Source organism: Capricornis sumatraensis, chromosome 18 (genome assembly GCF_032405125.1).
Source record: "Capricornis sumatraensis isolate serow.1 chromosome 18, serow.2, whole genome shotgun sequence".
Classification (NCBI taxonomy): Eukaryota; Metazoa; Chordata; class Mammalia; order Artiodactyla; family Bovidae; genus Capricornis; species Capricornis sumatraensis.
Window position 1 is genome coordinate 41,914,919 of NC_091086.1, and position 144,179 is coordinate 42,059,097.

At 37.6% G+C, this 144,179-nt stretch overlaps 1 protein-coding gene across 2 annotated transcripts; it reads left to right on the forward strand.

Annotated features, from left to right (window-relative positions):
* Window positions 1–344: 344 nt before the first annotated feature.
* On the forward strand, window positions 345–100,873 carry FYB1 (FYN binding protein 1). Of its 2 annotated transcripts, XM_068990471.1 has the most exons (18): window positions 345–1,500; window positions 53,477–53,633; window positions 64,610–64,656; window positions 67,008–67,027; window positions 67,465–67,499; window positions 68,473–68,593; window positions 71,399–71,558; window positions 72,057–72,201; window positions 77,346–77,368; window positions 78,435–78,501; window positions 79,512–79,649; window positions 81,279–81,304; window positions 83,232–83,298; window positions 86,188–86,278; window positions 87,264–87,426; window positions 95,733–95,766; window positions 98,123–98,154; window positions 98,934–100,873. In XM_068990471.1, exons 1-18 carry the CDS (start codon window positions 366–368, stop codon window positions 98,954–98,956), a joined length of 2,484 nt encoding a protein of 827 aa, XP_068846572.1. In that variant the 5' UTR covers window positions 345–365; the 3' UTR covers window positions 98,957–100,873. The 2 variants fall into 2 exon arrangements, with proteins under 2 accessions (XP_068846572.1, XP_068846573.1); XM_068990472.1 differs by lacking the exon at window positions 79,512–79,649.
* Window positions 100,874–144,179: the final 43,306 nt, after the last annotated feature.

The window sequence follows — 144,179 nt, forward strand, 5'->3', positions numbered from 1 at the left end:
CAACAAAACAGATAAATACCAAGTTCAGAGTAAATCCCACAAGAGAGCTAGAGAAACAGTGAGAGGAAAGAAGGAAAGAGAAGTTGTGACTTAACAACAAAAAAAAATACCAAGTCAGTCTAAGACAACCAAAAAAGAAGTCTGTGTATCACAGCCCTCCCCTCTGAAGAAAGTCTCACAACTTATTTTGCCATAGAGGAAGATAAATGTTACAATATCTCGTGAACCAATCAGCAACGCTGAAGGCCTCAAACCAGGAAACCTTTAAAGTGTAGTATTTTAAATTGTGCAAGTGAGACTTCAGGCTCTCAGCGAGTGTTTCTTCCCTGTGCTTGCAGGATGGAAAAGCAGATGTGAAGTCCCTCATGGCGAAGTTTAACACAGGGGGCAACCCCACGGAGGAGGTCTCCATCAACAGCCGCCCCTTCAAGGTCCCGGGACAAAACTCCCCTTCAGGAATCCAAGCCAAAAAGAACTTGTTCAACAACCAAGGAAATGCGAGCCCTCCTGCAGGACTGAGCAACTCGCCCAAGTTTGGATCCCCCAAGCCACCTCTGGGGGTGAAACCTTCTCCTGAGGAAAAGCCTGACAAGGAGCCCAAGCCCCCATTTCTAAAGCCAACAGGAGTGAGTCCCAGGTTTGGACCACAGGCTAACTCGGCCACCAGAGACTCCGAGGTGAAAGCAGGATTTCTGAAACCTGTAGGCCCCAAGCCCATCAACTTACCAAAAGAAGACGCCAAACCTGCATTTCCCTGGCCTCCTGGAACTAAACCTTCTCTTCCCAGTGTAAACCAAGACCATGACTTAAAACCAGGCCCCAAGCCAGGGTCAATGCCTCCAGCCCTGGAAAATGAACCAAAACAAGTCTTGTCAAAGTTGGCTGGGGCAAAAGGCAAGTTTCTGTCAGCCTCACAAGATCTGGACCCCAAGCCCCTCTTCCCCAAACCTGTCTTTGGCCAGAAGCCACCCATGAATACAGAGGATCCCCAGGAAGATGAGAGCCCCACCAAGACTGCGGCCCCACAGAGAGGGCTCCTGGCCCCCCTGGCAGCCAAGGCCAAGTCTGGCCCTTTGAAACCAGCCAGGGAAGAGCCAGAGAATAAAGAGTATGGAGGTGAGACGTCAGTATCTCCTTTCCCTGGAGTTGTTCTGAAACCTGCTGCAAACAGAGGGGCCCCCGGAGGCCTCCCAAGAAATACTGAAGAGAAAAGAGAAGATAGGAAGATGGACGCTGCTAAGAACATCTTCCTGAGTAAAATTACTCAGGAAGAGTCGGCCTCTGGGGCTCCTCCTGGCAGGTTCTTGAAGACTCCTTCGAAGCTGACATCGACAGGGCCCTGGAGCCAAAGTCAAGACAAGGAAAAGGGGGACAAGAATTCAGCGACCCCCAGGCAGAAACCCCTGCCTTCCTTGCTTACCCTGGGACCCCCTCCACCAAAACCCAGCAGACCACCCCACGTTGACCTGTCGAAATTCCGAAAAGCCACTTCTGGAAACAGTGAGTTCTCTTCTCCTTTGTTATTTCATATGTTTCCTTCCCATCAGAGGGTGTTCTAGCTTCTGGGTAAAAATTTGTAGCAAGGAATGATTCCATCACCAGTACTCCTGTGTGTATGACGACTTTTCCTTGGTGGTTTCTTTTTTCTGGTGTGGGACATCTGAGAGAGTTGAAATCCTTAGTTGTATTCTGTGAGGAAGTGCCTGGAGGGAGCTGGATGGGGGGCTTGGGGAGGAATACATCCATTTGATTACTAGGCAGTCTTGCTTAATGATGACCAATTCCTTTACTTCCTCTGTTGGGTTTCATTTCTGTTGAATTAAGAGTGAGGTGTGCTCCCTCTCGTACCACAAAGGCATTAGAAGGTGAGCAAACCTCCGAGTCAAGTGGCTGAGCCCGGGGGATATTTGACTGTCACGGCTGCAGGGCGCTACTGGCATCCAGTGAGCAGAGGCCAGAGACGCTGCTAAACACCCTACTGAACACAGGACAGCTCCTCCCAACAGAGAATTATCCAGGCCCGAATGTCAACAGTGCAGAGGTTGAGAAACCTTGTTACGAATGATTTTAAACGTCCACAAATTTATCATGTGTCTCCTAAGTCCTCAGTATTCAAAGAAGAGATGCACAGGACTCGTGAAATGGCACTTACTGTTTTATATTTTAGCTGCTTTTTTTCAGTCAGCATAAAGTTTTCTGAACATTCCTGATTGATAAAGTAGTACTTCAGGATAATAAGCCAGACAGAGGGACACATTATTTTCCTTCTGGGTAAATAGTTTAATTTTCTATCAGAGATGTTACCACCCAGCTATGGTATACAATAACAGTTGATGCTGAATGACTTGGTAAAGATTGGTAACCCTCCGAGGGATGAAAGAAGCTCACTTATGCTTGAAATGATAAAGACTTTAGGCAAAGAATGTGCAATTGTTGTTTATCATGAGAAAAGGAAAAGGATGGTTACAAGTGACCACACCACTACTAGATATAACTCTTTACTTACAAGAATGTGATCTATTTAAAGCAATTCTGAATATAAAGGTAGTTTGTTTTATTTTGGTCCTGTAGAAGCATTTTGCAGTATGTCATTTTCCTGAGATCAGTATTCTCTATGTCAAACCACAGATCAGTAATCAAATGCCCCATTAATCACTCACATAGAAACAAGTTTGGAGTGACCCCCCCATCATCTGTTTTCTAGAACGAGTCCTTATGTGTCATCCATCATGTGTTGGTTCTAATTAAGACAGGGAATTAGAAAGGGTCCTTTAGAAGATTTTTTCTTTAAAAAACCCAAACATTCCTGAGTTACGGATCACTAGTTCTAATACTGATCCATAACTCAGCACTGTTTGGGTTTTTTTTTTTTTTAATCTTCTAAAGGACCATTTCTAATTCCCTGTCTTAATTTTTCTGTGTCTCAGGTGAAAATGAGCTATCATAACCACCATTTTATGGCTCTGATTTCATGTCAAAGAAAACTGTCCTGATGCAAAATAGAAATCCTTGAGAGGTTTCTTCCACGTCCACCATCTCTATTTCCACTGCACTGTCTGGTTTGAATGGTGGTACTCAGACGTCTGCTGTTGTGCTATTGAAATGCCAGTGAAGCCCTCTTTTGGCTCTGTAATCCCAGCAAGGTCAGCCTGGAGCTGATTTTCAGTGAAATACAGCTCCCAGAGACTCAAGCAAAATTGCTCAGGAAGCCAAGTTGATTCTTGCCCTCTTTCTCCTTCTCTTTGCAACCCTGTCCCCATCCGGATGTGCCTCCCCACTGCTCAAGTGTCCCATGATACAGTTAAGATTCTAAATCTTCTCATCAATGTAACCCAGCTCTACTCTCTGATTCCTTGATACGTATTAAGCTTCAAACTGTTCCCTCTTCATCCACCTCTTCCAGAAATCAAAACTCAATCTTTTTTTTTTTTTTTTGGTGGGAGGTGGGATTCTGAATTATTTAAAAAAATATTTTATGTTGGAGTGTAGTCGATTAGCAATGTTGTGATAGTTTCAGGCGAATGGCAAAGGGACTCAGCCATACATATATGTGTCTCCATTCTCCCCTAAACTCCCCTCCCAACCAGGCTGCCCCATAACATTGAACAGAGTTCCCTATCTTAATACAGTAGGTCCTTATTGGTTATCTATTTTAAATATCGCAGTGTATACATGTCAGTCCCAAGCTCCCTAGCTGGTTTTTCCCCCGTCTTTCCCCCAAGGTAACCATAAATTCAAGACTCAATCTTATTTGAACTGACATCAAGTTGTTGTCAGTATAAAGCAATCCAATTCATAACTAATTCTGAGTAACACCCCTTTACAGCAATCACAATTTTAAAAAATCGTTTAATTTTTAACTGATTTTTTAAGTAGAAATTATATCTGGCTCAAAAACAACTATAAAATGATATACAGTGAAAAGCACTTTTAGTCAGTCTCCACCATTTGCTGGGTCTCCACAGAAACCACTCTTCTAATTGCTTTATTTGTCCAAAGTTTTTTTATGCTTACCCAAGCAAATATAAATATAGATATTAATCCTCTTGCGTTTTACTGAAGAAATAAAATTCAGTATGCCTTGCTTTGATCCTTTGATTGTATTTTTAAAATGAAAATACAATTCCTGCCTATCTTTACACATTTTAATAAGAGGTTACTGTTGAGCTGCCTAATATTCCGGTAAATGGATGACTTGCCTAATTGATATAACAATTTGTATTGTTTTCAAACTTTTGCTCCTCAAAACAGTGCTGCAGAAATTAACTCTGTATATGTGTCATCACAAAAATGAACACTTGTTTCCTGAACAAAGAGAATTTCTTAATAGTCAGGTCTGCTGACTCCTAATCCCGCCACTGCTATTGTTCCATACTAAGTAGTTTAGCATTCCGTTTAGGAAGGATAAAAAAAATACCAGAGTTTGAAAGTATATCATAGTATTCAAATTAATTGAAGTTTCGTCTAACTCTGTAGGTTTTCAAAACTCTAGAACTTTTTTCTTAGCCTTCTACCTGATTCCTTCCTTTCCAGGTTCACATTTAATTCCTTAAACCTCTTTCCCAAATCTACCTTCCATCTTTTATCATCTTTGTCCAATATATCAGCCAGTAAGGGGACTTCCCTGATGGTCCAGGGGTTAAGACTATGCTTTCCAACGCAGGTGGACATGGATTCAATCCCTGTTTGGGAAGCTAAAATCCCATATGTCTCATGGCCAAAAAGCCAAATCATAAAACAGAAGCAATACTCTAACAAATTTAATAAAAACTTTAAAAATGGTCCACATCCAAAAAAAAACTTTAGAAATAAAAAGAATGCTTATCATTGATTGAGTACTTCTTACGTATTAGATACATGTTACCCCTGTTTATTCCTCCGAAGAAACCAACGGAAATGGGAATTCTACCTGGAAACTAAAGCTCAGAGAGGTTACGGGACTTGCCCAAATCAACAATGTGACTAGGTGGAGAGACTGGTCCTGGACCTTGGGCACAGTCCTCCCATCTCTCTGATTTCAGAGACTGTGACCCCTTCATCACCCTCCCTACTACTTTCCCCTCTTGAAGTATAAGATATTGTGAAATAATAAATCAAGCATGAATGAAGCCCACAGACTCTTCTTCCTTCTCCTTTTCTCTGTCCTTTGGTTGAAAATTGTCATTTTTTTATTTGCTATAAATACCACCATAAATACTACAAATACCATAAATAAGATCTATGTAGAGGACAGAAATAATATATTCTTGTTAGTTGTTTAAATTTGTCTTCCCACCAAAGTCTAATTGGAATTTAGTATTCATACTCTCTATCAGTTCAGTTCAGTTCAGTCGCTCAGTCGTGTCCGACTCTTTGCGACCCCATGAATTTGCAGCACACCAGGCCTCCCTGTCCATCACCAACTCCCGGAGTTCACTCAAACTCAGGTCTATCGAGTCGGTGATGCCCTTCAGCCATCTCATCCTCTGTCGTCCCCTTCTCTTCCTGCCCCCAATCCCTCCCAGCATCAGAGTCTTTTCCAACAAGTCAACTCTTTGCATGAGGTGGCCAAAGTATTGGAGTTTCAGCTTTAGCATCATTCCTTCCAAAGAACACCCAGGGCTGATCTCCTTTAGGATGGACTGGTTGGATCTCCTTGCAGTCCAAGGGACTCTCAAGAGTCTTCTCCAACACCACAATTCAAAAGCATCAATTCTTCGGTACTCAGCCTTCTTCACAGTCCAACTCTCACATCCATACATGACCACAGGAAAAACCATAGCCTTGACTAGATGTACCTTTGTTGGCAAAGTAATGTCTCTGCTTTCAAATATGCTATCTAGGTTGGTCATAACTTTCCTTCCAAGGAGTAAGCATCTTTTAATTTCATGGCTGCAATCACCATCTGCAGTGATTTTGGAGCCCCCAAAATAAAGTCTGACACTGTTTCCACTGTTTCCCCATCTATTTCCCATGAAGTGATGGGATCAGATGCCATGATCTTCGTTTTCTGAATGTTGAGCTTTAAGCCAACTTTTTCACTCTCCTCTTTCAATTTCATCAAGAGGCATTTTAGTTCCTCCTCACTTTCTGCCATAAGGGTGGTGTCATCTACATATCTGAGGTTATTGATATTTCCTCCGGCAATCTTGATTCCAGCTTGTGCTTCTTCCAGCCCAGCGTTTCTCATGATGTACTCTGCATAGAGGTTAAATAAGCAGGATGACAATATACAGCCTTGGTGTACTCCTTTTCCTATTTGGAACCAGTCTGTTGTTCCATGTCCATTCTAACTGTTGCTTCCTGACCTGCATACAGATTTCTCAAGAGGCAGGTCAGGTGGTCTGGTATTCCCATCTCTTTCAGAATTTTCTACAGTTTATTGTGATCCACACAGTCAAAGGCTTTGCCATAGTCAATAAAGCAGAAGTAGATGTTATTCTGGAACTCTCTTGCTCTTTCCATGATCCAGTAGATGTTGGCAATTTGATCTCTGGTTCCTCTGCCTTTTCTAAAACCAGCTTGAACTTCTGGAAGTTCATGGTTCATGTATTGCTGAAGCCTGGCTTGGAGAATTTTGAGCATTACTTTACTAACATGTGAGATGAGAGCAGTTGTGCTATAGTTTGAGCATTCTTTGGCATTGCCTTTCTTTGGGATTCGAATGAAAACTGATCTTTTCCAGTCCTGGGACCACTGCTGAGTTTTCCAAATTTGCTGGCATAGTGAGTGCAGCACTTTCACAGCATCATCTTTCAGGATTTGAAATAGCTCAACTGGAATTCCATCACCTCCACTAGCTTTGTTTGTAGTGATGCTTTCTAAGGCCCACTTGACTTCACATTCCAGGATGTCTGGCTCTCGGTGAGTGATCGCACCATCGTGATTAACTGGGTCATGAAGATCTTTTTTGTACAGTTCTTCTGTGTATTCTTGCCACCTCTTCTTAATATCTTCTGCTTCTGTTAGGTCCATACCATTTCTGTCCTTTATTGTGCCCATCTTTGCATGAAATGTCCTCTTGGTATCTCTAATTTTCTTGAAGAGGTCTCTAGTCTTTCCTATTCTATTGTTTGCCTCTATTTCTTTTCATTGATGGCTGAGGAAGGCTTTCTTATCTCTTCTTGATATTCTTTGGAACTCTGCATTCAGATGCTTATATCTTTCCTTTTCTCCTTTGCTTTTCACTTCTCTTCTTTTCACAGCTATTTGTAAGGCCTCCCCAGACAGCCATTTTGCTTTTTTGCATTTCTTTTCCATGGGGATGGTCCGATCCCTGTCTCCTATACAATGTCATGAACCTCCGTCCATAGTTCATCAAGCACTCTATCAGATCTAGGCCCTTAAATCTATTTCTCACTTCCACTGTATAATCATAAGGGATTTGATTTAGGTCATACCTGAATGGTCTAGCAGTTTTCCCTACTTTCTTCAATTTAAGTCTGAATTTGGTAATAAGGAGTTCATGATCTGAGCCACAGTCAGCTCCCGGTCTTGTTTTAGCTGACTGTATAGAGCTTCTCCATCTTTGGCTGCAAAGAGTATAATCAATCTGATTTCGGTGTTGACCATCTGGTGATGTCCATGTGTAGAGTCTTCTCTTGTGTTGCTGGAAGAGGGTGTTTACAATATGACCAGTGCATTCTCTTGGCAAAACTCTATTTGCCTTTGCCCTGCTTCATTCCATATTCCAAGGCCAATTTTGCCTGTTACCCCAGGTGTTTCTTGACTTCCTACTTTTGCATTCCAGTCCCCTATAATGAAAAAGACATCTTTTTTGGGTGTTAGTTCTAAAAGCTCTCGTAGGTCTTCATAGAACCACTCAACTTCAACTTCTTCAGCGTTACTGGTTGGGGCATAGACTTGGATTACTGTGATACTGAATACTCTCTATAGCTTAACAATTACTTTTAACAAACTATATAACCCATTCCAATAGAATTATTCTCAATTGAATGAAGCTTTGATACAAAATAAATATTATATCTACATGAAATGACCCATATTGTAGATCTATCCCATTACTTACTTGTAACCATAGCTTGAATATAACCTGTTACTTTTCTGAGCATGGGATGACTAGCTTTTCTTCTCTCCAGAATCATTGAAGGTACAAAAGCCTAAACTTAAAAAAAAAAAAATCCAAATATCAAAATGTTCTCTGAACTAACCTTTTCTGTGGTTCCTTTTGGTTCCTGAGCTAGCAGTGAAAGGCCTTCCTCCCAGACACCAATGTGTGTGCCTCACAGCAAAGTGTGAGTTGTTAAGGACCCCTAGCTTGCCTGCAGGTGTACATATAGGGGTTAATTAAACCTACCGGGAAACATTCAATACAACCATATTTCTGGTCTTGTTTTTAAAGCTAGAGAGAAACTAAAACTCATCTTTCCATATGTTAGTTTTAAGAATGATCAGCTCAGGGACTTTCCTAGTGGTCCAGTGGCTAAGACTCCATTCTCCCAATGATAGGGGGCCAAATTCAATCCCTGGTTGGGGACCTAGATCCCACATCCCACAACTGAGAGTTTAAATGCTACAACTAAAAGATTCTGCAACAATCAAAGATCCCTCATGCTGCAACTAAGATCCAGTGCAGTCAAATAAATAAATATTTTTTTAAAAAAAAGAGAGAGAGAGAGAGAGGGAGAGAGAATGATTACCTCGTCATCTTGGCAACTGAAGGGGTAAGACCAGGGTTCCAGTGGGCAATAACAAAGGGCTAATGATGTGGCTGACCCACTCCCTCTTTGTTTGTATCACTTTAACTAATCCATTCTGCACTAACTTGGAACCAAAAGGTGCTTGGGTTATTTTCATCAACAAGCCACGTGTTTCTAGGAGGGGCAAGATTTTCCATCACAGACGCTGAAACTCTCATGTCTCTTCTCTTTCTCTCTCCTTTTACGTGTATTTTCTTAAAATCACCTTATTAGATTGTATATTTGAAAATGTTTGATATCAGTGTGTGTTGATCCTAACCACTGCGTGAAAAAGGGATTCAATGCTCAAGCACACTTAAGAAGTGTGAGGCTGAGTGGACCCTTTACCGCAGGAGTTCCTCAAGCATTACTACACTGCTTTGTGCTTGGAATCTAAGAACAAGGTACCTAAAAACATCCCAGGAAAATTCCTCTGAAACATCTTGCTGTTTCAGAACACTGAAAAAGCTGAATCAAATACTATGATCTTCTCATTCTTGGTCTTTCCTCTCCAAGGTCTATCTATACGAAATGACCCATATTGTAGATCTGTTCCGTTACTTACTTGTAACCATAGCTTGAATATAACCTGTTACTTTTCTGAGCATGGGATGACTAGCTTTTCTTTCCTCCAGAATCACTGAAGGTACAAAAGCCTAAACTTAAAAAAAAAAAAAAATCCAAATATCAAAATGTTCTCTGAACTAACCTTTTCTGTGGTTCCTTTTGGTTCCTGAGCTAGTAGTGAAAGGCCTTCCTCCCAGACACCAATGTGTGTGCCTCACAGCAAAGTGTGAGTTGTTAAGGACCCCTAGCTTGCCTGCAGGTGTACATATAGGGGTTAATTAAACCTACCGGGAAACATTCAATACAACCATTTTTCTATAAACCAGCTCCTCAGTCTAATCCCTGTTCTCTTGAATAACCTATCCCCTGCTGTATTATAACAGCATGCTTTGGGGGTTTTTATCCAATATTTTTATCAGTAGTATAAACAATCTTCATGGTCTTTGTTTTTATATCCTGGCATATAATTTTGCAGTAGAGAAATATGAAACCACCCTGAACTTCCCTCTTTGAAAATGACTTGCTTTTCTGTCTGGATTCCCAAAGGAATTTCTGTCTTTACTAAGGTTTAAAATTTAGCCAAGATGTATCTGTGTCAGTCATTCTATCACCAGTATTTTCTGAGATGATATTCCTCTTAGTTCTCAGAGATTTTCTGGTCCATGTACATGGAGGCGTCACCACTTCTTTTGATCTGACTGATGGATGACAAACGCATCTACTCACTTTAATCCAGTGTGATAAATGTTTCTTCCCCTCAGAGCTGTGATTTGAGTTCTGAGTATTGCTTTTAATCAGCTCACCTGCAAAATGAAGGTGAGCTGTGCTGGTCTTGAGGGCAGTCTTTGCAGGGGAAGTGAATACTGTTCCATTTTCTGACATCTTGTTTAGAGCGTGTGCACAGGCAAGGCCAACCATAGCAGCTCATTTCCCGCTCTGTCTATAGGAAAATCCTGTTGTGGTATTTAGGGCTTCATACTACAGACTTTGCCTTGACCTTCCCCAGGCTATTCATTCCACTTCTCCAACCTGGTGTGTATTAGGGAGCATCCATAGGTTTCCCTAGAATACCTGTCTCCCCTACCACCACCACCATCCCATCTTGCCTCTGAGCCCACATAACAAGTGGAAAGCCTCACTTGCCTCCTGTGGCACCAGACTCTTCTGTTTCTTCCCTTAGTTACTAATTTTAAAAGTTTATTCAATGAAGTTATTTTCCTTTTCTTATGCAGTGGCTGCAACTGAGTTTGGGAGAATATTTATCTTGCCTTATTTCGTTTTTCCTATTTTATTTGGTAATTAGAAGAGAGACATCCTGTAAGTCCCTCCCTCATTGTTCAATACCAACTAAGTATTTCAGCTATAATCCAGGAGTCAGCAGTATTTCCAAAGGGACCTTGTGAAGTTCACCCCTCAGCAGGACAGGCAGCAAGATGGCAGAAAGGAAACTCATGTGACATTGAGTGCCTGTGGGAAGCTTTGTTGTGGACCCTCTGGACTGGGCTTACCAGGCATGGACACTTGTATGACCACTCCCTCCTACCCGCCACCCCAAGTCTCCTATTCTGAGGAGTCTTCAGGACACAATCAAGAAGGGGTGAGGGGGCTACCCGATGGAGGCTTCCCTCAGACAGTTGATAACGTCTGACTTCTACCGACTACAATACCCTGAGAGCAATCATATTTTAAGCCTTAGCTCCAATCAGCTTATATTTAGACTAAGAGAGGAATTGAATACCGGCTAGGAAGGTGAACCAGGAAAAGGAAAAGACCACCGGCCTGACTCCTGGGGAAGGCAGAGTCCCCCTCTCCAGGATCACTGTCACCACTAAAAGTCCCCTCAGAATATTGAAGTTCCTGTTTTCTTGCTGGGGCATCAAAATTCATTCTTAATGGCTCAGACACCAGCTAGTCTTTTAATATTAATTTTGACACAATTATCCATTCTTATCATTTAACTCACAGGAAAAAGTTTCCTTTCAGTGATAGTCACCATGCCTGTAAGACGGACTGTTGCTTTTCCTCATTATGAGAAGAGAAATTTCGGTAAATCCCAGTTTGGAGCAACACACCATGACTTACCCTGATATAATAATTCTTCCTGTGACCAAGGGGCAGAAATTGGCAAATTTTAAAGCCACTTACAAAGCAAAATATGGAAATATTGCCCAATCAACTGGCATTATATTAGCATTCACGTAATATATGTGCTAGATCAGAAAAGCTATGGCCACTTATAACATAAATGAATATATTGTTTTATAATGACTGACTGGCTCACTTACTCTTAAAGTATGAAATGCATACAAAATGATTTAATATATAACAAATTTGGTCAACAGTGTTTAATTCTTTAAATAAGCATGCAAAGCTGTTCAGAGAGTAAATCCTAAGAGTTCTCATCACAAGGAAAAACTATTTTTCTGTTTCTTTAATTTTTATTTATTCCATAATGGATGTTCATTAAATCTACTTTGGTAATCTTCTCATGCTGTATATGTCAAATTATTTTGTTGGACTCCTTAAACCTACACAGTACTGTATGTAAATTATATTTCAATAAAACTGGCAAAAGTTAAACATGCAACCCATAGAGATAAAAGCAATAAAATGAAATAGCAATTTACTTGAGGACAGAAGGGGGTAAAAAATAAAGTCACAGCTAAGAGTCAAATACAAATATATATGAGTCTCATAATCAAATACCTACAAACTTTTCCTTAATTTCAATTGTGCTTGCACTTTAAAAAGTTTTTTAAAACCTTAGATAGGAAGATTGGGACAAACATACATTCAGTCTGGTTACTGGACAAGAGATCTCTTGCTTCATATAATCTGCTAAAATAATTTCCAAACCAAGCCAAGTTCAGTTCAGTTCAGTCACTCAGTCATGTCCGACTCTTTGCAACCCCATGAATCGCAGCATGCCAGGCCTCCCTGTTCATCACCATCTCCCGGAGTTCACTCAGACTCACGTCCATCGAGTCCGTGATGCCATCCAGCCATCTCATCCTCTGTCGTCCCCTTCTCCTCCTGCCCCCAATCCCTCCCAGCATCAGAGCCTTTTCCAATGAGTCATCTCTTCGCATGAGGTGGCCAAAGTACTGGAGTTTCAGCTTTAGCATCATTCCTCCCAAAGAAATCCCAGGGTTGATCTTCAGAATGGACTGGTTGGATCTCCTTGCAGTCCAAGGGACTCTCAAGAGTCTTCTCCAACACCACAGTTCAAAAGCATCAATTCTTCGGCGCTCAGCCAAAAAAAACCCTTTTTATTTTTTTCAGAGAATTGGAATTTCATGATATTCATTTGCCATTGAAAGCTCCTTTTTTAACTCCCGATAATAGCTATTTTTGAATATGATGAGTTTGAATGCAAAAAATACCTCTTTGTGCAAGTATGTTTTAGTCTCAAAACAAAATGAATTAACTTTGATAACACAAGAATAGCTCCAGAAGAGCAAAATATGCCTCAGGAGCAGAAATTCAGCTACTTGATTTTGTAAAAAAATACCTGAAAATATTTTATCCTTTTATTAATAGAGTAAGCAAAATCGACTGAGCAACTAAAGTGAACTGAAGCACAATCATGGTGGTCTGGCATGGTTCTAAAGCCCAGAGAACCATCTAGAACAATAGATTGTTTTTCCGACATGTGAGAAAAAAAAGAAAAAAAGTCCATACGCTGGAGAATCCAACTGACATATTAACTAGTAAATACGTAGGTAAGAAACCTATTTCTCTTCCATTTAAATTGCCGCTAAAGAAAACAGATTATACTTCATGTTGTCTGGCAAAGCACAGGTAGAAAAAAACACCCAAAGATGCTATCAAGAAAAAGTAACCGAAGATGAGACATCTGTTGTCGAAAAAAAAAATCTGTACAAAAACCCATGTGAGGTTTTTCTTTCCCCAAAGCAAGAACTTGCATTGTAGAATCAGCTGTTCGCATTTGTTAACAGAAGTCTGCATCTCTCTGCAGCTGTGTTCCTGAACACCACAACAGCTCTTTTGGCGAGCGTGCTCCAGGCAACTGGGCAGGTGTTTCTCCAGGGGCCACAGTGGGTCTGTTGAGGTAGAGAGGGGCACAGGGAAGTTCTTGCCACGTAACACCCGCCACTCTCTTTTCTTGGTTTTCTTTACTTAGAACAATAAGATAGATCATCTGATTTTCCGAAGCAACCCCTGTGGTGATTGGATTGCTGCAACCAGGCAGCTAAAAATCTGTCCCTGTAAAACGGCAAGGCAGATAAATATCACAGAGATCCGAGGAGTGTTTGAGTATTTGTTCGCCTCATCTAGAATGAAAGTTGTTCAACTGTTGTTAGGTGGGGAAAGAAGCTTCTAGGCATTATTCTAGCAATGCCGAAAAGAGCCCCTCTCAGTGGTTTGTTTTTAAATCCTGCAATAGTCCCTTTTTCTCTTCCAAATGGTCACCTTAAACAAGTTGAGATACATCACGTGTTCTCAGTTATTAAGGGTCTAGCCTCCAACTTCTCCCAATCTTTAGCTTCTTGTTCATCTAGATGGGGTAAGAAGGCCACACACACATATACACACACACACCCCACACACAATACAGCCTTGACAGGCTCCTCAGCTATTTTCTTTCAAAAGCTGTTTTATATGGAAGGAATTTTAGGCAAGTCTATAAAATACAGTTCAGTCGTTCATGTTACTCTCAGTTAAAGAGGATTTTGTAGACCAGATAAAAACAGTTTGACAAGCAGGAAATCTCACGCTTTAAGAAGCTATCTTTGATTCCTCTGAAGACTTGAGTTCTCAGCCCTCAAGAGGAGGAGTTAGTCGTGCTCTGGCTGAGTGGCATGCAAGGTTTCTAGATCACTATCTTCTGCTCGATCTCTATCTACCACTTAGGAATGCCTGCTTTCTCTGCTGACTCTGAGTGATTGTCTAATAGTCTCTCTGTTTGAGTGAACATGGTTTCTTAGGCAGTGCAGCCTGCTTTTACAAAAATATCATCAATTGGTGACTTTGCAACAACAGACATTTATTGCTCACAATTCTGGAGGATGGAAAGTCCAAGATCAAAGAACCAAAATATTCAGAGTCTGGTGAGAGCCCACTTCCTGGTTCATAGGTGGCTGTTTTCTCTCTGTGTCCTTACATGGCAGAAGGAGCTAGAAAGCTCTCTGGGGTCTGTTTTTTAAAGGCATTCATCCCATTCACTAGGGCTTCGCTCTCTTAACCTAATTACCTCCCAAAGTTTCCAAATATCATCACAATAAGGATTAGGTTTCATGTAAATTTTGGAGGAACACAAACATTCCTCTGCCACTCAAATTTGCAAATGAGAGCCCACCACTCCCCCAACCATCAGCTTCCCTCCTATTTTCTTGCTTTGTTCTTCATTCTCATCTTCTAAGCTATGTTTCCTTTTTAAAAATCTTATTCTTTTCTATCCCTGTCCACCATCACCACTAATCTCTTTATTTGGGGGACAGTGAAGGCTGGGGAATAAAACCTGCAGAAAAGCTGAGATTTATGGAGGCATGAGGCTCAAAGAGGTGACTGAACTCTGAACTACTAAGAAAGCATGGCTAAATACATGCGTCAATGTGATTTTGAAATGAAAAAGCTAAAGTAGGAAATAAAAGTTGCTAACATGCTCCTGAAAAATCTGGATAAATTTCATTCCAAATGCCAGCCTAGGTTTCATGGACAAATTTAATGGTCCCCTCAGAAGATAAAGGAATAACCCATGTGACCTGAATTCTCAAGGTCATTTCTTGCTTTAAGCTCCTGAGTTAACTGGGATCATTTAGCAACTGCTGCCCTGACCCTGTTCCATACCGCAACACCCAAACAAGACCTGGCTCTTTCCTTTAATTTTCACTGTGAACCACTCACTGAAGGCAAGAGTGTGCGTGAGTGACAGACTTCAGTGAAGGTGTGTGTGGAGACAGCAGTTCACATGGCTAGAGGTGTAAGATGGAACTTTGGCAACCATCATTCTTCAAAAGCAGTTGGGCACTTTGCAACTCAATCTTCTGTCCCCACCACAGTGACTCACCTTCTTCTTTCTTTTCCTCACTTCTTTGACTCCTCTTTCTCAATGGTAAAGAAAAATGAGAACACTCTTTCCATTTCCGTATTCAGAAAAGTTCACTTGTCTCTAATCCGAATCCTGGAACTCAGCTGGGGTCTTCCCTTGCACATAAGCAGGAGTTTCGTATTCAAAGGCCATCTCACCGTCTCTTGAGAGTGGAAGGAGTTTGCAGGAAGGGATGGCCAGGGGTGGGGACAGCGGAAATAGTTTTATTTTATATTGCAGTTGATATGCATTTTATTACTAGAAAAAATATGGATGATGAATAGAATACATCCAGGAGAGTTTGGTTGGTCCTGATAGAAGTACAGGAACTGAATTGTTCCAAATAGTACTATAGTCAGTCAGGTAGTTTTATTCTTTTGTTTACTTTCAGTGTCTAATAACCAGGGATTTTTTAAAAAGTAAGAGTGCTGGAGAGTGGTTTTCTTCAGATCTGGGATTTGCAAGTTTTCAGACTTTTGCCTGAATTAAAATGTAACAAGGACAGCCATGGAAACCTATGTCCCTTACATGTCTTCCAGATCATTGTGACATTAAATGGGTCCTAAAGAAAAAGATGACCCAAATGGATAGGTGTTCCAATCAACAGTGAATATGTCATATACTCAGAAGAAGCGAAGAGAACATCAAAGTTGGGTCTTAGTCCTTCAAAGTTTCTCAAACTTTAAATTGCTTAGGAATGCCCTTGAAGCTTCTAGCTCAAGAAGCCTGAGATGGAACCCAAGAATCGGAATAGTTATCAACATTACCGAGTGGTTCTGTTGCAAATTGTTTCTGGACCACAGTTAAGATATACTGCTGTTTATGAGAACTGTTCCAGTCGGGGAGGGGTAAAGGGACTAATGGAAGAGGAAGGATTTCTAAGCCAGAGGTATTTTCCCATAAACAAAAGGAATACTGAAACAATGAGACAGGATACTAGAAGTTAGTGATTACATCAAAACATGGAAATGACTGAGTGATCTGTTTGAGTAAACAAATAGTATCCAAGTGTTGATCTTAAAAATTTGCTTGGTTAGGGAAAGTGAGAAGGTGCTATTCAAATATCTACCATCTAGGTGGCTGGTACTGGAGTTTTGAAAGTCTTTTCCTGTACCAGGCATTAACCTATGTGTTGCTGGATGACAGAGATATCCAGGGGTGACTGGGGGTATTTGGAACCCTCAGGAGCTTCAACTAGTTAGGCTGTTTTAAAGGCTGGTGGTTAAATCATACACACCAGCTGGCTGGTACAGCCCGGCTGCCGGCCAGCCTGGAGGAGTGCAGTGTACCCCCACGGAACACCTGTCACCAAGGGCTCTTGCCACTTGCTCCCTCTATCTCCTTTCTTCCTTTTTTCTGTTCTCAATTCTCTTCTGTTTCCATTTCTTTGCTTCCCTCTGCCCTGCAGTGGCCATCGGGTTAGCTCAGCATTGTGTTTCACATGCCACTTATAGTTACTATTCATCAAATTAAAAAACCTTATTTAGCACTACTGGTGGTGTGTGTGTGTTCTAGTCACACTGACTCTTTGTGACCCCATGGACTATAGCCCGGTCTCCTCTGTCCATGGGAGTCTCCAGGCAAGAATACTGGGGTGGGTTACCATTTCCTGCTCTGGGGATCTTCCTGATCCAAGGATCAAACCCGCATCTCTTGCATCTCCTGCATTGCCAGGCCTGTTTTGTGTTGTTGTTGTTGTTTTTAACCACTGCACCACCTGGGAAGCCCCATTGGTGGTACTCAAGGCAAAGGGAAAAATGCAAGTGCTCAGACAGAAAGACTTTGGAAACCTGAATCATTGTGTATCACTGTAAGAACTACCACTATATTGATGGCGGCCAGAATAACAGGAGAGCCTACAGTCCTGCCTAGGGTGGCCACACTTATTTCCTTGGGAGATCTCCATGCTTGGAAATTGTGAGTCCCCTCCACTGAAACTGACCAGGAGGGCCAAGGGATGAGCAAAGTTAAAAGCACTGGGTGTTTCTATGCTCTGAATCTGATTAGTGCCCAAGTGCAACTGTACTGGCCTAGTTACCCCTCCTTGTGCGTGCTGTGCATGCTAAGTCACTTCACTCATCCCTCACGACTTTGTGGGGCCCTATGGACTGTAGCCTGCCAGACTTCTCTGTCCATGGGATTCTCCAGGTAAGAATACTGGAGTGGGTTGCCATTTCCTTCTCCAGTGCATGAAAGTGAAAAGTGAAAGTGAAGTCTCTCAGTTGTATCCGACTCTAAGCAACCCCATGGACTACAGCCCACCAGGCTCCTCCGCCCATGGGATTTTCCAGGCAAGAGTACTGGAGTGGGGTGCCATCACCTTCTCTGGGTATGTTAATTTGCTAACCTTCAAAATAAGCCTATGTTCACATAGAACTTAGAAATTTAGCCAAGGCAAAAGAAAACTAAATGTTTGTCCTAAAGTAAAGGAATCATCCCCTGGTGGCTCAGAGGTTAAAGCGTCTGCCTGCAATTCGGGAGACCTGGTTTCGATCCCTGGGTCGGGAAGATCCCCTGGAGAAGGAAATGACAACCCACTCCAGTATTCTTGCCTGGAGAATCCCATGGATGGAGGAGCCTGGAGGGCTACAGTCCACAGGGTCGCAAAGAGTCAGACACGACTGAGCGACTTCACTTCACTTTCCTCTGTAGTGCTGTTTTTGTTGATGTTCAAAGCCATGCAAGTTTGGAGAAAAGTTGTCTCAAGTTTTCATGCTGCAGACAGATTCCTGCTCTTATAAGCCTCATGAGAGAAGGAAAGGGTAGATGTAGCATGGAAAAAAAAAAAAACAGATTTTTTTCAATCTTATCACCATATTTTTGTAAGCTGAAAACTTTCTTTTTAATCTCGCTGTTGAAATTAGTATGCGAACTTGCAGAAAACGCTCTGAACACCCTGTGATCTATGAGAAAGTGAAATGTATTCTAAAGACAGTAGTGCTTTTTTGGTTTTGAAAAATGCAAGCGTTTACACAATTGTTTTTCATCAGGGAGAATTCAGAGCAGATGATCTGTTGCTGGAGACTCAGGGTCTAGTACAAGCTCAACTACTTACTATGACCCTAAGGAGGGTTCTTAGCTTCTCAAGCCTCCAGTTTTCTCATCTGTTAATGGAGATAAGAAATCAATTTTGTGTCACGGAATTGTTGTGAGGATTCGATGAAAAGGTATAAAATATACTATTATTCCTGATGTATTCTGAAGACTCAGATCATTAGCAGAAATTTAGTTACATTTATTAAAGGAGAAATGAAGATAATGTTCAAATAAAGACCTCATTGGAAAATAGATGAATAATAAAGGGCAGCCATCAGCAGTGACCTCTGGTATCAACCAGTACTAATAAGAACATCATCCAATTGTTGCAGACTTTAAATCGCTTTTTATTTGGTTTCCATGCAGCATGCGAGATTTTCATTTTCACAGTTTTAACTTGGTTCTCTCTGAGAAGCAGTTATCATCCTGCATCCAAGTATTGCTGTCTTCTTAGGTGTGATTTCTACCATTTGTTCACTACAGAGTCCTCCTTTCTTGGTGCTGGCCTTTCCTGAATTTGGGGAGATTCTTTGTGCGCAGGTTGGTAGTGGAGATTTAGTTAGACTGCTGTTTCTGTTTGTGCAGCGGGCTCTGGGGGAAAGACAGGGTTCAGTGGAGTGAGGGAGTAGCTGAGTGCTGGGGGACAGGGCCTTGATGGCTTGTCTTCACCAGGACACCCCTTTCCTCCTGGGTATTGCACCTCTGGAGCTCTGCTCAGCTTCTCCCCCCCAAGAACTCCGTCATTGTTCCCATGATCTCTGGTCATACTTATACCGCTTCATTCCCTCCAGGTACTCCCCAAAGACCTTTCCTGCCCCAGCCATCTCTGACTTTTGAGCGTAGAGCTCTCTGACTCTTTTATAGCCCTCTCTCTTGTGGTCCATTTGACCTTCTGTTTCTTCTTTAAGTAGATCTCTTCTTCAAATCTGTTTTTAGGGATTCTTCATGGCTTTTAGGGATTCCGCATGGCTGGTCCATTGTGGATTTACTTTCTTGCTTTACAGTATGTTTACAGTTTTTCTTTGCTTTCATCAATAATCTTTTCCACAATTTCTAGAGATTTGAGGTGAGCAGAGTTGCTAGGGTGGGTAATCCACCAGCCATTTGACTAGGAACGTTTAATCATATATCTAAGGGAAAAACATTAGTAAGCCATTTAACTGTCGTAAAGCATCAAGATTAGAAAAAGCGTTTAACGGGCTGTCTTAAAAGAATCATCTAAAGTTTGAATTTACACAGTGTAGAAAACAGTGAAAAATTCAACCATCCTCATGTGTTGATGGTATATATGTGTCAGTGCAGAGCTTGCACCTGGTAATAATAAAAGACAACCATCTTGAAGATAATTGTTTACATGGGCTTTTCGCTTCTTGAATTATGTTACAAGAAAAACAACGTTTACATATAATGAGTACTCTTCCCTATTTATAAGGACTTATAAGATCTAAAGAAAGAGCTTTGAAAAATGTATCTGAGCACCTTAAAGGGACACATAATTCATTATCTGGCATTGTAAAATTTACGTAGTCTCAAAAATGGATTTTTACTTGGATTCCAGACTTGAGGTATAAATGCTATAAGTATATGATCCAGAATCCACGTTCATTAAAGCTGGGTCAAAATTGTTTTTACTTGAAGTGCTTTCCATTTACTTGAGGGGAAATCAATAAATTAAAGTCAAAAGATGACTATGGGATAAAAATTAATTAATCTTTGATAAGTAAAATCAACACAATTTCCCTAAGATTTTATAGGTATATAGATCAGAATAGGTTGTGCATCATCTCTCACTTTTATTTTGGTGGGGAATTTTTAAAAATTTTTATTGAAGTATATAGTTGATTTACAATGTTTTGTTAGTTTCAGGTATACAGCAAAATGAATCAGCTATATATACATGTACATATATCCACTGTTTTTTAGATTCTTTTCCCGTATAGAGCATTACAGAGTATTGAGTAGAATTCCCTGTGCTACACATTAGGTCTTTTCTAGTTATCTATTTTATATATAGTAGTTTGCATAAGTTAATTCCAATCTCCCAGTTTATCCCTGCTTGCCTTTCCCCTCAATCTCTCACTTTTAAATGAACACTGATTCAAAACATATATTCACTCACTATTAAACAAATTTAGGGGCACAGGATGAACTGTCTAAAGATGTATGCATTTACTAAAGAGTTTTTTTTTCCTAAGTCACAGCAGTGAACTGATGCAAGTTACTTCAGCATCTTGATTCAACAAAGAATATTTAAGTAAAAGCCCAGTTTGCAATAGCAGTAGCATATTTGTTAATATTCTCTGCAAAAATGAAAAGAGTCTTTTCATAGTCTTCAAATGGCCTAATCACCCAATGGAAAAACTTTTTGGAAATTTCCTTGGGATTTTTTGTGTTCTGTGAATGAACAGAAAAAAGAGAGAGCTGAATTAACTATACTACCTAATAGTTTATTTTCATATTGAAATTCACCAAAATAACCCATTTAACTTTTGTTTTCAAGTTTTTACCTTTTGGTAATTTAAAATAATTTTAAAAGGTAACCACATTACTGATTTAATTAGGATAAGTATACCTCCCTGTAGAAGAAAGCTCAACAAATTTTCTTTTGGTTAAAATCCTTGAATTGCTTATTATTTTAATTTATTGTTATTCTATTTCACATACAACATTCCAAAATGTTTTAGACTTCATCAATCAATTTGTTAAATTACAATTCACCTAAAACTTTGGCAGCTATCTGCTTTAGATAGTTTTAATCACATTTTCTCATATGGTCACAAAATTAGCCTAGCAAATCGATTTATAACACATTAATATGTTTTCTCTAATAATTGAAAATTAGGTTTTATTCTAAGTTGCTAAGTGGCAGACTGGGTCTTCCATTAGAAGTAAATTTTCATCTTCTCAGAATAGCTCACCTGACAACTGTCACAAAATTTTCTTTTTACCTGTCACTTCTTAAGGTGTGGCCTGTTGACCATTTACATCAGAATGGGTTTAGGGACTTTACAAAACTCAAAATCACTGCTGCCTCACAATTCTACCACCACCATAGCCACCTTTTTGAATCAGAACTTCTGGCTTTGAGGCCAAGTTATCTCCATTTTTAATGACTGCGCAGGAAATATTTATGCATGTTGACAATAGAGAAAACTTAAATCTTTTTTGTTTTGTTTTGTTTCTTCTTTTTTTTTAAATCAGCCCTTTTTTACCGGGCAAAGGCCTTTTTTGGTGTCTTAAAGTAAACAATGGCTTGTTTTGAGCAATGTTAGAAACTCATTTTCCTTAGATAAGTCCCAGATAGAGTAGGAATGGAAAGGTAGAGACATCAAAGAAAAGGACAACTGGTAAACCAGGCAGTTGGCCTGAGCCATCATTCCATACAACTTTGTCATAGACGCTGGGCTGGCCTGAAGTGCCGCTAGAGCTGGCGTTTGTCAGTCAGCTTGTGTAGAATCAGAGAAAACTTCTGGACAACATTTATTCTCCCATCATGCTAGGGATTTCAGCCAATCTTCCTCAAAGAGTCAAGTGCTCTTAGGATAGGCCCAAACAGGTAAATGCATAGACTATGCTTGATTTTGGTTGTGGCAAAAAGACATCTTCAATATAACAACTTTTCTTCATGGACCAGAGTTTGAGAGTACCTAAAAGGAGCAACAGTTGCAAACAGGAGACACAGGGACCTTTGAAGACGAACTTTGTCAACTCAGTTTTGCTTAGAACTAGGCCTGCCCACACTTGTTTCCTTTTGCCTAAGAAGACAATTCTGTCCTGAATAACTTTTGAGGACAATGACATTTTCCTGAAGCACCTAAAAAATTAATAACAACTACAAACAGAAAAGAAACAATAACACGAAATACATCAAACCAAGGTGCCAACTACTCTAGAGAAATGCTGTGAAGAAAGTCTTCTCTTACTCATTCTTCTGCCTCTAGCTGGGTACTTTATTTTACTAAATATTTCACATCACCCACATGCTACATACTCTGACCTTCAAAGATCTTAAATTATGGCTCCTTGTTTTTACCCTGATTTAGGTCTGCGATGAACAAGTTAGTGAGGGATATGATGGTGCTCAAATAAGCTTACTTTTCCCACATTGTTCCTGCATAGGTCACACTAACCTAGTTAAAATGATGTATATAACCTGAGTCCCTTTGAAAGCCTTCTGTTTAATTAAAACTTGTTTTAAATAGATATAGACCCCAGGCCTAAATAAAAGCATCTATTTCTATTGCTTAGACACACCTGCACAGTGCTTCTGGGAGCTTCCACAAATTTTAGTGAAACCAAATGGCAATAGTAGATAATATTTAACCACACACATACACACTCACACATCAATAGCATCTGTACAGGCCACTTGCTCTCCCTTCACACTAGCATTGTTTAATGGACAATAAGAAGGTAAATGAGAAGGACCTATTATATTGCACAGGAACTATACTCAGTATTTTATAACTTCCTATAAGGAAAAGAGGGCTTCCCAGGTGGCACTAGTGGTAAAGAACACTCCTGCCAATGCAAGAGAAGTAAGAGATGCAAGTTCAATCCCTGGTCCTGGAAGATCCCCTGCAGGAGGGCACAGTAACTGACTCCAGTATTCCTGCCTGGAGAATCCCATGGATAGAGGAGCCTGGTGGGCTACAGTCCATAGAGTCACAGAGTCTGACACAACTAAAGCAAATTAACATGCATGCATTCATAAGGGAAAAGAATCTGAAAAAAAAAAATATATATATATATATATATATGACTGAATTGCTATGCTGAACTCCTAAAACTAAAGCATTGTAAATCTTCAACCTTTTAAAAAAGGAGAAAAAAATGGTTTAAATGGTAAAGTTTATGTTATGTGCATTTTACCACAATAAATAAAAGTTCAAGTTTTAAAAAAATAAAATAAAGAAGAAAAAGATTTCTGACACATGCCCCTAAGTGTGTAAAACAGCTAGTAGCTAAATATTAAGTTTTTTGGCTACTCCTTTTAAAAGGTGAAAATTCAAAGAAACATTTTTAATGAGTGAATGATGCTGTAAAATATTTTGACCAAAGAAAAGAAAAGAAGGTAAGTGAGGTTGCAATGGAGAGAAAGGAATAAGAGCAGTAAAAGAGGGGATCAGGGAGGTAGGCAGGGGTCCAACTTTGTATTTATAGACCATGTAAAGGACTTAAGACTTTTGCCTAAATATGAGTATGACCTGGCTAGATTCGATGTTTGGGAAGGATGGTTCTAGAAACAATATAAAGAAGTAAGAGATCACTGCAGTAATCCAGGCAGGAGCTTGGACAAAAGAGGTGGCAGTAGAGGTGGAAAAAGAGAGTGGATAGGAGAGAAATATAGACTAGAAAATGATGGGTTAGCTATGTGAGAAGACCATGATCTTTCTATTGAACACGTTCAATCAGGAGAGTCCTTGAGCCGTCACAAAGGCAGATAGTTACAAGGGTCTGGTGCTCAGAGCAGCTTCAGTTCTCTCTCTACATTGTTGATAGCTCAGTATGACTCTTGGGGCCCAGCGCTTTTCTGAGTGTTTACATTTCTGCTTGTCTGACACGCTGTTATCTAGATCTGTGCTGTCCAAGACAGCAGCCATTAGCCCCAGGGAGCAATTTAACTTTAAATTAAACAAATAAATCTAAAATTTAGTTATTTAATTGCAATCATCACATTTTAAATGTTCAGTAGCCATCTATGGCTAGTGACTATAGTATAAGACAGCACAGATTTTAAAATTCTCATCATCCCAGAACATTATACCACACATGCTGATCTAATGGTGCCTCAGTTACATCTCCAAAACTGAATTAATATCACCAACAATATCACGCCAATTACATGTTACACGGTGCTAGTTATTTCTGTTCCTGAACTCTTGTGTACTGTGACTTCTGTGAAAGCAAGTACCATACCCTACTCATCCTCAAGTCCCCTCACACTCAGCCAAAGGCCTTTGTACTATGTGCTTGGTAAGCACTGCTTGAATGAATGAGTAACTGAGCAAGATAATATCTAAAATTCTGTTCCCAAAATATGTAGAAAAAAAACACTTATGTAATCTCTTACACTGGTGAGATAACTACTGAAATTTGGAAGCAGAGAGTAATATAACCTGGTTTATAAGACAGCTTCAGTAAGAGGCCTTATTACCCATAATTAAAACATAATCAGAGGAAAGGCAGGAGTGGTGGAAAGGAGATGGTGTCCTCCTGAGCTGCCTTCTGTCTCTACTACACTCAGCTTTAATGAGACCAGCGTTCAGTGGGTAGCACCTACCACCAGGTACCACTTCATGGAGACAGTAACAGGAATAACATCTGTTGCTATAGCATCTGTGTTTCTATCCCTCAAGGGCCAGAATACCTGGCCAGATAACCATGATGTTGTTGAGCCTTCTGGCCACATAGTCTTTCCGGGACTGGTCACTATAGGAACTTTCCTAAGTCTTAATCAACACCCAACCTGTATTTGTTCATCAGTATTTTTACAAGGGATTGCCTTGTCACACAGAAGGATGGGAGGGTCAGAATAGAAATTAAGCATCAGTGGAGGGCCCAGGAGGGGTGATGAGGCACATGAAACAGGACAGAAGAGGCAAAACTTGAGTAGAAACATACTCCTCCTTTATCCCAGTGGCATGTAAGGTCAAACATGATTTTTCTGTTTAAGCACAAAGAAGAAGGAAATCGTAGGTGAGGGATAATTATTTTGGACATGGTGAATCACTGGGGAATGGGGCATCCCTGATGGCTCAGCAGTAAAGAATCCACTTGCCAATGTAGGAGATGCGGGTTCAATCCCTGGGTCTGGAAGATTCCCTGGAGTAGGAAATGGCAACCCACTCCAGTATTCTTGCCTGGAGAATCCCATGGACAGAGGAGACTGGAGGGCTACAGTCCATGGGGTCTTAAAAGAGTCAGAGAGGACTTAGCAACTAGACAACAGCAACAATAGCTGTGGACAGCCGCAAATAGTTCTTTAGTACCAGGCATGTGCTAGGTGCTGTGTGGGACCCTAGGGACCTGCCAGAGAGGTAACAAATGCTGCACCGTTCTGACACTAGTCTCATGCTAGGAGCCGTGGACAAGTCAGTGGGCACATATACTATCCCTGATAAGTTCTAAGGAGAGGAGAGCACAGGCTACTGGGTACTGTGAGTTGTAACATTCTTGGGAATTAGAGGAGGAACTGACACCTAAGCAGACACCCCCAGCCCTCTCAGAAAAGAGTGTCAATCAGGTCAGTGAAGAAAGAGGCTGCTGCTGCTAAGTCGCTTCAGTCGTGTACGACTCTGTGCAACCCCAGAGACGGCAGCCCACCAGGCTCCCCCGTCCCTGGGATTCTCCAGGCAAGAACACTGGAGTGGGTTGCCATTTCCTTCTCCAATGCAGGAAAGTGAAGAGTGAAAGTGAAGTCGCTCAGTTGAGTCCGACTCTTCGCGACCCTGTGGACTGTAGCCCACCAGGCTCCTCCATCCATGGGATTTGCCAGGCAAGAGTACTGGAGAGGGAAGAGGCAAGAGGCTGAAAAGAAGGGCTGGTGGAGAGGGAGATAAGCATGTATGATATCTGGAGAGAAATGAGAGCTGACAGGGGCCCCACGGTGGACTTTTCCGTAACTCAAAGAGTATCTGTGGGAGAAATGACAAGGTGTGGAAAATACAAAAAAGTACTGAAAAGATTAAATCCTACACACTGTTCTTGGTTCCCTAGAAATGGAAACGATCTCATCTCTTTATTTTCTCTTTTTCTACTCTACCCTATGTCTCTTGCTCCCCTACAGGAATCTGCCATTCAGCCAGTGCGTAGCAGTTAGACACACGCTTTCTGGAGCCAGGCTATGTGGGTGTCAGTCCCAGCTCTGCCCACCAGTAGCTGTCAGACGTTGGACAAGTTATAATAATCTGCATGTTTCCTCATCTACGTATGAGAACAATAAGGCTACCTACCTCTAAGTTTTTTCGGAATTATAGGAATATTTCCAAAAGCAGAAATTTGAGAATATAGATGCCTGGCCCATAGGAAGTACCCTACAAATGTTATTTGCTATCAGCCTGGGCTAAAAGGACTCTTGTTAGATAGCATGGAAATAAGTGTTTAACCTACACTTTCAAGGGAAACAACTTACAGCCTTCTCTGCAAACCAATTCACTAGGAGTCAGAACTAGGAAGACTTTTTCTAAGATTTAGGCAAATTTTCTGTGTGTTCTACAAGATAATATTTTTCTTAGAGATTTCTTAAGATTTTGAGAAAATTATCAGCTACCTGTTAGAAAACTATTACAATATGGTAAAAGATTTTAAGGGAAAAAAAATCTGTCCTATCACATCCAATAATAAATTCCCAAGCAATATTTCTTTAAAGATTAAAGATAATTATCAGAAACATAATGACAGGACTTCTGTATTTTTTTTTTATCTTGGTGTAGTTTAAAAAAAAAGGGGCTTCCCAGGTGGCACTAGTGGTAAAGAACCCACCTGCCTTTGCAGGAGATACAAGAGACATGGGTTCAATCCTTAGGTCTGGAAGATCCCCTGGAGGAAGGCATGGCAACCCACTCTAGTATTCTTGCCTGGGGAATCCTATGGACAGAGGAGCCTGGTGGGGTGCAGTCCACAGAGTGGCAAAGAGTCGGACACAACTGATGCAGCTTAGCATGCACACATGTAGTTAAAAAAAACCCAAGTATTGCTCATGTTCCTTTATTTTATTTGGATATTCTACCAGGTTTTTTTTCCCTTTTCTCCTCATATTATATTATAATCCATTCCAATTTTTCCCATTTTGCAATGAAGACACTGAGGCTCAGAAACTAAGTTCAGTTCAGTTGCTCAGTTGTGTCCGACTCTTCGCGATCCCATGGACTGCAGCATTCAAGGCCTCCCTGTCCATCACCAACTCCCAGAGTTTACTCAAACTCATGTCCATTGAGTCGGTGATGCCATCCAACCGTCTCATCCTCTGTCATCCCCTTCTTCTCCTGCCCTCAATCTTTCCCAGTATCAGAGTCTTTTCAATCGAATCAGTTCTTCACATCAGGTGGCCAAAGTATTGGAGTTTCAGCTTCAACATCAGTCCTTCCAATGAACACCCAGAACTGATCTCCTTTAGGATGGACTGGTTGGACCTCCGTGCAGTCCAAGGGACTCTCAGAGTCTTCTCCAATACCACAGTTCAAAAACATCGGTTCTTTGGCACTCAGCTTTCTTTATAGTCCAACTCTCATATCCATACATGACTACTGGAAAAACCATAGCCCTGACTAGACAGACCTTTGTTGACAAAGTAATGTCTCTGCTTTTGAATATTCTGTCTAGGTTGGTCATAACTTTCCTTCCGAGGAGCACGCGTCTTTTAATTTCATGGTTTCAGCCACCATCTGCAGTGATTTTGGAGCCCCAAAAAAATTAAGTCTGACACTGTTTCCCCATCTATTTGCCATGAAGAGATGGGTCAGAATGCCATAATCTTAGTTTTCTGAATATTGAGTTTTAAGCCAACTTTTTCACTCTCCTCTTTCACTTTCATCAAGAGGCTCTTTAGTTTTTCTTCACTTTCTGCCATAAGGGTGGTGTCATCTGCATATCTGAGGTTATTGATATTTCTCCCAGCAATCTTAATTTCAGCTTGTTCTTCATCCAGCCCAGCATTTCTCATGATGTAGTCTGCATATAAGTTAAATAAGCAGGGTGACAATATACAGCCTTGACGTACTCCTTTCCCGATTTGGAATCAGTCTGTTCCATGTCCAGTTCTGTTGCTTCCTGACCTGCATATAGGTTTCTCAAGAGGCAGGTCAGGTGGTCTGGTATTCCCAACTCTTTCAGAATTTTCCACAGTTTGTTGTGATCCATACAGTCAAAGGCTTTGGCATAGTCAATAAAGCAGAAACAAGTAATTTACCCAAAATTATATAACTAGTATGAAGAGATGTGGCCAAAATTGAACCCTGAGCCTTTTGACTACAGAATCTTATTTTGAATTCTGATATTTGAGCCTTAAAACAAAAATGTATTCCCATTCAGTGCTTGGAACACTGAGATATACCAAAAGGTTAATGTTTTCTCAGAATTACCCATCTACTGAGAGTTCTGCAGGATTTAATAAATATTATGGGGAAAAGCAATTCAAGTGTGCTTGGGAAATATTGCAAGGAAAGGCAGTTTTTTAATGTCAGATCTTTAATATACTACTGAGTACTATGAATATCAAGCAGAGAATATAGTTTGCAGCAATTTCCAAATCATATTTGACCACAGACCTCTTTTTTTTTTCCCTCCCTCTCTCAAAATAGCTTAGTAGGACCAATGTTCCCAGGAACTAGCTTTGAAGGAAATGCTGCATGAGATAAATGCAATTCAAATTCACTGGTGAAAAATATTTTGTTTGCTAAGTTGTTTTACTATACAGAGCAGAAACTTCATAAAGAGAAATTTGAAGTCACTGTTCTAACTCTTAATTTGCTTGAGATGGGGAAGCTGAGTGAGAACGGCTTTGCAAAAATATGTCACCAGTAAAGTAGGAAGTGGGTATTCTTGCAGCTTCTAACAGCTTCAGCAACTTTATTGTTCAGAGCCAGCTGTGTAAGACACCTTCTCTCAGAGAGCACACACATGTGCACACACAACTTCAGGGACAGGAGAGAGGTGAGGAAGGACATTGGTGATTTTGGTGGCACCCTTTTCAATATAAAATTTGAGGTTCAAAGGCTGGAAGTAAAGTAATGCTAAAGCTTAAAAACTTACTGGAAAAAAAGTAGTTTTGCATGCTAAATCGTTCCCTGATTCTATGATGCCCACCAGTTTCAGCACCATAAATAGTAGTGACTGATCAACCTGCAGTTAATAAAAATTGGGTTTAATGTCAAGAGTTCCCTTCAACTCTGTCAACTGCAGTTGATCTTGGACAAGTAATTTCTTTGACCATCTTCTCATTTGCAAAAGGAGAGGGTAGAACTGGATCACCCCTGAGGTGCCTTGCAGCTCTGAAAACCTGTGAAATTAAAGGAATAGGTGGGTCTCAGATCTCAAGACTGGTTGTTAATTCCTCAAGGAAAATAGAGACCTGTCTGGATAGCAGGGGCATGGCAGTAAGAAGGCAGCAACAGAAACAATAAACTTCAGAGGTTAGCCACAGCCCTCAGGAAACCAGATAGGTGTCTAGGCTCCAGCCTGCAGGCCGCTGTGTCATGTTACTAAATTCAGGATGGGCCTGAAATAGTAAGTGTAGGCCATGAATGGCTGGAAATAATGACAGCTGTCACAAAGCGATCTTCTAGGGTTGCCAGGGCCAGAGCTCCTGAGCCAGAGTCCACATTTTTTAAAGTCACAAATACTACATAAGAGAAGGATTACAACCTTCCTCCCATGGGTGCATAGTGCCTCATTAAAATTGTAACTTCTCAGTCTCTGGAAATTAGGCTGACTTCTTACCTTCCTGTTTTCGTCCTGTCTCTCAAGGTGAAACCTCGTCGTGGTTTAACGGGTACACTTTTCGCTGCCTACACCATCTCAATTAAAGTAGACTTGGGAAGGCAAACCAAATGACTAGCACGTGAAATGACTTGAATCTGAAAATCAGGAAGTTGTGTCGCTATTTCTATTTTATTTTTAACTCGAGCAAAAAGCCTCACTTCTGAAAAACTCTCAAGTTTCCAACTTTCTTTTCCTACCATTTATGACTATTTGGAGAGATAAGAGGGGTTTATCTTTTCAAAAATTGGCACTTTCATAGTAAAGCCACTCCTAATCATTGATGCCAAATGAAGGCTAATCATGATCATCCAGAGTGGGGAGTTATTATATGTTTAGTTGTTTGAAAATATAGAATTGCTTTTGCTGATTACGGGAGTGGAGCAGTGTCAGTGTGCCTTTATAATTATATTGTCCTTGGGTGGATAGAAGTAACTTGGGATTTTGTGAATGAAAGAGGACAAGCATGAGGGGGCCACTATGGGGCAGAGATGCTACATTTCTGTATGTAGATGGGGCTGCTCTGTGCTTTGGAGACCCCTGGATCTCATGTATAAAATGAAGTCTTCATAATTTTGGAATGCCACCAGCAGCCTGAGACACACAATTCTTCCTCAAGTAGAACAGTCTTGCCTAGGGCAAGAATTTTAGCCTCCTTGATCTCTAGCCACTGAAAAGCAAGTAGCACTCACTAGCCACTGGAACAGCCAAAATCAACCCCTCCTCTCCCACCCCCAGCCTCAATTCCAAATGCTTCCTTTGAAGCTGGTATTGCCAACCACCTCCATTTGGACCCTTGAGCAGATGCACATGGGTATTCTCTTCTGCCTAGCATCCTATCAGGATGGTCAAGCAGAGCACTTTGCAGTCTGAGTCTTCAGTTTAAAATCTTCTGGGAACATCCTATGTAGTAAGAAACCTGCCGATAAAAGACACACTAATAGTTGAACTCATTATGAACTTATAGAGTGGCAATTCCACATATTATACTATCGCAGCAACTTTCGTCCTACTTCTCTTTTTGTCTCCAGAAAGCAGGGGTTTTGCTCAATGAGGTCAAAACAAGTCCCTCTCTATTTCCCACCATCACATATCCATGCTCCAGCCCATGTGAGACATTCTCACCTCAGAACCATTTCAACACAATCAAACCCAGCTCTGTGCTGATATCAGCGACATTGATCAACTGAGGTCTTCTCCAAACCCCATCAAATAGATTGCTGTTGACACATGACCTTCCACCCACCAACCAAGTCCCTTCCTTGACATTTTCTTGGATTATCCAGAAAGAAGACTCAACATTCAACACAGAGTTTGCCTGGGTCAATTTCCACTCTGCTCTATCTTCCAATCCTAAGCTCCTCCTTCCTTCCTCCAACTCAGAGATCTAACTATGAATAATTCCCTTCTTTCCCGAAAGTTATTTATCAGCCTTGCTCACGCCCTGAATCATCTCTGCACACACATGCACACGCATACATGTGAGTGAGCAACCATATACTCACGACTTTGGGGAATTATAACAGTCCTCCCTTTCACAAAAAACAACTGGGAGACTGTTTCTTTATTGGAGAATAGTTCTGCCTGATGTGTTTACGTATAAGTCTGTTAGTTATTGACTTTCTATTTTGTCTAGTCTCTCCCTAGCTGCTTCTTTCATTTGGACAGTAACATGTATATTTTTGGTTGTTTCAATGTTGAGATACTGAAAAAACTTTCAAAAAGAAGATGCTAAAATTTTATCACTTTAGGGTTTAGAAACAAATTACATATATATATATAGAGAGAGAGAGAGAGATTTTATTTCCAGGGATGGTAGAAAGAACATGAGACTTGACTAAGGAAAACAAGAATCTTTTATCAGGACCTCATGATTTTAAGATTTGCATTCCTTCATGAATCACTAAACTTATCTGGACCTCAGATAATTTCTTATCTTTGATCAGAATTGAGGACTTTTTAAAGAGATATTCCGTGCTTTGTCACACACAAGGCTGACAAGAATAAGTGATTCTCTTATTCTCTGTTTCAAAGTTCTATGCAGAAGCAGGAAGATAGCTTCATAATCAATCAACAAATTTTCTATGCCAAATTATGTGAAAGGCACAAAAATAGTAAACTCACAAGAACTTTCAGTCCTACAATTTTATGGCTGTCTTGAGAAATAGACGTAATAGCCTAATTCTTAGGCTCTTTGCTCCAGAAAGGTATAGGATCAGTTCAGTTCAGTCACTCAGTTGTGTCCAACTCTTTGCAACCCCATGAATCGCAGCACACCAGGCCTCCCTGTCCATCACCAACTCCCAGAGTTCACTCAGACACGTCCATCAAGTCAGTGATGCCATCCAGCCATCTCATCCTCTGTCGTCCCCTTCTCCTCCTGCCCCCAATCCCTCCCAGCATCGGAGTCTTTTCCAATGAGTCAGCTCTTCACATGAAGTGGCTAAAGTACTGGAGTTTCAGCTTTAGCATCATTCCTTCCAAAGAACACCCAGGGCTGATCTCCTTCAGAATGGACTGGTTGGATCTCCTTGCAGTCCAAGGGACTCTCAAGAGTCTTCTCCAACACCACAATTCAAAAGCATCAATTTTTCGGCACTCAGCCTTCTTCACAGTCCAACTCTCACATTCATACATGACCACAGGAAAAACCATAGCCTTGACTAGACGGACCTTAGTCAGCAAAGTAATGTCTCTGCTTTTGAATATACTATCTAGGTTGGTCATAACTTTTCTTCCAAGGAGTAAGCGTCTTTTAATTTCATGGCTGCAAATAGGTAGTCAAAATAAATTTTATCTCCTTCGTGAATCTACCTTTGCCTGGTTCTGTTTCTTTTATGGAGAGATGACTGGTATTCAGTATTCTATAAACTTTCATTAAAGATTGCTCCTAATCACTTTGCCTTCCTTTCTCCAATCTTTTCAGTCTGCCATCTCCTAAAGTTATCTGCTGATCTTCGCCTTTGTGATTATCACCCTTCACCCCTACTTCTCATTTCCCCATCCATCCAATTATAAAAGGGGTCATGTGGTATCATCATTTTTTTATGTTTTTTTTTCTTTAATTGAAGTATGGTTGATTTACAATGTCGTGTTAGTTTCAGGTATACAGCACAGCGATTCATATATGTATATATATACTTTTTCAGATTCTTTTCTCTTATAGGCTACTTCGAAATTTTGAGTATTGTTCCCTGTGCTATACAGTAGGTCGTGGTTAGTTGCTGTTGTTCAGTCGCTAAGTTGTGTTTAACTCTTTGAACGCCCATGGACTACAGCACACCAGGCTTCCCTGTCCTTTAATATCTGTTGAAATTTACTCAAACTCATCTCCATTGAGTCAGTGATACCATCCAACCATCTCATCCTCTGTCATCCCCTTCTCCTCCTGCCCTCAATCTTTTCCAGCATCAGGGTCTTTTCAAATGAGTCTGCTCTTCACATCAGGTGGCCAAAGTATTGGAGCTTCAGCTTCAGTATCAGTCCTTGCCATGAAGGACTGGATATCAGGACTGATTTCCTTTAGGATAGACTGGTTGGATCTCCTTGATGTCCAAGGGACTCTCAAGAGTCTTCTCCATCACCACAGTTTGAAAGCATGAATTCTTTGTGGTTTAGCCTTCTTTATGAACCAACTCTCACATCCATACATGACTACTGGAAAAACCAAAGCTTTGACTATATGAACCTTTGTCAGCAAAGTGATGTCTCTGCTTTTTATTTGCTATCTAGGTTTGTCATAGCTTTCTTTCCAAGGAGCAAGCATCTTTTAATTCCATGCCTGTAGTCACCATCCACAGTGATTTTGTGGTTACCTATTTTGCATTTAGGGGCTTCCCTCATGGCTCAGACGGTAAAGCGTCTGCCTGCAATGTGGGAGACCGGGGTTTGATTCCTGGGTCAGGAAGATCTGGTGTGTATATGTTAAGCCCAACCTCCTAATTCAGTGTGGTATCATCTTAATGAGATTTTCCCTGTTTTATAATCACCAGGTTCTCTTATTACAACTATGGTTGGATCCTGTAAGGTTTGGTTCCTACAGAAAGGACAAGAAATAACCAGAAGGAACTGAAAATAAAGTACAAACTGAAAGCATCAGCTAGTAACCAATATGAGGGTCAAAAACAAAATAAGCAAGTTGTGCTTTAAGAAAGAGAATTTGTGATAATAGCACACTCCAGGTACTGGGGTCTAGCCCCGGTTGGATCCAGCATCCAGGCAACAGGTTGCACACCTTGGTAGCACAATGACTACTTAAGTTACCAGTCTCTTCACAGCCTTCTATATTACCCTGTTGCCCTTCGAATCATACCAGATCCCCACCATTTAGCCTGCACCAGTGATTCTCACACTTGATGTGCATCAGAACAACCTGGAAAACTTGTTAAGATGCAGATTTCTGGAACCCACCCCCAGAATCTCTAAATTCATTAGATCTGGGATGGGGCCTGAGAATTTGTATTTCTAACTAGTTCTCAAATGATGCTGATACTACTAGTGTTGGGTCTACACTTTAAGAAATATTGTTCAATGTTAAGTAGAAGAAAATGGATAAATGCTATCTCTAAGTTATTCTTTAAGATTCTTTAAGCAATCTATGTAAAACATTTCTTCCTATCTTAATCTAAACCTTTTACCACATCAGTAGTACCAGCATTCGCTGGCTTGAGTTTCACTGTTTCTTTAAAGGAGACGATAGCAAAACTAGTGTTTCTTAAAGCATGGTCCATAGTCTACATGCATCAGAATTCCCTGAGATTCTAGGCAAGAATGCAGATCCCTGAGCCCCATCTGAGAGCATCTGAATCAGAATCTCTAAAGACGGGTTCCTAGAACCTGTTTATTAAATACGCACCAAGTTATTCTTAAATTCTGAAAACTACTGCTACAGTTCCAAGTTCAATAGTCAGCCTTATACTCAATTTTTGAACAAGAAAAGTCTGACAAGTTAATAACAGCCTAAAAGGTGATTTCTTTTTAGAACTAGGGATGATATTTAAGTTGAAACATCTAAAAATATTAACTATTTTAAGTTTCAAAATAGCTATAATAGGGACTTCTCTGGTGGTCCAGTGGCTAAGACTCCATGCTACCAGTGCAGGGGGCCTAGGTTTGATCCCTGGTAGATCCCTAGACCCCAACATGCTGCAACTAAAAAAAGAGATTCTGCATGCCACAACTGAGACCCAGCATAGCCGGATCTTATTAAACTATAGCCATGTGATATAAATATATAGCTATGCAATATAAATATATAGCCATGTGATATAAATATGTAGCTATGCTATATAATTTATTAATGTATCACCTATAATGAAATAAGGGTACTCTGAAAGTTTTTCTGTGATTGCTGTACATACCTTAATTCTTCCCCATCATGTACTAACTTTTTGGTCACTAAGTAATTGACTTGCTTGTACTTGTTTAATGATTTCTAGTTAGATATCTCTAACTTATGGGGTTTCTTTAAATATAATTCTTAGCTTCTAAAGTAGCAGAAAGTGAAGAGGAACTAAAAAGCCTCTTGATGAAAATGAAAGAGGAGAGTGAAAAAGTTGGCTTAAAGCTCAACATTCAGAAAACGAAGATCATGGCATCTGGTCCCATCACTTCATGGCAAATAGATGGGGAAACAGTGGAAATAGTGTCAGACTTTATTTTGGGGGCTCCAAAATCACTACAGATGGTGATTGCAGCCACGAAATTAAAAGACACTTACTCCTTGGAAGGAAAGTTATGACCAACCTAGATAGCATATTCAAAAGCAGAGACATTACTTTGCCAACAAAGGTCCATCTAGTCAAGGCTATGATTTTTCCAGTAGTCATGTATGGATGTGAGAGTTGAACTGTGAAGAAAGCTGAGTGCCGAAGAATTGATGCTTTTGAATTGTGGTGTTGGAGAAGACTCTTGAGTCCCTTGGACTGCAAGGAGATTCAATCGGTCCATTCTAAAGGAGATTAGCCCTAGGCGTTCTTTGAAAGGAATGCTGCTAAAGCTTCAACTCCAGTACTTTGGCCACCTCATGTGAAGAGTTGACTCATTGGAAAAGACTCTGATGCTGGGAGGGATTGGGGGCAGGAGGAGAAGGGGACGACAGAGGATGAGATGGCTGGATGGCATCACCGACTCGATGGATGTGAGTTTGAATGAACTCTGGGAGTTCGTGATGGACAGGGAGGCCTGGCATGCTGCAGTTCATGGGGTCGCAAAGAGTTGGACGCAACTGAGCGACTGAACTGAATTGACTGAAAGTAGCAGTTGGCCCTTCAACAAGGGTGTTATCCACAATCTAAGTTAAGTATGCCCCTTTGAGCAGTCCTACAAAAGACTGCATTAGAAGTTTAGTCAAAATGAACACTATAACACAAGTTGTAGATGTTAAAGTTTACCAAGATAAGTATAAGTAATACAGTGTTAGCAAAACATATCAGAAGAAATCAGACTGGGAGAGTTTAGATGAGCATAGCTTCTTATATCTCCTAGTTCCTCAAGATAACTGGGTTGGTGTCCATTATATGTTGGACATAAAATATTTCATTTGTGAATTCTTGACACATGTGGAAAGAGCAAAATGGGGTTTTACTAAGCCCCTTATCCTTCCCTCCCCAGTTTCATCATGCTAAAATTCCAGTATCACTAACTTTCATGGTTGCAAAATCTGCATTTACCAAGTCATATTATCTGCATCTGGTATCGCTGTTTCACATATGACTTCTTACTAGGCTACCAGCACTATCTTGCTTCATTGTCCACAAGTTATATAACAATGATTAACTATTACATATATATATATATAGGCACACTGCAGCCGAGTAACAACGATTACTCAGTGAATGGACTAAAGGAGCAGTTATGGGCAAGCTCAATAACTTGCCCATAACTCCAAGTCTGATTAACTCCAAAGGACATGGTTTTGACTGGAACTCTACATTGGCTGCCTATCTTGGACTCTTTTCTCCTTCCCAGCTGATCTTTCTGTATGAATTTTGACCAGACAAATTCATATATATATATATATATATATATATATATATATATATATAATGCTTTTGTTGAGGTCTTAATGAATATGAATGTTGGCAATATTTTTTCCTGAAAACAAAATAAAAGAAATTGGCTGAAATAATAGTCATAAATTTGTCCTTTCTCTTCAAAGATTAGCTCAATATCAATTGAATAGTTCAATATAAATATCAGGGGAACTGAGAAGCCTTGGAGAGTCTGAATGGCCTCTACAAGCTATCAAGTCATCAGTATCCTGGGCTGTTTTCTCATAGTTGCAAAGTTTCCATAATGACCATTATTTATTTGCTGAGCACCTACTTGCTTGCAGAATCTGTACCTGGTACACTATGCACATTATCTCATTCAATTTATGTAGCAGGTATAGCTGTTCCCATTTTAAATAAGAGGAAGGTAGAGGACTTAAGGTCTCACCTTTGGTAATTAGCCTGGCTAGACGGCTGTTTTGACTGAGCCATGATAAAGGAATGGACTCTAAATGTCTGGAAGCATAATCTCTTTTTTTTTTATTTATTTACTTATTTGGCTGCGTCAGGCCTTAGTTGCGGCACACATGCAGTATGGCACAGGCTTCTCTCTAGCTGAGGCATGGGCTCAGTACTTGCAGCATGGGTTTCGTTGCCTCATGGCATGTGGGGTCTTAGTTTCCTGAGCAAGGATCAAACCTGCATCCTTCGCATTAGAAGGCAGATTCTTAACCACTGGACCACCAGGGAAGTCCCTGGAAGCACCATCTTACGCTTGAAATTTCTGTGATGAGAGAATCCGCTTCTTAGCATGTTCTGTCTCCTAGAAATTTTAATCTTATTTTCCACTGAAATCTTTCTATACCTTCCTTTGGTGTTCATACTGCCTCTGTAGTACGTTCAAATACATGACTCATGCTCAGGTTAGTCTTGCATGTATTTGAGGCCAGCTATAATCCCACCTGTTTCCTCACCTCAATCCCATTTTATTGCTAGCATGTGCTTGCACGTGCATGCGACCCTATGGACCATAGCCTGCACGCTCCTCTGTCCACCGGATTCTCTAGGCAAGAATACCAGAGTGGGTTGCCATTTCCTCCTCCAAAGGATCTTCCTGACCCAGGAATTTACATCTCTTATGTCTCCTTCACTGGCAGGCAGGTTCCTTACCACTCGCACCAACTGGGATAAATACCCCTAATCTAGATGGTTTTTGACCAGTCCATTTCTTACCTATTTAGATTCCTTTCTTTTGGTCCTGCACTCCTGACTGGACGGACTCTCTTATTTCCAAAGACTTACTGTCTTTCAGTCAATCACTGATTTAAAATTTAATTGTACTTTGACCTAGTGAATTTTTCTATGGATGACTTCTTATTCCAGTTCCAAGTCTGATGTTAAATGTTATTCTTTATACTAATTATGTCACTTTATGCCTATATTTGCCTGTCATTCTTTCTGTTCAGTGCCCTGTAGCATTCAATTTCACTGCTTCATGCTGAAAATGATGATGATCCTTAGTATGAATATTAGTGATAAACATGAATTACAAAATAAATTCTTTATGTTTAATCCTTGCTTTTGTTCTAAGAGCAAGATGCAAGAGAATTTGACATTTCCTATTTTTTTCCAGCAAAAGATCTCTTGTTTATTCATTTATCTATTCAACAAATATTTAGTGAGTGACTGCCATAGTTTTATGCCTGGGAATACACCAATAAGAATGATGTATATAGTTTTGGCTTTCATATAGCCTACATCCTAGTTAGAAGAGCAGATAAAACACAAATAAATGGGTAAACAAATTCAGAGAATGCTTAGTGTTGTGAATAAAATAAAACCAATGATGCAACCAAGTGATTGAGAAGGTAGCAGACAAGGTGAAGTGACTTTAGATGAGATAGTCAGTGAAGACGTCTCTGAGCAGATAATATTCAGGCAGAGTCATGAATGATGAAAGGATCCAATTACACAGTGATATGGGAAAGGATTATCTGCGCAGAAAGGAGTTAGTGACAATTACTTAGGCAAGAATCAGCTTGATGTGGTTAAAGAAATAGCAAGCCCTTATGTCAGCTAGAATACCTATGTGAAGGGAGAGTGGTTCAAGATAAGGCTGTAACAGTAGGCACTGACCAAACTCCTTGGGTTCTAGAAGGTCATAGTTCAGAATTTGTAATAGGAAGCCACTGAAATTGGAGGCATTATGAAGAAGAATATTATGATCTAGTTTACATTTTGGGACTTCTCTTTGACTGCTGCATGGAGCATAAAATGTAGGCACATAAGAATAAATCTGAAGACTGATTAGAAGACTTTCAGGTGAGAAATGACTAGGGTGGGAGAGACAAGAAGACGAATTCAGAACATGTTTCATGGGTAGCACTGACAGAAATTGTTCACATGCTAGGTATAGGGAGTAAGAAAACACAAAATAGAAATCAATATGAGTGGTTGTTAAATATTATATTGATTACATTAATGTCACCAATTTACTATTTGGACTTCATACAAAATTAGATGCACAATGTAAATGTGATATATTATTTACTTTGCATAAAATAGTGAAGAAATTTATTAATTAGATTTAGGAACAGTAAAACTTGGTATTGTTTGATCAGTTAGAATCATTAAACAAAGCACACAGATGAGGTAAATGAGGTGGAGAAATCTTTATTTGTGATTCCCAAATCTGACTGAGTTGTGAACTGTCATGGTAGTATATTTCAATGTGAGGCCTTTGGAAACTCTCAGAGTCCCTTAGATCCTCTCTATATATTTTTAATTATATTATCATTTTAGTGAAAATCTAAAAAAAAAAATTAATGTAAGCATGAAAGTGTTAGTCAATCAGTCATATCTGACTATTTGCGAACCCATGGACTGCAGCCCACCAGGCTCCTCTGTCCGTGGGACTTTCCAAGCAAGAATGCTGGAGTGGATTTCCATGCACTCATCCAGGGGAGGGGATACTGAGCATGCAACTGAATTGAACCTTCTGTTTAAACCAGTCTGTCTACACAGCTGTGCTTCCAGCTATACTGGATCTTGGTCACTTCATACTCTGTCCATGCACTACAAGGAAGTTCTGCCTTCTTTCTTGGCAGTTCTCGTTCTCTTTCCTCAATTCATGTCTGCTTGGTTTGATGGTCTAATTTACCCCTTTCAAAACCTTACAGTTTTAGCAGGAAAAATCTGGCCTCCTGGATGAACTTACGATCAGGCAATTTCCCTTAATAGTCCTTTTCTTTATAGCACTTCCTCTTACTTTAAAAAAAATAAAAAGCATCTATCACAAAGTAATTTTCACAAAATATTCCACATCTATCACAAAGTAATCCAAAACTGAGATTTGTTTGGTGTGTAGAGTTTGGGGTGGGGTGGGAGTATATGTTTGATGTGTTTGTTTTGTTTTGTTTACTTAGTTGCCAATATTTAAAAATTGGAAGATTTCACAGAAAAATCTAGAACTGTTCTCCACATATTTACAGTAGGCTGGAATCCTGTAGCAGTGACCCCATCAAGACGACACAAATTTCCTGCTCACCAGTCAATTTCCAGCAATACATACAAATGCATGTTGCTGCCTGGCTTCCACTGAAAGTTGACTTTGGAGCATCTGCTTTAGATGTCCCTCTATTTGCTCACATTCTGAAGCTATAATATTATCTCTGCATCACCAATGTTTACTCCTTCTCTGCTCATAGATGTTATATTTCTGGGTTATATTGATTTTTATTTTAAAAATGATGATTGACTCAAAACATTCACTATCCTTTCAACATATAATCAGTTCATATGAGACTTTTCTAAACCTTGAGTTCTAGTAGGACTTCCTTTACTCCTATATAAGTTTAAGTATATTTTTAAAAAAATTTTAGCCTTTGAAGAAAAGAAATTCAATTATTGTCTTCTGCGCCAATGCACTCTATCTTAGAAACAAGAAAGGTACTCTGTAAGTATCAGCTTCCGACAAAAAACTTTTCCTATACACTGACTTTTTTCCTTTTAATATAATATTTTGTAGAAGGAAATAGCAACCCACTCTAGTATTCTTGCCTGGGAATTTCCATGGACAGAGGAGCCTGGTGGACTACAGTCCATGGGGTCATAAAAGAGTTGGACACGACTGAATGGCTAACACACGCACACAGCACTCCTTGCAGTATCTCAGCTGCCTGAGCAGGGATCAGACCCAGGGCTTGGCAGTAAAAGCCACAAGTCTTAACCTCTGAACCCCCAGGGAAATCCCTTAACCTTTTTAAAAAAAGAAAGATTCAGAAGTCAGCAATCTTCAGTCAAATTACTGCCCGATTTGAATTTCATGTCATTTTATGAACTGAAAATAAATAAAAACATTTAACGCTTCAAGATTACATCTAATTATAAAAATAACTACATAAATTGTGAATATCCAACAAAGTTATTGGGGAAGTAAATTTTTAAGAATTAAAAAAGGTTCAGAGACATTGAATGTTAAAGTTAGATCTGAGATGGGGGAAGTTTAAGATAGTGATCAAAGCCTTTCTTTACTTATTTTCCTCTAATTGATTGTATTTGTTTTGATCTCTACTTTTCACCTTCATTTTAATTTCTGCTAAATTATCTATTCAAACAGGAACGTTTCAGTATTACTTTTCTTTCCATGTTGATGGAATATTCTAAGCTGACCAACATTTTCTTGGTAGTTTGCTTTCAAAGCAAAGAGTTTTTCACTAATATAGTTACAGTACTTTGTTTTCAACTAAATTGATTTCCAAAATTTCCCATCCTCTGTGGGTTTACATCCACTATGGGCTTATAAATTCTTTGAAGATAAGAATAGATGACTTTGAATTAGGCAAGAAAAAGAATTCTGCAAAGCTAGTTTTTCTAAGTCTATGACCCAGATAGGCTCATAAATACTTTCAAATCCTTACCTTTGAAAGCTACTGAAGATCTTCTGAAAACTTGTAAGATGCTTTGACATAAATGGCAATATCTACATGAATGCCTATACTGTAAATGATATTCTGCTTTAGATCAAACAGCAATGTATTCGATCAACTGTCAATCATAGAAGAGTAAGTTCTTTTTTTCAGCAATTTAATTAAATAGGGTGCTGTATCACTAACATACTATATTAAGGAAACACACATACACACAAAATGTCTTATAACCATATGAAAAGATCCTTAACATCACTTGCAAACACTGAAATGCAAGTTAAAATGTCATAGCATTTTTTTTACATATCAGAATTAAGACCAAAACAATGTGATAATACCTCACTGTCAGTGAGGTTATGGTAAAACAGGTGTAATCCTCCTGTGTTAGAAGACACATGAATTGAAAACTCTTAACAAATGGCACTGTTTACCAAAGTGTTTTAATGTTCTATTTTTCGATCCACGAAGTCCACTTTCTAAGAATTTACCCTACACATATATTCAAACTTGTGATCAAACATATAAGTACAAGAATAATTTTGTAATTGTACTTGTCTAGTAACCCAAAGATATCAAAAAATACAAAACAAACTAAAGTTCCCAATAGTAAACATACAGTTACTAAGCAATTCTATGCTGGGCATATATTAATAGTAAAAAGAAATGAAAACATATGTCCACACAAAAACTTGTACACAAATGTTCATACCAACATTATTTGTAACAGCTAAAAAATGAAAACAATTCAAAAGTCCATCAACTGAAAAATAGATAAGGAGATGTGGTATCCATACAGTGGGATATAAACGAGCCATAGAAAGAATGAAATCTTGATATCTGCTGCAACATGATTGAACCTCAAAAACAATCAAGTGAAAAAGCAGTCACAGAAGGCCGTATATTGTATGATTCTATCAAAATGAAGAACACAGGATAAACAAATCCACTGAGACCAAAAGTAAATCAGTGGTTGCCTAAGGTAGGAGTAAGGCGGAGAGGATTGGGTGAGGAAAATAATAGGTCAGCTTTATTTCTGTGGTGATTCATGTGTCCTAAAATTAGATTAGGATGATGATTGCACTAATACAAACATATTGATTCCATAGAATTGTACTCCTTTTTTCTTTTTTTGGTCTGCACCACACAGATCTTAGCTCCCCAACCAGGGTTTGAACCTGTGCCCCCTGCCTTGGGAGGGGGTAGTCTTAACCACAGGGCAGCCAGGAAAGTCCCTAAAGTATACTCTTTAAACCCATATAGTTCTTACTTGATAAAATAATTTTCAAAAAAATAATCAAAATTTCCATCAATCATGAAATGGGTCAAATAAATGATACTAAATCTATGCAATGGAGAATGCCACAGTTATGAAAATCTCATTGCCCTATTTGTGCCAGTAAATAGAAATCTTCTAAAAAAATTTGCTATAAGAGCAAAGTACAGACTACTGTATGTAGTAAGGTCCAATTTATGTGACAACATGCATGGGATATTTCTTGAAAGACGCATATGAGGCTGATAACAGTTGTCTTTGGAAAATGGGAGATGGGATTAGAATGTGAGATGTTTCTTTTCAGTATTCCCTCTTATCTTTTCTTAAGCATTTTACTGTGCATATATTTATTCCACAATAAACTATTTTTTTTCCTAAAGGGAAAAGAGAGGGAAAAAAAGTCTGAATCAGTAAGACATGAAATACCCTGCTATGTATGATAGATGTAAAGTGTTGTGGGGCAGACACACATGGTGACAGTGCAGACCCACCCTCAGTTTACTATTTAACTAGGAAGAGATTAAATTTAAAAGTGACAATGTAATTTATGGGAACTTTACAAAACATAAAATTAGCATAAGAAACCATGTGTGAGTGCTCTGTGTACAGATGAGAGAGTTCGCCCAGCAGCACTCGGCTGCATGGTGTCAAGCCAGAGTATAAGGAGAGCAACCACACGACGCTGAAAAAAAACAGGTGGCTTGTCAGAAGCTTGCTTGTAGCAAAATGGTCACAAGTGCAGGATAGCATGTTGTTTCAAGCACAAGTGGAAGTTTAGAAAACTTTTTTTGTGTGTGGCCTTGCCATGTAGATCTTTGGGCTTCCCCGGTGGCTCGGCAGTAAAGAATCTGCAGCAGACACTACAGACACGGGTTTGATCCCTGGGTCAGGAAGATCCCCTGGGGGAGGGCATGGCAACCCACTCCAGCATTCTCACCTGGAGAATCCTGTGGACAGAGGAGCTTGGCAAGCGATGGTTCATAGGGTCACAGAGAGCTGGACACAGGTGAAACAACTGATCTCACATGCATGTAGATCCGAGTTTCCCTACCAAGGATTGAATCCATGCCCCCTGCATTGGGAGCCCAGAGTCCTAACCACTGCACTGCCAAGAAAGTCCCTAGAAAACTTTTAAAAGAAATCGTACTAGGCTATACCTGAAGCTAACACGATATTATATATCCACTATGTCTCAACAAAAATTAAAAGAAAAAAAAGCATAGTAAGGTTTGATTATCCTAGTCTCTCTACACATAGAGACATAAAAGTGCCCTTGAAAGTTTAATAAGAGCCTGTCCCATGTAGAAAAAAAAATGGTTCTAGATGCTAGGATACTTCTTAAGCAGAACACCCCTGTTGCGTATAAATAGTAGGTACATACTCTTTCTAATTCTCATAGCCATCCTGCATGTTAGGAAGCAGTAGTCTCATTTTAACATCCAGGGAATATAAAACCCAGAAAAGCAAAATACATTATCCAGTGCCCTACAGCTACTACAAGTTGGGATTGGTAGTCAAACCTAGATCTGAATGATTCCAGCACAAGTATTCTATCAAACCATTCCACTTCCCATGCTGAAAACTTCCTTCTGGTGTTGTTCAGGAATCAAGAATTGAGAAGGAAATGGCAACACACTCCAGTATTCTTGCCTGGAAAATTCCATGGACAGAGGAGCCTGAAAGGCTATAGTCTATGGGGTCACAATGAGTCAGACACGGCTGAGCATACGCACACAGGAATCAAGAAAGTAAAAGCAATGTTTGTTTGTTCATTACCTGAAGGGCTGGATAAGGAGTTAAACTTCCTGATTCTTAGTCCATTCCAAGATATCCTAACTGATATCCTAATTATGCATATCCTAATTATTCATAATTGGTTTGAGGAAAAGCTTTTGGTTTTTACAGTTGAGATGGGGAGACTGCCATGTATCAATGATGTAGCCAGATTAAGTGATAGCTAAGAATAGGAATGTTTATTAAGAACTATAATGTTCAGATGCTTCTGCAAGGTGGGTGTATATGACCATTTCACAGATGAGAAAAGAAAGACTTGGGGATGTCAAGCAACTTACTCATGGCCCAAAACTGAGTAATAAACAATTAAATGAATATGAGTGGTGAAATCTGAATTCAAACTCAAAACTCTCTATGCCAGAACTTTTCATTCTTCCCTCGGCCATGAAGCCACTGAAGCACAGTAAAGATATATATAGAAGTGGCAAATATAAGACATTTGTTTCAAGAAATGTGGCTGTGAAGGGAAGGAGAAACAGCAGCTGGTAACTAGAGTGAGGGACAAGGAAGTAAGGATATTGCTGTGTTTCTTTAACGTACAGGAGATCAAACCACGTTTAAGATGGGAAGTGCATCGTAAAGACTGAAATACAGTCCAGAGCACAGAGTAAGTGCTTAATAATTGTTTCTTACTTGATGAAAGTGAAGGAGTTATTGATTAATGGAGCAAAGTCTATAAAAAAGCAGGCATGTTATGAACCAAGAATGGCAGTTAGTATTGGTAAGAATGACATTTTTTCCAGAGAATCAGAGGCAAAGGAAAAAAGGGAAGCAAGATGAAAGGAGGTTTTAAGTTAGAACAAAAGGTAAATGGGGGTGGTCCAGTAGAGTGCTCTCCATGATCTTGGTAAAATAAAAGGTAAAGTATCCGTGGTGAACGAGGAGGGAGTGAGAGGGTCCAGGAATGTGGGGAGCTTTTAAACAACTATTATGGTAAACGTGATAAGGTCTCGGTGAGACCAGATTCTGAAGAGGCTATGTTTAGGTAGGTGTAAATGACTCGCTTGGGCAGACATTTACTAGGGACCCCATCAAATATACACTTAGATTGTTCTTAGTGCAGAGTTTATCAGCCTAGATTCAGGAAATACCAGACAATTGCTAGAGCTTTTTGTCCCATTTGGATGAACAACAGCCATATGTCGACCTACGCAAGTGTATAGAAGATAAAAGTTTATATTCCACATTGGCAGTTCAATGGCTAAATCTTGGGGCAGTGTAGTTCAGTTCAGTCACTCAGTTATGTCCGACTCTTTGCGACCCCATGAACCACAGCACTCCAGGCCTCCCTGTCCATCCGCAACTGCCGGAGTCTACCCACACCCATGTCCTTTGAGTCGGTGATACCATCCAACCATCTCATCCTCTGTCATCCCCTTCTCCTCCTGCCCTCAATCTTTCCCAGCATCAGAGTCTTTTCAAATAAGTCAGCTCTTCACATCAGGTGGCCAAAGTATTGGAGTTTCAGCTTCAACATCAGTTCTTCCAATGAACACCCAGGACTGATCTCCTTTAGGATGGACTGGTTGGATCTCCTTGTAGTCCAAGGGACTCTCAAGACTCTTCTCCAACACCACAGTTCAAAAGCATCAATTCTTGGGGCAGGCACATAATAATTCCCCAATAAATAACTGAAGACCTTATAAAAATTCAAACTATTGATTTCAAAATAACTTGTCAGGATAGCTCAGTAATGATTTTTATTTGCCACATTCCTCATCCTTATGTGATCATCTTTTATGTTTATACTATGCTTCAGACTTTTCAAGATGCTTTCAATACATATCAGCTCATCTAATCTTTAAACCTTTATGAAAGGTGGTATGAAAGTGGTTATACCACTCCCATTTGACAGATAGAAAAGTTAAATCACATGGAAATTAAATGATTTGCTGAAGATAAAGGACTGTTTGGTGTAAAGCTGGTGGTAAAATCAGTTTTCTAATGTCTGACTCAATTCTAAGACATCCCAACAAAATCATGATTGGAAATAAACTCTACAGTCAAGGTTTTATGGCGATTGGGGATGATATGATATTGTTTTTGGGGATGTTTTAATATTTATTTTATTTATTTGGCTGTACTGGGGCTTAGTTGCAGCACATGTGATCTTTGATCTTTCGGTTGTGGCATGCAAACCCTTAGTTGTGGCATACAGGATCTAGTTCCCTAATCAGGGATCAAGCCCGGGCCCCCTGCATTGGGAGTGTGATGTCTTAGCCACTGGACCACCAGAGAAGTCCTCATAGTATCTTTGGTTTTCTTAAAGAATCCATGGATTGAAAAGGAAATCCAGAACCTCAACTCAAGATGCTCCCTCGACCTCGTGGACCGTGAAGGTTACAAGCACCTTCTTCATCAAAAGTCATCAGTGTCAGAATCTAAGGGGTAGATTTCCTGAGTCCTCATAGATCTTTACATTACAAGAGTATTGTCACAATACCAGGAACCAGTATTTATTAAAAACAAAAAAAAGATCTCAAGTACAAAGTTTGTGAAATAGCACAATTTCCATTTTCTATATATAAGTATACTACCACTGTCAAAGTTTCTTCGTTAATTATCCCCTCTCCTTCTCCCCACTCATTCTTCCCTTCCCCTTCAATTCTGCTTTTCCATTTATAGTTTTAGATCCTGACATAACATCACCACTTTGGGTAGCTGGTGTTTCAGTGAACCTGGAACCACCCTTCAGGGCGGGGCAGATAATGCCTGGGGACTGATGGCAGACTCATGGAGGCCCCTGCCAGGCATTTCCTCCTGGTAAAATGGCCCGAGTGTTCCACCCATGTGTCAGAGCACATGACTTGTGTAAGGCCTCTACTAAGCTCCCAAAATTAAAGAGAATGAAAAATTCAAATCAGAAGTTGTTAACTTCCCAGATTCTTGAGAGCTGTTTTCATGTCCTAGACAGTTCTGCAATTTTGCTCCCTTTCGTTCACAACTCTTCCCATTTTTCTGTAACCAGTATGAACTGCTCCCTACTGTAAGTACGGTCAGTTCTCTTTTGTTTTTGCTATTAGGCATACTTTAAAATTATGGTTAAGAATTTTATTATCAAACTTATTACATCTCTTGTGGAAGTTCAAGTGTTACAACTAGGTGTAGGTCAAACTCCCATTCAGCTTTTTAGCAAAATGGCCAGCATCTACTTGAAGCCTTAGTTCAGTTCAGGGCAGTTGCTCAGTCATGTCCAGCTCTTTGTGACCCCATGGACTGCAGCACGCCAGGCCTCCCTGTCCATCACCAGCTCCCGCAGCTTACTCAAACTCATGTCCATTGAGCCAGTGATGCCATACAATCATCTCATCCTCTGTTGTCCCCTTCTCCTCTCACCTTCAATCTTTCACAGCATCAGGGTCTTTTCCAATGAGTCAGTTCTTCACATCAGGTGGCCAAAGTATTGGAGTTTCAGCTTTAGCATCAGTCCTTCCAATGAATATTCAGGACAGGACTTCCTTTAGTATGGTCTGGTTGGATCTTCTTGCTGTCAAGGGACTCTCAAGAGTCTTCTCCAAAACCACAGTTTAAAAGCATCAATTCTTCAGTGCTCAGCTTTCTTTATAGTCCAAGTCTCACATCCATACATGACTACTGTAGAAAACCATAGCTTTGAGTAGACAGACCTTGCTGCCAAAGTAATGTCTTTGCTTTTTAATATGCTGTCTAGGTTGGTCATAACTTTTCTTCCAGTGAGCAAGGATCTTTAATTTCATGGCTACAGTCAACATCTGCAATGATTTTGGAGCCCAAGAAAATAAAATCTGTCACTGTTTCCAGAAGTGATGGGACCAGATACCATGATCTTCGTTTTCTGAATGTTGAGCTTTAAGCCAACTTTTTCACTCTCCTCTTTCACTTTCATCAAGAGGCTCTTTAGTTCTTCTTCACTTTCTGCCATAAATGGTGTCATCTGCATATCTGAGGTTATTGGTATTTCTCCTGGCAATATTGATTTCAGCTTGTGCTTCATCCAGCCCAGCATTTCTCATGATATACTCTGCATGTAAGTTAAATAAGCAGGGTGAAAATATACTTAAGGCCTTAAGCCTTAAGCTCCTATTAAATGGTCCAGGAACATAATTCCTGAATCTGACTTGGGATGAGAGTGGGCAGTAGGATATAAATTTACCTGCTTAGCTCACTGCACCTGAGCGGTCCTGGACTGTCCAGTAGTCTTGCTCTGTCTGCTACTATGTGGCCCATATCCCTGCACATTTCTCGGAGGAAGAAATTCCAAATGGTCTTTCAATTCTTGTAAAGCCACAGACTACCTAGGCAATATTGATATCTCTGAGACTTGAGGGATAAGACCCAAATATATAGATAGATTGATTGATCAGAGTTTTGGTTGTTAACTCTCAAATTTTACGTTTCTAATTCTTGATACTAACTAAATTCTAAACTTGTTGTTCTTTCCCTTTGTTTTATTTCATATATTTTAGATCTTTTCATGATTTTATTTCAAGCTCCTCAATTCCAAATCATGAGATATTTTTTGCCCTGTTAACCTGTATCAGTCAACCATCTTTGGGGGCCTATTTTCCACTAACTCCTGGATGTCTACTTTCCTGCTATCTGATTGTCAAATTCTGAAACATGTATCCAAAACACCACTTTATTTGAATTCCTTTCTAGATTATTTTATAGTCTCCAGAGTTAATATTGCCCTAATAATACTGAAAACAGTTGTTCAATATTTCACTAAGAGGCAAAGCACCAATTAGAAAAGTTGGACTTATGAAAATCTGTGAGTACGTCCATTTGAACTTAGCAATAATTTCCATCTCATGACTTTAAGAGCATGGACAGAACATAGCAGAAAGGGCACAAACATCATAAGATATCAACTAAGTGTTATATTCTGGCTAAGTTTGAATTCCACCTCTGTTGCTTACTGACTTTCTGAAGTTGGGTAGTTTTCTTACTTATCAAATGGAAACTAGATAACACCTAAAGAAGTGTTATGTAAGTTAAATAAAATTCCATGTGCAAAATGCCTAAAATGGTTCCTAGCAAAAAAATGATTTATTAATGTTAAAATTAATCTCAGAAATTTCCTATAGATTTATTGTTTCTGTTTCTTCTTTATTTGCTTTATTATAATTCAATATCCATTCTTTGCTTCCATGACATCAGACTAGATTTTTGCTTTTGAGAATTCTGATATTATTAATTATATTTTGGCACAATTTTTGAAGTTTACATTAAGATTTTAAAGCCAATCATATTAGAGTAAAGCAAGTCTACCTGTTTTTTGCCTCCCTGAAAAACTAAGATGCTTTTCCTTAGTATTATTTTGTATGCATGCAAATATATTCCTTGTAGTATTTGAAAGTGACCATAGATTTTGCAAAGCAAAATATCCCATTGCTAAATACTGGTGTAACATAAGAATACTTTAGTGTGTGTTCCCTCAAGTTTAATGAACAAGACACTTATAGTTTAGTGTCTCATTTAGCCTGTCAGACTATCTCTAAGAGTTTTCCAAAAGTAATTTGAAAAAACAAACCATCCAGTTCTCCATCACCCAGCTCTCCCTTCCTCTGGTTTGACTGCGCCCTCAGGCACGCCCTCTGGTGGTGGTGGTGGTGAGATGGCTGTCGTAGTTCCCTGAGGACCCCTTGGAGTTATAAGTCCAGGCACTCACCCCACTTTCTGGACAGCTCAAGTTATTATAACCAGGGAAGAGGGAGTTGATGCCTGGCAAGAAGAAGGGCAGGGGGTCGCCCCAGCGGCCCCATCAGAAAGCCTCCTAATCCTGTGTAAAGATAAATCCGTAGCACAGAGTTCAGGGTAGGTTGGGTTTTAGTCTACCCAGTTCAGCATTCCCCAAACCATGTCTATAATTTCTCACCTTCAGGCCTTAGATCACTCTCATGTGGTGGGGTCTCCCACTTGTCAAAACATTTTCCGTGAAAAGATGTCAAAATGGCTAATAAATAATTTTTCTTCTCTTTGGATAATGGTTTGTTAGGGCTTCCCTGGTAGCTCAGTCGGTAAAGAATCTGCTTGCCGTGCAGAGACCCACGTCCAATCCCTGAGTCAGGAAGATCCCCTGGAGAAGGAAATGGCTACGCCCTACAGTACTCTTTCCTGGGAAATCCCATGGGCAGAGGAGCCTGGCGGGCTACAGTCCATGGGGTGGCAAGAATCGGACTTGACTTGGTAACTAAACCACCAATGGTTTATTAATATCCATTCACAGTGGCTTATTCTCTTTGTGTAAAGCTTTCAAGTCACTTATGATTCTATCAAACCATATTATTTATAAATTAAAATAACAATCTGCATTTTTATCTCTCATTCACTAGGATTTTTAATATTTGTTTTATGAAAGAAGAGGTAAGTAATAATACCTTATTAGACAAATGGTCCTGGGATATTCGTAAATGACTTATGAACAATAATAAACCCATAAAAATAGATCCTGATCTCACGTCTAATTCCAAAATAAATTACTAATAATTTTTAAAAGTTAAATGTAAAAACATGTATCCAATTAGAAACAGGAGAAAATATAAGGTTAATAATTATGTGTTCTCAATTGACTATGCCAAAGCCTTTGACTGTGTGGATCACAATAAACTGTGGAAAATTCTGAAGGAGATGGGAATACCAGACCACCTGACCTGCCTCTTGAGAAACCTATATGCAGGTCAGGAAACAACAGTTAGAACTGGACATGGAACAACAGACTGGTTCCAAATAGGAAAAGGAGTACGTCAAGGCTGTATATTGTCACCCTGCTTATTTAACTTCTATGAAGAGTACATCATGAAAAATGCTGGGCTGGAAGAAGCACAAGCTGGAATCAAGACTGCCGGGAGAAATATCAATAACCTCAGATATGCAGATGACACCACCCTTATGGCAGAAAGTGAAGAGGAACTAAAAAGCCTCTCGATGAAAGTGAAAGAGGAGAGTGAAAAAGTTGGCTTAAAGCTCAACATTCAGAAAACGAAGATCATGGCATCTGGTCCCATCACTTCATGGCAAATAGATGGGGAAACAGTGGAAACAGTGTCAGACTCTATTTTGGGGGGCTCCAAAATCACTGCAGATGGTGATTGCAGCCATGAAATTAAAAGATGTTTACTCCTTGGAAGGAAAGTTATGACCAACCTAGATAGCATATTCAAAAGCAGAGACATTACTTTGCCAAAAAAGGTCCGTCTAGTCAAGGCTATGGTTTTTCCTGTGGTCATGTATGGATGTGAGAGTTGGACTGTGAAGAAAGCTGAGTGCCGAAGAATTGATGCTTTTGAGCTGTGGTGTTGGAGAAGACTCTTGAGAGTCCCTTGGACTGCAAGGAGATCTAACCAGTCCATCCTAAAGGAGATCAGCCCTGGGATTTCTTTGGAAGGAATGCTGCTAAAGCTGCAACTCCAGTACTTTGGCCACCTCATGCAAAGAGTTGACTCATTGGAAAAGACTGATGCTGGGAGGGATTGGGGGCATGAGGAAAAGGGGACGACAGAGGATGAGATGGCTGGATGGCATCACGGACTCGATGGACGTGAGTTTGAGTGAACTCCGGAAGTCAGTGATGGACAGGGAGGCCTGGCTTGCTGCAATTCATGGGGTCACAAAGAGTCAGACACGACTGAGTGACTGAACTGAACTGAACTGAGGGTAGGGAAGGCCTTCTTAAATGTAACTCTAGTGACAAATTATCCATGAAAAAATTTACTAATCAAATTCAAGAAAAAGTAGTTAGCCTTAAATATCAAAAAACTTTAACTTTATGACAAAAAGACAAAAATATCTCTAACATATAAATGTAATCAGAAATTTTCATTTATCAGATTTATAAGGGAACTAATTATCCCTACCTCAACCCCCAAAAAAAATGGCTGGCGAAAGAAAACATGAGCTAAGCCTGTGAGATTTTCTCCTGTCAAGCAATGTCACAAGTCATGGGTGTAGGGACTGGACAATTTTTAGAACTCCAAGAGGACTAGGATAGTGAGCAGAGAGTGGAGTGAAGTGAAGTCGCTCAGTCGTGTCCGACTCTTTCCGACCCCATGGACTGTAGCCAGGCTCCTGAAAGGATAGTATTTTTAATAATTACCATAAGAGAGGCAGAAATATCTAAAAAGAATTAGGAAACTTTTTATATAATATATAAGCAGTAGAAAAGTGGTTGCCAGGGGCTGAATTTGGGGGGAAAAGGAGAGGTGGTTGGTCAAAGGGTAAGATGTATAAAGTCTGAGGATCTAAAACAGAACATGGTGACTACAGTTGATAACACTATCAGCTGACAACACTATACAGTTGTATAACTGAAATTTGTTAAAAGAGTACAACTTAAGTATTCTTGCCACCCTTCCCAAAAAGACAAATACGTGAAGTGATAGATATATTAATTAACTTGGTGGGGAGAAACCTTTCACAATATATATGTGTATCAAATCATCACATTATACAGTTTAAAATTCTATTTGTCAATTATACATTAGTAAACTGGGTGGTGGGGGGTGGGGAGAAATGGAACATTTGAAAATCTATGTCCCGTGATACTGAGAGTATTAAATTCTTTAAAGCATTAATTCAACCCACAATGCATTTCCTTCATTATTATGTTTAAAATCCTCATTTCTGCATACTTGGAAGGGTCAGTTCTTGCATGGTGAAGATTTGTCTTAATTCACAGTATTTTTTGTTTTGCTTCGTAGGTACCATCAAAGGACCAATGACTTTCTCAACAACTGCCCTGCCACCACCTCCACCATCCCATCCATCCAGCCAACCACCATTGCCAGCATCTCACCCAACACAATTGCCAGCCCCAAGTCTACCTCCCAGAAACATTAAACCTCCCTTAGACCTCAAGTAAGCAAAAGATTATTTCGCCATTTCTTTGTCAGTCTCTTGTCAGGAATTTTCAAACTATGCTTGGCTGAGTGCTGAGGGTTCCATGTGACTCTGGTGGAGCCACAGAAGTGGTCAGTTAGCAGGGAGAAGAGATGGCTTAGCAAGCTGCTCTCATACCTCCATATCCTTTAGCAATTCTTATTTATCTGCTTTGGCAATGGTTTTCCCGTTAAGAGTTCATTTGAGGAAAATTTATAGAGCCTTTTTAGAAGTTCTGAAGCATTCTTCAGGTCAACACAACCACCATCTCCTTAATTTTCATCATTTCCACCACCACTACCATTATCATCACTGCCACCATCATTTTCATGCCACCATTATACCACCAGTACCACCACATTTTATTGGAGGCCTGTAATGTGCTAGGCACTTTACATATATAATCCTTATGACTTTACTGAGTGGGTAGTGTTTTCATCATTTCACAGATGAGTAAATGGAACTTTATAGAGGTTAAGTGACTCTCAATAGCAGACTGTCCTGTATGCTTTTAACCACTCTGCTAAATAACCTCCTATAAGTAAAAAAACGGAGGTTTTCTCTAAGTAACCAGATTTCTGACTGTGTATTTAAAAAATAGGAAACTTATTCAAGCCCACTCTCACTTTTCTCAGATGGTACTTTTTAGACATGTCAAAACTGTATATGTTGTTATGCGCAGGCTCTTTATCTATGATTTACCAGAAGAGCTGGCTGAGAAAAACGCAAGCAGAAGACTGGGATAGAATGAAATATTGTTTTAAAGAGAAATAGACAATGACAAGCATAGATTCTATTGGCAAGTCAGAGTAGATCTTCGATCTCTTCTTCTAAAAAATTGTTTTGCATGGTTATCCTTCACCACAAATATGCCAAAAATACTTAGCTACAGTGGTTTCTCCTTCACTTCAGTCCCCTACAAGATTGATGTTCATTACGTCTAAAGTACTTAATATCCATAATCCTTATGATAGACTCAGTTAATATCATGTCTGATTGACAGCTTTCCTTCAATGCTGATAATTACAATTTAGAACAAGAGTTGAAAACACACTTGTCATGGGTGGCTAGTGCTACGTTTCACTTTATTAGGCTTTGATGGGGAGTGAGGGGGTGCTGTTGGTTAAAAGCAAAACTCCAGCTGACTAGAAGATGTTAGAGCAGTTTACTATCTTACTGACAACCTGCATTTTACATTTATGTTAACCACATGCCCTTCCAGGCATTCGAGTTTATGAATCCTAGTTTATATGACAACCAGCTACCAAAGCAGAATATGAGCCATTTGCCTACTAACACATGAGTGTCAAATAAATATTAACTTAATTAAAATAACTAATATGTGCTCTTATATAAACTTGATTTCTGTATAAATTGCTTTCTTTTCACATGTATTAAATCCTATGTCTTTATCCTACTCTGAAGAATTTAACCCATTACATTTTGATCTCAGTACTTTTGAGGCTTATTATAATGACTCTATCCCAACAGATGGCTTTAATTAGGCTTCTGGATCCTGTGTAATTCTAGTGAGAAATTTCAGTAAATACCTTGAGTATGAATTCTTGATAATTGATAAGGCAAAAAGACTGGTAATTCTTTGACTGAAGAAATCATTGAGGTGGGTTTATCACTATTCCTGTTGTTTGAGATTCCCCGGGACCAGTCCTAAGTTTGGTGATCAACCACAAGGACACACAGGACCTAGCATACAGAAGTACTTGTGGCTAAGATTTTTCCTAGTCATACTCTTCTAAACTTGGCAGTGGACAGAGTAAAACTGCTCCTTTCTCTAGCTACAAAAATGCAATACATGTGTGGTATTGCTTCCCAGGGAAGCCTATTAGAGTCATCTTTCTATTGAAAGCTGCCACCTAGGCACCTTCTGCCTAGCAACTACCAAAATACCAGACTTCTAGAAGTAAAGCAGGTGTTCACCATAAGTCGTGTTGTTTATACAGTCTAGGCACAGCAAAGCACTCTTATCATTAGGCAACTTTTCCTATCAGTGCAAGGAATGCTTTAGAAGTTGAGTTTCCAGATATAAGCCAACAGACTATCTTGGTAGAAGATTCTTTTTAAAATAGCAGCTTCAGGCCTGCTATGTTAACTCTTTTCTGTAAACCTGCCCCTAGAATCCACTGTGATAAGGTGAGGAATACACAGGTGTGGAAGGGAGAACAAATTTCAAAGAGACAGGTAGCCTGGAGCACTGCAGCCTACCAATGTTGGTCAATTTCCCACATTTGTAGGAAATTCTTACAAAGTCAAAAAGAGTCCACCAACCAACCAGGTTCAAATTTTTGCCTGTAACATTAGAAATTAGCAAAATCCAACAGTTGTAATAAACTTAACTTCATCCTTATTTCCATTTTATTAAGGACTCCTAATTCAAAAGTCTGATTCATTTAAGAGTTACCAACTCCTCAAAATGTGATGCTGAGAAACAAGAATTTAGATGTTACATTGCCTAGATACCCTGGAGCTGTCAGATCTAAAAGTTAAATATCAGATGAAGATGAAAGCTAAGGAATATCTGTCAGAAGATTATTTTTTCAAAAGTAAAAATGTGGTATATGGTGTAAGACTTTCAGGCTTCCATCAAAGAGCCCAAGTAAAATCCAAAATAAAGAAATATCTAGGTTGGAAACTTTCCCCCAAGTAGGGGAAGCTAGAAAAGACACAAAGAGGAAATGAAAGTAAAATGGGTCGTGATAGTCAGACTCACAAATTTATATTTCATGTGAGAGGGAAATTTATAGAATGATCTTTAAGGAAAATTGTGAAAGATGGGTGTCTCTGTGCTTTTACTTTGCACCACCACCCTTCTAGTAATGATTTTGTGAGGCACCACTTCGTGCCTTTGTAATAGAAGTTCAGGAAATATCAGTGAACAAAATAAAGATCCCTGCTCACATAAAGCAGGTGGCAAGAGACATAAGGGAAAAAATAAGAAACTAGTAAAGGATATAGAATTTTAGGAAATATCGAGTGATATGGGATAAAGTAGAGGAGGTTAGGTGGTGTGAGGGCTGGGGACGGTATGTTGCAACTTTAAAAGGAGAGATGAGGGTCGCTCCCCTTATAGGAAGTTATACTTGAGAAAAGACTCAAGGCAGTAAAGGTGTTAAAGCATGCACATATCTGGAAGAAGACCATTCTAATCAGAGAGGACAGACAGGACAAAGTCCTCGAATGTCTAGGGACACGGAAAGCGGTAACTGAGGCTGAAGTAGATGGAAAGTGTAGTAGAGACAGACTCATGCAGGCCCTGCAAGTCGTGATAGAGATGATGGCTCTTATCCTAAGTGACATGGGAAACGCTGAAGAGCTTGAGTGGCTGCTGCTGCTGCTGCTAAGTCGCTTCAGTCGTGTCCAACTCTGTGCGACCCCATAGACGGCAGCCCACCAGGCTTCCCCGTCCCTGGGATTCTCCAGGCAAGCACACTGGAGTGGGTTGCTATTTCCTTCTCCAATGCATGAAAGTGAAAAGTGAAAGTGAAGTTGCTCAGTCAGTGATGTTTTCAGGCTCACGTTTTGTGAGTATTGCCTTAATTGTTGTCTGGAAAGAGGTAGTAGGCAAATGTTGAAGAAGGAAAACCAGTTAAGCAGATCCTACAGAAATGCAGGCAAGATATTCTAATCAGGATGGTGCAGTGGAGATGATGACAGGGGTCCAGATTCTGGATGTACTTTGAAGGTAGAGACCGCAGAATTTGGACTTGGGGTATGAAAGGAAAAGAGGATCCAGGGCGACTCCAAGGTTCTGAGCCTGAGTGACTCCAAGGATGATGCGTCCATAACTGAATGAGACTGGCTGAATGTGAGCAAGTTTGGGAGTGGGGAAAATCAGGACAGCCCAGCTCTGCAAACTTGTGGTGTGCATGCAGGCAGAGATGTTGAGGAGGCAATTAGGTGTAAGAAGTGAAGAGCTGGAAGGGAGTTATGAGTTATAAATATGTGTCTGTCATGCGTATATACTCCATGCTTCAAGTCAGACACTGTTAGGATCACAGAGGAAGTGCATTCCTAGAACCAAGGATTAGAAAAAGAACCAGTGCTCAAATGAGGGACTGGCTCTCAAGAGGCATAAATGACTGATAAGGTTCACATATCCCCCCAGGGTGTTGAGTCTGTGTTGCTTAAGGCAAGGAAAAGAACTTCTAATGTGGATCAAAGAAAGAATGTCAGATCACATGGCCATTATTACCTGCCTACTTCCTAGAAGTCACTTGTAATTATATTGTTCCGGTCAGAATTTTCCTTAAGAATGTAAAGAATTGGAGGCAAGTGAGAATTTAAAATAATAAACATATTTTAAAAGAAAGTAGTTGAAGCCAAAGTTATACTGCATTTTAAATTGTATTGTTTCCCCACCTAGTGGTCAGAAAGCAGCTAGCTCCATGTTCTATTTTATTCAGATGTCTGAAGAGGAAATGAAATGGGTCAGAAGAGCTCATTTATCATTTTCAGTGTTCAAATCAACTTCTTTAGGGTAACATATTTCTTGGTGCCACTTTAAAAAAGTGATTATAATTTTAACAATGTAACTGATTATTCATATGAATATAGAACCAATAGTTGAATATTTTAGTATACAAGGCAAATTACATGGTTATTAATAGTAATGAGACAGGAAAAGTGAAATAATAAGAAATAATAACTAATGGAAATGACTAAAGTTGAAAAAGGAAAGTTTAACCAGATCTTATTTTGAGGTCATTCTTAGTGTAAGATTTTTCTGGCTCTAAAATTAGAGGAAATGTAAGAATTCACCATTGTAACCATTTTTATTAGTTAGAAATACTTAACATTTTCTGGAGTTTGAGACTTGCCATATCAGTCATGCACTCCCAGACAGACTTACCTAAGTCCATTGGCTTAAACAAGTCATCATAATTGTATGATTTCTCATGCGTTAAATACAGGAAGACGTGTTCCAGAGAAAAATTCACTGGATTTCATTTTCAGTGAGGGCAGGCATGGAACAAAGTGTCACTTAGATTTCCTCTGTCTTTAAAAATCAAACTGACAAATACTAAAGTCACAGAATAAAGGTCATGAATGGCAAATAAGGTATAAAGGTCAATAGCTTCCCATCTTTAAAAGTCAGGAAATAGAGCTCTAATAGCTTTCTGAGCATGACAATCATAACATTAAATTAATTTTGCTTTTCTCTTGTAATTCTGTATGCTAAAGTAGAAAAACAAAGAACTATAGTGAAAGACCTTCTTGAATAGACGTCCTTACTGTAACAACTGATAAGCCTCCTTTTCTTTTTCACCCACTCCCTCTGCTTCATTTTCTAGGACTTGGGTTGTGACTAGTTTCATTGATTGTCTGTTTCTCTCTGTTTGGCTTTTCTCAATGCCTGTAACACTTTTTTTTTCTTTTTTTACAGTTTGATCTGGGTCTATCCATGACGCTCACCTCCTTCTCCCCCTCATCTTTCTTCCTCTTATTCTTCACTGTTATTCCTAGTCTTAATATTATTTCATACTTAGTGAATATTTTGCTGTTCTATATGTGTTGAATTCAGACCTATATAAAACTAAAATTTAAATGCTATAATGTTGGGTCCATGAATATATGCATGCATGTAAACATTATCTATAAGTAATAAATGGTTTGAATTAAGTGTAAGTAGATATGAATAAGCATGCTACACAGATCTTCATTTTGCAAATATTTGTTACTCTTCGGTGTGTTTCAGGAAGTTAACTGCAAGTCCAGTAGTCTTTTTAACTTAATATTATTTTCAAAAATAATAAACAGTTTGCTTTAGTAATAAATGCTAGTTTCTTAGTGTTACTAAGACAGCATTAATTTAGTCAAAAGTCCTATACCTGACAAGAATTATTCTAACAGCTTCCTAAAAATGACAGTCATAATAATAAATTAACTAACAACGACATAATCTCATCATACCAAGGGTTTATGGTCTCATAGTAAGAATGAAGTGAAATGAAGTGAAGGAATAGAGACCTGCAAGTAACTGCTGTATAATTACAGTAATCCAGAATAGTCTCTGTAGTGACCAATGTATGACATATGGAGGTAGCAACTGCATGAGCTTGGGAGAGTTGAGATAACTTCACAGAAGAGGGAGTGTTTAAGGAGAATTCTAAAGATTAAGGAGGGCCTCCACAGGGGATGATGAGAAGGGAGGATTACTCCAGAGAAGGCCAATAGCGTGGGCTAAGCATGGAAGAACAAGAAACCAGTCTTCAGAGAATAAGTGAATTCAGTGTTAATATCTGGAAAGAAAATGTAAGAAGAGGAAATATGAAAAATAAAACTGTAAAAGAGCAGGACTGATCTTCAGGACCTGTACACTATGAGAAGGACAATAGGCTTTATTCTATAGGATGTCAATGTATTTTGATGTCTGAGGTGTTTTACATCTTATGCTTTTAATTAATACTCAATTTACTAAAGTTGATAGTGTAAGGGCCTAATTTATTTTAAGTGCTTAAATTCACATAATTTGCTATGCTATTTATACACCCAGTAATTTTTATTTCAATAAAAATTATTATTTTCAGGGGGATCTTTGATCAGTGATTGGACAACTCAGACTAAATTCTTTCATATCAATACTTATGCTCATAATAAACTTCGTTTACGTGTTTGACATTGCATGTATGAATTTACATACTGAATTTTATTTTTAAGCATTTCTGATGCCTGACTGAACAAATTTCATAATTTTACTCAGCAAAACCCTCCCAAGAACTTGTAAACAACCCATAAATCTATTAAATCATATCCAGTTCCTTTAAATAATCCAATTGCATTTATAATTGGATTTTTCAGATACTTTTAAAGAAACATATTTATTTTTTAAAATGTTAAGCATATAAAAGGCAAGGAGAATAATATAATGAGTACCCATATACCCCTCCCCAACTTCAACAATTATAAGCTCACTACCAATCTTGTTTTATCTATACACTACCCACTTCCCTCATCTCGTATTATTTTGAAACTAATATCAAACATCATATAATTACATTCATAAATATTTCAGTAGGTATTCCTAAAAATAGACCCTTTGTTTTAACATAAAACATCAAGCCACTATTCAGTTGTCTCTTAAATCCTGTGTGGGTCTTTTTGTTTGTTTGAGTAAGAATCCAAGCAAAGTCTGTGGTTTGTATGTGTTGCAATTTTCTTTCAAGCTATAGGTTCCTCTTGCATTACTTTCGTTTTACTTATTGCAGCTTATTTGTTGAATACATCAAGTTGTTGGTGGGCATTATAGTTGCCCACAGTCTACACTGTGCTGATTGCTTCCTTATAGTAAGTGTATGTGTTCCCCATTCCTCTGTAAACTGGCTGTTGGATACAGACAAGCGCTTGATCAAATTTCGTTCTATTTTCTAAATGTGCTTCTTTCTTTGTTTAGGTAAGACATAAGACTCCTTCCTAAGTGATGGTGGATTTTTTTTATCAGGAGCTCATAGTTTTAGCTGACTCTGTTTTGTGAGGCCAGTTATCATAGACATTCAACACTTAAGAGTCCTTAGTTTTCAACTAAAATAATAAGCCTAACTCACAAATATCTAATGTGACAAATTTCTTAAACATAACAAACACTTAAAATATTGAACATACATTATTGTCCCAATGATTAGAAAATTTATTTCACAGATTTTTGTATCACGGGTTGGAATTACTTCATCCTTTCTGTATTTAATTCTGAATCTTCTAAGATTCAGAAGAAAAACAAGTGTCATGCCATGATCAATCTCACTGGGCGTTCACACTTACCTAGATAGTAAGCTATGCATATATGTTAATTTTTAAATGTTCAATTTTTTAAGTGAATTTATTAGATAAAAGTTTATGACTACATGTATGTAACTAAGGTATTTCTTCCAGAGTCACAAGGACATCCACTAAGGCTTTTTTTATGGCCTTAGTGATAACAAGGCTCTTCCTGTTCACATTCTTCAAATGGTATTAATTTCACTTTAGAAAGATCACTTTGGCAGCTGAATAAAGACAGGACTTTAAGGGTAGAAAAAAATGAAGCACAATTCTCATTACTAAAAGACTATCCCGAAGGCCACTGCAGGGCTCCACACTAGTGATGGTAGAATCCTGCTCTTGTGTCTAGCAGGACAGGGGAGAGAGATGGAAGGGGAAGTGTATTATAGGAGACATTAAATATATAGAACTGACGGAACTTGATTAATTTGACATAGCACTGTAAAAGAGTGAGAAATAAAGGCTCTCACTTTTTGAGTGAGGCTTGGGTGGTGAAGTGAATTTGTGGTGCAATTCACCAAGGTAGGAAACTGAGTAGGAAACATAGATTTAGGCTGAAATGAGAAAGGAAAACCTCCACTTCAGGGATGTCAATATAGAGCCATCCGTGGGACATGCAAACACAGATAGAAAGATGAATATAAAGATAGGCAGATGACAGATAGATAGATGTGTCTGAAACAAAGAATATGAGATTCTCTACGGGCTAGAGATTTCAGTGTGAAGTCACCGACATTAAGATACTTTGTGAAGGTGAGGAAGCATGTGAGAATGTAAGACCATCTGGGGGCAAAGGTAGAAGGAAAAAAATGCAGAAGCCAAGACAAGAACACAAAAGAACGCCATCATTAAAAGAGAAGTCAGAGGAAACTAACCCACAAAAAAAATTATGGGATTGAGACCAGAGAGACAAGACATGAGCTAGACGAGATTTCTCATGGAACCAAAGGAAGCTCCAGGAAGGCAAAATAGCCGTAAGGGTAGTTTCAGTGAAGGATTAGCGAAGGAAGTTAGACTGCAGTCAATGAAGAGACAAAGAGGAGGAGAGCCAGTAAAGTGAGTACGGACAGTTTTTCCTACTTGGACTAGGAAGAGGAAGATCTCCTTGTGGTGACGTGTAGAATTTAGAAAGGTGAAGAGAAATGTGTGTTCTTTATGAATGAGAGTAACTTGAGCTGAGGGAGGAAACAGTATAAGTCCCTTACATATGAACAAGGTCCATTCCGAGAGAAAGCTCATAAGTTCATTTGTTCTAACCTAGGTTGTAAGTATTGTTTAGGCTGTAACCGCAAGCCTCCGTACCCAGCTAACACAATGGGCTATATAGTACTGTACTGTAATAGGTTTATAATACTTTTCACATAAATAATACATAAAAAACAGACAAAAAGTAAAAAAAAAATATTTTTACACTTACGGTACAGTGTCTTCAAAATACACTAGAACATTACAATAGCTGACATACAGAGGCTGGTATTGAGTGAACAGGCAAGAAGAGATACTAATTGGAGGAGGGAGAAGAGGTGGGAGATAGCAGAGCTGAAGGATCATCAGCAATAGGAGACGGAGGGCAAGCTCCAATTTCACTTACTCCTGACATAGCTGGATATGCAAACATATACACACATCTACATCTTTGAAAGCTTGCAACTTGAAGATTTGTTTGTAGAGGACTTACGATAGTGAGATATTTAGGGATGGGGAGTGAAAGAAGAAGAACAATAATAATAATAAATAAATGATATGATGACACACAAAAGGAATAAAAGGTATGAAATAACTGATCATTCAGATAGCATTCAGAACAGATGGAAAGAAGAACTTTGGAGATGTAAGGATGGGTGTAATTGTAGATAAGCTTGGAAGTTAAAGAAACGTATTTTCTTAAGAAAGTTCACTCCCAATAACAGCTAAATAGTGAAATAAGAAACAGAATCATCTAATGACAAAGGAAAGGAGAGAAATAGGAGATTTAAGGGAAGAAGTGAAGGTCTTGAATAGTTATCAAGAATGATGTAAGAGAAGATTGACTAGGAAAAAGGTGTAACGAGATTATAGGATAGTGTTGGGAGTGCAGCTGAGACTGAATGTCAATTATTTGTAATCTCCCAAATCAGTAAGATGGCAATTTTCCCCAGCTGTGCTGATCAACCCAAGAATAGAAATAGAAAATACAGATGGTTCCATAAATCATTAGGGATTCGTGGGGCCCAGGTATTGATGACTATTATGAGTAGTTGGAGTGAAGTGGTTTGAAATGAAGCACCTTGGAGTCCAAGCCACAGCTGATAGAAGCAAAGCCAGGTGGAGAATACCTAGAAAGGGGGGAGGAGCCAGGATTGAAACTAATGGCCTTTGAAATCTATACCATACAGCCAATTATCTGCCTTCAGAACTCAGAATTGACTTATTGATATACTGTCCTTAGAGGTTAAAGCATCTGCCTGCAATGCAGGAGACGTGGGTTCGATCCCTGGGTTGGGAAGATCCGCTGGAGAAGGAAATGGCAACCCACTCCAGTATTCTTGCCTGGAGAATCCCATGGACGGAGGAGCCTGGTGGGAAACAGTCCATGGGGTCGCAAAGAGTCAGACACGACTGAGATTTCACTTTCACTTTAACAGAAAAACATATTACTGCCCTGAAACTATGGATTAATTGTAGGTGCTCACTTTGAATGGACAGTGCCGGACACAAGTTCCCCAATTCTCCACTTTTTTGCAGCAGTAGCAGCGTCAGTACAAAGCTAAAACCTGTTCTACTGACTTTGAAGTTTTAAATCAGAGTAGATGTGAAAGAGAAAAGAGTTATTTTATCTTATTTTTTAAATTTTGTTATTTTTATTACTATTATTGGCTGCACTGGGTCTCTGTTGCTGCTCGCTGCCTTTCTCTGGCTGTGGCAAGTGGAGGCTGCTCTTTAGTGCAGGGCATGGGGTTCTCGTGCTGGTGGTTTCTCTTGCTGTGGAGCATGGCTTCAGCAGCTGTGGCACACAGGCTTAGGTGCCCGCAACATGTGGGATCTTCCCAGACCAAACGTGTCCCCTGCCAGATTCCCAACCACTGGACCACCAGGGAAGCCCAAGAGTTATTTTTAAAGAATCCTTTTATTTTTTTTCTTTTTCATTGTAAGAGGAGCATCTACTTACCCCATTTTCACTTTTTCCTCTCTCTTGTTTTCAGAGGCCCTGTAAATGAAGAAAATCAAGATAGTGTCATGCACTCTGATGGTAAGAGGCAAATGATGTTTTATTTTTTGTTCCCTCAGATATGAAAGTTCGAGTTAATTATTCTCATAGGGTCATTAATGAGTCAGTATCATCATTAGTCCATGCAAGTCCTCTTGTTTTACTTATTTATTCCCTTTTTTCTTCACGACCCACTCTCTTTCCTTCCTTATCTCATCAGCATAAAATATTTTAATGCACTTAGTGTGTATATGTATTTTGTACACATTCTTTGTATATTGTTGTATGTGTATATGTATATATTTCAGTTTGCATAAACAGTATATTATAGCTCATTCTGGTCATTTTTTTACACTCAGACTAATGTGTTTTGTGAGGCTCATCCGTGAATATATGTATATTTAATTTATTTCTGTTAACTACTGCACAGCTCTCCATAGTATGCATCCTATGCATATTTCACCTCCAACTTACTATTACTGAAAATGATATTAATGGTTCAATGCACCTTCTTGTCCATATCCCCATGTGAACCTCTGAGAGCCTTCCTTTAAGATGTGTATCAAGGAGTAGAGTGACTGCTTGTAAGCATATTCATTCTGACTGAGTAGTACTGGAGTACTTTCCAGAAGAGCTACATCTGTGTGTAGTCCCATCCCAGGGCATGAAGATTCCAAGATGCTTGCCTTTCACCAGTGCAGAGGCAGCTTTCCAGCTGTTTCCAATCTTCTGTGTATAAAATGTCTTGTTTCAATTTCATATCTCAGCTTACTACTGAGTTCCAAACCTTGATTTGTTTATTAGCCTTTGTGGTTTTCTCTTCTGTAAGTTGCTACTTCCAATTCCTTGACCATTTTTTCTTGGGGTTGGTATCCTTTTCTGGATGACTTGCAGGAGTTCCTTTGTATTCCAGATATTAATACCATGTCAGCTGTAGGGTGGAGAAGGCAATGGCAACCCACTCCAGTACTCTTGCCTGAAAAATCCCATGGACGGAGGAGCCTGGTAGGCTACAGTCCATGGGGTCGCTAAGAGTCAGACACAACTGAGCGACTTCACTTTCACTTTTCACTTTCATGCATTGGAGAAAGAAATGGCAACCCACTCCAGTGTTCTTGCCTGGAGAATCTCAGAGATGGGGGAGCCTGATGGGCTGCCATCTATGAGGTTGCAGAGAGTCGGACACGACTGAAGCAACTTAGCAGCAGCAGCTTTTAGGAATTGCAAATATCTTCTCTCATTCTGTCCATTGTCTATTAACTTAGTCCATACTGTCCTTCATTGAACATAAATATGTTTTGATATAATCAAATCTATTAATACTTACTTTGTAATTTGTACTTTTAAAGTTTTATGTAAGAATTCCTATCCCTAGGAAATAAAAATATGATCTTCTATTTTCTTCTATGAACTTTATCCTTTATAGTTAGGTCTTTGATTGTTTGCAGTCCACTTCTGAGGAATTAGTAGAAAAACCTAGATTTTTTTTCTCATATACAAAGTCAGTTTTCCCATTATGATACTATAAAATTCACCCTTTTCTCATTAATTTATAATACTACATTTACTATATTAACTATTGGTGTGTTTGTGTGTTTTCATATATAGGTGTGTTTGTGGGTACATAATGTTCCTGGGTTTGACTTCTGGGTCAGGAAGATTCCCTGGAGAAGGAAATGGCAACCCACTCCAGCATTCTTTGCCTGGGAAATCTCACAGACAGAGGAGACTGACAGGCTACAGTCCCTGGGGTTGCAAAAGAGTCAGACAAGACTTAGGAACTAAACAACAACAAATGTGTGTTCCTATTTGTGTGTATGCAAATTTTATCTGTCTCTGAGCTCTCTGTTCTATTCTACTGGTCTATTCATTCATGTATCAGTTCCACATGGTTTTTATTGTTATTGTTTTAGATGATGTCTTAATACCTGAAAATTTGTTGATATTATTAAACACTTGAGCAGTAAAATATCTTTTAAAAAACCTAATTAACTTAATTTTTTTGATACATGAAAGCAAATCCTTGGGAACAAATGAGTCAAAAAGTGTGAACCTGTGATTTTCTGGTAAAGCCTGTGTTCCACACAAGCCCAAAAAAACAAATGTGGATGCTTTCAGCGTCCATTCGTAAAGAGACTAAAGAGTGTCTTCAGTTTTTTTCACTTTTGCATTATTTTATGAAAGCTAATGAAATGATTTTATAACAAGTTACAAGGTTTGGAAAAGCCATACTAAGGATCTAAACCACATATTCTATTCTCTACTTCTAAACCTTTGGTAAAGTATAGATTCTGTTAACATTATGAACTGTTTTGAGTATTATGTTATGTTACATCTAACAATCCTCTATTAAAGCACTTCTTAATTATTATCCCTTTTTTTAAACACTTCAGGTACTGGAAATCTAGATGAGGTTAGTTTCTCTTTTTTTATTCTTCTCATATTATGTTGCTATGACTAGAATATGTAACAATTGCTGTGATTTATTTTCTACTGACAGAAACCAACAAATGAAAACTCTTAAGAATAATGGTAATATTTTTCCATTGCAATCTTCTTTCACCCGAAATGCTTGAGACATTAAACCCCAGTCATTTCACTGACTCAGTAATTTTGTTATGCTAAACAGAAACTGAAGCCTGGCTACAAATCTGAATTACATAGCAAGATATAAAATGAAATCTTTCTGTGCTTCCTTTCCCAGTCTCCAAAAAGGAAAAAAAAAAATTAAATATGCAAAATGTACACACAAATTTATGTTTGTTTTACTGAGTATTTGAGCAATGTAGTATATATTTGTTCCCTTATTGAATAATTGCAGTAAATCACTATTAATGTTTTTCTTGACAGGAACAAGAGAGTGAAGGAGAAACATATGAAGACATGTATGAGCAACATTTCTTTTACCATGATATTTTTCTTCTTAGATGAATATAATAATTTGTATAAGGGAGAATGAATGGATATTCAATACTAGGAGGGGGAGAGTTCAACTGTTCAAGTGACGGGCATATAATGATAACCTTTATTTCAATACAAAGGACTAAAGATTCCTTTCTTGTCTAAGGATTTTACAGAGGACTCTGTTAAAATGCCATTGTGTGAGAGGTCAGAGTCCTGCAACCCACTAGACAGCCCACAGGCAAGGAATTAAAGGGCCAGGAATCTGTATTTCTTGCTCTCGGTGTGTCTGGGCAAATGAATTTGTGTATATATTACAGTGTCCTCACCTAGGCAGTACTCTGAGAGACGATTTAACACAGCACTGGATGCCAAAGTTTTAACCTGCTTAAGAAGAAAAATGTTAAAAAGAGTTCCCAAATGGGTTTCTGGGTAGGCCAGGATTAAGAAATTTCTTAGCAAATGAGTGAAAATAAAAATGAGCATTTTCTCTTATTTTAACTTTTGTTGATTTAAATATGTTAATCTTCCCCACCCAGAATTCAGCTAATTCTGAGTAAAGTTTCTAAATGAAGATTTGTACCTCTGAGTACAAGTGAATATGTATATGTGAGCTTGTACCAGTGAGCGTACTCTTGTGAGAGAGATTGGGTGGGATGGGGGGGATGCTTAATTGTATTCCTGCTGACAGGCTGCAGGAACCTTTAAAACAATGCCTTCCACTTGCCCTCAAGGGTTGTAAAAGTAGCAGGACCTTTGGAAGGCATCCTCCTTTGAATGCCTCCTGCAGGATTTAAGAACAGTCTCACACACCCAGGAATTTTGACAAGAGTTAGCTTCGTACCTTCACCTCTACTCCACATATTATCTTCTGTTTGGGGTAGGAACCTCTCTAAATAGTGAGCCCTAACACATAAATGCCTGCAGGTGCTGAAACAACCAAATTTTTATCCACAGAGACACAGCCAAAGAAAAAGAGAAGAAAAGAGAAAAGGAGGAAAAGAAGAGATTAGAGCTGGAGAAAAAAGAACAGAAAGAGAGAGAAAAGAAAGAACAAGAAATAAAGAAGAAATTTAAAGTAAGAGCTTGCTTGCTGATGGGTGAAAAACAGTAACCTCTCTTTTTATAACTTTCACACAAAAGGGGCACCATTTTTTGAAACCTTATATGGTTGGACAACTACTTAATCATTGTTTTCTAAAGAGTAACTTCCTTCGTAACAGTAATGTTTTTGTCTGCTACACTCCATTATCCCTACACTAAAAATGCAATACAATAAAATCCAAATAAAATATGTGGTTTATAATCTGGATAAAATCTAAACAAAATATGGTGGGCGCTCAAGAAATTTTATGTCAGTTGGGTGAATGAATACTCAGTTACTCAAATCCATTCTGACTCTCCTCGTTATGTGTTTCATCGTACCTGGAAAATTTCATGGACGGAGGACCCTGGTGGGCTACAGTCCGAGGGGTCACGAAGAGTCGGACACGACTGAGCATTTCATATTAACCTACTTCCCTGGTGGTTCAGACGGTAAAGTGTCTGCCTGCAATGCGGGAGACCTGGGTTCGATCCCTGCGTCGGGAAGATCCCATGGAGAAGGAAATGGCGAGCCACTCCAGTACTCTTGCCTGGAAAATTCCATGAACTGAGGAGCCTGATAGGCTACAGTCCATGGGCTCGCAAAAAGTCGGACACGACTGAGCAATTAAGAGATTAAAGAATATGGGCTCAGGACTACACACATACATATCCCTGTGGCATGTATTATCATGGTGCATGGGACAGAAGTGTCTGGATTAAGCAGACCCATCTCAATAAAACTTCATGAGCCACCCTGACTGATGCTGTCTAGACCTGACTCACATCTGTGCCTTTTCTTTAAGCCTATGTACGTGCTGACCTCTCATACCTTCTGTTTCTCCTTCTTCCTCATTGACCTCTGTCTTCTCTCATCTTTCATTCTAGCTGGATGACTCCTATCACTACCACCACCACCACTATACTTGCAGGCTATACTCTCTTGGCTAGGCTTTGACGACACAGCCCATCTGGTATGGGTCTGGTATGTCAGCTATATTTAGAGTGATTATCTAGTCACAAAACTATTCTTCACTTTGAAAAGGATTCATATCAAGTTTCCTTTAAATATTTAGTTCCTCCAGAGCATTAATATATGGTTTGAGTTATAAAAGTCTGGCTTATATATAATTTCCCAGTATATTGACTATAGTGAAACAAAGAAGCAACAGCAGGCGCAGGGAAAATGTAAAACTTAGAGTCAGTTGGACAGATGTGGATTCAAATTCCAGCTGCATTTGTGAGTTATATAATGTGGACATATTGCTAAACTTCTCTGAACCGCAGATTCTTATTTTTAAAGTGAGTAGACAATATTTCTCCTGAAAGTTTGTTATGGGATTAAATAAAATAATATGTGGTATCTATTATAGGCTTTCATTCAATTTTGTTTACTATATATAAGCAAAAGTAAGATTGCAATATGACTATTAAAATATTTTACTCATACAGAATGTATGGCTACCAATGTTCATAGTTATCAAGTAGAAAACATGGAAAATTAATTTCTTAAATGAAAATCTTTATAACATACTTTTTATGAAGAGGTTGTTTATAGTTTTGAAGGAATTAGTAAAGCTTTTCTTTTTGGGTGTGGTTTTTTTTTTTTTTTGAAGAAGCCAATTTTGGATGGTTTCACTCATTTATTCAAATAATATTTGTTAGTAAGAAAAAGATAAGATATGAAATCACACCGCCAAACATGAACTCAAACATTTGTCAAGACTAGGATTTCACATGCTATATTCCTTTCACAAAATTGTTAATAGATGTTCAAATTAAATAAATAAATGTGAGAACTGTTATACAGTTCCATATTTCATTAATTCTATGACAAAATATTTCACATTTTAAAATTCCGAAATTAGGATGCGTTATAACATTGTTGGCACATCAAAGTTTAAATCAAGCTAGTTTACTTTCTTGGTAGTATATAATTAATGATGATATCTCACAATTCATCATATCACAAGTTCAATAAATAAAGTAGAGCTTCTTCAAAAATCATGATGCATATTTGCATATCAAAAGACTCAAGAAATTCTGTTGAAAAGACAAAAGATTAGGAAATTAGGACTTTAGGATTCATGGGCTCTAAACTAGATTACTCCTCTGCTGTCAAGAAACCACCATACTCTTCAGGATATTAATTATTAAAACATCACATAATATTGGTTTGCTATTTATTTTTATTCACAAAGCTATTTCTAAACTGTTATCTTGTTTATAACAGGTAATGTCTACTCCAAGTTTATAGACAGCAAGTACCATGAAGTCGAAAAAAAGGAAAGAAAATGTTTTTCTCACAAGTACAACCTACCACCACTACTAACCCTCTCTCTCTTGCTATTTTAAGCCTGCAGAGAACCATCAGAATAATTGCACAAAGCAGAGAGGGAAATAACCTCTGTCTAGTAAGCAGAACACCAGCATACCCCATAAAAACACATAGCACCCAGCATGTCACATATATAAGTGGTGTTTGATTTTCAGTCACTTCCTCTTCAAATCTTCTACAGAGTTCCCAAGATTAACCAGATCACTGCCATTCTCTCCTGGCCCCTGAACACATGCTTACCTATTTTTGCTGGCTCTGTCTGACCTCTGCAATTTTCCCCTAGCCCCTCCTATAAGAACCCTCACCAGAAATAACATTCACCCTCAACTTCTGGTTCAAACCTGTAAATGTTGGTAATAAGCAGGTTAGCAAGTAGTGGACCTAGCCTTTCAAAATTGCATTCCTTAAGGATTTCCTGAATAGTAAGAAGCTGGTTGTGATTTTTTTTTTCCCTCTTTGCAGCTAACAGGCCCTATTCAAGTAATCCATCAAGCAAAAGCTTGCTGTGATGTCAAAGGAGGAAAGAATGAACTGAGCTTCAAGCAAGGAGAGAATATTGAAATAATTCGCATCACAGACAACCCTGAAGGAAAATGGCTGGGCAGAACAGCCAGGGGGTCATGTGAGTGCATATTTTTCTAAGACTTCAAAGTGTTTTCTTTTGAGCCAATCTTAATGTGAAAATTCTTCCAAAGCTAGTCATAAGCATTAAGTTGGAAGTATGTTACAGAGTAGACAATAATAAGAAGATTTTAAATGACAAGCATAGCTCCATCTTCACCTCATTTGTGTAATATTTTTAGTTGGGAAAAAATGCAAATATAATATCCCAAGGAGGAGTAAAGAGTATTAGGTTCTTCATTGATGTTAAAAAGCAAAAATATTTCTTCTGAATCACTTTAGAACCTTGAAAACAGACTCCAGACTTACCCCAAAGCACAACATCATGAGACTTTGACAAAGCACAGTGAAGCATGTGTTAACAAGTCTTTAAGTCAGAATTGCAAGCAAAGAAATAAAGGGAAAATGTAAAAAGAAAGTGTATAATTGATATTTTATTTACAACTCTATGATATTTAAACTACAGTTATCTGAACATAAATTGTTCCCCTTTTGGTAGATGGCTATATTAAAACAACAGCTGTAGAGATTGACTATGACTCCTTGAAACGGAAAAAAGGCTGTCTCAGCACTCTTCCATCGAGACCTTTTGAAGATGACCAGGAAGTGTATGATGACGTTGCAGAGCAGGAAAATGTTAGCAGGTATACGTAAAAACAAATCGGAAAGCAAATCAAACTATCTCTTTGTCAGAGATTGTGGGTTTTAAGATGCTAGAATTTTACTTTCCTAATTTCCTACTACTTTCTATCACTAAATTAAATTACCATTTACAATCACTTCAATATGGATGATAACTCATTTGAAACTCTATAGTCTTTCATTTTACTCTTTGGCTATTTGTGTTAAATACTGCTTGAAATGTAATGGGCCATTGGCAGATATGGTGTCAATCCAAAATACTGTTTTGCAATATTCATCTGATTTGACTTTAAGGATATGCCTAGAATACATATGACTTTGTAAATTATGAAGCATGAGATATAAAAGTTAGCTCTAAAAATATAAAATACTTTTCTCTGAAATCTGAGTCTAAATATATTTGTCATTGTTATTTGAAAATATAACAAATAGAAATGCTTTTTTATGACAACTTTGCTCTTTAAGAGTAAAAATGTAAAAGCTCAATCCGCTATGATCCCTAGCAATCAACTAAGGGTTCAACTTTCCATTGGACCTTGTGACCTTCCCTGGAAAAATTACAGGACCATCTTTCTGGGGTAGAGGGACAGATCAAGACATCTTTTCTAGAGGAATCAAAGGGGAGGGCAAACTTCTCTCTCGTACTTTCCTTCTCTTCCTTCTCGTCTCCAGCTCCCTTTATAGTGCCTCCTCTTCTGTCTCTTTCCCCTAGCTCTGATCTTCCTTGTTCTTTCTTTTTCTTCCTTTTCTGTTCTCCTTTCATTCCTTCTTTCCTCCAATATCTCCCTTTCCTGGTAGACCCATAATCTCTTTAAACTGAAGGAAAAGGAGAAGGAAAATCTCCAACCCAGTGAGGAATCCTCATTTTTCTATGTCCACTTTGTGAAACAGGGAAACCTCCCCACATGATCTATGCAAGATCTTAATTTGAGAAAAAAATGTGTCTGCATTCTTTATAACTCAAATTTCAAAGTAAAAAATGTTTTTATTATTAAGCATCCTAAAAATGTAAAAAGATCAAAATAGAAATATATTAATATTTATTAATACTAATAGTTATGAAACATATAAAGAATTAAATTTCCCTTTTATGGTTTTGAGCTTATGGCATCAGTTAAACTTATATTGCTTTCTGGCAGTTCATCATTCTAAAATGACTGATAGCAATGCTGTCTTAACATATTATGATCATAAATTATGCAATACATATCAAAACATCCCATGTATGCACTGGAGTTTACAGATTGTAAATTGACCTTAGTAATAAGAAACACCTTGACCTACCATGAAGTTAGCAAATGTCAAATTTGATATCAGAGTTCCAAATGGCCATATTCTGAGAGTTACAGAATTTTCTGGACATGAGTGTGTCTTACCATATATACTATCAGTATATATACCTTATGTTGGGCTTCCCTGGTGGCTCAGATGGCAGAGTCTGCCTGAGATCCCCTGGAGAAGGAAACGGCAACCCACTCCAGTATTCTTGCCTGGAAAATCCCATGGATGGAGGAGCCCAGCATGCTATATTCCATGGGGTTGCAAAGAGTTGGACACGACTGAACTACTTCACTATACCTTATGTTTGTCTTTTATCTTTAAAAAAAAAACACAATTTCTCTTATTTTGGAATTAAAGAACTCCACTTCACTTTCACTTACGTACATTGGAGAAGGAAATGGCAACCCACTCCAGTGTTCTTGCCTGGAGAATCCAAGGGATGGGGGAGCCTGGTGGGCTGCTGTCTGTGGGGTTGCACAGAGTCAGACACGACTGAAGCGACTTAGCAGCAGCAGCAGCAGTGAGATATGTATATATACATTTACACTGATGAAAATACTCAAAAAATAAATAAATCCACAAAAAAGGGATGATATCCTTAAAATGAAGCATTATTTTCATAATAAGTGACTTTCCCAAATTAATGCCATTACCTTTTTCATTTTAACTAGTCTGTACATACCACAGGGCTTCCCAGATGGTTCAGCAGTAAAGAATCCACCTGTCAATGCAGGAGATCCAGGTTTGATCCCTGGGTCGGGAAAATCCCCTAGAGAAGGAAATGGCAATCCACTCCAGTATTCTTGCCTGGGGCGTCCCATGGACAGAAGAGCCTGGCATGTTACATTCAGTCCAGGGGCTGCAAAGAGTAGGATACAGCTTAGTGACTAAACCACCACCACCATACATTCCACAACCCTACAAGACATCTCCAGTTAGTAAACATGTAGCAGAAAAGGGATCTTCTGTTTAATAAAATGGGGTTAGAGGAAGTGTATAGCTTCCCTGATTAATATTTTAAACAAGTACAGCACCACAGTATTTACTAACATCTATTACATTGGAAGGACTGATGCTAAAGCTGAAACTCCAGTACTTTGGCCACCTCATGTGAAGAGTTGATTCATTGGAAAAGACTCTGACACTGGGAGGGATTGGGGGCAGGAGGAGAAGGGGACGACAGAGGATGAGACGGCTGGATGGCATCACCGACTCGATGGACGGACGTGAGTTTGAGTGAACTCCAGGAGATGGTGATGAACAGGGAGGCCTGGCGTGCTGCGATTCATGGGGTTGCAAAGAGTCGGACACAACTGAGCGACTGAACTGAACTGAACTGAACTGATTCCTTCTTTATGCATATTTAATAAGAAAATGGAAGGAGAGACATCACTTCTACACAAGTTGTTTTGTGTTTTTTTTTTTTTGAAACTACAGCTGCTGCTGGCAGAGATCTTATAACAGAACATGCTTTGTCCTTAGTAGAACAAGGAGAGATGCTGAGTATAGCTGGCAGCTTGTTCCGGCAAGAATAAGAGAAAGCACCAGCCTTTCCTCTCCCTCCCCCATATACCTCCTGGCTCCTATCAGGAGATTCTTGACCAACTCACTCCCAATTTCTCCAGGGTTAGGGGATCCAACTGAATACCTCATACTCTGAGAGCAGACAGGAGGCTTAAAAAGCACAGATCCTGGCAGCTGTTCTTCTCCCTTTCTTCTCAGTGAAGCAGGTTTTTGTAATAAAAGTGAAAAGTTGAACAAAAGGAAATTACAAGTACAAATACCACTCCTTCATCATATAAAAAACTTTTCTTCTAGGTGTGTTTCCCAACCTTTTTCCTGCCATTTCTCCTTTCCTCTTTCTCTTTCCTTGTCTTTTCTCACACTCTCCTTTCCTTCCCTCTAGCTCACCAGATCAATGGTTTATATTCCAAAGAGAAAATGAAGAACTGCCCTAGAATTCAAATAATATATAGTGCCTTTGTTCCTGATTGTGATCACCCAGTTCTTCAGAAATTGGATATGAAGTCTCCAAGGTGGAATATGTTGTATTTGCCAGAAGTGGCAGCCAACCCAAATTTGCAGTTTTTCTCATAATTCTAAATGCTGACTTCATGCTCAGAGGAAAGCGTTGAAGACAGTGAGTGTGAAAATAGTTTGTAAGCAAGTAGCAAATATACTTAAGCTTCATCAAAAATCATTTCTATTTGTATATAAGACATTTATAGCGTGTTTTTCTCCGAAGTTCCATTAGTGAAAATACTTTTTATTTCTAGATTAGCAGTGGACTTTAAAGTTATTCTGACTTAAAGGTTAAGGATCACAAATGTTGTATAAATATACTATGCGATTGTAATATCAGATATCTGTTCTTGGAAGATTATCTAAAAGGCAAAAATGATGACACAGAGGGCACAGCGAGGTGTAGTAAAAATGACGTCGTCCATACAGGAAAGCAGGACACTGAGATTATTTCATTTTTTCAGTTAATCAAAGTGGACATGGTCATATCACTTCATTTCTCAGAGCCTCAATTTTTCTTCTGCAAAATGAACTAGATGACTTCCTTTGCTTTCACATAAGTCACGATTTAGTGGGGAAATGGGCAAGAAAACAATTTTAAAAGAGGGGAGGTATAGAATGTTATAGAAAGAGAGATTTAGAGAATTAGGAGCTACGCTTTACAAAGGCCTCATGAATAGGATTTCAAATTTTTTTTAAGTATTCCCTTTGTAAAAAATGTAATGCAGAATCCTATACTGCAAAAAAAAAAAAAAGTAATGCTATTGGACTAGAAGTTAAATGCTGTCATTATAAGATATTGAGAGGAAAATGAATTCAATGCAGTAACGGTTCTAGAATAATACTCTCCTTTTTTAATAAGTCCATCTATGGAGTGATGTAATACTATATAATCTGAAAATTGCCTTATGGTAAAATGCTAGAAACAAACAATATCATTGTTTATAAAATTTTATGGAGTACTGAATCTCACTTGATCCTTATTTGTTTTGTTTTGTTTTTTGCTTCGTTACTACTCATCTATTACAATAAGGAACAATTTTTCTTCCTTTTCACATATAACACCTAATAACTTTTCTTCTAATTAAAAAGTAGCCGATTTACAATATTATATTAGTTTTAGGTATTGAAGTGATTCAGTATTTTTATAAGTTATACTCCATTTAAAGTTATTATAAAATATTGACTATATTCTCTACACTGTACAATATATCCTTCAGTTCAGTTCAGTTCAGTTCAGTCGCTCAGTCATGTCTGACTCTGCGACCCAATGAATCGCAGCACGCCAGGCCTCCCTGTCCATCAGCAACTCCCGGAGTTCACTCTGACTCACGTCCATCGAGTCAGTGATGCCATCCAGCCTTATAGCCTATTTATTTTATACATAGTAGTTTGTACTCCTTAAACTCCCACCCCCACCCCAACACTGATAACCAGTAGTTTGTTCTCCAATCTGTGTCTCTTTTTGTTTTGTAATATTTATTCATTTGTTTTATTTTTTAGATTCCACATATAAGTGACAACATACAGTATTTGTCTCTCTGACTTATTACACTAAATATAATACCCCGCAGGTCCACTGGTATTGTTGCAAATAGCAAAATCTCATTCTTCTTTTATGGCTGAATAACATTCTATCGTGTATATACACTACGTCTTCTTTATCTACTCATCTGTTGGTGGACATTTAGGTTGTTTTTATATCTTGACAATTGTAAATAGCATCCTGATAACTGTTGACTGGAATATTATTTTTTCTCTCATTTAACTGCTCCATATGTACTTCCTTTCCTGACAGCTAAATAGTTAATATATCAATTAATGTCTACTCTTTTTCTCCTAGCCACAGTCAGAGTGGAAGTGGAGGTAAGCTACCCACTTTTATCAGTTTCTCAAGTCTTCGACGTCCTTGTGTATATTACTGACAAAATGCTCTTGTTTGCAAATAAGGAGGAGGATCTTAATGTGGTAGAAAGAACGAAAGACTGGGAATCAATAACATGGAGTCCAGTCCTGGCCACTGAGTGACCCTGAGCAAGTCACTTCTTTCTTTCACGTTACAGGTCATAGGGTGATTCCACTTCCATGTGCCCAGGGCAGTCTTGATTTGTGCAGGTGTCTGAGCACAATTTCTAGTAGTATCCCCCTTCACTTTCAGAAATGTCCCTATTTGGATGATACCTTACATAATCACCATAGCTATGACTCCTAAAGACTTCTCATTATCCCATCAACAAAATAAGGGTTGCTAATACCTGGCAGTGCTGAAATTCTCATTTAAAAAATCTAATTTCAACTTTATTGTACACATTTTTACAAAGAAGGTAGTCAGTAAACATTGGTTAAATAAATATTTGTCAAATAGCAAACATAGGATAACAAATCAAGCAAGGGTTTAACTTTTAAAATATTCCTTTGATGAAATGAAATAAAGAAATGAAAAAGCCACCTTCCGTTCTTTTCTTTGTCCCAGCTCCCATCAATGCTTAGAGAGTCACTTTTCATTTGCTTTCCTTTACTTACATCTTGATCAATGCTTTTTTCTGAATGTCTCCTTAGTATTAATTAAGTTTTTCTTATCAACTTTTCCCTTCTTTTTCCACAATAAATTTCAACTCCATCCTCTGTTTAATTTTACTTTTTCTCAGTTATTTCCCCCACTTCTATCACCTCCAGTGCACAGTACTCTTTATCATCCCTCATATTTTTACAGTTCACTTCTAAGAATTCCTTATAAAATCACGTTAAAAAATTAGTTTACTTCCGTGTAAGAGTGGGAAAATAAAGCTACTTTAATTTAAATAATTGATATGAAAATAAGATGCTTTCTACATCTTATTTCTGCATAAGACATTTATTGTCAAATTTTGAGTGAGAATTTGTGACCAAATTACAAAATTAACAGATTTTTTTCCCCCTAATTCACATGAAGGGATGTTCCCACCTCCCCCAGATGATGATATTTATGATGGGATAGAAGAGGAGGATGCTGCTGATGGGTAAGAATAATCAGCTTAATTGCCTCTTTGCAAAGTATTGTATATACTAAAATTGTCACTAGTTTTAATTTCTAGTTAGAATAAAAAGCAGAAAGTAGCATTCCCTGTTACATAACCAAAAATGTTTAATTAACAGCAATGGCAAATGAGGAATTGTAATTATACCACACTTCAAATGAAGTGGTATATTGTTTGGAATATACCACTTGGAACCTTGACAACTATGCCAAAAGGAGTGAAATGGATAAGGGTAAAGGTTACAAGTATTCAAACCTTTCCCAATCATTTATTTATCAATCAATACTTCATTTTTGTGACAATCTCTGGAAAGTTTGTAGTTACGTGGCTAGCCTTTGTATAATAATCACGTGCTGTGCTGTGCTTGGTCGTTCAGTCGTGTCCAACTGTTTGGGATCCCATGGACTGTAGCCCGCCAGGCTTCTCTGTCATGGCGATTCTCCAGGCAAGAATACTGGAGTGGGTTGCCATGCCCTTCTCCAGGGGATCTTCCCAACCCAGGAACTGAACCCAGGTCTCCTGCACTGCAGGTGGATTCTTTACCTTCTGAGCCACCAGTGAAGCCCTTGTATAATAATCACAGTTGTAAGCAATCCAGATAAATTGAGACCATATGTTTATCTGTGGCTATATGTGGCAATATTGAAAACTTAATCCTTTAAGTGTTTAAACTTTTGAAGTGGTGCATTTTTAAATTTAAATACATATTTAAAAATTTTAATCTAATAACAACTTACTTTTAATCATAGCAAAGCTAAATTGATGTTTAAAACTTTTGACTTAGCTCACTGGTTTAAGAAACAAGGTTTAAGAAATCTACCAAATAGGAGAAAATAAATTGCCTACTATTTACCTAGTCACAGCAGTATTCAAAGACCATGACTTATAAACTTAATAGCTTCATCTTGTTGAATACAATAAGTAGCTTACAGCCTGAATGATCAACACAGTATAATTATAAAAAATCTGATCAATGCCTGCATGCTCCAAAGCTCCACGCTACAGGTTGAAGAGAAGAGTAACACCTGGTCCTGGGGGATTTTGAAGATGTTAAAGGGAAAAGATGACAAAAAGAAAAGTATACGAGAGAAACCTAAAGACTCTGAGTCAGACAATGATGAAGGTTCATCGTAAGAGTCAAACAACCACCAAATCCAGTGCACAATAACTACACTAATAATTTAATCAAATGCTACTAATATTTTATAACCGATAACCAAATTCGGACAGTCTTAAGAAATTTTAATGTGTTTTTCTATTAGTCATTCTAGTCTCATTTATTGTGTCACTTTTAAACTCATGCATTTACATAAGATCATCATATACATCAAAAATGTATTTTATTTTCCGTTCAAACGTGCACACACACACACACATGCATACACTCACCCTCCATTCAGTAGGACCTTTTTTAAGCTGTAAATCACATCTAAAAGGTCAGAATTCCAACACTGCATTTTACTGTATAATATTTTATACTGACTGTTCAAAATATACATTCTCTTTTAAAAGTTAACTTATAGAAAAAAAAAGGACAAAATTTGGAATTTCTTTCTCTAAATACAGTATCTAAAGTCTTTGTAACTTTCACAATAATGATATATTAATTCCACTTGAATTACATGTTTGTCCTATACTAAAATTACTCTAAGTATCTTCAGTTTGTATAAATAAGACTAAGGCATACATTTTATCTTTCTATACAAAAATAATCCTTTAGTATAAGTTCCATGTGTATAAATTTGAAGGACCTTAAGTACACTCAAATTTTCATTGTTTTATATATGCTAATAGACTCACCTCACTTTAACAGAAGTCTTTATAAGATGTCAATTACACATAGAATTCCTAATTTTAAATCCTTTTGTGAGACGCTAAAACAACACTCAATAAGCGAGATACTTAAAATTGTAAGTAAACGTAGCAAATCTTCTCTTCATGTATCATTACTCAAATGTAGTCCTCGCTTAAAAATAAGAGCAAATTTTTTTTTTTTGCTCAATAACACACCAGCTAATTCTGATTTAAATCACTTTTACTAATGACCTCTCACACTTCAGTGTAACTGTGCACCATTCTTCCAGTTTTGTGGGTATGTGTGTTTAAAGTTCAGAAAGTAATAAAAACTAAGGTCTTTTTCTGTTGCAACTAAAAGTCACCCAATCCTGATTTCAAATCACTTCTATTAATAAGTTCTCACTCTCTAGTTTCAGTGGCTATTCCTCTCTTATTCACCTTTCTTCTGTTTGGGGATATATGTGTACATATTATCAAACAATATTATGTCATACTGTGACATATGACCATATGGTCATATGAAGATTCCTGTGACTTTTGTTGTGACTCTACACTTCTATTCTTTGAGTCAAACTGTCTTCGTCCGGAGCTACACTGCAACGACTCCGACATATTTAGACCATTTCATTTACTCTGGTATGATAATATGCCCAAACTTCATAGAACAGATTCAAAAACATTGGTCCAATGGCTGTGAGAAAAATAAACCGCTGGATGTCATGATTCTTGATTTGTTTGGCCAATACCAGAGTTCACAAAAAGTCTTGCTAAATTCCAAATTGCTTGACAAAAACTTGGGACTCAGCAGAGAAATGGAGGATGAGAAAGGAATAATACTCAACAGATTAATTAGCCTTCATAAGCCTCAAGCCTGTTACTTATTCATGCCTTTCCTAAATAAAAGACCCAATTTCTGTATTTATATTGGTCTGACTATAATTATGTTCTCATTTTCTTTCCAGTTTCCCTTCTCCTCCTAAACAAGTGGGTAAGTAATAAAAACTAATTGTGTTAATATATTTTAAATCTCACTTCTTGCAGATAGGGTAGCAGAAACGATTGCTTTAGTCACGCTATCCGAATTAAAGTCCTGACTCTGAAAATAATAAATTGTGTAACTTTGTCAAGTAACTTCACCTGGGATGGTCACAGCTTCTCAAAAGTAAAATAGTGGGAAAAGGAAATTTTTAACTTTCAGTGATTTTTAAACAGTTCTTCCAGTCACAGGATCACTATGGAGAAAGGGACAAATGAGTAGAGATGGCCCCAACAATCCTAATGGATCCCACCCCAATTTAGTTAGAGTTTGATGTATTAGATTTCTACAAAAAGATTTCTAAACACGTGCCACACTATGTGCAACCAAGATCCTTCTGAATCTAAATTTCTTTGATTTTTAAAAATGTATTGTTTATATTGTCTTTGGAAATTTTTCCACTGCTAAATGTCAAATAGTTTTTCCTTTGTACAATTTTGATCATCTTATGTTTTACCCTTGCTGAGACTTAAAGGATTTTTCTGAAATTTTCTGTGAACAAAATAAAATATCTTGCAAGAATATTCAGAGGTTTTCAAAAAGTTTATTTTAATTTATAAATAAACTGAAAAAGCAAACCAAACACAGAGATAATCTATTCTTCCAGACTGTTCAACTGACTTTGTTTTCATCTAACAATTTGAAAATATGTAAGTCTCTAGCTCAAATTGATTAATAACTGATGATGAATGTACATCTTAACTTATAATTTTTAAAAAGTACTCAAGAAACTTAGCTCCACAAAGAGTAGGTATAAAATGGAACAAATGTGATCAATTAAGTAAAAATGTGTTGCTTGTTTTGATTTTGTCTTTATTAATTATGTCTTCAGTGCATGCGCATGGAACAGTAATTTTTCCTCTTCTGAATATCAGTGATATGTCATTATTTTTTATATATTTATTCTAGATTGTTCAGGTAGCTGAACAAGTTTTTATGCTGTGAAATTAGTTAATCTGAGTGGAAGGAAAATATGCACATATAAATACAGCATGTATATGTGTGTACATATACACAGAAGAGGGGGGAGTTAAAGAAAATCAAATTCTTGCCACTATTAGAGAGCATTTTAAGCTTTCTGTGCTAATCATTCCTCAAAACGTTTGTACTCCTGTTAAGCCATCTCTTCAGCGTAATTTGCTGTGGGGCAACTTAATAGGTACGGAAAGGAAGCAGCACTCCTGACTTTAATAACAAGAAGTCTAGAAGGAAGAAAAGTGTCTACAGATTGGAAAAATCCCTGGGGCAGTTGAGGTCATAGCCGCTTTTCCACCAATACTGATTCTCAAAACATTCAGGTATCACAAGCACATTTTATTTTCAGGTAGTGCCACAGGTAATATTACTATAAGGTAAAAGTTAATGAAGAACAGATCAGTGAGTAAAAAAAGAGTTGTAGACAAATCAATAGATAAGTAGACAGATACATAGACAAAGACATAGCATATACGTAAAATGATAGCTATTATCATAGCACCCCAAAGGTAAGTTTCTTAAGTACTTTTTCAATATCTTTACCTGCTGCTAATGGCCAGGAATATTGACTTGTTTGTCGGCAATCAACTGATCTTGCCGTTCATCATACTTATGGATCTTCAAATAATCTCAGTCACTACTTGAGGGTTTTTTCCTGATAACAGTAGTTATAATCATTGTCACTGTTGTTGTTGCTGAGGGAATTTTAACACACGCATCAAGGAAGAGAAAAATCTTTCCCCTTTAAAGAATAGATGATGTATCCAGGAGAAATGTACAGAGACCTCGGGGAAAATTATTTTGTTGCCCTTAAAACAATCTGTATATTAAAAATATCACTGAATGCTCATATCAAAATGTCCACTAACAGTGTTTCACCATTTGCTATTCTGCCTTTTGTTAGACATGGGAGATGAAGTTTATGATGATGTGGATGCCTCTGATTTCCCTCCTCCCCCAATAGAGATAAGGTAATTAAAATGTTCTCATTACAGTGAAGTAATGAAAATCAAAACGTTCAAGAACATTCAGTTGGATAAAACCCCAATGGGGTGCGTTTGTACTATGTGCCATCCTGTTGGCTCTGTTCTCCTCTCCCTGATCCCAGCTCTGCTGTCTCTGCCAGGTTTGTGAATGGATGGATAGCCCAGGTCCTCCTCCTCTCTCTCTCTCCCCTCCCCCACTTTTCTCCTTTCCCCTTGCCCCTTCCCCAGTGGTCCTTCTGGTCCCCTGGTCATCCTCTGCCCTGTGACCCACCAATGTCTATGTTCATTTATTCTCTCATTCACTGGGAAAATATCTGAAAGCCTGGTAGCAATTGATCTCACTAATTCATCCCCTCCCTTTATTTTTACTTTTTCCCAAACGTTGTTTGTCTTGAAGACATTGCTTAATTTGTATATCAAATCCTAACCCACCTGCTTCAAACCTCCTCTGTCCTTCTCAAGAGGATTGTTTCTTCTTGTGAAAAAAATGAGAGCAAGAATTGTATTTTGAAAGGACTTTTAAAAGTTATGTCATACGTTTACAAAGGCATCAGATTCTCAAAGGTTCCATTCAAACTAACAACAACAACAAAAGCAGTCAACAGTGAATAGTGACATTCTTTATTTTCCCTAAGGCTTCAATTTAATTTTAGACAAAAATTGTAAGAAATCTAAAATCAGTTAATACTAGAGGAGTACCTTTTGAAAATTCTTCTGAAATAGAATGTAACATGGTAGAATGCTTTCTTGTACTCCAGTGAGTATGTGAGATGATCTGATACATGCTAAAAGCAAGAACACCTTTAACTTTTTCAAGAAAAAAGAAAGATGAATAAAAAGATCTCAGAATTGTTCAGTTAAAGGATGAAAGTAACATCAGTGGAATATAGTAAGTGGTGTATTCTGAGCTGTACTGGTAAAAAATGCATGAGTGAACTCTAAGTAAATATTTATTTTTTTACCAACATTGTTAAACTAATTTTACGGAACAAGATGCAGTGTCAAGATCAAAGAAACTGAGGGGGAAATATGTTGTTATTTATATATGAAGATCAAGTTCTACAGGCAAAACACACCAGAAATGTGAAAGGAGAATCATTCTCCTTTTTTAGTGCTCCGTGAAAAGAAAATCTAATAGTCCTCACCATAGGGAAGTCACTTCTATCCCTGACAGTTTTAAATGCATTTTTGTGTTTAATATTACTGTAGAAATGCCACCACATTCCATTAAATAGCTCTCTAGGAACCCAGAGTCATCCATTGGCCCTTTTCTTTAAGCAAAATAAGCCCCAGCTGATTCAACATTATGCAATAGGGACTATTTTCTTTCCCATTCTTGTTTTCAGAGTTTAAGACAATTGTGTATTCTCTAACATAGCACTGCATTTTTTTAAAATAAATTTCAATAAACTATCTTTAAAGAGAACGTGTGGGGCCTTTTTAACATTTGTGTGTGAGTTCTAATTGCTCCAGTGTGCTTATCTGGGCCAGGGACTCCATCACTGCCCAGGACACCAGCAGACAGAAGATTGTATTATTTAGTTGCTCAGTTGGGTCCGACTCTTTCCTACTCTGTAGACTGTAGCCCACCAGGTTCCTCTGTCCGTGGAATTTCCCATGCAAGAATACTGGAATGGGTTGCCATTTCCTTCTCCAAGGGATCTTTCCAACCCAAGGATGGAATCTGTGTCTTCTGCATTAGCAGGCAGATGTTTCACTACTGAGCCACTAGGGAGGCCTGCAGACCGAAGGTGCTGAGGGACAGTGCAGAGCTTAGGGCCGGACAGTATATACTAATTCACTTCCCAGTGAATAAACTCAACTTTAAATAGCTCAGTTACAAACAAAGCTTTATCTTAGGTAATCAAAATAAAATTAATATCAGTGATTAAAAACTGTCATTATCCACAAATATTCTGCTTTTTAAAATTCCTTCCTACAGAGATTCACAGCCTTTTCCTAGCAACCATATTTAATACTGGGGAATGGTTCACAACCTTGGTTGCAGATTAAATCACCTGGGAGCTTTTAAAATATGTGTGTCAGTACCTGGACCTCACTCAACCTAATTAATTAGAATTTTTAATTAATTTAATGTAATTAAAAATTCTAGGATTTAGACAAGGGCAGTGGTATCGTAAAAAAAACTTCCCAGGTGATCCTACTTGTGACCAGGCTGGAGAATCACTAGCTTAGACCAGTTGACTTCTCTTATAGTAATTGACTTTAGTTGGTATCATGAGATACAACCCTGGCTTCACTTTAAGTAGATATAAAAAAAATTAATATATAGATAAATTTTTAAACCATGAAAATCAGTCTTTCAAAAAGTGTTCTTTTGGTTGGGGGGGCGGGGGGGGGGGGTGGGGATTCTCTCATGGTCTAGTGGTTAGGATTTAGCACCTTCAGTGCTGGGGCATGGGTTCACTCCATGGTCAGGGAACTGAGATCGTAGAAGCTGCATGGCGTGGTCAATTTTTTTTTTTAATGTTTCTTTTTAAAAAAGTTTTTTCTATGACATTAGCCAAACCACTTGATTATTTAGGAAGAGTTGAAAAATATAGGGGATTCAAGAATAGGTTGGATCATCTGAAATTGCTGATATGTAACAATGTTTAAACTACACTTCAGTCATTTTATATTGTTCAACATGATAATCTCAAACTTCCATTTTAACTCAGCCTGTACTCTCTTCAAGAATATTCTACATTAAGAAAAGTCATCATTTATCACAGTGAATGTACTCGATTTCTAAGAAAAAATTAATTGAAAATGAAATTTAACAAAAATGTAATGCTATGAATTCTCCATTATACACTATTCTTTTTATGTTTTGAAACTAAATTCTGTTTTATGTATGTTCTGCCATCCTAGTCAAGGAGTCAAGACCAAAGCCGAAGAAAAAGACCCTAAGAAGCTAAAAAAGCAAGAAAAAGAAGAAAAAGACTTCAGGAAAAAATTTAAAGTATGTTACATTTAAATATCATACAAAGTTCAAAGCCTTAATGAAAAAACTGGTGATTATCTGTGTAATTATCAATATCACAGTTATCCATCACAACACCTTTATTTTCTACAAACTTTGTTTTAGATTTAGATTTATTCCTTTAAGTAATTAAGCAAACTCTTGTACATGCCCAATATACATACTGTGGTAATCATCTAAATTTAGCTGTCCTTTGAAACTCAATAAGAAGGTAAGCTAAAAATAGAATGATTAAAAATGATGTGATATATATAGAGATATGAAATATTATTCAATCATGAAAAACAAGGAAATCCTGCCATTTGTGACAATGTGGATGGACCTCATGAGCGTTATCCTAAGTAAATTGTCAGACAAGAGGCAGAGACAAATACTGTATAATATCATTTATATGTAGAATCTAAAAAAACCAAACCCACAGAAACCAAGAGTAAAATGGTGATCACCAGAGGTGGAGAGCAGGGGGAGCTGTTTGTCAAAGAGTACAAATGTTCAGTTATAAGATGAGTAAGTTTAGGGATCTAATTACAGCATGGTGATTATAGTCAGCAATACTGTATTACATACTTGAAAATTCCTAAGAGAGTACATCTTCAGTGTTCTCACTACAAAGAAGAAATGGTAATTATGTAAAGTGATCGAACCAATAGAATTGAAGTTTTGATAGTAATCATTTTGCAGAAAATGAGTGTGACAAATCAATGCATGTACATCTTAAATTTTTAAATTTAAAAATAATTATTATTTTAGGTTGGTGAGGTTGCAAGTGATTTTTCTCCAAAAAAGTTTTCTTTAATCTTCTTATGTTAGCTTTTGAAAAGATAACAAGGAACTAGTTTTTTTTTAACAAAATTTGAAATTTTGCTGAAATTTTTAACAAAATTTCTTAATAAGTCTGTCAATAAGTGAATTACTTTAATAATACACATCAATCAATAATAACTGTTTTCCCTTATGTTTCCAGTATGATGGTGAAATTAGAGTCCTCTATTCCACCAAAGTTGCACCCTCCTTATCTTCTAAAAAGTGGGGCAACAGAGATCTACAGATAAAGCCTGGAGAATCACTGGAAGTTATACAAAACACAGATGATACAAAAGTTCTCTGCAGGAATGAAGAAGGAAAATGTAAGTCACTACGTACTATTCAGAAATATGATGCTCCAGCATTTAACAGCTAAACAAGTTTTAGTGATCACTCCAAACTCTTTTTGCTCCATGCTTTGTGAATTTAAGAAACTGGAGATCTTGCTGGGCTGGAATCAATGTATTTCATTTTAATTTTTTTCATTTCCCACCTGCTATATTTGGCACTGAATTGCAAAGATAAAGCCAAATTAGTGTTTCTGGAAATATGGTCCCACAGACCCCCAGCATCAGAAAACTCTGATGCAATTATCACAATTGCAGTACCCTAGTCCCACATTTGACTTGCTGAGTCATGAACTCTGGGGGTCAGACAGAGACTGTAAGTCTTCCCTAGTTTGTTCCTATGTACACTAAAGTGAGAGCCACTGTGCTAAAGAACTGAGTGAGTCTTGCTCTGGTCTGGTTTTAAAATTATATCTCATATGTCACACCTAGCATTTCCAGTTTTCCTACCTTGCAAATTCACTTGTTTTCATTTCCTATTTGGCACATTTAATATAACCTACTCTTCCAAATAAATACAAGACAGTCCTTTCCTCTCTGACAGATACTTAAGCTGACAGATGGAAATGTTTTTGTCCAATTTTAAAAGGTAGCTTATTTCATTTAAAGTCCAGGGAAGAGTAAGTCAAAATTATGATGTCCTATATTTAAAACTGAATAGCCTGCCTGGCTATCCCATATCAGCCCAGTGAGTCTGCACGGAAAACTCTTGAGTTCAATTTTAATGACAGGAAGGTAACTCAGGGACAGGAACCAAAAATGATCTTTCAAGAATAAAACACAGTGACTCAAGGGTGGGAAAAATGAACCTAAAGTTTTTATGGACAAGGTGTGGTTGGCTGTAAAAGGGAAAAATGGAATGTGGGTACAAAGGATAACGGGCAGGGGTATGTAGTGTTAAGACTAGAAGGTCACGGGAGATCATTTGAAGACAGAGCTGCAGGAGACAAAGAATACCCCAACTCAATCCAGGATATGTGCACACACACCCTAAGGAATAGTCTTAAATGCAGATAACTGCATGCTTTAAAGGGCTGCCAAAATATTTTTTAAATGCTCAAGGTTTTTAAATTATTAAAGTTATGATGAATATACCAAATCGAATATTTTCCAGGATGATTATGATAACATGAGGAAATGCTCATGATCCATTAATAACAGAAATAAGAAGCCTGCTTAATAAAGGATGGGATTTCTTTACAGCCATGTTTTAAAAATATTTAAATAAAACTAAAATGCTAATAATGGCTGATTAAGGTGATGGAGTGGGGTGCTTATCAGGTGATGCTAGAGGTAAAGAATCCACTTGCCAATGCAGGAGACATAAGAGACTCTGGTTCAATCCCTGGGTCAGGAAGATCTCCTGGAGGAGGGCATGGCAACCCACTGCAGTGTTCTTACTTGGAGAATCCCGTGGACAGAGGAGCCTGGCAGGCTACAGTTTATAGGGTCACAGCAAGTCAGACAAAACTGAAGCGAATGAGCATACACGCATGTACAGGGTGATGGGCCTAGGTGATAATTTCTTTCCCTCTACTTTTCCAATTATGTCACATTTTTCACAACAGACAATTGTTCTAATGCTTGTTATATGGACCTTTCTCCAGAGGACAAGTTTCAGGCTTGTTTTGACCTGCTGTCCAGAGATTCCTGTCCTTAACAACAGACCCCATCTAGAGCAATGCTCCTAGACTTAAAAGTACATGCACTTCACAGAGATCTTGTTAGAAATGTAGACTTTAATTTAGTAGATCTGAGGTGAGGAGTTTTCCCAAGGTCTCACATAATTCATGCTGCTAGTCCACAGAACAGACTCTGAGTAACAGGATGTAAATGGCCTCAGCAACAAACATGTATAGATACAGATGGGCAGATGTAGATTCAGCATCAAGAACAGAAATTTGGAGCAGACTCCTCTCTAGGAATCAACAGACCTTAAACAGGAGAAAAAGCAGCAGCCATTCAGGGATAATTTGTAATCTGCTGTCATTTTCTATTTGGACATCAATCATTCTAAATACTACTACGAATACCAGAGGGCTCCCATCCTCTTAAGAATTTATCATCTGTTAAAAATGAGAAGTGAAAACATTACATGATAAAATCAAGGGTTCCTTGTTACTTTTATCTTTTTCTTTTTTTCCTAGTGTAGGACCAATGCAGTATACAGTTCCCAAGCTCACTAATAACTAATTCAATTCTTTGGTGGTTTGGGGTTCATCTCAAACAGAATGAAAATCATCTTATTATATCTTGTGTACTAGTTGTTTTTTATTTAAAAACTTTCTTTGGCCTAGACTGTGTCTTAGTTTGGCCTCCCCAGTTGGAAGGTGAGTCTGGGAAACTCCCATGGGCAAGTGGCAGAGTAGACTGGGAAGAGAAGGCAGCTAATAAAACCTTGTTATCAAAAAGAGGTATCACTTGGGTAGGTGGAGCTTGCATGCTCAGATGTTTCAGTCGTGTCCAACTCTTTGCGACGCTATAGACTGTAGCCTGCCAGGCTCCTCTGTCCATGAGATTCTCCCAGCAAGAATACTGGAGTGGGTTACCATGCCCTCCTCCAGGGGATCTTCCTGGCCCAGGGATTGAACCCACATCTCTTATTCCTGCATTGGCAGGCTCAAGCAGCAGTGTTATCCCATCCGGTGGGAAACAAATAGGGATATTTATACACCAACTCCTGTCCATCAGGAATTGAAGACTACCCCTGGGCGTGTGGCCAGTCATTCAGGACACTGAGAAAGCAGACAAAGAGAGTTCTGGAAGCCAGAAAAAAAAAAAAAAGTCATCAGTAAATAAACAGAAAATGCAATTACTATCAGTTGCAAGTCGAACCACAAATCTGAAATCATGAGGGTGAAAGTATATGGGAGGGCCATCAAAAGCATCTTCAATTGCATTATTCCACAATTCAATGATCAGGTTTATTTCATTTCCCTTTTATTTCCCCAAATCTCTTATCTTTCTTAATTTTTCCAAAATTGCTCCTTATTCTTTCCCTGACCTGAATCCTTGACATTTTTAATTGTCTTAATTTCTGATCCATTCCTCAAATATCACTATAGGATTGGGACCATTGCTGTGTGGATTTAACCCTCCCTCATCTGGATTATTCCAGTAACCTTTCAAAAGATATGTCTCCCTTACCATTACTCCCAGCCAGTCCACTCACCACACTGATACCCAAATATTATTTTTAAAAACATGAAGTCTTTAGGGTTAGTATATAAAATCCTTTATGATCTCGCCTTCCCCTCTTCAACTATTTCCCATCTGCAGGTGATACTTCAGAAATACAGACTACTGACTTGTCATTCCCTGAGTAAATTATGCTATTTCATCCTTCTATACTATTGTATTCTATTTGGAACACCCATAAATTATCTATTAAAAACAAACCAGTTGTCATCTAAAATTGGAAGCACACTCATTCCCTCCTCCCTAACACAATTAATCTCTCCTTGCTCTACCATACCACTACTATTACTGCGGCAATTGTCCTTATTGCTTTAACAACATATTACTCTTATTAAACTCTGAGTTTGAGAGTAACTTCAATGAAATGTTCTCAACATTGTATAGCCAATACATTCTACACTGCCTGGTACCTTGTTTGGGACTCACTGAATTGAGTATAAGAATTTAGAGACTGCAATTGTTTAACCAGATGAAAATCTGACATACTGACATTTGTGGGAAGAAGTCTGTTGAATAGTTTAACTTGTTTTAAGACACAAGTTCTCTGTCTTAGCCTTAGTGATTCCATTCACTTGTGTATCATTTGAGAGACTCTAAATCTTTCCGTTCCTTTTTCTACATGTAATTAGCAGTAATAGCATTTGCAATCCAGCACCATGGTGATCCTAACATTTTCCTTACTTGCTATTCTTTTTTAATCTGGCACACACACAAAAAAAGAGAAAACCATAGTTTACTTAAACATAATTGTAATGATAGAAATCCAAGGCTAAAGCATGAACAGTAATCCCTTCTCACTGTAGAGTAGAGTACAAACCACTTTTACTGGCATTAGCACATTTGAAAAAGTCTCACCCACAGACTTGTAGAAGAGCATATTGTAACGGCATTGAGATCTTAAATATATATTTGATGGCACATTCCCAGATGTTTAGAATTTCTTGATAATATTTGTGCATTTTCCTCAACTCAATTTCTCATAAGCTGGAGTTTTCCCACCTCCTGTCACTGGAGAAAATTTTCCTACAAAAATGTGTGGAATGAGACACGAGCTGAGTTATTTGTGGTCAAAATGTTCTCCATTTCCTTTGGGCATCAAAGGAAGCGGAATTTTAAAGGTATTTTGAATGTCCCCAATCCAATTGATCATTTCTTTGCTTCAGTAATTTTGTTTTCCATTTTAAAACAACACATGCTAACTGAAGAAAAAAATTTTTATTCAGAAATTTAATAATTCATCTGATTTGAAACCCTAAAACTAAGCAGGGAAAGAAAAAGAGAGGAAAGATAACACTTCTAATACACTAGGATAATAATTTATATTTAGTATTTTATACTGCGTTTCATTTTTAATTTCTATTCCACTATGAGCATTTTCTCTTGAAGTTGGACATTGTTTCACTTGCCTGGGTAAAAGTATGCAGTGTGACTTTATTGTTTTTAAACTGCATGAAGCCAAAGTGAGTAAATTTAACTTTTATTTCTGGGCTTGCTTACGACAAATGAAATGATAAGGAAATAATACAATTCATCATTTTTACTGAGTAAAAAATTTGAAAATATTAGAACAACGATCTCTTTCATTTTATTCCAAAGATGGCTTTGTATATCCTTGGTAATTTTATATTCACAACACCCTTCAGAAATGTCAGTCATTAGTTCTAGGACACATCTGACCTGTAGCAAATAAACGTTAGGGGAAGAAATTAACTGGCATGTATACGGGGTGGGTGTGACTTTCTTAAGTAGGTCTAACCCACCGCATATTTTAAAGCATTTGTTTCAAGCCATTGTGTTCTATGTTCTGCTTTATGAATGTGAAGTTTCCAAATAATAATCTCATATGATATATGAGACTCCCTGGTGTGCCAGTGTCCATCATATTATAGAGCTAACTAAACACAGCAGCTCCTCTGCATGTTTCAGAACTATGGTGTGTTTTCTGTTTATTTCATTTTTTTGTATTTTTCGTTAATGTTCCCTATGATGGTTGTACATGGAACATGTGACCAAAGAGAACATTTTCTACCGCAAACAAAAATTTGTTTCTAGGAACTATAATGGAGAGATTGTATAAAAACTCATAGTAAGACACTTGTTCTGACACTGTCGTGAATCATGCTTCTAATATAATGAAGTTTTAGCAGAGATTTTTAAAGGTACTAGACAGCAAAACCTATGCTGTATTAAAAGTTGTTCACCCTGTAGAAATGCTATTTAATAGTAATTTTATAGCTAATGAGCCCTAAATGATCACATCATTTCAGGGAACTAAAATAGAGCAGCACAGGACCAACCCTTCTCCAACCCCTTAATATGTTTGCTCTCAAATAATGTTCCCAATCATTGATGTTTATGTATCTCACAACTACAAAAACAGCAGCAACATTAGTGCTTTCCTCTAACGAAAAAGTGGTTAGAACTCTTGAACAGACAAGTTATAGGAGGAAATGTAATCGAGGTTTGAGAAGCTAAGAAAATACATTTTTTATAATTAATTTTGTGAGATTAGGTAATTAAACTGTATTATGAGTTATTAACTTTGATCACTGAAAGTACTGTTTTACGCCTAATTACAGATAGTGTTTTATCCATGTTGATGCAATTTTAGCATAATTGAGTTTAAAAAAAATAGATGTCCTAAGGGGTGGTGGTGTCGTCACTAAGTCATGTCTGACTCTTGCAACCCCATGGACTGTAGCCTGCCAGGCTCCTCTAGCAATGGAAAATAAAAACCTTTAATTCCCAAAATGAGGGTTATATTCTTTATTTTGGATTTAGTTTCTTTTGACCTTCTAAATATTTTTTACAAATGACAACAAATATATTTGATGCCAGAATAACTCCAATCTTTGGCAATATTTTCTTATTTTTTATATATTTCTCTAATTGTCTACATTCTAATTTTAGTTCAGATACTTTACAAAGCCCAGACAACTAACAAAGAGATTGACTTCATCATTGAAGGCTTCAGTCGTTATTTTTAAATTATTAATTTAAACATGAATATCATGGGAACACTTAACTTGTATTGTTTTATTTTCCAATTTGTTTTTAAGAGAAAATTAAAAATGAAAACATAACCATCAGTTTCAACTAACGAAAAAATAAAGTTTATGGCTCTTACTGTCTGTAGAAATGGTTCACACTTAATGTTAGCCCTAAACACAGGTACAGGTAAAGACAGATTTCCACTATTGGAACCCTGATACAAAATCTGCAGTTTGTTCTAAAAGTCTGTTATTTGCAGAGTTTCTCTTTTGAGAGACACACAGAGAATTGAATTTGTTAAAGATGAACTTATCCCCCTTTAAAAATCACGCTAAATGGATGATGTCCAACCTTAAATTTTTTTTAAGTTTGTTACTGTGAAACGAAAGAACTGTGGAATCAAAGACAATCCAAGGATCATAGATATTAATTTTAGATGACCTTTATATTAACTTTTTCCACATCTGCTTTAATTGAAATAAAATGGAAGATATAACGTGGTCTAATTTTTTCATATTCCAAGAAAAATATTAGTCTGTTTTCATGATTTTGACACATGCTTCATTACCTCTATGCTACAGCAATTCAAAGATAACTTTGATTCTTTATTTTCCAAATATGATTCTTATAAAATAAGATTAAAAGATTTAACAAAAGTTTTTATCAAAAAGCGATGAATCTGTTGACAGAATATTTGGTGGAGTATTTTTACCCCGGAATATTTCAAAGGAAAGTTTGTTTCCTTAAATTTTAATGCACAATTTCAGTTATGATTCTAGCTTAAAGTTTTTGTGTGTTAAGTCAGTGACAATATGATATTACCATGTTTAAGTAAGTTTATTAGCATTGGTATTAATTTTCATTTATGAAACTCTTGCTTTGTCATTTTTTACACATTTACTCTGATTTAGAGCCCAAAACCAGATCTGAGGTGGAACAAAACCAATAAATTGACTCAGTGCAAGAAATTATTTTAGATGCTGATTGGCAAAACTATAAACGGTACTAATGGCAAGCAAGCAATAGTGACTAGGTGCTAACACAAAACTAACAGCTATAAGGGTTAGTAAATTAATTAGATGTCAGCAGACACTTTCTTGTGAAAAATAGTGCATATTTTTTCTTAGGAGTATTTTGCTCAAGAGGGGCAAAAATAAAGTGGAAAAAAATAATTTGCTTTCCTGTATAAAATGTCTATTTTCTATTTAACAGAGGAATCACTGGAATCTCTGATATCTGTTCTTCCAATAATTATTTGTTCCATCAAAGATGAAAATACAAACATTGACATTCTGTCAAGCGGCAAAAGCAATAGTGAAAGATCTTTCACACTGATTACAAGAGAGCTGTTTTGAAACCTTTTCGAATGCACACTCCCACAAGTAACCACTAGATTGCGGATCTGAAAGGGGCGTAGAATATAATTCTGACTGTTCAGTGTAAAAAAAAGTTGAAAAGTTAAGTCTTAGACCTGGAGATATTTAAAATCCCTACCATGACCTGGGCTTCCCTTGTGGTTCAGCTGATAAAAGAATCCGCCTGCAATGCAGGAGACCCTGGTTTGGTTCCTGGGTTGGGAAGATCCAACCCAGAGTGGGGCATGCAACCCACTCCAGTATTCTTGCATGGAGAATCCCCATGGACAAAGGAGCCTGGCAGGCTACAGTCCGTGGGGTCTCCAAGAGTCAGACTTGACTGAAGGACTAAGCACACACCCCCATGACCTACTCTTGTAACTGGAGAAATTATGCTTAATAAATTCTTAAAAGTGTGCCACATGGGCAACACATTGAAGAAATAGATTAAACTGTGAAAGAAGCTTGGGCTACAACATACGGTAGCTTAGAAAATAAAATATTGGTTTTTAATTTAAGGGAGAAGGAGGAAATATTGTAAATGGCAGAAAACAGGAAAGAGAAAAAAGAAAGAGAAAAGTGGACACAAAAATGAGTCATATTTGGAGATAGATATAATTATTCAATATATTATATGATATCTTTTAATTATTAAATTCTATTTCAATTTCTTTAAAAATAGCAGAGAGTTTTCAAGTTTATATTGTTACTAAAATATATTTTCTTTTTCTTTCTTAGATGGTTATGTCCTCCGGAGCTACTTGGTGGACAAGTAAGCCTATTTTCTCCTCCTACTATAGTTTCAAAAAGAATGATATTCTTTTCTTTAGGAAGGATTTTTAATATCATTTAAATAACATAATCTACTAAACTATCATAAATAAATTTTAAAACAATACACTATACTAATGTCAATATGGTAGTATCCATAATGAAGTTAGTTTTAAGTATCACTCTTTTAAATCTAAAAGAGGAGCCCTTCTCATTCATGATTATACCATTGCTGGTTTTATATATTCATTGGAGACAGACATAGCAACATTGGATACAGGTCAAAATTGCTAGCACTTTCATTAATACTTTGCTTTTCACTAGCTATTAATGTAGTTGAGGGACTTCCCTAGCAGTCCAGTGGTTAAGATTTCACCTTCCGATGCAGGGGGTATCGGTTTGATCCCTGATCAGGGAGCTAAGATTCCTCATGCCTCATAGCCAAAACAAAACAAAACAAAACAACAAAAATGCAGTGGATTGGATTGATCGGAGATCAATAGCTCTGCAGAGTAGGTACAAATATCACCTGTTAACAGTTTATAGTTTGGCTCCTAATTGAGGGCTTTTCTTTACTCACGCCATGCATCATAGAATATTAAGTTGTCTTTTTTGGGAGCATGCCAAAAAGAAAAGATAGTGGTCAACGATTCTTCTATTTTTATGAATAGGACATTGTCACGGTCTGGTACTAGTGCTAACAGTCGCACTCCCCTCCCCCTCCCCCTCCCCCGCCCCAATGTTACAAGATTCTGTTCCAAGTAAACCAGTGTAAGAAATGAGCTCCATTATCACAGTAGGTCATATACCAATCCAGAGATTTACAGAATTCGGCATAATTAAGAAATCAAGGAGGATTCACAGACTGTATCCATAAACAACCTGACACCATCAGAAAGAGACAACTGCAGGTTAAGGGCTCTGTCAGCAAACTAGTAAAGAATCAAGAGAAAAATAATCATAACACTTTTGTTTTCTTCAGAGCATTAATCATAGTAGTAGGCATTGGATTTTTCAATGGGCTTTACTCTATGAAAGATACAAATTTCAAGGAAAGAATGTGTGACAAATAATGGGACCACATCTTCATCGGTGATTATTACAGGATGATTTAGAGAGAATTCAGAAAGTGTACTCTAAGTAATTATTGCTTTACCATCTATTGAAGTGAACAGTTAATAAATGCTTATTGAATGAACAGTAGAAAAAAATCTGTCCTCTTTGCAAATTTGTATCAAATTTCCATTAGCCAAATCCTTCCTCAATCTCAGAAAAAGGATTCAAACAGAAGACATAGGGAACTCACAGCATCTGCCACGATTAGCAGCAATTTGAAAAGCCTGCTGCTTCTAAATGCACAAAGGTAGTACAGGAACCACGAGTATGTCTGGACTAAGTGACAAACTCACCTCACATTTCTGCACTTCAAACCCGTGTCCTCTATTCCAAGGTTCTATTAATATTTATAATTCTATTTTAATTACTTGCATGTCATTCTCTCCTCCATTAGCTTATAAGCTTCTAGAAATAAAGGCTGTGTCTTACTTATAAATCTCCTGGTACGTAGGAGGGACTCAGCGTGTGTATGGAATAGAGTATGTCACAAAGATTCAGGATCAGATAAAACCTAAAATGTGTAAAAGTCACAAACTATCATTAGGGATGCTGCCTATAACCACAAACATTTTTTAAATTATGTAACATAAGAATCACCTATGAACCATATCTTGGCTGCTTATTTTGTAACCAATACTTATATATTTTTAATTAATATTTATAAATTATAATTAGAAATACTGTAAAAATGATACACCCATTTCCTATGCCAAATATTTTTGTATTTCCTTCAACACTTGAAATTTACATGAAAGTAGTATACATCTGATATTAACAAACATAAAGAATTCATCAGAGTTTTGGATGAGGGCCCTCAGTAGAGTACTGTGCTTTGATTTTTCAGTTTGTTCAGTTCAACAAATATTTCTTAACCAAGGACAGATATATGCTAGGCTTATAGTTAATTAAAAGATGAATAAGGCATGGTCTGTGTTCTTGGGGCATGTTTTCACTATTTTGTATGTCTATGATATGGAATAAGCTATGTGTGTGGTGTGTGTGTGCATGTGTGTTTAAGAGTGAAACAGAAGATTAGATTAAGTCAATAAAAGGGGATCCAGATGTATATGAAATTTCTTCCCATTTATAAATGTATAACATGTAATACTCATTATCATAATACTTCTCATCCTTAAATGCCTTGTATCACATGAAATAATGTTATTAAACTTTTAACCTAATGTTACTTTAATATTAAGAAGATTATTTCATTAAAGTAAAATTTATTTTCTACTTAACAGTGATGGAGAGATTTATGATGATATTGCTGATGGTAAGTCTCATGTGGCACTCACCACAGGGAAGAATGGTGAATTTACTGTTCTTACAAATACTGGAAATAGCTTACTGGATTAATAAGAGCCTTCCAATCTGATCAGAACTTGAATTACCTGAAAATGTTAGGAAATGTAAATACCTTGGTATAATGAAAAAAACTTATTTTTGTAAATGACTGGAAATCAAGAGAAAATCTTTATTTCCTTTGAAAATAAAAGAATAACAATATTTAGTGAATTTTTCATTATACCATGAGTCTTAATAAAAATTGCTTTTATCCACAAAAAATATTTGTGCTTAGATAGTAAATAGGTACATATTTCATAACATATATTACTTATTAGTATTATCTAAGCATTGAACACTTCTAAATTATGATCTAAAAGTTTAATCTCACCTGAAACGAAGCATAGTGTAATGTTCCTTTTAGTCTCCTTTTAAATGTACGATTCTTACTGATGTCTAATATTTTCAGCCTCATCCAGAATTACTTTCAAAAGGTACATTTAATAAAGTTTCAGATTAAATAATCCTGAGTCTCATTTTGGTAGAGAATAGATTTGTCCAGAAACTTTGTTTGGAAAAGTACACTAAGCAACGAGTGTTAAATAAATATATGGTCTTCCAGTTAACTGCTTTTTCATAAAGTGAGCCAATTCTACTTTTCCTTAATCCTAAACCAGGAGAGTATGAATCATTTATATTTCCAATTATGAACACTTAGAGAATATGTATTTTGGGTAACTAATTTACATTTCTGTTTTCTCCTTTCAGGTTGCATCTATGACAATGACTAGCTCTCAGTAGCTCTTCTGCTACATTCATTTGACATCAGTGTGAAGTCTGGGTTTTAATTGGCTTGTTATCGAGTATCATAGAAAATGAATGCACAAAGCTACTTAGTACTTTTATCCAAAAATTCCAATTACTTTTATACATCGTGAAATTTTGGACTTGGAAAGTGATAGCTCTGCCTAATCAGCGTCTTAGAAGACTGTATTTATGAGATGTAAGAAATATTAAAAACCCAGTTCTGCCTCAGCTACAATGAAGGCACTTCTTTTAGTCCATCAATAGACAACTCTTCCTAAAAAAATCATTTGAGAAGAAATGACTGTGTTGTCTAAAGAAACATAAAGAACAACAAAAAATATAAGGAAGGAAATTTTTAGACTTTTCCTAAGAGGGAAAACTATTGTTTGTACTTCTAATGATCATATCTTATATTCTCCATTCAAATTACCTACCTTTTAAAAGGCAGGGCTGTCTCCTCTCTTATTGGTGGGTTAAATGTTTTTAAAAATGATAGTAGTAGTGGAACTTTTGTATAAAGTTTGTCTCTATTTGTTAATTGTGAATATGTTTTAATTATTTGATGAGAATGTATGCAATTCCTATACACACCTAAGATTAAAACGGTGGAAGAGTTTAAAATGTTTTCTTTTTGTAGAATTGTATGCTAACAGTATAATTCTGTTTAAAGTGCTCTTGTAACTAGAGTGGATATGAATGAAGACTACCCTAAAATTATGAAGAATGAAGTTTGAAAGTAATTAGCCTTTAATGCACCTCTTTGCTATGAAGACTCTTTTAAAGGTTTTTGGTTTTCAATTACCTCTATGGAAAAAACTTTAAACCACTTTACTGGAAAGTTAGCCAACAGAGGGCATACAAATTAATAAATCTTAGCGTTTGGGCTGGGATCTTTCATATTAGTACATACTCAACCAAAAACAATCCCAAAACAAAATGTGAATCATTTGGGTTCCAAATGCCAAGAACACTAAACATGACACAAACTGAAGAGACCTAACACACCCAAGAAAAAAGTATATCAGGAAACTTTTTCAACTTCAACCCACTCCAGTATTCTTGCCTAGAAAATCCCATAGACAGAGGAGCCTGGCTGGCTACAGTCCATGGGGTCACAAAAGAGTCAGACAGGACTTAGTGACTAAACAAACAAAATATGAATTGAGCAAATCCTAATGCTGGCCCTGCTATTAATGAACCTTGATGTGATATTGGATAAATTATTAATCCTCCTCGTATTAATAGTTATCTCATTTGCAAATTTCAGGATTAGACGAAGTCAGTTTTTCCCAATGTTTTCACTATCAGTTAACTTCTATAATCCTCCTCTGCCCTAGCCCTGTGCTTTAGAAGCTTTTCCTGATTTTTAAAATTCAGTGATGAAATAATGATTAATGCATTACCCATGTTTTAATATTGCAAAGGCCCACCCATTGGAGAGTCTGAAGAGTGGCCCCTCTGAATTGAAATAATTCCAAGTAATTGTAAAGAAATTCAAAGTCTTCATATGGGTTAAGTGAGATTTCTATTAGGTACTTTGAAATGTAAAAATAGATCATCAACTACTATCGTTTCTCTAGTCTGAGGCCCCCAGATTAGAAGACACTGATCGTAGAAGACCTCTTCCAATTATGAAATATTTTGATGCCTAATTTTTGATAGAAGGAGACAGTATTTGCTCATGTAATGAATTTACTTCAAAACCAGATAAAATTACATCATCCAAATGTGGTTTTTGTTTGTTAAATCAGGTAACAAATATACAGATTACACTGACAGTATGTTTCCAGTAATTTTTTCTTCCGATTGAGAATAGTATAAACTCAATACACTGTCAGTTTTAAAAATGCCAAATTATATCAAGAGAATCTTTTAGAATTTTGGTTCATATACAAAGAAACAGATACATGCCTGTGAAAGATTTATGTAATAGGTAATTGCCTTAATATAAAGGAAATATCTGAAGTATTAATTTTAATATACTAAATATTATTTCTGTTTTGGTTTTACATAAGGAATTTTGTCATGTGAGAAGAGTGACAAATAAATAATACTTTCACAGATAACTTTGCCTCCTACTTATCGAGAAATCAAGGCTAGCAGGCTTTCTGTCCCATAACTTGATCCCATATCTGTATAAGACTGTGTTTGAGCCCATTCCTATCTCTTTTGGCTTCGGCCTCAGAGGATGGGATACCTCCGGTTCAAACCAAACCTTCCACCACTGATATCCCTGAGACCCGCTTCCTGTTTTGTGATAGAAACTGAGATAACCAAGTGCAAATGCTTCGAATATCCTACAAGGTGCAGCCTTAGTCCATATCCAGACACTAACCCCAAAAATAAGATACTACCACTCAGAGTCAAAGCCACACCTGTTATCTCACATTTTCCTGCCTTCTCTGGAGTCTTCTTCTTTCACAATTATTTCATTCTCAGCCTCCCTGTCTCACTTCTTCCCCATCCCTCTTTCCCTCCTACATTTCTTCTTTTCTGTCTTTTTCTCCCATTATGCAAATTCCCTCCTTGAGGCTTACAAACATACTCAAGTCTTTCCTGCTAGAAAAACAGGAAATCTTGCCTACTATCCAAATACCCCTCTAACTACAGTTTGTTCTATCTTCTTTACCTCACCTTGTTGTCTTTCAATGGTATGGTATATGGAATTCCCTGGTGGTCTAGTGGTTAGGTCTCCATGCTTCCATGCTTGGGGCCTGGGTTCTATCCCTGGTCAAGGAAGAAAGACCCTTACATGAGATGTGCCCCACACCCCCAAAAAAGTAGATTATGTGTGGCAGCCAGGAAAATGTGCCTCATGGACCTTCAACCACAGAGAGCTTAATTAACCAAAGGCCCCAGTCCTACCAATGCCAGCCTTCCGAGAGACTGCTCCTTTGTACCCAGCAATTGGGTGTGGCAGGCCTGTTCCTGAAAGATACAAAACCTTCCAGCAGCCTGGCTAACCCTTCCTTACCATCATAGCACTCTGAGATGCTTTGCCCCAACCATCTCTTCCTCCTCCCTTTCTGGGTTCAGACTTGCTTTGCTCCCTATTGATTCCTCCAGCCTTCCCTGCCTTCCTCCCATTTCCTCTGACACATGTATTTGCCCCTCCCCGCTCTCCCATATTACTGCATTTTCACTCCATCTTGGTGTTTGCTTTCCAGAAGACCTGCACGGACCACTGTAGCACTGGAGAGTTTGTAAAAATACACATCCTCCTCAGATCAACTGAATCAGAATATCTGGTGAAGAAATGTTTCAATCAATTTTCTTTAATTGAAGTATGGTTGATTTACAATGTTGTGTTAGTTTTCAGGTGTACTGCAAAGTGATTCAGTTATGCATATATATAATCTATTATTAAATTATTGTTTGATAATTATTATAAAATATTGGGTACAATCCCCTGTGCAACACAATAGATTCTTGTTCGTTTCAATCAATTTTTAATTAACTCTAAATATTGTCTGCCTACAATGCGGGAGACCTGGGTTCAATCCCTGGGTCGGGAAGATCTCCTGGAGAAGGAAATGGCAACCCACTCCAGTATTCTTGCCTGGAAAATCCCATGGATGGAAGAGCCTGGTAGGCTACAGTTCATGGGGTCACAAAGAGTCGGACACAACTGAACAACTTCACTCACTCATTCACTCACTCAAATATGAATTTAATGTGAAGCTCTGGCCCGTTTTCACCCTCTACTACATTCTCAAGTTATATTCAGTCTTCAACTTACTGCAGTCTGGTTTCCACTACAATTACTCTCAAGTCAAGGTTCTGTGGATATCCCACAAGTACCTCTAACTTCATGTGACTCAAAACTGAACTCATCCTCTTTTCCCTTTCAGCTGATGATTCCTCCTATAGATTCTATTTCCATGATAAATCAATCATCCATTCACTCAAGCTCAAAACCCAAAAGTTTCTCTGCTTCTGCTCCTTCACTTTTCATGTCCAATGACTCATCATTAAGCAGAACTTCTCAAAAGTAAAGAATCTGCCTTACTTGTTTTATACCCCTATACCTGGGTTGAGAAGATTCCCTGGAGCAGGAAATAGCAACCAAATCCAGTATTCTTGCCTGGGAAATCCCATGAACAGAAGAGCCTGGCAGGATACAGTCCATGGGGTAACAAAAGAGTCGGACATGACTTAGCAACTAAACACCACCAACAAATTTGGAAGTAACACTGAAACACTTAAGATTTAACACAATAAATATAAATAATGTAATAATAAATATAAATAATGTAATAATAAATAAACCTAATGTCTCAATCAGGTCCAGTTCCTACATCTGAGTTTCAGGTTACAGGATGGACAGCTTTTTTTTATTTGATATCTCCTAAAACACCTAGGGAGGTAATCATCCTGGTTTTTATAATAGAAGCATCTATTTCCTTTTGCCTTCAATCTTTCCCAGCATCTAGTCTTTCCAACGAGTCAGCTCTTCAAATCAAGTGGCTGAAGTATTGGAGTTTCAGCATCAGTTCTTCCAGTGAATATTTAGGGCTAATTTCCTTTAGGATTGACTGGTTTGATCTCCTTGAGCCCAAAGGACTCTCAAGAGTTTTCTCTAGCACCACAATTCAAAAGCATCAATTCCTTAGTGCTCACCTTTCTTTAGGATTCCCTGGTGGCTCAGAGGGTAAAGCATCTGCCTGCAATGCAGGAGACCTGGGTTCAATCTCTGGGTCAGGAAGATCCCCTGGAGAAGGAAATAGCAACCCACTCCAGTACTCTTGCATGGAAAATCCTATGGACAGAGAAGCCTGGTAGACTACAGTCCATGGGATCGCAAAGAGTCGAACATGACTGAGCGACTTCACTTCACTTTCACTTTCACTTTCTTTAGGATGAGGCAGAATATGAGATGGTTAGATAGCATCACCTACTCAATGGACATGAATTTGAGCAAACTCCAGGAGATAGTGGAGGACAGAGAAGCCTGGTATGCTGCAGTCTATGGGGTCACAAAGAATGGGACATGACTTAGCAACTGAACAGCAAGTCTATTTTCCAATTCAGGGACAGTTTTCACTCTATTTAACTAAGGAAAATATTAGGAGATGGCTGGATGGCATCACGGACTCAATGGACGTGAGTCTGAGTGAACTCTGGGAGATGGTGATGGACAGGGAGGCCTGGCGTGCTGCGATTCATGGGGTCGCAAAGAGTCGGACACGACTGAGCGACTGAACTGAACTAAACTGAACTGTGTATGGTCTCCTGGAGTAGGCTAGGACATAGTCATAGTCTTCAGCTTTAACTGCAAATTTGGCAAAATAATGAATGTGCAACAGGTACCTCCCATCTTTGAGAGGTTTTCCACATGCAACAATTCCTCTGTAAGTGTCTTCACAACTTACTGAATTAGAAGAGTTTTTCAAATGTCAAAAAGGGGCTTTCCTGATGGTCCAGTGGTTCAGAGTCTGCGTTGCAATGCAGCAGACACTGGTTCAATCCTTCGTCGGGGAAGATCCTACATGCCACAGAGCAACTAAACCTGTGTGCCACAACCACTGAGCTCATACAGCCTACAGCCCATACTCCACAATGACAGAAGCCACCACAAGGAAAGACCTGTGCATTGCATCTAGAGAGTAGCCCCCACTTGCTGTAACTAGAGAAAGCCTGTGCTCAGCAACAAGGACCCACCGCAGCCAAAAATGACTAACTAAATAATTTTTTTAAAGGTATGTTTAAACACCAACTTGTTAATGGTTTTCCTACTCGAGTTTAGATGAAAATTCAGAGTTCCTGGCTGCAAGCAACAAAATTAACTGTTGCCTTTGCATAACTCACTCATGGAATCAAAGTCCCTAGAGAGAGAAATCCATTGACTGTGGTTAAGTCATGTACTTGCTTACGTGGTGGGGGCAGGGAGGCTCTCACTTCTTTGACTCCCAATTTAAAGAAAGTCACCAAAAATCATCCTCTCAAGCAAGACTATATTCAATGGTGGGAAGATAATTTCCCAATACAAAAATCAGAGTGCTGCCAAGAACAGGAAACCTGACCTCGTGAGTAAAGCAGCCAAGGTGTGTATGTGTACATGTATATATATGAAAGACAAATGTGTATTTTGTTTGCATATTAAACACGTTAGCAATATTTCTTGATAAGAAATGTATAGATAGATATTTGTATACTTTGAGTTCTCTTGAAGAATTTGCTCTTCTATCTTTCCTTGCTCACTTTTGATAGAGACATAGAGAAATGGTTCTCTCCTATAAGAAACACCATGATGTCAACATGATGATCACTGGCAACTGATACTTATCTTTGGTATGAGGACAATAAGGAATGGTGGGGACTGTGGCAAACAGTGGAATATAAGCTCTGTCCACAGGTGGTTTTGGTTTAGTTGCTAAGTCATGTCTGACTCTTGTGACCCCATGGACTATAGCTTGCCAGGCTCCTCTGTCCATGAGATTCTCCCATGGAGTGGGTTAAAGGCAAGAATACTGGAGTGGGTTGCCATTTCCTTCTCCAGGGGATCTTTCCCACCCAGGAATTGAATCTGGGTCTCCTGAATTGCAGGAGATTCTTTCCTGACTGAGCTACAGGGGAATCCCCTGTTTACAGGGGTGAGTTGCTAATTATACTGAGAATCTCCTACTTGGACATGCAGATTCCTGCTCCAATCTTCTTCGTTCTTCTCTGTGACCCTCAGGACTACCCTTTATGAGCTGCTCCCTTGACTTAGCTTCATTCAGCCTATGAGGAGCACTAGCAGACACTCAGAGGGACAGAGAGTGAACTTTAGCTATTTGTTCCTGTGGTTTCCTCCCTGAGGCATTGTCCACAAGCTCGTTGTGTCCTCCATGAGAAGTCACAGCTCTGCCAGACAGGCTTCTCCATTGCGCTGCCTCCCTGGCTCCACTGTTTCTCCCTCTCCTTCCACCAAGACTGTAGTCGCTCCCTAAGATTACTGGTTCTAGGGTACTGCTCATGGCACCCCACTCCAGTACTCTTGCCTGGAGAATCCCATGGACAGAGGAGCCTGGTGGGCTGCAGTCCATAAAGTTTCCAAGAGTCGGACATGACTCTTTCACTTTTCACTTTCATGCACTGGAGAAGGAAATGGTAACCCATTCCAGTGTTCTTGCCTGGAGAATCTCAGGGACGGTGGAGCCTGATGGGCTGCCATCTATGGGGTCGCACAGAGTCAGACATGACTGAAGCGACTTAGCAGCAGCAGCAGCAGCAGCAGCAGGGTACTGCTCTTTACTTTATGGTTCCCACACACACACACTGTCCACACATGTGTAATCAATCCATTTTTAAAGTTTTCCTCCAATTTCCCAATTTGAGTTTAATCACTGTGGACAGTGACTGCAGCCATGAAATTAAAAGATGCTTGCTTTGTGGAAGAAAAGCTAGACAGTGTATTAAAAGCTAGACAGAGATATTACTTTGCCTGCAAAGGTCTGTATAGTGAAAGCTATGGTTTTTCCAGTAGTCATGTACAGACGTGAGACCTGGACAATAAAAAAGGCTAAGCACTGAAGAATTGATGCCTTTGAACTGTGATGCTGGAGAAGATGCTTGAGAGTCCCTTGGACTGCAAGGTCAAACCAGTCAAGCCTAAAGGAAATCAACCCTGAACTGAAAGGACTGATGCTGAAGTTGAAGCTCCGATACTTTGGCCACCTGATGCAAAGAGCCAATTCACTGGAAAAAAATCCTGATGGTAGGATAAATTGAAGGCAGGAGGAGAAGGGGACAACAGAGGATGAGGTAGTTGGATGGCATCACCAACTCAATGGATATGAGTTTGAGCAAACTCCAGGAGATAGTGACGGACCGTGAAGCCTGGCATGCTGCAGTCCATGGGGTCACAAAGATTCGGACACGACTGAGCAACTGAACAGCAACATCTGGTTCTCACCTGGGTGCTACTGATATATGACTCAAATCTCATGGATTGTGAGTCTGGTGTCAACAGAGTCTTCAATTTTTCAAAAGAAGTGATGTCAAGGTTTATATACTTCCTAGGGTTTTGTTTGTTTGTTTGTTTGTTTACTTTTGATTCAAGTTTTCTTAAAAGCACTATTCAGACCTAACAAATTAACCCTAATTATTATCCCAAATTATTATCGGCCAGATTTGACCCATGTGGTCCATCTGCAATGTCAGCCATTTATGATGGGAAATCAAAGAGACGGAACACAGGCCACTGCGTAGCTACCCAACTTGCCAGTAATGAGTCTTTTTGTGTAAATGGTGGACTAAATTTATTTAGTGTCTGTTACAGCCAGATTCCATTTTAACACCAAATGCCATTGAGAGGTCTAATAGGAATACAATCATAAAAAATCTAATGCTGCCGCATACAAATTCCTTAGCCTCTGATATACTGCAAATGCCATGTCCTGGAATGGAAATCTAGTCAAAATTGTGGTTTGGGGTTTGCCCAGCTGAGAATGATATTCAGTTGCTAATATAAGCTATTTTCTTCATTTGTGGTCAGATTCTTATAAACAAAGGTGAGCAAAGAAATACTTGCTATGACCACCAATGTCAACCCTCTTATCTCAGTTCTCGGAAATAGATCTTTGAAATATTGTTAATATTTTTCCAAAACTTTAAGTTGGTGAAGAATTTTATTCAGGCATGTAAATTCTCTCTTACCTTTCAAATTTCTGATTTAACACATGCCATGAGCTACTGAAGCTTCCCTCACCATCATATTGCTAGCAGTACTATTGAATAAACTTTAAAGTTATGATGAAAGTTAGGTTGTTGTACTTTAGTATGATATGCTTGTCGGAGTTTCACCTTAAATGGTAAAACTGCATTAAGAAAAGCACTGAAATGCTGTTGCCGCCCAGACACCTCAGGGGACCAAAGTTTTCTTTTGGTTTCTCGTTTTTAATATGTATAGATGTAAAAGAGGTAAGCTAAGCTATGCTGGTTACTAACTTCCAAGAACGAGAGGACTAGAAACATAGAGGACTAGAAAACCGAAACCCCAAACCATTCAGGGACATATAAAGTTTTTTGGGCATTCGTCTAGAAGAGAAAGAAGACAAAAATCTCTCCTGTTCCTAACATGGCTATCAAGGTAGACTTACTAGGAAGGTTTCTTAAGTTGGGTCCTCTGGAAACAGAACTTGAGACTGGAATTCTTCTGTGAGGTGTCTGTTGAGGAAGATCTCCCAGGAGAAATCTGTAAGGAAAAAGGAAACAGGATAGTTCAGGAAAAGAAGGCAGGCAAAGACACGGACGGGTACAGGTGCAGCCCAGGCTCAGCTGGATGCCACAAGGAAGTGCTGGGACAGTGCTCATCCCTCACTGAAGCAAAGCATCTGGGCTTGTGTTCCCCTGTCAACAGTCTTTGGCTACCAGAGGCTTCCTCCTCTCCCAATCTCATTCTCCAATGCATCTCGGGGCAACGTTGTTCCTTTGGGCCAAGGGTGACTCCCTGGAGTGAGGTACAGCTGTGAACTCCAGCAGCCACTTAAAAAATTTTTTCATGGTTGTTGAAGTATAGTTGACTCAGAATGTTGTGTTAGTTTCTGGTGTACAGCAGAGTGATTCCTTTTTTTAATATATTTTTTCCACTATAGTGTTTTGCAGGATATGAAGTAGAGCTCCCTGTGCTCTACAGGAGGACCTTGCTGTTTATCCATTCTACGTACAATAGTTTGCATCTTCTAGTCCCAAACTCTGAGTCCAACCCTCCCCTGACCCACCCTCTGGCACCACAAGTCTGTTCTCTATGTCTGTGAATCTGTTTCTGTTTTGTAGATGTTTGTTTGTGTCATATCTTAGTATGATCATCTCTAGGTTTATCCATGGAAATGGCGTTACTGCACTCTTTTTTACAGCAGCCACTTCTTAAAGAAGCTGAAGGATGTGTGCACCTGCCAGGAAAATTTACCAAGAATAGATCAGAAATCAGTTTCCTCCAGAAATAGTGGTTCTCTCATCAAATTGGAAGGGATACAAAAGTGTGTATTTTATGAGCCAAATGCTAAAGCAAGCCCTCCTCACATCATTAAGGGTTTGTCCTGGCTTGTCAAGGTCCTGTCAGCACCCCGAATCAGTTCAGCTACAGCATCATCTGTCACCAAATGTACACGGGGTAAATAAGCTGAGAGGCAGTTAAAGGTGAATGTTCATTATAAGCCTATTTATTATTATTCTGTCTTTTATACATTCATCCAAATGGTAAAGCCATCCAATCTCACTGTTTAAAAGAGTGAGATAATTACATATAATTATGTATGTGATTGACTTCAGTTCAGTTCAGTTCAGTTTAGTCGCTCATCATGTCTGACTCTTTGAGACCCCATGAACCGCAGCACGGCAGGCCTCCCTGTCCATCACCAACTTCTGGAATTTACTCAAGCTCAGTTCCATTGAGCCGGTGATGCCATCCAGCCATCTCATCCTCTGTCATCCCCTTCTCTTCCTGCCTTCAATCTTTCCCAGCATCTGGGTCTTTTCAAATGAGTCAGCTCTTCACATCAGGTGGCCAAAGTATTGGAGTTTCAGCTTCAACATCAGTCCTTCGAGTGAACACCCAGGACTGATCTCATTTAGGATGGATTGGTTGGATCTCCTTGCAGTCCAAGGGACTCTCAAGATTCTTCTCCAACACCACAGTTCAAAAGCATCAATTCTTCTGCGTTCAGCTTTCTTTATAGTCCAACTCTCACATCCATATATGACTACTGGAAAAACCATAGCTTTGACTAGATGGACTTATGTTGACAAAGTAATGTCTCTGTTTTTTAATATGCTGTCTAGGTTGGTCATAACTTTCCTTCCAAGGAGTAAGCGTCTTTTAATTTCATGGCTGCAATCACCATCTGCAGTGATTTTGGAGCCCCCAAATTAAACTCAGCCACTGTTTCCCCATCTATTTGCCGTGAAGTGATAGGACTGCATGCCATGATCTTAGTTTTCTGAATGTTGAAGCTTAAGCCAACTTTTCCAGTATGTATATGCTGCATTGTCATCATCATCACCATTCATTAACATTTATTGAAAGTTTCCCATGTGCTAGACTGAACGGAGTGCTATGAGCTTTGTCCCATTTAAACCCTACGTCAACCTTATTAACCTACATCATCAACCTATCATCAGCCCTACATCTGGCTCATTCAACTAGAAGAAACAAGGCTCAGAGATGATCCGTGCTTTTCCCAAGTTACATGGCCACTGAGGCTTGCACTTTGCACCCGAGTTCTTGTTACTGTGATAACCTGCTTTCCATATGCATCTGATACATACGTCTCCCTCTGTTTCCTGAACACTAAAAAATGGAAGGAAGGCAGACATAAAAATTATCACTAGGGCACAAAGTAGTCAGAAACTAGAAACACTGTTGGTTCTTTTTTTTTAATTATAAAACAGATGACAAACAGAAAATTTAGCATTGAGTAAGGTACAGAGTCCAGTTTCAAGAGAAAGACTTACAAGACTGAAATACAAATGTAATTATTGTTAGGTTAGCTTGAAGAATATGAACTGTGAAGTCTACAATAACTTCAGGGAAAAAAGATAATATATAGTGAAGGACTTTTTAGCAAACATATCAAAATTTACACATTCAGCCTAGTTTTCGTTTCTTTCAAAGCAGTCAATTTTAGGTATCTACACCTGTTTCAACTGTTTGTACAAGATTAAGATTTGTTTTTAGGCCAAAAAAGGAAGAATTTCACTTCAAATTTGCCTTTAGAACAAATTATTTTTAATATCTTTGTTATCGAAAGATAATATATGTATATCCTTTGAAAGTAGATTTGTTTTTCACAAGTAGGCTAAAACCATTTAAACTTCATCTAGGGTATAAAGTGGGTGAGCAATCAGAGCAAGGCTTCTATGGACAGTTAAGCTGTGACTATAAGTTGATGGTATTTTCTTGTTCATCTAACCTTTCTTAGTATCTAAAGATAAATTTCATTGAATATTTAAATCTTACATTTACAATAATGGTATAACAGTTTTTTATTTCTCCCTCAGCCATCTTTTAAAAGTGAATTTTATCATTAAATAAAGTCTTATAAATATATGGAAAGCTCCCTGTGTGCTTCACTCCAATCACATTTTATTTCCTCCTTTCCTCCTCAGAAAAAAACAGTTCATCATTCCCAAGTACTTCTTTATACTTTCATTACATATGTATGTATCTTTCAAAATTTATCAGTAAATATTTTTTTATTTGTTAAAATTTGATGTAACTAGTATCATACTATATTTACTTATCAGCAACCTGCTTCTGTCACTCCTCATTATGTTTGGAAAAGGTATATCATTCTTTGAATAAACAAATCACAGATACTTCTATTTTTAAACTGCCATCTAAGTTTGATTATTCCCAGTTTATGGCATCATAAATACTGCTGTTGTGAAAATTCATGTCAGTTTCTGTGGGAGCATATATGAGGGTTCTCTCTGTCATTATACCCAGGAGGGGTACTTTTAAATCTTAGAATGGGGCATCCTCCACAAGAATAGATACTTCCACAAGAAAAATCTCCATTTGGTATCTCCAATTGGTTTTCTTTTCATTTTAATATTTATTTATTGATTTGGTTGCACCAAGTCTTAGTTGGATCACGTGGGATATTTAGCTGTGGCATGCAAGATCTTTAGTTTCTGGATGTGGGATATAGTTTCCTGACCAGGGACTGAACCCTAGTCCCATGCATTGGGAGCACAAAGTCTTAGTCACTGGACCACAGGGAGGTCCTTGTGTGTCTTATTTTAGAAACTCTAATCATTACCTGTTCATGAAGTTATTCTATACTTCTAAAAGTTTGAACATTTTGTTTTCCATGTTTAATTCTTTGAATCCACCTGAAAATGTGAATCTTTCCCCCACCCCAATTAAGCTCCTCCTTCAGACCACTTTTGCCTGGTTCAACTGTCTTCACTAAATGCAAGACCAATTCTCCATCACATGCTAAGGTCTCGTTTATATCTGTTCTGAGTCTCATTCCCAGGGCTTTACGTTTGTTTCCGCTAAATTCATGCTGAACTTTTCTTCCTATCTGACCAGATAATTTCAAGACTCTGAGCACTTTTTACAAAAAATTTAAAGAATTCAATGTGCTCTGCTGTGCTGTGCTTAGTTGCTTAGTCATGTCCAACTCTTTGCGACCCCATGGACTGTAGCCCACCAGGCTCCTCTGTTCATGGGGATTCTCCAGGCAAGAATACTGGAGTGGTTTGCCACGCCGTCCTCCAGGGGATCTTCCCAACCCAGTGACTGAATCCAGCTCTCTTGCACTGCAGGCAGATTCTTTACCAGCTGAGCTACTAGGGAAGCCCAAAGCATCAATAAATTATTTTTTAAAAAGCCATAATAATTTAAAAAAATCTCCATGATAGTAGCAAATTAAAAGAATTAATTATCATTTATAGGAATACTAAAGGAAAAAATTAATAAAAGCATAAATACAAATTAGAAATTTACAAAAGTCAGAAAAGTTAATGAGGAATATTAGACACAATTTGTTAAAACCTAATATTAAAATGTTCTTCAAAAAATCTTACTATTGGTTGTCCCTGGTGGGGAAGTTGCCTGCCAATGCAGGGGACACGGGTTTGATCCCTGGTCCTGGAAGATTCCACACGCCATGGAGCAACTAAGCCCATGGGCCACAACTATTGAGCCTGTGCTCTGAGCCTGGGAGCCACACCACAGCTACTGATGCCCACATTCCCTAGAGTCTGGGCTCAGCAACAAGCGAAGCCACCACAGTGAGAAGCCCATGCACCTCAACTAGACGGTAGCCTCTGCTTGCTGCAACTAGAGAAAAGCCCCAGCAGCAGTGAAGACCCAGCACAGCCCAAAATAAGTAAACTTATCAAAAAATAAGGAAACGACTTCTCTGATTTCATGCTGACAAAGCAACCTCAGTTTCCAAGGTATATCTGGAAAGAGGGTACTGCCGTAGAGCAGAAATAGACACTTCAGTCCCTAGAAGAGCTATTCTATTGAACAAATTACTTTCTTAAACAAAAGAATTCTTATGAATGTCTAGCATGATCTTCAGGAAAATCCTAAAATAGGATCTGAAAACGACTGGCACCAACCATGTAATTATTTTTTCTTCTTTTGAAAAAACGAAATCTCACAGATCATGACATTTGTTCTTAAAGCTGACTGAGGCATGTCCCAAGGACATGCCTGACTGACAAGTTGTGTGTCTGCACTGAAAGTAAATGAGAGCCTGAGTAAACCATCTCTTTGAAGCTCTTTTCTAAGGAATCCTACTTACTTCCTCTTCCGTGCTTGCTTTTTCTGATAAGACTCCTTACAGGAAAATCAAGTTTTAACAGCATTCATCAGAAAAGAAATCTGCCTAAACTAATAATAGTTGAAGAAGTATTTTGGACTCTCCTCTTATAATGATCAGCAAGTTTTCTTCATTTATTTCTATTTTTGTTTTTTTTGTATTGTTACTATTTTATTAAGTACACATGCTTTTATAATTTTAAATCTTCCTTATCGCTGAGCCTCTTTTCATTATGTTGGGATAACTTGGGCCGCTAATTACACTTTTTGACTTAGTCTATTTTTTCTCATATTCATATAAACACTCATTTTTTTATCTGTATAATTTTAAACTTTTTAAAAATTTTAGTGTATAGCAATAGCATAATTGAATTTTAAAATTAATTTCATTATTTCTGACTTTTAACTGGTCAATTTATAATTAAATACAGACAAAGCATTCCATCTGTGTACATATAATTAGATATGTTTTTAATCTTGCATTATATTTTCTGTTTGCCAGGTTTCCGTTTTGTATTATGCTTCTTTGTTCTCCTTCTTGTCTTTTTTTTTGAAGACCGATTTATTTCTTCCTTTGCTATTTTTGTTAGTTCATTCCCCATAATCCCATATCACTCATGTGTAAGCTCTATAATCCGTTGTTTTTCTTTTAGTTGTATACTTGCATTTTTTTCAGGATACTTCGAGAAGTCTAAAGCTGGTTAATTACTTATCCCCTCTCTTGGAACAATATAAGTATTTTCGGACAGATTAATTCAGATCACCATTCCTACATAACAAACTAATATTGTCCAGTATTTTATTTCTTTCCTTTTTAATCCCTAATATTAAAATATTTTCAGAAGCAAACTTTTTGTTTACATTTGTTTACATGAGTTACTAATTTCTTTACTCATCATTCTTTTGTATCTTAGACTATCCTTTCAAAACCATTTTATTCTTCTTGAAATGCATATAATGAAGAGTCCTACAGTCAAGTCTTTTGGTGGTGAATGTTCCCATTGTTTATCTAGAAATGTCTTTGTTTTTCTGTATTATTTAAAGATAGATTTTTTTTTTTTAGTACAGACATTTGGATGGCAGTCATATTTATTACCACTTTAAAGAGAATTTCCTCTGGCATCTATTATTTCTTCTGGAGGTTCCTGTAGGTTATCTATTTTTCTTCTACATCTGCCTTGAAGAACTCTTTGTCTTTGATGGTCTGCACTTTCACTATGTATTGTCCAGGTGTGAATTTCATTTTATTTATCCTGCTTGCCATACTTTGTCCTTCTAGTATTTGTAAATTTGAATTTTTAATAAATCCATGAAGATGTAAACCCTACTCTCTTCAAATATTGAATCTTCTCTAATATCTCAATTCCTTCTTTTTGAGAATCCTTTTAAAGTATGTTAGAGCTTATACTACACTCTGTATATTTTCTACACCTTGGGGTAATTTTTACTTCCATTTTTGAAAGGTCAAAATTATATACAGATACATTTGACCTTTTTAATACACAGTCCTGTAAGTTTAACAAACACATACAGTCACATAACCATTACTATCAATAAAAAAAGGAATCCTACTGTTTCCAATATTGGTCAAACTGGAGGGCATTATGCTAAGTGAAATAAGCCAGACAGAGAGAGACAAATACTGCATGATCTCATTTATATATGGACTCTGAAAAATGGAACTTGAAGAATCAGAGAGCAGTTTAGTGGTTGTCAGGGGCAGAAGGTGTGAGAAATAAAGAGAGGTTGGTAAAAGGGTACAAACTTTAAGTTACAAGAGGGATAAATTCTGAGGATCTAATCTATAACATGACTATAGTTGATAATACTGTATTGTGTCATTGAAATTTATTAAAAGAGCAGATGTGTTCTCAACAATAACAAAAAAGGTAAATCTATGAGGTGAGAAATGTGTTAATTAACTCAATGTTAGCAATCCTTTTTGGAGAAGGCAATGGCACCCCACTCCAGTACTCTTGCCTGGAAAATCCCATGGACGGAGGAGCCTGGTGGGCTGCAGTCCGTGGGGTCTCACAGAGTCGGACATGACTAAGGCAACTTAGCAGCAGTAGCAGCAGCAGCAATCCTTTTATTTGTTAATTATACACTACTTTAAAAAAGAAAATATTTTCTCAAAGTCTATCATTTATCTTTTTATTCTCTTAAAATTGTCTAAGAGCAGAAATTATTCTTTTTCATAAAATTCAATCTATCAGTTTTTCTCTCATATTGACCATGCTTCTGGCAACATATCTAAGAAATCCGTGCCTCCCCAAAGATTTTCTCCTCTTTTCTTTTAGAAGTTTTGTAGTTTTAGGCTTTATATTTGGGTTTATGATCTATTCAGAGTTAATTTTTACATAAAGCATGAAATGCAGATAAAAATTTATTATTTTGTATGTGGATATCCAATTTATTCAACACATTTGTTGAAAAGACTATCCTTTCAACATTTAATTGTCTTCCCAACTTTGTAAAAAAATTAATTGAAGATATGACTATATCTGAGCTCTTTATTTTTGTTCATTTCATTTACATCTATCCTTCTCTATAAAATTACCCTGTCTTGGGAATTCCCTGGTGGTCCAGTGGTTAGACTTGGAGACCACTGCCAAGGTCTGCAGTGTGATCCCTGGTAGGGGAATTAAAACCCTAGAAGCTGTATGGCCCAGGTGAAAAATATACATTTGTTTTTCTTCTTCAGTATTGTCTTGGCTATTCTGTTTTTGCCTTTCCTTATAAACTTTAGAGTCATTTTGTTAATATTTATAAATGAGATTCTTGAATAACCATTAGTATTTTGTATCTTTCAAGGAACTGGTCCAGTTTTCATCTAAGTTGTCAAATTTGCTGGCATCAAGCCGTTAATATTCCTTTGTAGTCTTTTAATATCTGGAGGTTAGACAGTGATGTCCCATCTTTCACTTTTGATATTTGTAATCTGCAGCTTCTTTCTTCTTGATCAATCTAGCTAGGAGTTTATCACTCATTTATTTCAAAGAAATGGCTTTTGATTTCATTGTTTTTCTCTGTTTTCCTTTCCTCATTAATTTTTGCACTTAACTTTTTTATTGCCCTCTGCTCATTTTGGCTTTAATTTGTTGTTCTTTTTCTAGTTTTTTAAGGTAATAGTTTAAACAATTGATTTGAGATCTTTCTTTTTTTAAATAAAAGCACTTAATATTGTTAATTCCCTGCTTTAGCTTCATGCAAAAATTTTGGTATACTAAGCTGTCATTTTTATTTAATTCAAAATACATTTTAATTTATCTCTTGACTCTTTCTTCTTTGACTCTTTCTTTTCTGTTTAATTTCTAAATATTTGGAAGTTTTCTAGACCTTCTTGTGCTATTGGTTTCTAGTTTAACTTTGTATGGTCCAAGAACATGTTTCATATGATTTCAATTTTTCAGATTTCTTAGAATTTGTTTTGTGGCCCAGACTGTGCTCTCTCTTGTATCTATTCTGGTTGCATTAAAAAGAATGTGTTTTCTGATTTTCTGCATATTTGTTTTCTTAATTACTGATGAAGGAGAGTTGAAGTCTTTGACTGCAAATGTGTATTTATCTCTTTATCCTTGCAGTTCTTTTGGCTTTTGCCTCTTGTGTTCATCTATCCTTATGCCAGGTCTACACTGCCTTAATTACTGTTGGTTTGCAGTAAGTTTTAAAGTCAGAAAGTGTATAACTTATATACTTTTAATATAATAATTGACATGGAAGGGCAGAAATTGCCTATGTAGCTATTTATATTATATTAATTAATTATTTAGCTATTTATATTATATTAATTAATTATTTATTTAGCTATTTATATTATATTAATTAATTATTTATATTATCTTAACTAATCACTGTATACTTTGAACTAATATTGCACCATTTCATACATACTACAAGAACATTATAACAGTCTGGTTTTGTCATACATTTTACTTCTATAATTTAAACCCACAATACATTGTTGTTATCTTTGCTTTAAACAAGAAATTATCTTTTAAAAAGCATCTTTTGCATTTACGTATATATTAACCATTGTTGTCTGCATTCTTTGTCTCTTCATGTAGATCTGAATTTCCATCTGGAATTATTTCTCTTGTCTGCAGAACTACCTTCAACATTTATTGTAGAATACATCTGTTCATGAAAAATTCTTTCAAATTTTTGAAAGTCTTAAAATGTCTCTATTTCATTTTTTAAAAACTGATTTTACTAGATACACAATTCTAGACTTAGACATTTCTTTTCTTTCTCACTTTAAAGCTGTCATTTAATTGATATCTTATATTCTTTTTGCCTGGCTTACATTTTTTCTGACTGGAAGTCACCAGTAATTCTTATTGTTATTGCTTGTAGTTAATTTGCTTTTGGTTCTCTTCTCTGCTTTTAAGATTTTTCTCTTGGGAATTCCATGGCAGTCCAATTGTTAGGGTTCTGCACTTTCACTGCCAATGTTAAGGGTTCAATTCCTGGTCAGGGAATTAAAATCCTGTAAGCTGCATGGCACAAACAAAGATTTTTCTCTTTCTCTCTTTGTTCATTTTTAAAATTTTTATTTATTTTATCTTTGGCTTGCACTGGGTCTTTGTTGCTGCCTGCAGGCTTTTCTCTAATTGCAGCAAGTGGGGGCTCCTCTCTAGTTGAGGTGTGTGGGCTTCTCATTGCAGTGGTTTCACTTGTTGCAGAGCATGGGCTTTGGCCTGTGGGCTTTAATAACTGATGCTCATGGGCTCAGTACTGGCACATGGGCTTAACTGCCCCACAGATTCTTCCCAAATCAGGGGGAAATGTAGATTCTTCCCAAATCAGGAGTCAAACTTGTGTCCCCTTCATTAGCAGGTGGACTCAACCTCTGAACCACCATGGAAGTCCTTCTCTTTAGCTTTGATTTTTGACAGTTTGACTATGATATATCTGGGAATGGTTTTCTTTGCTTTTGATTCTTTCAGCTTTTTGGATCTGTGTTTTTGCTTTCATAATGTTTGGAACATTTCAGCATTATTTCTTCAAACATTTTTTTTTGTCCCAATCTCTTTCTACTTCTCTTGGGACTCCAATTACATATGTTTCAGGCTGTGTGCTTGTTTTTTTCTTTTTTTTAATGTGGATTACAGAAACTTGTTCTTCCTTCTTTTGTCTTTCTTGTCTTTTTGTTCTCTAGTCATTTTATTGTTCTCTCTTCAAATTCATTGGTCCCTTATTTTTTAGTGTCTATTGTGTCATCATTTAATGGATTTTTACAATTTTAATTTTGTATTTTTCTTTTTGAGAATTTTCACTTGGTTCTTTTTAACAGTATACATTTCTTTAGTCAAAGTCTCCATATGTCTATTTATTATGTCCAACTGTAAAATATTTAACTATATTTATAAAATTCTACTAGTGCCAATATCTGTGTTATTTCTGTGTCTGTTTTAATTGACTCTTTTTCTAATGATGACCCATATTTTCCTGGTTTTTCACATCTAATAGAATTTTTATTATATGTTGGACATTGTAAAAATTATATGTTTGAGAACTGGGATATTGTTTTCTTTTTAACGGCTTTGTGATTTTTCCCCCCTAGTCATTAGCTAATATACCGGCAAATCAGTTTGATCCTGTTCTGACTTGGTTTCATGTTTTGTTTGGATGCATCTATAGTATTCTTTATTTTAGGATTGGTGCAGGTTTTTCCCTAAGTTATAAGTGTTGGGGGTTCTCCATTCACCCCTTTCCCTAAATTATAGCCATTTGGGAAGTCTTAACTGAATGCTCAGAGTGTTCACCGAAGTCTCTACTTCCTGGTTAAAATTCATACTGTCTTTCACCAGTCTGCAAACTCTGGATCTTCTCTGTTTAGTTCAGAGTCCCCAGGAGTTGTTCTCTGCCAGGTCTCACAAAGTACCAATACTTATGCAGCTTTAAGTTCAGCTAAATAATCAAAAGGATCCATATATAGATTTCTGGAATTCCTACTCTGTACAGCTCCCTCCTTCCTGGTATTTTGTCCCTCAAACGTCAATTGCTTCATTATTTCTGAGCTTTAATCTTTCTTTCCTCCATTCAGTGAGACTGCTGTTCTCTATTTTGTTTCCACTGAAGTGTGTTTTATTTTGAAAGGTGTCAGCAGGCAAAAAGCAAGAGAGAATGTTGAGTTGACTTTGTTTCTTAATCTCCTTCTAAATCTTGGGCTTTTCTAGTGGCTCAGATAATAGAGTCTGCCTGCAGCGTGGGAGATCCAGGTTCGATCTCTGGGTCGAGAAGATCCCCTGGAGAAGGAAATGGCAACCCACTCCAGTATTCTTGCCTGGAAAATCCCATGGGCGGAGGAACCTGGCAGACTACAGTCCATGGGGTCTCAAAGAGTCGGACATGACTGAGCCACTTCACTTTCTTTCTTAATATCAAGGTCGTGGTCCACACTATATATATTGTCCAATGCCTAAAAACAGTTGTTCATATATTTTATCTAGATTAATATCTATTGTGGGAAAGTAAACCCAACACCTATTCCATCATGGATAGAATCAGAAATTCTTAATTAAAAAATTATCTGCTTATCTATCCATCTACCTATCCTCTAACTAGATATTGCCTTATATTCTGTTTCTGATCATCAATTTCTGAAGCTGATGGGATATAATTCTGATTTTTATTTCTATTGATTCTTATTCATGGTGACTTTTTCCTATGATTTTAATGACCTTTGAACATGGACTTTTACTTGTTTGATCTTAAATGTGAAGAGCCTAGGAGTTACATAGAGCATATCTTTTTCCCAGAAAGCATTTGTAATTGCTACTTCTGGAAGCCAGGGGGCACTACCAACCTGGGTCCACTTTGGTCCACCTCTGGGATCTTGGGCTTAAAGCAGAAAAGTGTCAATGTTCTGCTTTTCTACCTTCTGGTAGTGGTTTGGCCTTCAAAGCCCTGGTATGCTATTAGCCTTTGCCCTCTAGAGAGCTTGGCTTTTCCAGTTCTCCATTTGTTCACTGTTGCTCTAATTTTAGTACACTGTTAGGCTTTTAGTGAAGTTTTGGAGTTGTTTTTTTTTTTTTTTTAGGAAAAGAACAAGAAAAGATAAAATAAACTATTGGTATTTATTACACAGATTAACAATCAAGCTGTCATTTGATTAGTAGGTTAAATTGGCATGAGTCATATAAGGTATCCTGAGGGAAGACTGGGTGTTCTGAAACTCAGAGAAGTTCACAACACTCCCGTGGGTATCATATGTCCATGTATTACATCCAGATAAGTGGATTTGAGGAGTATATTTTAAACTATCTTTCAAAAAGTGGATACATGGTAGATACAAGATTACAAAGAATCTTGCAAAGGACCTGTGTGTATATAACACAAAGAGCGAAAGCACAAGCAGGAGATTTTAAAATATGGAAGATCAGATATTCCCGTGCCTGATATTAGCACTTTATCAACATCATGGTAAGGGAAAAGCAATGATAATGTAATCGGATGAGATGGTTGGATGGCATCACTGACCCGATGGATGTGAGTCTGAGCAAGTTCCAGAAGTTGGTGATGGACAGGGAAGCCTGGTGTGCTGCAGTCTATGGCATTGCAGAGTCAGACACGACTGAGTGAGCTGAACTGAATGTAATCAGGTGTCAGTCAACACTTAAAAAAATTGAAATGATTACGATTATGTGAAATATGAATTTATGCACATTATCTTTTAATATTATTTTACTCTAAGTGTACACTGTTCCTTGGGATGTTAGCTAATTATAGTATAAAGCTATCTGATTAGTAAAATATTTCAAAATATTATGCAGATAATTGAAGATATTATAAAAATAATTTTCTATTTTGTTTCAGTAATGTTAGAAGTTATACAGTGTTGAATTTGAAGAGCTGACTCATTGGAAAAGATCTTGATGCTGGGAAAGATTGAAGGTGGGAAGAGAAGGGGGTGACAGAGGATGCCATGGTTGGATGGCATTACTGATTCAATGGACGTGAGTGAGCAAAATCCGGGAGATAGCAAAGGACAGGGAAGCCTGGCATGCTGCAGTCCATGGAGCTGCAAAGAATCCGACATGACAGTGCAACTGAACACAACAACAAAGCACTGAAAATTGCTTTGCAAAAAAATAGTTCTTTTTAGCAACAAAGAGGTCCATGTGGTCCTATTGGCCAATCAAAACAAAAAAAGGAATAGAAAAAACAAACTGACAATTTGAAGGAAAAGGTACTTAAACAAATAGGTATTATGGAAGCTTTTCTGTGCACTTGGATGGAAGCATAAATGACACTTGTCTCAGCTTATGTTGTTTGCTAAATTCTGTTCATTGGTAAAACACACCAATAACTGCTCTTTATTTTGTAGCACCAAAGCAAAGATGTACCAAAGAACATATATCCTTAGCAGTAAACAACTACCTTAAAAAAAGCAATGTTTTATGAAAAAAACAACAGAGGTTTCTATAAATTATAATTAATTAAAGGAATTCACACAGAAACAGAAAAATACATTTTAGTTTTCAAATGCTTTGAAACAAGAAGTGGAGTGACTATGAAGAGCTTTTGTATCATGCAGGTGTTTGCTATCTATTTAGTGCCAAACTTTTTTTTGTGATGATTATGTCCAGTAGCATTGTATCTATCAGAAATTTTAAAAAAGATTAAATTTAATCTTTTCCTTTAAGATGAGACCAACTAATAAAGCTATTGATTTTTCAGAGAACTGTGTGCTAGGAAGAGAGCATTTAAATAACAGGTATTTGGAAACACATACCTTTGTAATTATTTTTTTCTTCTTCTGAACACAAATATAAATACATCACCTAAATAAATTTTATATCTACACACTTAAAAATCATGGGAACAGAGTTATTAACATGCTTAGAATCTTTTGGATAAAGAGTTTTGAAACCATTTTGAAATTATTTGATAAATATTTCTAAATGTTATGCCTTCCAGTTTGCTATGAAAACGAATTGACATAAGGAGAGATGGACATTCATTAGCTAAATTACATTTTTAAAGTTTTGAATGAATGGAATTTGGATGGATTTGAACAAAACGGGGATTATGATTTAGAAAACCGCAGCCAATAGAATAGTTCTTCTACTTTTGACTTCTTTTTTGTCCAGCCACTAAAACTCAATATACAAATAAACTCTTCTTAGAATTACTTTTGAATTGCTATACCATGAAGATTTTAACAAGAGATTTTTAAAATACTAAAGTATATTCAGCGCCTTTGCTTTTACTTGTACCATTAGTAAAGTAACATTTTGAAATGTTAAGTAATTACTTTGAGCCATTTTAATTGCATCTTTATGCTTTATATTTTAGTTAACAGAAAAGCTAATATACATGTATTAGAATATGTGTAGAAATGTTCTTTTTAAATAATGAGATACATAAACAATTTTGATAGGTCAATCAAATGTTTATAATTGTGGTTAAGATAGCCAACAAAATTTCTCTAAAACAGTTTTCCTTAAAAAAGTTTTTCATAAGTAATACTTTGTTTTAAAACAATTACAATGAGAAAAAGAAAAATAAAATCACTCAAAAGTCTACCAACCAGGGATAAACACTGTTGAAATTTTAGCACATACCCTTCCAGATTTTATGAATTTATTCATCTTCTTTCACAAACATACTCTTAATTTCATTTAAAGCTGTTTTCATTGAGGGCCTTTATACTTTACAGAATTTTTTTAAAAAATGAAGTTTACATTAAGTTTTGGGACAGAGATTGAAATTGAAAGGAATACTACTAAGAAACAACTTTGTGCTGTGACAAGGCTGAATCCTCATAATTAATCCTGTCAACTAAAAAGATGCACAATGTGAGTTTTATTTTGGGCAAAATGAGGACTGCAGCCTGGGAGACAGCATCTCAGAGCTCTGAGGAACTGTTTCAAAGAGGTGGTGAGGGAAGGTCAATTTGTAGTTGTCAATCCTGTGGAGGATTATATTATCTATTTTAGACCACCATCTGTCATTTTAATGGCCTTTATCTAGATGTTAAATTGTGGTTTAACTAAGGGATGAAATTACCAAAAAATAGACTGATCAAATGTTGTGGTTTTTGACTTAACTTTATCTTCATATGGCCTATGTCATAAGGCAGACAGATAAAGGGAACTAAGATTTTGGCAAGGCTTCATTTCTTTTCAGTGTTACCACTGTATCTGAAACCGATACACTTTGGTATATAATTAGAATTATTAACTGTGTGTAATTGGATAGAAATAGAACCCAGGGAATGACTATCAGTAAAGTCATTGTATCTTTGGAATCAAGCAGTTATCTTTCAGAGGTGTGGTCCTGGACCTAATCTCATGTAACATTTTTTATCAATGACTAATACTACAAGAAAAAAACAGTCATTCACACAGTAAATGAAACTTAATTGGGAAATGAAAACTAAGAAGAGGAAGTCACATTCTCAATGACCAGATTAGAATCAAAATGACCTGGAAAATTGGAGAAGTAGTAAGAAGTAAACAAAATGAGTTAAGACAGAGGGGTGGGCTAAAATAAACAGGGAAGAAAAACAAGTTTCAAAATGAGAAATGGCTAACTATTGGCAAGTTTAGAAAATAGAGATTTTAAAACAACCTAAGATTAATAATGTAGTATTATGGTTTAAATTAAGAGCCAATATAACAATGTAAAATGTATTTCCTACTAAAATTTACCGAAACTCCTGCTTCCTAGATGAATGTCATTTGTAAACACTAAGAATGTGTGTTTACCAGAAATGCCATTCACCTTAAGAACAAACATGGAGAACACAGCGATAGTAACACAGGAAAAAACTAGTTTCATTGTAAGATGTAAGTCTTGGAGAAAGATGATTCTTTTCTCCTGAAAGAGATGGAGTAATTGAATAAGGATCTTTAAATAGGAACATATATCGATAGTTATAAAGATAAAAGACTGTTAGATTCAGGTTCTCAAGTATCTTAAGTCATTTAAAACTGTATTGGTTGTACTCAATTTTCATGGAAGACTGAAAAAGAAAACAAAGTTAAATTGTACTGGGAAAGAGTTAATTCAGAATAGATGAGAATTTCATTAATTGATTTAAAGGGTGGTTGAAAATTGTAACAATCCTAAGATGCTGGTGGAATTTCATTGCTAGATTTCTGCTTTTCTAAAATGGTGAAATGTGCTACATAAAGAGATGAAATACAAAATTTTAATGTTCTAACTAGACTTCAGGTTTTGCCTTAAGCTTTAACTAGTATATTAATATCAGTATATTTTTAAAAAGTAGGCTAATTGTATCACATCCTTGAATCTAAGAAGTGTATCAGCAGCAGATATCTGATTGCAGATCTCCTAAGAAAAGGACCTGAAATATACAGAAAATGGTATCTTAAGGAATAAGTATTCCTTTTTTATTTTCTTGATGATGCTACTCTACCCTGCTTTTACTTTTCTCGTTAAAATTTTTACTACTTTTACAAACGATATGTACTGATCATAGGACATTTTAAAAGTACAGACAAGCAAGCAAGAAGATAAACCCTATGTCTAATACCACCACTTAAAAAGGAAAAAAGTTAACATTTTGATGTATATATCAGACTTTTCTCTCCATACATAGACATGTAAAATATTTTATATACTTTTATGTATTTTAAGTGTTTATAAAAAGAACTAATCTTTTGCTAGATTTAATATCATGAACATTATTTCCTACAAATACACTAGACCTGCATCATTTTCAAATGCTGCAATAATCTGCATAATTCCTACTTTTATTTTTTCCCATTGTTCTTTATTATTAACGACTGCAATTGGTATGTACAAATGGCTTTTTTTTAAAACAGCAAAAAGAGCGTTGAAACAAGGAATCTAGGGCATTTATTCAGATAATTCATTATTTATTGAACTTATTTATTATGGACAATGCATTAACGGGTAGCTGGGAAAAGACAGCAAGATATCTACTGTTAATCAACCTCCAGTCTTACAGAACAGAAAGGAAAGCGTTGAGGAATAGGAAGAGACGAAACAGTCACCCCTCTCTTTAAAGTTAATCTAGTTTTTAATCAGCTGTGCCCCAATACCAAATAAAAAGTTAATAAAAAACAGTTAATCTACTGTAAAACAAATTTGCTGGGTCTGTGGCCAGATGCCTATACAGTGATTAAAGTCTCTACACTTAGTAAGTGTTAGGTTCATCTATAAAAAATATTGGTCCACAACATCTGCACTAGCCACTGTTTCAGGAGTTACACAGAGGGAAAACCCGGACGGAGGCTTCTGCCACTACTCTTGGTTCCAGGAAGAAAGGAAACCCTTTCCCCGGGCCTGCAGGCGCCCGCGCGTGCGCGGGAACAATCCCACCCACCGCCAGGGACCACCACCCTGCACCCCTGACTTCTTCATCCCGTTCTCGGGTTCTGCTCCAAGCGGTCAAAAACAAAACTTCCACCCGACCACTTCCACTTAAAGAAGCCAGCCTGGCTGCGTGTGGCTTTGAAAATCAAACGCAAGGCTGCTTAGCACGGAGGTTTGAGCGAGGACGGAGAACAAACTTTTGTTATATGTTAACTTGGTTGGAGCAAAGCGATTCTAGGCAGAATTTAGTTACATTAAAACGGTGAAGTTTTCTTTTTCTTTTTTGTATTGTTTTAATAAAATCGTCTTAATTGATAAATAAGGAAGACGGGCTATTTCAGGACTTGAAAACAGTCATCCGGGATGGTTTCAGCAGGTGGCCAGTCCGGCGCATCACGGCCTCCTCCCACCTAGCGTCGGTTTAGATTACGGTTTCCGCGGCGGCTGGACGGGAAGCATCCTCCACGCTGCAAATTCGCATCAATGGGATTCCCCTCGTGGGAAATGCCCCCTCCTGGCGGACGTGCTCCGGAGGGCCGAGCACGTCGCGGCGCCTTCCACCCTCCGTCGAAAGCTCTATCGAGATCCCGAGTCGGCATCCTATTCCCTCCGCGCCCCGGGTGAGCCGGCACCACCCGCTGCCCGCCGCCAGCCGCCGCCGAGGGGCGGGAGAGATGCCGAGAGGCGGGAGAGATGCCGCGGGGGGCAGGCGCGGCGCGCGGGGAGGGGAAGGGGTTCTCGCGCGATTGGGCGAGGTTTCCGGTGTTGTGACTGAAACCCGTCAATATGGCGGCGATCGGCCGCGGCCGCTCGCTGAAGAACCTCCGAATACGAGGTAAGTCTGCTGCAGCCCTCACCCCTCGCCGCCCGGCAACCGCCACCCCTGGCACTTGCCTCCCCCGGGCCCTGGGCGGGTGGAGCGAACCGGGGCGCTGGTCGGAGCCAGGGCTGCCACCAATGGCCTGGGAGCGAATCCTAATTGGGGCTATGTGTTTGTTTCGCGCAGGGCGGAATGACAGCGGCGAGGAGAACGTCCCGCTGGATCTGACCCGAGGTAACGCAGGGCGCTGGCGAGGGCGTCCTACTGGGGAGGAGCCGGGGTTGGGGGCCGCGGGCAGGGACCGGCCCCGCACGGGACCTGCGCGGGTACGAGAGACAGAGCCCGAGCCCGAGCCCCGCCTGCCGGCCCGCGGGAGCAAGTCGGGGGCTGTCTTCCCGGACCCATCCCCCTTCCCGGTGCCCGCTTTCCTCTCCCCAAGCCCTTTTCCGGGCCTCTGGGTGCTGCGGTGCCCAGGAGCACCAAGCGGGACTCGGCGGAGTCGCCGACCCTCTGGGTTTTCTAGACCGCGGGGGGAGCGTAGTCGTCCTATCCCGGAGCTGAAGCAGCCGAATCCCAGGGGCGGCCGGAGGGAGGTGGAGGCTGTTATTTAGGTTGCTAGAGGATGTCTGAGGAAGAGAGACCACATCCTGCCCTCCCCGTCCCCCAGCGCCGAAGCCGGACCTGCTCGGTCCTTGCCGACTGCGTGATACTTTTCTCCTTGCCCACCGCCCTGGGGGACCCGCAGCATTGATAAATCAGTAGCGAAACCCAGAGCCCATGATTTCTGCGAAGTGTGTGTGTGTTTCCCTCTTGTTTCCCTTTCCCGGGCCGCTGAGACTGTAGTTGGCAAAGACCGCCCCCTCACCCTCGCTGCAGGTTCATTGTTTACCTTCTGCAGTGGCCACGGGTTTGTTTACACCTTCGGAACTGGGTAAACCCGGGTTATATTTTTAAGGACCTAATCCGGCTACTGCCAGTTTATTTTCATCAGTCACCATAACTGGAATTTATTCAATATCTCGCCGAGGATTTGGTAGTTATATACAAGGTTTTTCTTTTCTCATCCACGGTAAACAGGATTGAGTCTATTGATTCCGATGAAGTCGTTTCACACCCGCTGTAACTTAGCGTGTAACCTGGTTCAGCTGTATAGAACCAGTTTCCTTTTTGAGATCTGAAAAACACTTTGGGAAGTTAAAAAAAAAAGTCCTTTTAAACATTGTATATAAAACTTTACAACTACGTTCTGCTTGACATAATTACTTATTTACAGTATTTGTTAGATGCGAGCTCATTGTTGAGGATCATCTCTGTATCTAAAGCATAGCGCATTCTCTAATTTATTTTGTATATCATAATGTAAGATTACTGTTTTGTGGACTGAAAGGCTAGTTTTTAATTCAGCTACAATCAATTTTTGTAACAATATTTTATTCCAAAAGTTCAGGGACTTAGTTTCGGGTGAACAAGGTACTTTTGCAGAGTTTCTAAAATAAAATAGGGCTTAAATAATAGAAATGACAACTAATTAGGTCACTGATGCACTAAATTAGAACTTTTTTCAGCAGATAGGGTTTGAATATTAATGTAGAGAGATATAAAACTTTTGACTTTTGTGTAACAGTTTGGAAACTTGACTAAAACACACATATGAAAAGTCGGTATAAAATACATGAGGGAAAAAATTTTCTAGTAAATTGCCTGACAAAATAAGCAAGATTCCCACAGGGCTCAATTTAGCATTTGAGTTTTGTAAAAGATGTAGTTTTAGTGATTTAATTTATATATGTGCATATATGTTTTAGATGAAGGCGAGAAGACCCTTTATTCAATAGATCTTGGGTTTAATTTGTGCATTAAAAATCTGTTTGAATGTGGTACTAGAAAATGAATTATACTTGTGCTTTAAGTTGACTTTGCTGATCTCCTATATGTAGTAGTTTGTCTGGTGTCAAAATTTGGGGTAGTAAAAGTCTTTCATTTACTCCAGTTTTACTCAAGTACACAGATAGCTGTATATTTATCATTTAGAATGCTATATTCCCTGAGTGTTTAGTAACCGTCTGTGTCTATAGGTGTTTCTAGGATAATATCAATACAAAAAGTGCAGAAAACGCTTTCCCGGACAAGATGTATTTCAGTTTAGAATGAAGTATGCACAGCTAGCTGAAACTGCAAAAGCAATATGCAACTAAGAGTGAGAGGACAGGAGAGAACTGTTCTTAAATCTTAAGGAAGTCTTGAATAAGAAGAATAATCTGAGTTAGATTCATTGTATAGTGACTCTATTGTTTGAGAAATTGCTATTCTGACAAACATTCATTGTTAGAAGAAGGCTTGTGGATCTAACATGAAAGTTCATGAGGAATTAAGCTTCCGTAATCATTTGAGAACTGTGGGGCAGTCTGGGTTGCAGCTGAAGGGCAGCTGTTTGTGGATTGGATTACGGCATGTTTTAGATAAAGTCTGAGTAACCGAAAAAATTTCTTAAATGCTGTAAGGCAGTGTTTGCTCTCATTCTCATTATTTTTATGTAACTTTTGAGAAAGTCATTGTGTAGCTGTCTAACAAAGTTCATTATAAAATAGAGGCCATGGTTATTGTAATTCCTAGAGGAGCCATCAGTGTGTAGTATAAAGTCAAATGGTTTTGAGTTGTAACTCAGCTGGATGACTGGAGGCAGTTTATTTAACCTTCATTAACTTTTGGTTTCTTCAGCTCAAAAAAAATGAACTTCAGGTTATTCTTGAAGGCTGTTAAGAATATGAGAAGTAAATGAGCTAGGCCATATAGTATTCAGATTGGGACCTAGGACTTTGTGAGTGATGTTAACTAAATGTTAGTTGCTTTCCTGAACAATGAAATCAAACTTCTTGCTTCTTGATATCACATTTAAAGTATTTCAGATGATTGTTTTTAATATTATGAACTTGTTAACCAGGAATCACTGTATTGAAGCTTTCGTTTATTTTTGAGACATACAGTTAATTGGGTATAATCTCTCTGAACTGGAATTCTTTTTTATTGTTTTTCAATTTGTTAAGAAAAGCTTCAAAATATATAAATCATATGGGAATACATGAACATAGTAAGTTTTAAGAAACTCTTCTATGTCCCCATCACATAGTTTGTTTCCTAGGCCCCCACCCCTACTGTGATCATTTTTTTCTTTTCTTGAGAGATAATTGACATACAGCACTTTATAAGTTCTTGAATATAACAAGTGTAAAAAAAAAAAAACACTGACATTACCAGTATTAGGTCTAAGTAAAGAACAATCTATTATATGTACTTAAGATAAAATGTGGTATTTCATTTAAAAATATTAGATATTCTACTCTATGGTTTTTCTCCCTGATTCCAGAAAATTTCTTGGTAATGAGACTTGGCCATCCTTGCAAGCTTCTTGAAGCCCAGCAGAGGTTTAAGTTTCTTTAATTTTTGTTTTGATGTTACTGCTATGGTTTGTATGAAAGTGCTTCAGTTAAAAATTGTTTATGGGTAAATTTTGAGTGTAGAAACTTGATTGTAGGAGATCCTGTGGTTGATTTATTGAAAATTGTTGCTTTAAGTTTTGTTCAGGCAATTACTTAATTGTGAAAGTCCCTGATAACTGCTGTTGGTATCATTAAATACTCTCTCTGTTTTGCATGCCAAAATTTATTTTGAAACTGAAATGCTTCCCTTAACCACTTCCACCGCAAGGATAGTCTTTTTTTTTTTTTTTTTTTAATCTGTCCACTAGGGCATCTCTTCCTGGTGCTGAATAACTTGAAGAGAGAATATTCTTCCTGGAATAAGAAACCTTTCCTAGTATAATTTAATTGTTGTGTTCAAGGTGAATTCCTAGGACATGGAAACATGTATATTCAAATATAACTATTAAAATATAATTTATTAAGTATTGAGTCTTACATATTTTTGACCATTCAATCCTTTTATTTTTCCATTAGTAGGAATGAAAAGGTTGACTGTCTTAGCTGCTCTTTAATACTTAGAAAAGCAGGAAGGTTATCTGAATGATGCAGATTTGAACACTTTGTGTTTTGTGATTTTTTTCTAGTTAGGATTAAACTCATGTTTAATCACTTACTTCAGTTAGACGAAACAAACATTTGACTTTTTGTATAATAAATGCTGAATTAAGTGCTGGAGGACTGAAGATGAGGAAGATATTACTCCCTTTTTCGGAGTTTACTGGAACAGACATAAAGAAGTGATTGCAATATGGAACAATAAACTAATCAAACTGTACAAGGAACAGAAGTAGCCTAGAGGAGAGAATGATTAACCCTTTGAGGAGAGGCTCAGAGGCAGCTTCACAGAGGGATTGACTTCTCATAAAATAGTAGTGGTGAAAGGAAATGAGGGCTCACATCAAGAGAATATACCACACCTTGGGAAGAGACAGTAGGAAGAGGAGCTGCTCTGTAGGCCACTGGTAGAATCTGAGAGATGATGGGGCACTAGACCAGGGTATTCGAGGCAGATTAAGTTGAATATATGTTGAAATGGATGAACCCACTAATTTTTTTCTCCAGATTCTAAACTGACTTTGGAATCCTCCTACCCTGCATAGAGGAGGATTTTATTTCTTTATTAAGAAGATAGAAGCTGTCTAATGTGAATCTACTTGTCTTCTTCCCTTCATATTTCACCTATACTCACCTTCTGTTTCCTCGAATCAGAGGATAAAGCATCTCTCTTCATTTCCAAGGCTAAACTGGAAAAGAATTTTATGCTCCTAATTCTGTTTCCCCTAAGATTCTTTGTAGAAGATTTCTTGCTGCTTTACTTCCTGTTAGGTTAATTTTCTCATATTCAGCAAACATTTGTTGTATTCTTCCTATGGATCACTTTGCTAGGCATGGGATGATGGTGAGACATATGGAACAATAAAGACAAAGATTTTTAAAACAGTCATTTTTTCATAGGCTTTGCACACAGAATAGTTTATCCTCACTCCAGTTTTCTTTCTTAACTCCTTCAGTCTTGTAAGCGCAGCTCTCCCCCTGTACTTAAAACAGTTTTCTTAAATGATGCTAGTAACCTCATGCAAAATTCATTGGCATTTTTAAGTTCCCCATTCTAATCTTAGTACTACTACTGTATTAATATTGTTCCAGACAGTAAAACATATTATTTTACTTAATCTTCAACAACTCTTTCTGTGTGTGCGTGCTCAGTCATGTCCTACTCTTTGCCACCCTGTGGCCTGCCAGTCTCCTCTGTCCATGGGATTTTCCAGGCAAGAATATTGGAGTGGAAATTCCTTCTCGAATTTCCTTCTCCAAGGGATCTTCCTGACCTAGGGATAGAACCCTGTCTCTTGTGTTTCCTGCATTGCCAGGTGGAGTCCTTACTACTGTGCCACCTGGGAAGCCCCTGACAACTGTTTGAGGTTCTCTTATCCCTATTTTACAGTTGAAGATACAGGCTTTTAAAATTCTAATGACTGAAACTCAGACAGGTAAGTTATTCAGCCTTACCTGAATAACTAGTGAGTGACTAGCTGCAGATTATGCACTTCCAGCTACTACACTGTCGCTAGTCTTAAAACTCTGGTTCTTTTCCTTAACCCTCTTGCCACTCTTTCTCTGTTTACTGGCTGGTCTTCCAGCTCCTTAAGCAAGTGTACCCTAAGGTTCTGTTCTTGACTTTTCTTGTCCTCTCTCTTATTGATGCTACCTTCTGTAGCCTTTTCACTCATGGCTTCAAAAAATCCATGAATTGAGATGGTTACAGTAATTACATTTTTATTCACACTTTTTCTTCTAAACTTGCAAAATTTATTGGCGTGTATGTGTGGTAGGTAATTGGCAGAGATTGTGGTGTATAAAATTTTGCACCCCAAAACTTACCCACTTTTCACTTTCTTGGTACTACCACCATCCTTTGGTATTCAAGCTAGAGACCTATTGCTTGTCCACTTTGTTCATTTGACATGTTTCCCCAATTTGCCTCTGAAATACCTACTGAATCCAGCTTCTCCTATTTTCATTGTCGTTGGTCTACTGCACATTATATCATTTGGATGACCTCATTATCTGGTTTGGATGACAGTAAAATATTCTTTTCTCTCACTTTTTTCATTTTTTCTGCTATGATTGCCAGGATTATTTCCCCAAAATCTAGATCTGATCTTTTCATTTCTCTTATTTAAAATAACAACAATACATGTGCACTTAATAGTTTCATTTTTGCACACAGTATAAAGTCCAGATTTCCTAGTTTGGCATTGAAGGCCCTTTGTGATTCCAGAATTATTTTCTTCTATACTATCTTAACCGTACCATTCTCAGTCAGTCCCTCTCTCCACATAGTTCGCTTGGGTAAAGCACTCCCTTTTTGTGCTTCTCAAAGCGGGGTTGTGGAGAATTTGCTAGTCTTAAGCACCTACATTCCACATCATATTGTTTCTCCTTGGAGGTCGTGTTGTGCCTTTGATTGAGACTCTATGCTTTAGTCAGAAACGACTGTTTGTTATTCCTTGCACATGGCATGCAGTTTCTGTTTACTTTGCATAGGTTGTTTTCTGTGCTTAGAATTCCGTTTTCAGCACCCTTAAGAGAAATCCTAATTCTTTAAGGTCTAGGTCATATGCCATTTCTGGGAAAATCCTTCCTTATCATTCCAGTGGGAATTCATTCCTTCCTCCTCTACTTTTCCACATCTTTGTTTATTCCTTTCTAAATATCACTTACTATTGCCTTATTTAAGTTCTTTGCTCAGTTCTTTTTTCACTGGATCTTAAGCTTCTTTCTCAGCATATATCATATAATAATAACTGAAACATGTAAGGAAGAATGGAGAGAGAGATGAGAAAAGGGGCACAATATTGAGAGTAGAAGTAAAAGAATATTTAAATTTGCAGACTTGACAATGAAAGCACTGGTGCCAAGAAATGGAGAAATTGTTTTGAAAGTGATGATAATGAGTTCAGCTTTGCACTTTGAGTTTCAGATGATTGATTCTGTCAGAGATGTGTAAGAGGTAGCAGCAGTTTCTGGCATGGATGTTTTTGTAATTGTTTTTAACTTGTGATCTGATTGTTCTCTGCTTTAGGGCCTTGAGAGAGGGAAGAATGTAAATGGAGAAAAAGGTGAAGATTTGGATGTTAGCATATATGCTGATTAGAGTGTATGTCACAGCACAGGGATCAATAAAAGGAAAGAGGCCAACAAGAGAAGAAAGCATTAGCAAGATTGTGATCTTTGAAGCCAAGGGGAGAACTTTGGGTTGAAGGCACTGTCAGCTCTAGCATTGAAATTGAGTTCTGGAGGACTCAGCTCTCTCTTAATCTGAGGTTGATCTTGGCATGCTTATTTAACCTCTTTAGGCTTCAGTTTCCTGATCTCCAAAGTGCATACTACTTTACATGCATAGCCCTTTCACCTTCAGTCTTGGTGATTCTCAGATATCAGGGTGTTTCTGGGATATCGAAAGGTTAAAGAGAAAGTCTTGTTAAATCACTTGTTAAATTACTGTGAGAAGGATTCCCATAAACAGCAATGAGTACACGTAGGAGTATGGTATTTCATAGTACTTTAAATGTAAATTATAGTCAACTCTCAATTTCCTTTTAAGTGATCATCTGCAGTGACTTGCTGCCTCCTCCCCCTCCCAGGTCTCAGGCTACTGAAAATAGGGCTGTGAAAAGCACAGTGGGGTGAGTGAATGGTTTGCATGCCTGTGTATCTGTACTCCTATCACCAAGCTGAATGCAGTCCACTCTCAGTTATCTACCCTTCATAAAAAGGTAAATAATAGTGGAAGAATTCTAAATATATAAATAACTTTATATATGGTTGGGGACGATTTTGTATTCTTTCATCCCCTACTGTAGATTGATGTATCTTTCATTTGAATTGTTAGCATCAATTTTTATTTCTTAAGCAAATACTCTTAGAATAGTGGATGTAAACAGGCTAAAATATTTATTAGGTAATCCACATAGGAATAATTGAGAGTTGACTGTTAATGCTTTCTGGATCATCCATTGTTTTGTATTATCTGTGCTATTTTTGTTACTATGACCGGGTTAAAGCTGAATAGCTACTTCAAAGTTACATTGATAGGATAAATGTACTTAAAAGATTATACAGATGCCAAACTAAATTGAAAATAATTATGTAAAACTAGCTAAATACAACATTCATGGGTTCAGAATCATAAGATTGAAGGAGAACATAAACCTAAGTACAAACTTAATATTCCTCTTGTGGAGCTGTCTAGCCAGACATATTGCATAAACTGAGTGATGTGACTAGTAATGACAAAATTTGTATAAAATACAATAAAATTGGGGATGTACCAAGGCTTCAAACATACCTGTTCAAGGAATCAGTTGAGATTAGTAAGCAATATACAAAGAGTTTTAAACCTTAATTACCTGAATTTTAAAGAATCTGGCCCCTTCAATTACTTTGCCATTTTGTTTATCCTAAAATGTTGAAGAATTTGGATTTGTAATGGTTTGCTGATGTTAAGTCAGTATATTTTTGTAGTAAATGTTAATGTGAATCAGGAAGGCATAATTCTTGGCTTTACAGAGTTTGTATTATGGTTGGGATATACCTGTATCAGGACATAGTATTTGAAGCACCTGCCAGTTATCTTTATAAAGGAATCCAAAGCTAGAGGAATTCAGGAAAAAAATGGGAGATAGATAAGGAATGACCTAGAGGGGAATCCTCATCAAATTGTTGACACCTGTAATACCTTTGCATAAAAGGGTAGTGTTTAAATAATTGTACTTACTTTTCTGAACAAACATATTCCTGGCATATTGTTGAGAAAAAATTGGTGATGAGCTTTGTATGTAAATCTACTGAAGGCTGATAATATTTCAGACCAGCGCTTTTCAAACCTTTGAAGGTAGTGCTTGACTAGACTGAGAGATTTTAGGCATGTTGTAAAGTAATTGTGTGCTTCTGATTATGAGTATATAGATGTTTGGCCGCATTCCAAACCTAAGCATAAATAATTTCCTTCCATTGTTTTGTAGTATACCTCCCCTTCATTAATATTGCATGCTTAAAGGGCTCTGTAAATTTGTATCAAACTTTCTTCTAGATACTTGCAGTTTGGAAGTAGATACCAGAAGTGTTTTTATTATTTTCCACATTAAAATGACTTTGACTTTAAATGTATTTTCTGACTTTAAACATGTAACCTGACGGTGAGAGAGAATATTTGAAATTAAGATTATCCTGAAAAACATGGACTGTTTCGTTGCCAAATCCAGACATCCTACCCTCTGATTATTTGGGTAAAGGATGAACAGTGTTTGGGGAAATTAACACTCTGTGAAAAGGAGCAAAACAAGAGTTGAATTGCCACTTACAGGGATTGTAAGTAATCTTGTTCAGAACCCAGTGTAATTTCATGTATTTCTTACAATGAATAAATAGTGAAGAGACACAGAAGCTGTAAACAAAGAAGATTGCCAAGTAATGTACTTGTAGTTACTTAGTAGAAACAGCTTGCCAGATAAAAGTGTATTTAACTGTTTTTAGATGTGTATACATATATATTTTTTATCAATAGTTTCATATTTTGAGAAATCACGTCTTAAAATAATATTGCTAGTTCTCTCCATGCTTAATGTTCATCCCTCATATAGTAAAACTTTTAATTGCCCTGGTTTTTCTTTCACTCATAATTCTGTATAATATACTCCCTAACCTTCACCATAAACACATCACCAACCAACCCCCTCCCCCAAGGAAAAAAAAAAGATAAATTGAGGGGATAGAGTTGCAAAAAGAGTGAGAAGACTCCAGTGGTTGGAGGTAGGTGAGCTGTGAACTCTAATGTCTAGCTATATGGCACTATCTGGGGTGGCGAGTGGAATATTGTGGAATGTTTTATTTAACAATGTGTTGTGGATACAATTTTATTCATGTCTGTCACAGAACGTTAGTATAAAGTCATGGTAGTGGGATATTTGAATGCAAATAGCTATTTTTACCTTGTTTATTTAGAGTGATTTGTGATTTTATTACTATAGGTTGTAATATGTGTTATTTTTGAACGCTGTAACGTGGTGTAAAGTGGACTGGATTAATTCTTATATTGTATAGGATTCTGTATTTCATGTAGGAATAATTCTTAACATAAAATTTTATAACTTTGTAATGAGCTAAATTTTAGATTGGCATAGTCTTAAAGTTTAAATCACTTTGTATTTTAATAAAACCTTAAAATAGCCCTTTTCTGTCACGGAAGAATTCAGTGTTGTGTGTTCATGTTTCCACATTGTTTTGAATATATAAGTGTATATTGTTTTACCTGGCAGAATGAAGAAATTTTTAAAAAATGCTGGTTTTCAAAAGGAAATTAAAAGCTTCAGAGATTTGGATAGACTGTGGCAGTTGCCTTTTGCTATATTATTGTTTTTGTAATAGTTGTTTTGTTAAGAAAGTTTAGATTTAATTTTTGAGTCCTAGGAAATTTCTTTTACTTACATCAGTAATTATTTCTATATTATAAAAGTGTGTCAGAAAAAAGTGTCGTTATTTTTTAAATAAGTATATTGCCACTAAATATTCACCTGGGGTACTTGAATATGAGTGGGGGAAGTATGTGTGTGTATAAATATTATGTTTATTTTTATCATATTTGGAGTTACTTTAGAAATTTTTTTTTTTATATTACTGTGATGTAAAATAGAAACTGTAACTGGACTTGTTAACATTATATGGAAAATAAGGATAAATAGGTTGTGATTATAGGAATTAAAGGGCTTTACTGTCAATAACATATGAACTGTAGTGAATAAACTTTGATGATATATACTTTGAATTTTATTGACATCTTTTGGAGTGCTTTCTTTTGCATCCTGGTTGTTTCCAAGACACGTAATTGCTTCATAGCATAGTTCAAGGTAGGTGAGATATGACTTGATAAAGTATTATATATGTCTACAATTTGAATAGTAGGATTATATGTATAAAGATAGACAATAAGGTAAAAAATATATAAAATAGTAGGATACTAATATGGACAGTGTGGTATGAATGTGGACAGCATTTAATAACATGCTTTCCCTGGTGGCTCAGTGGTAAAGAATCCACTTGCTAACACAGGAGACACAGGTTCGATCCCTGGGTCAGGAAAATTCCCTGGAGAAGGAAATGGCAACCCACTCCAGTATTCTTCCCTGGGAAATCCCATGGGCAGAGGAGCCTGGCGGGCTGCAGTCCTTGGGTTCGCAAAGGAGTAGGAGAGGACTTACTGACTAAACAGTTGCTTGACACATAGACAGTCTGGAACTGTAAGCGCCTGAGCTTTGGAACCTTGTCTCTTGGAATTTTTTTACTTTGGACAAACTGCCTTTTCTGAGCATATTTTCTCATCTCTATTGGAGGAGTTAGTGAAATGTTTGTAAAATATTACAGTTGGCAGGTAGATATAAATAGATATTAGGTGTTTTTTTACATGGTCAGTTAAAGCAGAGGAGATGAGAAGAGGGAGAGTTCAAGAGTGAACTGTAAAAAAAAATGAGACGTTTCAACTTGGAGTAGATGTGGTTAAATCAAGACAAATAGGGCATAAATTAAAGAAAGTATTTTACTGAGAGTGGACTAAGAAAAAGAATTTTAATATTCATTTTGGGTTTATAGAATGGGGATACTGTAGAGGACAGTACTTAAAAACTGTGGAGTTGTTAAAACATCTTTTTTTTGTTGTTAAAATATTTACTGTAGTAAGAAAGCAGTAAATGTTATTTATAATTGAAGAAAATGTAGATCTGAGAGTTGTCATAAATTTACAGTTCTATGAAAGTTAACAAATTGAACATTTTGATAATCAGAACCCAGGTCAAGAATCAGAATATTGCAATACCTTAGAAGTTCCCATTCTCTCTTCATTTAGGCACTACCTCCCCCACCAAGGACAGCACTATTCTGACTTCTAATACCATAGATTAGTTTATGTGATTTTCTCCTACATTACATATACCCTTTTGCATTTAACTTCATTTGCTCAATAGTATGTTGTATCACTGTGTTGTATGTAAAGTCGAAGTTATTTTAATCCAAGTCTGCTTATGTGTGTCAGGTGTATCATGATATATATGGATTTTTTTAATTTGAAAGGGAAGTGAATTTATATGATTAAATAGAATTTGGAATAATTCCACTAATTCCAACTTTAAAAATACTTTAAAAATCATTTTCTGAATATGTTTTTTTTTCCTCTTCAGTCTGACCTTTTAATAGATTTTAGGCATTAACACATCTGGATAGGTGAATTTTTTTCTTTAATTTTTTTCAAAATGACTGTTTAAAGAAAAATTAATAAATGACCATGTGGAGTTCAAAGCTACCAGTTAGTAAGTTGGAAAAACTAGAATTCCAATCCAATGAAAGTTTTCTGTTGACCTAATTAAATTGGTAGAATGATTATAAAAATTGGCTTAGTATTTTTATGGAGAAAAAGGGTAGATGGTAAGCATTTCTTGGACCTCACTGCAATAATATTTTCAGTGGAAGACCTCATTAATAGTTGCAGAGTATCTTCATGTGATTGTTTCTCTATTTTTCCCTTGTTTTTTCAATTTCTTTCATTGATTTCTCTTATTCCATTTCTAGTCTTCTGGTGACTCTACTGTAATAAGACATGCTATAGAAATGGACTAGTTTTTCTTCTATGTATGCTTGATAGTGTTTTCTATTCCTTGATTTAAGATAAATTTTAACTGATTTTTGTTTTTTACTCAATCCTTTATTGAATTTTAGGTTTTTTTTCTCTGAGTTGGCAGTGCTTTGTGAGGAAGATTTTACTGCCCATCTCTTGGTGTGCATATCCTCAAGAAAGTAGAAGAGAATATTGCATAGGAAATTGATTAAATACTTGACAGCAATTTGGCAACATGTGCTTAGTGTAAATGAGTAAAATAGAATAACATTGACTTATTTCAGTATGCAAAAGCAAGAGTAAATGTGAAAGTGAAGCAATATTCAACTATATTAAAGGTGAAGTTTTGATGAAGTGAGTTTTCTAAATGTTGGTAATTTTAAAGATATTAATATTCACTTAAAATATTCTTATGCGTATACTCTTTGAAAGTATGGAAAACAGTGACTTTGTAATTCCCTGAAGGTGGGAACATTTAATAACCTTGGAATATCCTTGTTGATTCTGAGTCTAGAATATTTAGTTCACTGAACCAGATTTAAACTGTGTGGATTATTAGTTACCAAAAGAATGCTTGTTTTTAGTGGTGAATTTTGAGTGATTGCTTGTTTGATTTTATTAATTAGGAATGATTAAATGCAGTAAATCTATATTTTTAACCATGCTTTTCAGGATTATATTAGTTACTGCTCTTGTAATACTGGTATGTAGTTTTTTTTTCAGACTATTTTTAATGATTTTTCCTAGCATAGAGCTGAGCTACTGTGGTAAATTCTTGGCTCGCTAACGTGATCAGAAGTGAAGAGGTCTAAATGATATTTTATCAAAACATTACCAATTGTGTGAAGGATTTATCAAATGAGGTGTTGTTTAGCAGACAGTCTAGAAATTATTTGTTATGAAGTAGGTGTTTTCCTTCTAAGCAGTCCTCTTGGAAAGGCACGTACTTGTTTTAGAGATGATGTCACTGTTCAAACTATTTTAAAAATTCTGCTTCTGAAGATTACTAAAGCTTATAGACTTTTAGATTGGTATTTGGTTTCTCCTTTGGGATGAATTGGAGTTCAGGAAGTGGTTAAATATAAATTGGGTTCAAATGTAGGGGGAATTCCATTTGATTTATTCACTCATTAATCTGAAGAGAATTCATTGAGCATCTGCTGTATTTTAGCATTGTATCAAATACTGGAATATATGTGACAAAATAGATTTTCTTAAATATACAACCTCTATATGTGATGACTGCCATTATAATCTAGTTAGTGACTTCTTCACAACCATTCTCATTTCCTAAGTCTTCCTTTTGTTCATTATACTTGGCAAAACAGCCTCTCTTTATTCATCCCTACTCAGTCTCTTCTCAGGGCCTTTGTACTTATTACATTCTGTCTGGATTATTCTTCCCCTAATCTTAGTAGGCTTGCAGTCTCACTTCATTTAAGTCTATTCAAATACCACTTTATCAGTGAGGCCTTCTCTGATCACCTGTTGTAACCGTCATCTGCATCATTTTCCGTTTGGTTTTGTTTTCTTCCATAGCTCTTGTTGCTGTTGCCGACTGCAGTAGTATTTATTGTCTCCTGGAATGTAGGTTTTGTGAGGACACACGCTTGGTGGTGGTCCCCATTGTATCCCCCACGCCGGGCACAGCCCCAGCACCCTATATGCGCTTGATAAGGACTGTAAATCATTTATTGGCTGAGTAAATGACCATCAAATTTTTGTTTAGTTTGAGGGCTCCAGACTAATTTTTTCAACAGTTTACTCAGTGTCTTAACCATGTGATCATGTATATCAAGCTTAGTATGTTTCACACTTACTGATTACCTTATTCTTATAAAAATTTTTCTCTATTTTCCATCTGGGTCTTCAGCGCATTACTTTAATGGGCCAGATCACCCAAGAGAATACCCAGGAGACATTCTGACCTCATTCCTTGTCCTTTTTCTGCATGTCAAATCTGTGACCAGATGATAATGACTTTATCTTTGAAATACTGAAAAATCTTTTCTTTGTTTTTTTTTTTGTAAGCACTAGGAAGTTTATTCAATATCCTGTGATAAGCCATAATGGAATAAAATATGAAAGATAATACATATATTTATAACTGATTCACTTCGTTCTACAGCAGAAATTAACAACATTGTAAATAAACTATACTTCAATAAAATTAAAAATAAAACAAAATACGTTGTTTTAGTTGTTAAGTCATGTCTGACTCTTTTGCAACCCTATAGACTGTACCCCAATAGGTTCTGCTGTCCGTGGAATTTCCCAGGCAAGAATACTGGAGCGGGTTGCCATTTCCCTCTCCTTGGATAAATCTTTTTTTCCGTTTCTGTTGTCATACCATTACAGAGGCCTCATTTTCTTTCTTGGGTGATTGCATTGGCTTCATAACTACTATCCCTATTCTAGTTCTGTCGTTTTCCAAACTGTTCTCTTCACTCTAACTAGAAACACATTTTCTACAAAGTTAATGTTTACTTTCTCAGCTGGGTTGAATATCTTCCTTATTTGAGCTTCTATAATATACTATATGTTCCCTTTCTTGTAATATTGCTATAATTTGTTCATTCCTGCCTCCTTTAGTCGTAGTTGACAAATATTTATTTACCTTTACTATGTGCTGGGTAATTTTCTTTTGTTGGTGATTCAGTGGTGAAAACCTTGAATTATGTTCTAGTAGGGAGAACACAGATAAAAGCAAGTCGACACAGAATTTTAAGTAGAAATAAATACTCAAAATAATGTAAAATTGGAGTATGCAAAAGGGAGTTGATAGGTGGTTAGGGGGATTGTCAGGGAAAACTCATACTTAGTTAATCCAGGACTAACAGGGAAACAGCAAGTGAAGATGTAGGGGAAAGTCAAGTAGAAAGAGTATATAATACCAAGGCCCAGAGATAGGAAGGAACCATAGATAGAAAGTGCTTGGGGAGAGGGAGAGTGGAGAATGAGAAACTAGAAGAGGTAGGCAGGAAATAGTGTAGTTGAAGTTTATTGGTGTGGAACCCTGAAGCTGAGTAAGTACTGAGAGTTTAGAGGTAGCAGAAACTTCAGAAAGTTGTGAGACTTAAGAATAAAAGGGCTTTCTAAATATTCTAGGTAGATCACTGATGAGGAGACTTGTAACAATATTAAGAAGGTTGTTTGAAATAAACTTGTCAAACCCTGCTTCCTTTACCTCCAGTTGATTTTATTATATGCTTATAGACTCATGCAGAGATAAAATGGGAATTACAGATTGAAACAGTATTACTTCAGACCTTACCGGTAATTTGTGCAGGTCTGCATTAACCACAGTTTACTTTTATAATGCTGTGAAATATATATTTTTAATACTACCAAATTAAACTATTTTGCTTAGAAAACTGACATTTCTTTTTTGAAAATATACATTCATAATTATTCTGTGAAATGAAAACTGAGTTTGTAATAGCGAAGATCTTGATCCAAATTCTTGCTCCGTAATCTGCAGGGAAATACCTAACTTGCTATTTAATTTTCTGAGCCTAAGTGTTTTTTTGTGTGTGGGAAGGGTTATATTAGGCTGGTACAAAAGTAATTTTGCTTTTGCATTGTTGAGCCTTACCGTTTGATATTGGAATACATTCTTAAATGTGGTTATATTATACATGATTTCGATGTGCACTTCTTGCTTTACATGTTTTGCTAATGAATTATTACTTGCTGTTTATTTTATATGTATTATAGACTATGGATGATGTTAGACGAAAACCAAATTCAAGTGATTTTCTTATTTAAGTTCAAAATGGGTCATAAGCAGTAGAGATTACTTGCAACATCAACAATGCATTTGGCCCAGTGACTCCTAATGAATGTACAGTGCAGTGGTAGTTCAGGAAGTTTTGCAAAGGAGATGAGAGCCTTGAAGATGCGCTCAGTGACTGGCCATTGGAAGCTGAACGACCGACTTGAGAGGATCATTGAAGTTGATCCCCTTACAGCTATACAAGAAGTTGCCTAAGAACTCAGTGTTGACCATTCTTTGGTTGTTTGGCATTTTAAGCAAATTGGAAGGGTGAAAAAGCTTGATGAGTGGGTGCCTAATGAGCTGACTACAAATCAGAAAGATTGTTGTCATGAAAGTGTCATCTTCTCTTATTCCATGTATCAGCTATGAACCATTTCTGGATTGGATTGTGATGTGTGAAGAAAAGTGGATGTTATACAACAGCCAGCGACAACCAGCTCAGTGGCTGGACCAAGAAGAAGCTCCAAAGCACTTCCAAAAGCCAAACATGCACCAGAACGGGTCATGGTCACTGTTTGGTGGTCTGCTGCCAGCCTGATCCACTTCAGCTTTCTGAATCCTAGCGAAACCATTACGTCTGAGAAGTATGCTCAGCAAATCAGTGAGATGAACTGAAAACTGCAAACCCTGCAGCCAGCATGGGTCAGCAGAAAATGGCTCAGTTCTTCTGCATGAGAGCACCTGACCACATGTCACACAGGTGCTTTAAATGTTGAATGAATTGGGCTACAAAGTTTTGCCTCATTTGCCATATTCACCTGACCTCTTGCCAACTGACTACCACTTATTCAAACATCTTAACAACATTTTGCATGGAAAATGCTTTCCAAGAGTTTGTTAAATCCTGAAGCATGGATTTTTATGCTACAGAAATAAACAAATCTATTTCTTATTGACAAAAATGAGTTGATGGTAATGATTCCTGTTTTGATTAATAAAGATGTGTTTGAGCCTAGTTATAATGATTTGAAATTCGGGTCTGAAACTGTAATTACTTTTATGCCAACCTAGTAATACTCTGGCTCTTACAAGATTATTACAGTATGACATGAGAAAATTTGCTCAAAGATTTCTAGCATAGTGTCTGTCAAATATTAGGGTGAAAACCCAGAAGGTAAATGTTATTAAATAAATAATAGTAATTTATTCATTCTTTTAATCTTGGACATTTGGTCGTTTGAAGTTCCTTGCTCTTATAAAGAGTAGTTTTATATATAGTCTTGTATATGAATTCTGGTACTCATACATAAGTTACTCTAGGTTGTATAATTTGGTGTAGAATTACTGCTTACGTGAAAGAATTATACATCATAGTAGAGATATGTTAGAGTTGTTCTTGATCCACATGCTTGGGATTATCAGACTTTCATTAAAATATTTTATTAT

Coding starts and splice junctions, on each gene's coding strand:
- FYB1 (XM_068990471.1), top strand. CDS start 366: ATGGCGAAGTTTAACACAGGGGGCAACCCCACGGAGGAGGTCTCCATC. Junction 78,502..79,511: donor GAGGAGGATGCTGCTGATGG/GTAAGAATAATC, acceptor CATGCTCCAAAG/CTCCACGCTACAGGTTGAAG. Junction 87,427..95,732: donor CAGGAATGAAGAAGGAAAAT/GTAAGTCACTAC, acceptor TTTCTTTCTTAG/ATGGTTATGTCCTCCGGAGC.